This window comes from Ixodes scapularis, unplaced genomic scaffold (genome assembly GCF_016920785.2).
Source record: "Ixodes scapularis isolate PalLabHiFi unplaced genomic scaffold, ASM1692078v2 PGA_scaffold11__112_contigs__length_91849675, whole genome shotgun sequence".
NCBI lineage: Eukaryota > Metazoa > Arthropoda > Arachnida > Ixodida > Ixodidae > Ixodes > Ixodes scapularis.
Window position 1 is genome coordinate 70,701,880 of NW_024609837.1, and position 144,179 is coordinate 70,846,058.

The window sequence follows — 144,179 nt, forward strand, 5'->3', positions numbered from 1 at the left end:
AGCCGCTCTAAGTCTCACAGGAGTGTCGCTCTCAAGTTCTCCAAGTTTCGACCGCCCTGTATTTTGTTTAACCTTCACAGTTTGGTGCAAAGTTAAAGCAAGGAAGAATTACTGTTAACAAGTGACACAAATATAATTGTCGAGTGAACACCACTCAATACGGAGCAGGCAATCCCTGAGGAATAAAAAGTATCTTAAGGAGCAACTAAAAAAAAAGGGAGTGGGGAGGGCGGTAGTTTTAAAGCATACTGTGTCGTAAGGATTCCTCTGCCCCACATTTTCGGCGCAGACTAGAAAGCGTGGCCTGGAAACGATAGTGACAGATGGGTAGTTGGTACAACTTTTATTTGTAAAAACACTCTTGCCAGAAAGCACGTTTTCGTCGTGCCAGATACTCGCGCCGTGCCTAACGACGATGTAGCAACAAGCAAAATGTGTGCCTCTCAAATACATAGCTTGCACTGAGCGCGAAACTTTTGCAGCGTGCATTTTGCCAAACCGGATTTGATTTTCTCAGCAAGAGCAACTCACAATGACAACCAGTATCTAGTGCGATTACGTCACGTGCAAACCATGTTAAATACTTCAGCTTTCTGGTGAAGTGCGACGTTCGCAACGCCAGCAGTAGACGTCCATTGTGTAAAGTTGTGTAGTATTTATAGTAGTCTCGCGATGATATACGGCAGCCTAATGAAATGTTGGAGCACATGACTGATAAAGAACAGAGTCATGAAGTAAGGTCTCAAAACAAGTGCACGTAAAACCTAAGATAACATTAGCCTCCCGAGGTAGTATCCCGCGACGTTTCGAGCTGAGGCAAGCTGATGCCCAAAAGTGATTTATATTAGGATTCTAAAAAATCTTTGTTTGCCCTGCGCGGAATCTATGTTTAATTAGGAATATCATTTTATGCATTTCTATGCATTTCTTTTTGCAGTAAAGCGTTGTGTAAGGGATTATTTAGAAAAAATTGCGTGTCATCTCCTTATTTCTGCACATTTCGTGTATTTGCCTTCCGATATATCATGTGACCACAGTGTTTTTTGGCATGCCCTGCAACCCACTATTTTACACTGCAAAACAGCTAACAAAAGCACGTTGCCGAAGACACAACAGCTGGCGTATTTTCGAGTATCGTCCTTCCGTGTCGGTCTCAGTCGGTTATGTGAACTTCATAAAGTCAAATTTATCGATGATAATAAAAATATACTTAATTCCTGTCTGAAGATTTGGCAGCATAAATAGAAGATTCTCACCTCCAAGATATATAAGTAAATGCGCCTTTAAATTATCTGAAAGATGTTCGGCAAATATTTTCGGCGCTTTTATCATCAATAGACACGTCATAGGTGATTTTGAAAAGCTTTAAATAATGTTTTTTTTTATTATTTTGAAGCTAATTTAAATAACTATATGTGTTCCTCACGCATATATAACTTCTCAAATATATAGAACTTTATTATCGCGTTTTTTATGTGTTTTCACTATCGCCTTTTTTTACTGGAACGAACGGTGGAACTATGACGATTGCACACTTAAACTCTCAGAAAGTGTCCAATTAGGTAGCTTCCGAATTGAGTAGAGCATGAAATACCACTTTGTTCTATTTAACAAAAATCATCAATTAGCGAGGGTGATGCTTATTTGCAAATTAAATTGACCTGCATTTTGTAAAGAGCAAACCTCAACATCCAGGCTATGCCAGTTTATCCAATATAAGAAAATGTTCACATGGGTAAGCACTGTTTTAGGTCAGATTCGATCTCAGTACTAAGGTGCTCATAGGTTAGAGTGAACAATTTCAGCCACTCCTTTTCGCATGATTCGTCGCCCGCATCATGGTGCTGAGAGCAAACAATATGCTAGTTAGAAAAACAAGCATTGCGATTGTCGCTTAGTGTTCCTATAAAATATAGACTGGAAGGACTTGTCCCGTGACTTTCGTGACATTTTGAAAATTATATTCCCTTAAGCTCAGTCGTCTCGTCATCATATATATATTGTAAAACGTATTCCGTAAAACACATTTCATGATATATATGGCGACGAGGTGCCCATTTGATGATTGTATTCACTGTAATTAATTCCTTAGTTCAAGGGCAAAACCACGATTCAACATCTAATACTGCTATACAAAGTTGTACCAATCACGGGTATTTTAGGCAACCTACTTCACTTCCGAAAACATTTCGATTCAGGTACAATATATGTGACTCTGGTAAACGAAGGGATGTTGAGTAGTATAAACACGACGTTTTGTATGTTGATGTAGATTTTCCTTTCTTGTGGTGTAGGAATAAATAACAGAATTTTATAATTTTGGTACCTGAGAATAAAACTGAATTGAACAAACAATAAAAAAAAACTATATACTGTAAACGACTATTTTTCGTGGGCTCAATATTTCGCGATTTAGGTCAAAGCTGGAGTTTTGGAATAATTCGCGGGTTGTAATTTTCTCGACGCGGTGGAATCTCAATATAAATTTCAATCTGTTTACATTTTACCGAAATTGTTCGCGGGACCCATTTTTCGCGAATTGTAGGCGATTCGCGAAATTCTCAAAAATAGGTCCTCGCAAAAATCAGATCGTTTACAGCAGTTAGTTTCACGGCCTAAATAGCGCCTATTGACAGAACAACGCGGAAAATATATTCTCAATTTAGCGGTTCAAACCGGTTCGAACCGGTTCGAACCGGTTTGAACCGTTATTTTTTGCGCCCCGGAACTGAACCGGAACTGAACCGAAAGCCGTGAACCCGAACCCGAACCGAACCAATAAAAATATCGGTTCGACACTCTGGTTTTAACCTCGCCAAGCACAACCCAAGCTTGAAAGCTGCGCCGGTAGTGCGCTCGAAGTTCCGTCACTGTTCGCATTTAATATGAACCCGAGGCACATGAGAGCGCCAAAAAAATTTTAACAAAGTATATGCCCCCCCCTTTGAGGAGGCGGGGGGGGGGGGGGGGGGTACGGAGGGGCATACAGAGACATGAAGGAAGGGGCTACGTATGGCGACACTGGTGACAATTGACTCCGTAAGTGTGACGTCATGGGTCCAAACAAACCGTTGCTAGGGCCGTTGCAATGGACAAATACATGTGGCTAGGTTTCGCTACGAAACCCCGACCGTTCAAAAATCGGGAGTAGAATTTAAACTTCTAAAAATCACAGATATAGAAAGCTTGAATGTCATATATGTTTCGGCAGAAGTGTGCCGGTAATCGCTTGTTTCCGAAATATTTACGACTGCAACTTCCGGTCCTCAAGATGCCTGCAGCAGACGACGAATGCAAGAATTTCGTCTGCCACACGCCCGCCGGCCAAGCCCGCGCCGGCGACTGAACCGGGTGAATAAAGACAACATTCTGATAATGCTTTTTTTTTTTTTAATATAATGAGCTTCAGACACTTATAATAATTCATAGTGGGGTGCGATGCAAAATATGGTTTATCGAAAGTCCGGGCGTCGATCGAGATGATCGTCTGCTAAAAGATCGCAATGCACCCGTGAGAAAGGCACTTCAGACGATCGGTAGAGATCCCAAATTTTGTTTGCGGACTCGCGCTATAAGAGGGTGCTTCGTACCTAGTTGTAACCATCGCGTGGAGAAAGATTCTTGCAGTTTCTTCAGATTTCCGCAAAACCCCAAAACGCGAAAGAACTGGATAAAAAACATAAGGTGAGTTTATTACAGATTGTACTCTCATCGCGGGTTCGATGGAGATCTTCACCGAAAGAGGATATCCACTAAATTTAATGTATAAAAAAAAAATGCGAAATTGCGATAGACATGCAATATTTTAATAACCTCACAACCTCAATAATAATAACAACAAACGACTTACCTCGACGGCGTACGATTTGTTTCTCATTCTGGCCTGCACTACGCCGGTAACGCACTTGGGGTCGTCGTCGTAACTGATCTGCATGACGTGGTTTGATTTTACGGAATTTTCGCCCCTCTGAACTAAGCTGGGTTCTTCACAGCAAAAAAGACGCACATTGTGGAGGCCTCTGCGGACGCCCGCTGCAACAGAGGCCAGCAAATCTATCGTGTCGTCTGCTACCAAAGCAAAGCGGAGTGGAATACTTCAGAAATGGCTTTCATCGTTGCAATACGACGCTGAGATGACAAGGACATCTTCATAATTAGATATAAAGAAGTTAGGTTGCTTACAAAAAATGATTTACTTACTTATAAGCGAAAATCTAGCCTCGTGTGGAGTCTCCATGCATTAGTCCATAGCAACGTCCCTAGCAACGGTTTGCTTGGACCCAGACGCCAAGTTGTGACGTCATCACTTACGGGGTCAATGTTCAGTCAATTTTATGGAGAGAGGACCCGCATTACGATGCAGTTTCTCTCTTTCTGGTATCTTCGCTCGTGCATTTGGAGCGCGTTGCAACGCCGTATCTTTATGTGCACTTCATTCAGTGCCGTTAGCAGCAGGTCTGCTGGAAGCAAGCCATGAGCCGCGTGGTTCATTGGAAAGACCGCGGCCAGCGGCGGACCGGCTGGAAGTCTTCCGCAAGCCGGGGTTTGAAAACTTTTGTATTTTTTTTTTTATATTGCTGGTTTATTCATGCTCAGACAAGTTTTTCAATGTTTCCAAAACTCCCCCCCCCCCCACAAAAAAAAAAAACTTTTTTTTTTGGTATTTGTTTTTTGGCTTGGCCTTTAAACATTACGGAAGTTTTCCATTCCTATGAGTGAGCTTTTAGAACTGGTGAATTACGACTGGTCGGCAGTTGAGAGACGTACTGGTTTTCACTTGGAGTTTCTGTATGAAATAGCCCATAGCCTAGTCCAGAAAAGAAGAATGTTGGCGCGTTTTCTTGAGGCTGAGGGGACTCTGCCAGTCCTGCCCGCCCCGATTAGAATTGAATATGTCCGCCGTTTTGAAGCCATTATTTGCAGCGGCGTGACACGGTTCTAACACAATATCTGTGTTTTTTTTTTGTTTTGCACCCAGAAAATATTCAGCGAATCAACCCCCATATTAAGGTTAAAAAAAAAACAATAAAAGTTCGTAAATTGTGCATTTTTTCGAGATATTCCGAATAGTATCCTAACAAAACATACTCCATAAAAAAACAGGAAAAAATTTGACCTACCTTGGTGGGCCTTATCAAAACAAACAAACAAACAAACAAACAGACAAACAAACAAACAAACAAACAAACAGACAAACAAAAACAAACAAACAAGCAAACGCTTTAGAGAAATATAAAACACGTTTCAAACTGCGCCTTGTGCTTCTTTTAATTGGATCATGCGAAGATGCCATGACAGTTCAACTGTGTGTATTACCAAAAACATTTCGAAGTATAAAACGACGAAAACAAAACAAGAGTGCACATAATGACTCAGCCCCAGAGCCTCCAGGAGGACGCGGCCTTCTTCTGAGGGCGGACGCACTTGGGGAACTCCGTCTTGCCCAGAGGAAGCGAGATGAGCGTCTTCTCTTCGTCGAGGTGTACAGAACCGGCCTTGGGCACCGACTTGGACACCAGGACCGCAAACTGGGTGGCTGCCGACGCGAAAGACACGGGGAGTATTAAAGGAACGAACGACAAAATCGGAAGTAAGCGGCGATGGTGGTTGAAACTAAACTGCATCTTCGCAACGTAACGGCTGGTTCACACACTTGCGTTTGCTTACGACCGACTTCTTGCGATCTTCTGCGACGAGAGAGCAGACTGGCACGCTGGCGCCATCCATGAGATGGTTCTGGAACTACATTTCACTAGAGGAAAGGCTCTGCCCCCTTTGCAAAATTAAATGTAGTGCTACATATGACAAATGGAAACTCCATTTGTCATATGTCATAAAAAGAATAATACTAGAAAAAATATAAAATATACGGGACCCCCAAGTGTTCCACGGCTCCCAAAAAGATGGCGTCAGTGTGTTCTTTCATCGTAAGAGATATTAAGAGGTTTTAAGGCACACGGTCGTAAGCAGTCGCAAGGATGTGAACCAGCCTGATGGCCTGTGTCCATCATCTCAAATTTAGGGTAAACTTAATGTCAGATGAGAACAGCAACTTTGATAGTGTCTAATGTTTCTGGTAGAGCATTTCTTTCAATTTGGGTGTAAAGTAATTGATGATATGTTGTTGTTGACGTAGTGGTGTTCGCCTCAAGCCCGCCGGATGTGTTGGGCAGATGGCCCGGGAGCAACGGGCAACGGGAGGGAGGTGCTGTAGACGACTTATTTTTCGCGTGTTCAATATTTCGCGGTTTAGGTTAAAACTAAAGTTTTGGAATAATTCGCGGGTTCTAATTTTCACGACGCGATGGGATCTCAATATGAATTCTAATGTGTTTACATTCTACCGAAATTGTTCGCGGGACCTATTTTTTGCAAATTGTAGGTGATTCGCAAAATTGGCGAAAATTAGGTCCTCGCAAAAATTAAGTAGTTTACAGTATTTATTTTTCCTTACCCCGAACTATTTGCTAGACATATCAGGAACGTCTGGGACGGGGGCAATCATCCACTCACCAGACATTCTCCGATGGCCTTGCCACGGTGCGACCAACATGAACGCGATTACGCAAGGTCATAGCAGGGCTCTTACATAAAGCTAAAGTAATTGGATCCAGGAAAAGAAGCGCCAAGCTCCCCGTTTGTTCACCATTTTGGTCAATTAGAGTGAACAGTTTCTCCTTGACCTATTTATTCTTGGTGGGCAGATCTGAATTCGCTGGTGACGGGTAGCTTTATAAACACGTTTCTTGTAAACCAAGATTCTGCAATAAACACATCAATGACACAAGCACACATCTTCGCACCGCCATCAAACCTGCGGGGTCGGTGCTCGGAACCATTAAAAGTAGTTTTCTTGACTTAAAATAACCACGAACAACAGTATGTAGACCTGTAGTGATTCGCATGATTAATAAGTGGATTTCACGCACACTGCCAAAGACGCTGATATTGGCGGGGAGCACTTTCAGTACAATGATACGCCATAGGGATCTTGGCGCGACTAGTTTGGAATTGGAAGCTTCGAAGAGTCGAATGGAGCGAAATGGCCGTGGGCTTTAACAACTGAGGCCGATCAGCCATCACCTTGCGAGCTTTAGTCGTCTGTATATATCTATTTGTATCCCGCTGGCAGGCAGGGAAGGTAATGGCGCTACTGTTCCAGGATCCAGTAACTTTAATATAACACTATAGGCCCTTTTACCGTTTACAAATATGAAACGCTGCTTGCGTCCCAAGCGACTTCCGGTCGCTCCGTCTTTGCAAGCCTTTCGAGCTTGCTGATGTCTCCAGAGCATAAAATCTACACAGACAATGAAGTTTTAGATTTAACGAGGGCCTTCGGCAATATGTTTAAGGCATAATCTAATATGCCTTAAGCATATTATATTAAGCGACAAAGTATACTATTTTAAGCTCTTACAATGGATTTACAAACACAGAATATACTCCACACCCAAAGAGAGCTTAAGCCCTTGCCAAATACGAGACCCAAAGCGAAGGATGCCTTCAATAAGAATCAATTATGGTCGCCAAACTTTGTCATTTCAGATAATCAAGATGCTAAACAGAACAAATATGACTATAAATTACAGTAAAACATTTTATGCCTTCAAGAAACGGTGCCGAAGCTTTCTCGTGGGCAGTGGTATCAGCTCCTCAGTTGTGTAATATCTAGGCTAAGTTGTTATTTTTATTATGCCCTTATACTTAACTACAAATGTGGCTCTTGACATATATTGGATTATTCTTCACTGCTAAACTAAATGGCGGCCATCAGTCGTATCTTATGCTGTGTCCTTCTTCTCTTTTTTTGTTCCCGCGTAAGACTTTCTTTATGTCTATATTAGTGATATGCTGATTCTGTGTCATACCACGTTACATTTGTTTTACGATACGAATCACGCTTGTTGTGTAACATGTAATTTTGCTAGTTGTTTTTATTGTGTCCTTTTATTTCATCTTTGAATTTCACATAGTTGAATGAATTGAACTAGCTGTTTCATTGTGCCTTCTTTTTATTATTATTTTTTACTGAATATGCCATGTTTTGCTGACTGTATTTATTGCACTGCTGACTGGTGATCTGTTGGGGGGCAGAGACTGTCAGGCTTCACGCCCCCGAGCGGAAAAACCGCCAAACAAAATAAAGAAAACTAAACACTATATCATAAGAATATTAAAAAAAAAAAGTTTGAACAGATATCGCACTTCCTGCTTCTTTTTGCCTTCTCCCGGAGAAGCACAAGGGCTAAATACTTCATTGGCGTTTCAACCAGCGGTGTTAGGGGGGCTTTGTTCATTATTTTTATAAACCGAAAGATCGCAGGGACGTCAAAGACTGGAGCACCGCCTGGTAGCGTTTACAAAGGAAAGGGTCTATAGATATAAAACAATCGAAGTTGCGTCTTCACTCACGTTCGTCCAGGAACTTGCAGTGGCAGGAGCTTAGCACGGTGAAGCTGAAGGGACCGACTTCACCTCGAGCTCCCATCAGCTCTTCCTTCACGTGCAGTCTTCCGGAGCGGCACATACGGGGATTCGCTACGTGACGTGGAATAAGAGACGTAACCGTAGATGGATCACACCCTTTTTTATTAAAATTGAATTCACATTCATTCAAAACGTTCGCTAGGGAGAATACATTTCCAGTTTATTCAAATAACTGACTACAGCCACCTAGAGATTAAAGAAGACAAGGCGTGGTTCATTGTGTTCATGGTTCTTGCCTCGTGACTGGTCGTTTGGTCTACCTATCGGCGAATACCGTAATCTAACTGGCTGCGAGGCGACAATGAGAAGCACGGTACTCGCCATGCCCTGCGTTTCTTAAAATGTCAGTGACAAGAGGGGCGACAAATCGCACTCAACTCGCTTGCATTAGACAGCGCGCCTACACCGTTAGATTCTCCCCTAGTGAGTGAGCATTTCGCGGCTGGGATAACACAGGCGAATCAAGACGTCTCTCTACCTCTTAGAAGGATAGAGGGCAAAATTTTTGACGTCGCTTAAAAAGGGAAATGCGGGACACGACGCCAGTGTTGCATCACCTTTCGGTTGAAACTCATGTTCAGTCTGCGAAGACACGAGTCTCAGACGAACACAAACGCAGCACTCGCGTCGAATCCGCGCTCCTCGTGAGCCTCTTTAGGTGGCGTTGATAATTCAGTCCTTCAGCCTTATTGTCTTAGGAGATGTTGACTGTTCGCTATTCGAGGGAGAGGGTTTTCGCCGGTGCACCGAGACACCGGGTTCACCGCGACAGCCGAGGCGGCCGTCTCGACTGGAGCTAGAGGAGCGCCCGACAATAGATGGCGCCATCCACCCCTCACAGGTAAAAAGGAAAACCGCTCGGCTGCGTCGCGTCCAGCCGTTCTAACTCCGCAAAAGCTGTCAGTGCCCAGGCCGATAGATTTTCGCGGAGTAAGATGCATTCTCTAGTGAAGTATATGAAGACACTGTTTGCGGGACATCTGATATGCCGTCTCGACTGAGGCTATAGTGGAGTCCTCGACGATAGATGGCGGCAGCCGCCTCTCCCAATTCAAAGGAAAAAACCCGAAAGCAGCGGCGGGTACAGCCCTTCGAACTACGCAAAACCTGTCCTCGCAAGGTCATAGACATGTCGAATGTATAGTGCTAAATCCACGGAAGACGCCCGCTTCATCGCTATAACGGTTCTTGCATTGTCGCAATATCTCCGAAATTGGTTTGCAAATAATACTACTTGCAAGCCGTAATATACAGGGTGTTATTTTTAAGCTCGACAGATTTGTTTAAAAAAAATCCGTGAAAGCTACACTTCTGTGGTTTGTGCAGGTGAGTTATACGGCCAGGAGGAATGGCGTAGGAGGCTAATCGTAATGATCAGTTGGCTAATTAGTAAGTGAAATTTGTCAATTAACTTTTTTAATTAGTGAAAATAGAAATATGGTTCCAATTAAAAATTGCTGAGCATAATCCAAGAACCCCTAAATCTGTAATTTTTAGAAAGAAACTGTGTACGTAAGAAGCGTTGTAGTGCCCTAAAGTTAACACTCGTGCAGCCGGAGCAAGGCTCCCGGGTGCGATAACGCGCGTGTGCGATTTTGTTTCGTATCTTATCATGGTCCCAGCCGTGTATGCTAGTATTTGTAGCCAAATACCGCAATGTATGTCGTGTTTAAGACATTGGATTTTGTCGAGCTTACTTGGGTCTCCAGGTGTACGGTCCGACTGAGGGAACTGGTACCTTGCCTTCGCTAATGGCGAGAAGAAAAAAAAAAAAGAACCAATGTGGCACGGTTGTATACGCCAAAATCAGACATACTAAACTTGGAAGGTCCACATATTTGACGGCAATAATGTTTTCTCCAAAAGCTACACGTAGATTTCCGTCAGATTAATAAGGACAAGCATAAGCTTGAGACAAAGCTTTTCCCATCTTAAGAATAGGATTTTCCAATCGATTTCGCATATAATTTGCTTTGCAGTTACATTTCTGCAATAGCAGCCTAATACAAACCCTGTCTGTCATATCAAAAATGTACTTTTGGTACCGGTGGTAAAGCACACACCTGCTCAAGTGTAGGCCATGGAAGGCGAGCGGGTAATAGGAGAGAAAACATCAAAGGATTTATGTTTGCTTACCCCGAATGCTAATGATGACTTGATTTTCAGACTGGTGTGAAACCTCTGAAAACACGAAAACACACATAAGTTGATGCCGTCCATATACACATAAATTGCCATGCTGATAGAGGAGTCAACTCACTTGACACGTTGATCTTGGGGGACCACCAAGGTTGGTTGACTGGTGAAACAACATTTAGTTGAAAAAAGTTTGCACTTCGTAACGAAATCTTATTTTTTGATGACGAGCACACGCCCCTGGTCGACAAACCTGATGGAGCAATCACCCAATAATGCTTGACATGTCACTGCCCTCTTAGACAATTATAACCAAAAAGAGTCGAGGGAACGGTAGGTCACTTTGCTGAAGCCATCACGCATAGAAGGTGTATAATGCGTCGCTGCATTCTTAAAGAGTTCATGCCATAGACCAATCTCACCAGCCAGTTTAGATACGTAACCGCTGTCGCAATGCATCGAGATAACTTTAGTTTATCTGCACGTGCGACAACCACGCTGGAGCTCTGCGGATGCAGAGCTTAAATGGCACGAACCGTCTGGGGCACAGCCACCTTTCCCGCCTGTGTCCTGTGAACTTAAGTTAGAGCGCCCTCACGCATGCGCCGAACGCTAGGCGAGATTGGTCTATTGTTATTCTACTGGATCAACATCATACATCAAACATGCCTCTTAACCGGACAAATTGTGAAAAACCTTTAAAAAGATCAGCAGCCTCGCGAACAGTTCAGTAAGAGCCGACACAAAAAGAGTTCATCTTATTTGAGGACAGCTCCAACTGGGAGTTTTGCGGTTTTTTTCCAATTTTGATAACAGCCGGCTCCCATGTTACATTTCGGGGTTTATCTCTGTATAAACTAAAAACACGGAACCTTATGCATGATGTATATAAAAGTATCAATATCATAATAAGGGTGATATTAGGGTGTTAAGTTTGGCGGTGCTGGTCGAAGAATGCAATGACTTCAAGTTCCAACCGTGCGTTTGACACACCATAAAACTTGTCGTTGACAACTGATGATGTGTAGTCAGGATCACAGGTCGTGACATCACGGCGAAACAAATCCTGATAGTAATGTCATGGGTAAGACCGATAAGGGGGCGTCATCGATGTATTCGGCGTCCATATTGTTATTTGTATACACGTTTATATATAAAAAAAGCTCCAAACTAAAATTTTAAACATATATATATATATATTTTTTTTTAATGTTTTGTGCTCTCGTAAACAAGCTAAGAACAAAAAAGGATGAACTTGTCTTCGATGAGTTCTTAAAGTTTACGCCGGGCCCACGAAAGGAAGCTTACCTGAGTAGGGCGTGGACGAGAAGACGTCGTCGGCAATGCTCACAACGGCAGCTATCGGACGAAAAAGAAATCACATTAGGATACGGGAAAATTCAAAACGTCTGGTTTGGCTCGGCCACCGAGGGCTCGGCATAGTTTGTCAGCAGAGCGTTATGCCGCTGTCTGAAATCTCGGTAAGCGTCTAAGCCTTTACAGAGGTGCTCCACTTCGTTTCACGTTAAATCCGCGCTCAGCCGACGCTACGAGCTGTTGGGATCAATCAGACAGTGTCCAAAGCGCATAACCATGGTGTACGTTATGTTTACGTACGCGTTCTATCATCGCTGAACCAATCATAAACAAAAAAGGTCTAGTGACTTGCGCTTTTGACTCCGCTTGCTGATCTCATTACATCGTAGCGTCTGCTGCGCTAGGACGTGAGCCGAAACGAAGTATTGGGGTACCATGCGATTTTACACAATACGATAGCTTCACGTGATTGTATCTGATTGACTTTTTGGGAAGCTTCAAAACTTAAGATTTATGTCAGCCCTTTTTTTTTGTAATACTTTTGTCGTAACTATAACGGTGGACCTTCATCATACGCCTATAAATATAAATTTAGAACAGAGGCGCAGTTTGCACACTGCTGCAGCTCCGCGCTGATGCACACGCACCTGGCTTCGTCTTGCACCGAAATGCGCACTCATGGGAAGGAGACGCCAACGAAACTGGGCGTTCGTGGAGAAAGCATTGAACAAAGCTACGTGGAAACAAGCTGTAGTCGTTGACAGGGTAAGAACGACGGGACATCTCTTTTGGGATTGCCGATCTACAGAACGCGCTCGTTGCCTTCCACCGTACTTTATTGAAGCACCGTCGAAGCTTTATTGAAGGTAGGATGTTCGCGCCGGTGGAGAGAGAAGTGAAAGACCTCCGTGCCGTTCTCATTCTGTATGTGACGATAGCAACATTGCACCTGAAATGATTCTTTCTTCCTGCACCGTCATACTCGAGGAAATTAATTTAGTTTTACCGTTGATTTAGTAGGCCGCATTCATAGGCTGCTCAATCCCTGGGGTCCAAACAAAACACAAAGATAAGTACAAGATAGTTGATATTGGTGGAATGAGCTTGGAAAAAAGTCTCCGGGAATTTCGTGAGCTTTTGCAGGCCTCAATAAATGAAAGGTACAGTATTAGAGGGATACTGAACCGAAATTTCGAACTCACAAAATAAGCGCCAAAAAAACACGGACAAAGAGTAGATTGACAACGACACAGGGCGCACTCTCAACTGAATTTATTAGGAAAAAAACACAAACTTATATACCAATGGGAGCACACTATCAGACACCACACGTCACGTTAGTCTCCGCCCAGACCACGTTTCACGTGAAACGTGGTCTGGGCGGAGACTAACGTGACGTGTGGTGTCTGATAGTGTGCTCCCATTGGTATATAAGTTTGTGTTTTTTTCCTAATAAATTCAGTTGAGAGTGCGCCCTGTGTCGTTGTCAATCTACTCTTTGTCCGTGTTTTTTTGGCGCTTGTTTTCCCACGATGTACCAACTGGCCCATCTAAGCATTTTATCACAAAACAAGGCCGGACAGATAGGCGGGACGGTGAAAAACCCAAAAACATCACTCATACCGCGATATCTCTAACGGATCGACATATTTTTAGAAAAGAAGTGCCCGACTGAACCCGGCCGACGGGGCCGACGAGATAAGGCACGTCATGATTCCCATTCCCTCTTCTTCTCGCTACGTCCCGTGTCGAGCTGGTGAACCGAAGCGAGGAGGAGAGAAGCGAGGGCCCTTCCCCTCATTCGTAAATTCTCCCGGAGGACAGTGATGTCAAAGACCTCGCTTGGTCGCGCCCTTCTTTTCCAAAACTGCGGCCATCCGTTTGAGATATCGATGTACGAGTAATGTTTTGAAGTTCGTAGAGCCCTATTCAACGCTTCTAGAGCCTTATTTTGCGAAATTCATATTTCCGTTCAGTATCCCTCTAACGACCACATCGTCTATATCGCTTTCAACTTCTCCTTGTGAGAAATCGGGGATTGCCCTGCCAAAGCCACGAATGGCATATTTGAAAGCCTCAGCGAAGAACTGAGGAGGAATTTATTGTACCTGGGTTCCATTTCGACACGCAAACGAGTTTTCAGTTTTATGGCGCGTTCGCCGCAGTAATTCCTCATAACATTGGGTGAAACCCGGTTGTGGATCAAACCCGAGCCTTGGCCCACATAACTCGACATGCTTTGTCGAAACTTTACTTCGGTACATTCTGCTCAAGACCCATACGACTCCGAAAAAATACGAGAAGAGAGGACGACTTTAAAAAGTAATTATGTTTTGTGTTAGTTTTTACGGCTGTAAACTAGTCAGCCCCAATGAGCGTCTGGTGCGTCCGTTGGAGACGATAAATTTAGCCAATACACTACCACTGCTAGCCTGGGGTCTTTAGCGTGCATCACACAGTAGTAATACACGGTCGCACGCAGATACGACACTAATCCGGATCGAAACGGGCAGGAACGGGCAGGGAGGGGGAGGGGGGATAGAATCCTGGATTCCTGAGTTTTGCAGCGTGTGCTTACGCTCCACGTGCTCCGAGTTTCGATGCGAAAACACACTAGGCCACCGATTTTATTTCTTCTTTTTTATTAGCTCGGTCACCGATCGTACGACCAAACGAAAGCGTGGATCCAGATATACTTACTAATACCCCATAGGCTTAGTCACCATAGAAAGCATGATTGGGCTTTGAAGACAGGGACATGGGAAGAACAGACACCACTGAGCGCCACTTGTTAGCGCTCTGTGGTGTCTATTCTTCCTATGTCCCTGTCTTCAAAGCACAATCATGTTTTCTAACGTACCATACCAACTTGCCCAACAATCAGCACTTGTTACTCACCATAGTCTGAATTGCAGTACTGGCTAACAACGTCAGCGTCCTCGGTGGCGTCCAGGCATGCGGGGCACGACTCGTGCGTCTGTTCGGGACACGGCGCCACGTCCGTCTTGTCCTCCTCGGTTATCTCTTCGTCTATGTCCAACTCCGCAGGAGGCAGCTGCTCGATGAGGCCGTCTGTCACCTCGGCTTCCTGTGTACAAAGCCCCCCTCTATACTGAAAGTGACGCGACCCATTATACCAAATGCTTTACTGGGAAGTACATATTACTCCGCGAAAATCCAATTGTCTTGGAGCCGACCCCTTTGTGCACTAGGAACTACTAAACACGCGCCGACTCGGGGTTTTCCGCTCCTAAATGAGGGGGGTGTCTGCCGCCATCTACCGTCGAGGACAGCCTTCGAGAAAGTGGAAACAGCCGTTTCTGCTGTCTTGGCAATTCCGGTATCTCGGTGCGGCGGCGGCAGCCCTCTCTCTTGGCACAGCACGAAAGCGCGACGGCGTGAACAGCGGGATGGACATATCCATGCCGATGATAGGGGTAGAATTTAGTGCTGGTGCGCTGTCTAAAGCAAATGAGCGGAGTCGATAATATATAGACCCTCTCCGAAACTGTGAAATGATGCACATATTATGCGTAGCCGCCATTAGTTGACCTCATCGCTTCCGGCGTGAAGTCCGTGATTGGTTCCGAGTTCGCGCCGAGCACTTACGCAGCACTCGTGTGGAATGTGTTTCGACCCGAGCATGCTCCGAATGCTGACGAAGTGCTCATGACCAACTAATGGCGGCCGCACATAATTTATAAATAATTCCGAAAGGACCTATAAATAATTCCGAAAGGACCTATTTCAATAGCAGATTATTTGATTGTACTCTGACGTCAGCTCGCTGCGGTATCGCGGTTGTCAGTACAGCACATGCACCGATTCTTCACCTCACGCGAATAGGGCTTCTGCGCATGCGCAGTGCCCACAACCGGTGTGGGCAGACGCAGGCGTGCTTGTAAACAGCGCGTTGACCTATAGCCCCAGGGCAGTGAACAGGAGGCGCCAAGGTCGGCGAAAGCCGTATTCAGAGAAACTCTTGTCAATGTGAGGAGCCGGCGGGAGCTGCGAAAGCTTCGCCGCCGCCAGCGCCGCATATCGAACCCACGATGAACTTGCGAAGTAAAAATGATCTGGGATGACCTTGAAGGATCCGCGTAGCGCGGCGCAAGTTTTACTTTTTTGTTTCTGAATGAGGCTGAAACTACATGAATGTAAAATTATAAGAGACTGGTGGAAAAGGGGAGTTTCAAGGTGCTGAGTGTGTTTACTGAGCCAGGAAAGGTGGCTTCGACAAGAAAAGTATCCTGAAACACGAAGCGAAGCCGTTAATATGGGGTACGCGTTCAGGATTTGGGTCAAAACTCCCTCGGAGCCTGATCCGCAGTTTTTAACGTCCACTTCATCGTGGCCGCGTTAAGGGGTGTCCAAACAGGACACTACAAAACGCACGACTCCGACAAATCGTAAAAATTGAAGCGGGCTTGAAGCGGGCGCGTCCGCTTCAATTTTCACGATTTGTCGGAGTCGTGCGTTTTGTAATGTCCTGTTTGGACACCCCCTTAGCGGCCGCGGGCGCGAGTGCATTCAAAAGAAAGATAGAGTGCCTTTTGAATTTCGCCATGACGACAGCGTCGCATGTGTTGCCCTTTCAGCTGCGAAGAGTCGGAAATTTTAACTCAAGCATGCTGTAATGATATACTTGAATACATTCTTATCTACAAACTGTGATTGGAAAGTATTTGTTAAATTCACTGTCTCCTCTAGGGGAATGTTTGCTGTTAGTGGTTGGTCACAAGAGCTTTCTGTCACTGCGCCCATGGTGATTGAAACAATTTCGGCCCATGACGTTCCCTTCTTTCTGTCCAATCCTTACCAATTAATGACCCAACTCTCTACACATACGGCACTGCGGTCGGCTACCAGTCAGCGTGGCTGGTGGCCAAAATGGGAAACTTTGGTAAGGCCACGTCACCGAGGGATTGGACACGAGCTCTGCGTCACAGTTCGGAACGGCGATCGGGGATTCGAGCTCGAGATCGGCCCCAATGATCGCGGCCGCGGGACGTCTCAGGGTTGCGCAAATTCTCCATAGGATAGCGCCACTTGTCAAACCAAACTTCATTGCCCCGCACGTAAACGGGGGCTTTACCTGTGGGAGCTCCTCTTGGAAGTCACCGGAGCGACAGGATGGCAGTTTGTAGACCCCGGAAGGCAGCGGGTACAGTTTGACGCCCGTGCCGAGCTGGAGAACTCCACTGGAAAGCCTGGACTGCTTGTCCACAACCAGGAGACCATATGACGGCAGCTCTGCAATCGACAGCAAAAACAAAAGAAAAGAAAAAGAAAAGATTATCAGTACGGATTTAGCTGAGCAGACGTAGAACGTTAATGTGAACGTTCTGATCATTTGCGTGTATTTCGTGTCCACGACTCGTTTGTTCGATGGCTCCGTTAGGCTGCAGCGTTCGGCTCTGTCTACTGCCTGCTAAGTTCGCAGACACTATCCCTATAAACGCCAAGAATGGCGAGTCTGGATTATCCTAACATTGCTTCGGAGCAATAAGATAGCTTGAATGAGTCAAAAAGCGCTGTACAATACGAATGACGAAGCGAGAAGCATGAATGCAATATGCAGAGCCCTGCGTTTTTTGTGCCTTCGGTGACAATTGTACACTCCGATATCATATTTTTCATTGCTAAGCTAGCAACGCAGCGATAACCACACGATGACATACCTGAACGATGTTTGCGCTGTGAACGTACTATATTTTATTTCACCGTACGTGAGAGCGCAGCCGATGCTACGAGCCTTGGGGTCAAGCAGGCAGCGCCAAAAGTGGAACGCCATGACATTTTTCGTCTCTCTTTGAGCGTGTCTTCCCCGGCTAAACACATCAGGCACAGTTCATCCGTCACGCCTTTGGACTCTTTGTCTGTGCACGTCCGTGTTTGGTTGTCTCGTAGCATTTGACAGGGCTTTCACTTCTGGTGAAATTACGTTACAGAGGGAGGTTCGGGAGCATCATTGCGAGGTATTTCACTTCAGCGTTGTTGCATACCTTAGGAACATTACATCTAAAGTGCAACTTCAAGTAGGTTTAGAAAACTTGCACTTTACTTGAAGTGCATTCTCTTAGTATGTACTTGTGCTTTACTTAAAGTCTTTTTTTTTTTCAAGCACTTTCCGAGGAAAGAACATCTTCCGATTTTAAAGTACATACCCCAAAATTGGCCTTATTAAATTTGCATGACAAAATGGTGCTTTAAAATTCTGAAGAAATTCTGGGAGGGATATCCTACTCTCACCAGAAACGCGAGCAGACGACGCATTGTTTCGTTTGTACTGCGGGTGGCTTTCCCGCAGCGTTTCCATCTCGTTACATCTCGCTCCAACAAAGATTTTAATAAAAAAAAAAATAAACAGGAGAAGAGGCTTTTTTACGAGAGGATTGCTGGCATAAGTTACGAGGCTGACATCAAGATCTATCCTAGCCTGTTTGACCCCCTTGGATGCACGCCAGTGCAAGGGAGACACATTCAGAAGTCAAAGGGGCTTCTGAATTCGGCGTCATTAAAAAAAAAAAATACTACTCTGTGTCCAATTTAATTTATCTAATATTCGCCGTCATTTCCGAAAACACTGATGCACCCCCGATTACCCTTGGGGTAATGCATACCAATTTTAAAAAGACACTGCATAGGGTAATGAAAGGGCATCACGAACGATCGTGTTAAAATGTACCTGCAAATTATTTTACTTTAAAAGTACGTCGTATTTATAGCGCTATTTTTTCAAGTACATTTCGCCCGGTGTACTTACTACCTTCCTTGAAGTACATAAGCTCTCATTTACTTTGTATTTTACTTCAAGTACTTTTTAGATGAACTTTACAGAAGACGGTCTCGCTTACGGCTTTTGAGCTGGTTGCAGCCACACGGCTTGTTCAGGAAAAGCTGCTGGTCGAAGGCGTCCTGAACGGGATTCATTCCGCGGCTTACATTGTACAAGGACTTGACAGTGTACGTGAGGCAGGAATCGTGGTGGCTGTCCGCTGCCCGTCACGCACAAAAGAAACAAAAACACGAAAGACAATCGAGTCAATCAATAGGCTCCACTGAAACAATGTGTGCATCGCCAACGTGAACTAGAATGTAGAATACGGCGACGGTACTAAGTCTTCCGATTAGGCCTACTTTCTATGATTTGGTTGGGATACGAAGATTCGTTATCAAGTGGGAAGGAGCCCTAAGGGCAACAAAACGCATGACCCGTACGACCCCTATCACATTCTACTATATGAAAGAACCATTTAACATATTACATAAATTTGTTTTTTCAATGGAGGTCTGACAGGAAAATTGTAGGTTTGGTTACTATTGCTCACCCTACATTGCCAGTCAGATGCCATATCTCCGGCATTTGTTTCTTCCAGGTGCCTTTAATCTTTTTTTTCTTTTTTCAAATAGCTATAGTTTAATAGATGTGGCGTACATAAGCCGACAATGGTTTGTGCGTTTGATCTGTATAATCCGTGTATTAGATACGGGAGGCTGTTTTAAACCAATTAATATTGTAATGTCCAAAGGTAAAACTATACTTTGTTTTCAAGTTTTTCTTCACAAGGGTATCATTGGAAAGGAGACGTACGGGTGTATATGACTTGTTCAGCAGGGAGACTTCGGGGTTCGGTCACCCCTTGCGTTTCTTAAACGATAAGTTGCGATCGCGTTGGTTCTGTAAAATGCAACTTTGTTGTGTCGTAAGAATATCTTTGTGCGTCATCGTTTTGCACTTGTATACGCATTTGTTTACTTGAACTGCATTATACTGGCAGCAACATTCGGTTGTTAAGGTTATGTTACCTTGGACTGTAAAAGAAAAAGTCCATGTATCGCTCAGTGCGTGAAGCAAGAGAGCTTTGATATAAAAATTAAATAGCGCAAAGGTTAGACAAAGGACAAAGGACAGAACATGTAGACTAGACAAGCGCTTGTCCTGTCTACATGTTCTGTCCTTTGTCCCTTTGTCTAACTTTTGCGCTATTTAATTTTTATATCATGCATATCAAACTAGCCCACCTCAATATCCGAGAGCCTTGATGTAGTAAGTTAAGCTTTTTCTGCAATATGAGAACCTCTATGAGTCTCGCTACAGAAGAAACTGCTCAAAGCGTCAAGTGGCCCTTATCACAAGGTAAAACATTATGCTTACGTTGAGTTATTGGTAAATACTAACTAGCTTAAAGACTGTTAGGGGCTTTTGTCTTTATCATTGAGTGTAACGAACTGGCTAGAGAAAAACGCATGAACAAGTAGCACTGCTACTTGTTCAAGTAGCAGTGCTTATGGAAAAACAAAGCTCATGTTGGATTTCTAGACTTAAGTTCCATGTCTGTTGTGCCTGGTGTCCCTAGGTCATTAAAAAAGGTGCCGATGTTGCATACAAACCTTCAGTGTCGGCTGAACTTTCGTTGTTTCGGCTGGGTGTCGCGTTGACTGCAATGGAACAAGTGATATTTTCATATCGGTACATGGTTCGTCGAGTTTTCGTACGTACCTTTGATGGCCACGCTCACATTCTTGCCAAAGCCGGCTTCCTCTAAAATTAAAATAAAGGTAAATTAAGCACAGTTCGGCGAACCTTGAGGCACACTTGAGGTGTAAAATTCTAGGACGACGCGTCTCAAAGCGTCATAGTAGAGGTCAACAACCACATGCTGAATTCTTTTGCTCTCTAAGAATAGGCAGCATGTAACGCGCATTGTTTACGTACAGTCGCGTGGTTCCCAATCGACCTTAACAAAACATTCTAAAATAAGCCACTAGGTCTTGCTGCTGAGATTAAAGTATAATAGCGTAAAAAACGAAACAGAAGCCCGTGCTACATTTTCCTAAACTAATATTGCTGCGTGTGTACTTTACTCAGTCATTAGCTGTGCCAAATTGTCGTTTCCAATTCTGTGTTAGTCCAGGATGAACAAAGCTCAAGAGTTTGTGCTGTGGATAATTTAAAGGACAATCTTTGAAGTTACTTGTGTAAAAAATGTGCCAAACAGAAAGAGTGGAAAACGGCCATTTTGCCAACGCGTTATACGTCACAGTTTGTCTACATTTCTTACGTGCTGAAGGATGTTATAAAATATGGCGAAGGGGGTTATGTTACATAAATAAAAAAAAATAGATTAATGGAGATGCGAGCTGTTATTCTCCTATTCAGGATTATGACACGGATATAAACGAGGCGAAGACAAAATTGTTTTGAGGAAACAGTTTGATGAAGGTCGCGAGATGGCTGCAATAAAACAACGGATTACGCCCATATTATTTCAAGAGTAAAAAAGCATCTGTCTCACCGTTGATCTGGACCTCTGGAAGGTATGGTCGCTTCCAGATGAATTGGCCTAAAAAAAGTTGTTCAGTCGAGATTTTATACGGCAGAACCCTAACAACTATCACGACAGATGACACAAAAAACGAGGTCTTTTGTGACTCTGGTGGATGGAAGATGCTTTGGTAAATTTGATGACAAGTTTCTAAAAAAAAAAAAAAAGTAACTCAAACAACACGCCAATGATAGTTCAGAAAACGTTACCATTTTTGTGCTCGGCCATCTGCGTGTCGTCCAAACCAATGGCGACGATAGAAGCTGGAAGAGAACAAAAAGAACGACGATGTTTCTTCAATACTACCATTATGAAAAAAAAAATATTTGGTTTCAACTGTCCTGACTGTAGGTCCAAATAGATTCGCACTAATACCCTTTGTTTAAATGCACAAACACGCAGTAAAACGTTTAAAGAAACTTGACCCCCCCTCCCTTTATCTAAAACAAAAAAGTCTGTGAGTTTTATTTTTCTGCAGGACCGGAGGAAAGCCAATCATGGCGTACGATAGAAAGATTCCGGCAAGTGATGAAGCGAGATTAGACCAAAAAAAGAAATTGTCAGCGACCTTTATCTTCGAAGTCCTCTAATGCATGACACGTTTCAACTTAGAAAATATTAAACCGCCGTTTCGGCGAATGAAGAACCTTCATTTTTACCAACTTCCCCGCCAGATCGAGCGGGGGGAAACCAAATTGGTGTACAGATCTCGTAACGTCAGGTCACGCGGCATGAAATTCTCAGCCAAATTTAGCGGAGAAAGCGAATTGGTGAGTAGATCGCGCAACATCGATGTCCTGCTGGATATAGCGCAGAAACCGAATTGATGAATAGGTCATGTGAGACCAGTTTTCCCGCTAAGTCTAGCGAAGAAACTAAATTGGTGTATAGGACACATGATGTCAAGTCGCGTGACACCAATTTTCTCGCTAAATTTGGCGGGGCAGGAGTGAAATGGTGGTAGGGCACGTGACGTCAGGCCACCTGGTATAAATCTTCCAGGAACATATAGTGGGAAAACTGAATTGTTGTGTAGGTCAATTGACGCCCCGTGACCTAAACGTCACTCAAGTTTCCCCGCTAAATTTAACGAGAAATGTACGGACGGGCGGACGGACAAAAGGTCAATATTTTGCGGTTGGGGGATTCCGTCAAAGAAGCATTTTAGGCCTTAAAAATGCGATACGTGTGCTCTGATATCGAGCATGATGCATCGATTGCTCACCGTCCCTACACGTTTCAGACCTCATCGTTTTCTGAACTTCGCCAATCGCTGCGATCCTTTTGTTGCTCATCACGATTCGCGTCTCTGTATTACGGGAAACTTAAAATAAAGAAGAAATTTCTTTAGGGTGTCTACCCTACTTCACTCCGACTACAGCCGACGCTATTATCTAATGGAGTTAATGAAGCAGTGCCAAAATTGTATCGTCACGACGCTTATATCGTTTTTGTGCGCTTGCATATACAAAATACAATAACGCGCAATGAATGCGCAGTGACGATGCACATTTTGACGCTCGTTGAATGCTGCCTTCGAACCGTAGCGTCGGCTGCGGTCCGAGCTTCAAATAAAGCGGAGTAGCGGCAACGAGTCCGTGGGCACCCACCGTAGTCAGACGAGCAGAGGTCCCGGGTCACGTCCTCGGTAACAAAGGCCTTCGGACAGTCAGGACAGGATTCGTCGAACGCGTCGGGACATCCTGCGGGACCGTTGTAGGCCTCGTCGCCGTATGGCCCGTGCAGGTACCGCAGGTCGGGACAACGTGCCAGGGCCGCCTTGAGCACCTTGAGGTTTTCGACGTTGTGGTCGAGCACCAAGGTACTGTGGTCCAGCTGGAGTTGGCTGTGGTAGCCACCGTGCGTCTGCCAGCTGTGCCGATTGGTGAGCACGATCACCTTGTTGAAACCTGCGTGCCAATTGGTTGGCGGGAAAAAAAGGGATCATTCGAAAGTCACAGCATGAGAAATTAGGTTTGGCTTAAGGACCTGGATACCTTATGGTCTTGAGGCTAAATACACCAATTCTTGTTCATTGTACTCTTTTATGGATTTTCTTTAAGAACGTTGTTTTCTATGGTCGCAAGATCTTCATCCTGGACAGGCTGTCTTTTAATCAAATGTCGGTTGCTACTTTCAACTTTTATCGGATTTTTTGTTTTATCAAACAACCTTATGAAGACTGAACAATTTTTTTCGTACCGTTTATTGTCAGGGTTACCATCAAAGAATTGGTCAACTCAGAAACCGAGATAAAACGTCAAGTTGGTCTAGTTGGTTGACATTGTTTTTTTAAAACGCATAAATGCAGCTACAGAAGAAAATAGATGCTAACAGGACAGCGCCGTGTCCTTTTAGCATCTAGTTTATTCTGTTCGTGTTTTTAAACGTCTTGCTTGTTTAGCTAGTGTAAGAAAAATGACTTGAGATAAATCGTTTATTGCGCATGCAGTTGAAGGTATATTTGAGAACTACAACTCAATAGACTTTGAGCAGTGGTCTCAAACTCATTTGAGCCTGGGGGCCAGATATTTCAGACCGGAAAAGTCGAAGGCCAAAATAAGACGGGGGGAGGGGGTGGGGGTGGGGGGGGGGAGAGAGAACTTGTGAACCTGCCAGTGACGTGTTTAGATTTGATTTGTTTATATCACTACTTTGGACCCTGACTTGATGTGATAACAATAATAAAGATGACACCGCCCCGCCAACGTGTTGGCCTTTTTAATAGAACAAGAGAGCAAGTACACTGTCGTTCCCGTTGCCGAATCCACTCAGGAATACATCAAGCTCAGCATGTTTCTTAAAAAAACAATCAGTTCATTTGATATCTTGCTTTTCTAGAGATTTTTATTACAACACTAGAACAAATACTTGTTTTTTATTGGTGATATTTTTTTTTTTGCAGCCGAGAACCCCGAGTTTGTAGCTTAATTTTTGACAGTTGCTTTTTTCTAATCGAGAGCGCGCGCAACCTAGATGCATCCTTCAATAATACCTCGCGCTTGCAGTCTAATAGAGAAATGGTTGTTTATTACAAAAAGCTAGAAAGCAAAGAATAAAGCGAAACAAAGGCAACATGAACACCGATAACTATAAACTATGTGATTACGTTAAAAGAGCAGAGCTACTTTTAGAGTGAAAATTAATCGACGACATGAGATCCCTATGGAGCATGACATTTCTAGCGCTCGAGACATGGGAACCTGGACTCGCAGCCGTTTGCCAGCGGGCCGCGCCCGAGCGAGTCGCGAGCCACAGGCGGCCCTCGGGCAGGCCAACGGGCAGCATGTTTGAGACCCCTGACTTTTTGTCTATTGACATCTTTAAACTTTTTGTCTATTGACATCTTTAAACTGCAGTCATCAATAGACCAGGAACTGCAGTAACCAAACCCTAAGGTGTCCATATTGACCCGTAAATTTATTAGCTGAAAAACTTTTATAAATAATATTACAAAAGAAGAAAAAAGAGACTAGAACATAAGCGAGCTGAAGCAAGTTTTATATGTTGAGCCCGAAAATTTACCACAAAAAGAACACAAAAAGAAAATGACAGTCAATGGTAATTCAAACTGTTTTCTTACTGAAAGCAGTCGCATGGCAGGGGCAGTACTTGTTGAGAGAAAACCGGATCTTGTCCAGGATATTCTTGCTGCGGCCTCGAAGCGCGTCTCCAATGCACATCTCGGAGCAAAGTCCTCCGTACTCTGGAGCGAAACCGGTGCATGAGCAAAGCAATTCCCTCTGCTGGCATTTTCTGATGTGTGTCTTGTAAAAGAAGCGGTTAACACCTACCTCTGCTTGGCTGCGGTGGGTAGTTCACCTCTCCTTCCACAACTGCAAAATAAAAAAAAAAAAAAAAAAAAAAAAACCCGTAGGGATTAGAAAAAAGCCACCTAACATCCACGTATTTACGTGTCTGGAATTGGGGGGCCCTACCGCTTTGGTGCTATCCAACAGTTTGGGGCCTCGCACTGGGCCTGCTGCGCTGAAGTTTTGGGCATCCGTATTGCAACGCGCCAAGGTACCCAGGAACCCAAAGTAAAGAGGCCCCCTATTCTAAACCTCTCTCCTATTATGCCGAATAAAGGGTTATTTAGCTATTGCAAACTACAAACTCTGCATCTATGTAGGATTATTTAAACATTAGGTGATCGGTATGAATTTTATGGAATATCGATGTTGTGCGCAAGTCGTTGACGAGGATAAGGTATTTGTCGCCGTTTATGCGTGCAAACATTTAGGACAAGGTGTAAGAAACGGTGGCAACGAATTGACAACGAAATTATTCAAAGATGGCGTTCAAACTCTGCTACTTAATCAAGGTTTCTGGTTAAAATGATAATATCGTTTTGTTTCCTAAAATTTGAGGAGTTTTGAGTTTAACACGCTTTAGGTCGGATTCTTTATACCACCCTTATTTCTCGCCAGATTAATTTCTTAGTTTGCAAAGGTTAGCACTCTATGTGCCTGGACGGCAAGTAGATTTTCAGAAGGCTTCTTGCTATGTACCACGGGCTACACATTGTTAATTGAAGTAGAGAAGTTTATTCCCGAGACGTCTGTTCAATAAAGCATTTGCGCAGGTTGCTCTTCAAATATTTCTCAACGCCAATTAAGATGAAAAGAATGACAAAAGATTCTTGCTTGCGTTCGCACATGCTTGAGCTTGGCAGGGTTTTGGTAAGCGCGTTCAGGTTCCTAGCGGCCCCTGGTGTTACGAGCTACGAGAGTTCGATGAGGCACGTGGTGAGGACACGTTACATACAAACTAACTTTTAGGCCACCTTTAATGTCTACTTGCAAACAGTCATTTCCTATTAAAAATTTGTCTAAAAGGTCCACCAGGATTTCTGAAATGTTTTGACGTGCCCTTCAAACATTTCTGAGAGTTTTGAGATATCCGTCGAATTTTTTTAAAAGGCCTGACGTAACCTTAAAAAATTTCTAAAGGGTGTAAGAGACCCGTCATAGTTTTTGAGAGGCCTGTAAGGTGTGCCCCCGTCTTTTCTATGAAAACACAGCACCCATCAAACGCGTTTTAACAGGTCTGTGGGGGAGATCAGGATATATGCTTCAGGGTTTAGTGTAATGCTTCTTTATTATTTTGATTGCCAGCTTTTTGTGTAAATGCTTGGCTTTCATTATGTTTCGAATTAACCCTGGGGCGTCGTTGACGGATTTGAATCCACTGGCAATGAAGGTCATCGCACAGGCGGGTTGAAAAATGTCAGGGTGGCACTCTTTGGCGCTGGACAAAACACCCGTCTCTCTGCGTCGGGCGTCCATCAACTCGTCGTCATGATGTTCTACGTAACAGTGCACTCGAAAGACAATCAGTCTAAGGACAAAAACACAGAGCCAAAAGAAACACTCACTCAACGCAAACTGACAACTCTTGGTTTGCAACTTCCCGTCAGCGGCATATATAGCCTTCCTTTGTATTTTTCAATGCGACTCTTAGGCGAGTACGCCGTGTCATAATCCCAACTTTGCCTCAGAGTAAATCACGCCACCCAGCAGACGCCACGAAGAACATTAGCAAAATGCGGCGAGGCGCCGCAAGCCTACACTGGCAGGTGACGCAAGGCACCGCCCAATATGTAGCGCACAGCGTATACGTACTCTGAACCGTCTCGATGGAAGACCCATTAATCTCTATGACAATTGCTGGATAGTGCTTCCCGCTTCCGCGAGTGAAGCCACCGGACGGCTATTGCGGCAATCTTGCTGGTAGACGAACAGCGGTTTTGCTAGCGCTGCAGAGACTGGCGGCAGCGTGCTGAAGACACGTTTTCTACTAGTTCGCCGTCATTCGCTGAAGTGTTTTAAGACCCTATGTAAGCATTGGGGCTTGCCGTTGAGAACACGTGGAAAATTTTACGAAAGCTCAGTGCCGCAGGAAAAAGGCAGAACTCGTCGAAAGCAAGCTTCGCCGGTCTCGCGGCATGATCGAAGCTCCCTTGGCGCGCCGAAACATTGTGTTCCTGGGCCTTCACACTCTAGGACACCGATCAAGAATCGGCGCCGCGGCCAAGTTGTGAAGGTGTGTCACGCGTACTTTGCATCATATATCAGCCGCGGATTCTTTAATCGTTCAGCTGTTCCGGCAATTTGTTATCAATAAAGGGGGAATACAATCTGTACGGTTGCTCCTATGCACTATTAACCATGGCTATGTTCGAAATCTACTCTGATGAATCACATGGAAGCACAAATAGAGCAACGCTGTGGAGCAAGGATGGTTTTCGAAGGCAAAAATACAAGACAGCAAGATTGAAAATCTTTGAGGCGCGGCCCATATGGTCGTGTGCAATCGGTTGACCAATCACAATTAGGCGAGCCGCGCTCATACTCGATGTCACGTGCAGTTTTTGATTATGACCCAGACCACTGATCAGTGATGAGGAGCTGTGTGCGCGCTATTCTGTAAACCGTCTAACGACTTGAAAAAAGACGTACCTCCCCCCCCCTCTTCCGTCGCCACTGGACGCGAGAGCCGCAAGTTACAAGTACAGTCGTCAGACTAAAGTAAAACGCGACTCCAGACGCACACGCGGCTTCACGCACATTGCACTCGCAAAACACATCTACACGGCGTCGCATTTTGATCGGTATCTAAGCGTGAAAAGGCACGGAGAGGCGGCACTTCGGCATGCCAAGGAAGCGTTGATCTTGCCGCGAGACAAGCGAAACTTGCTTTCGACAAGTTCTGCATTTTTAAAGTGGCACTGCGCCTTCGTAAGATTTTCCACGTGCTCTCAACAGCAAGTCTCAATGCCTACAAAGTGTCTTAAAATACTTGTTTGGGGAATGACGACGAAAGAGCAGAAAATGTGGCTTCAGCACGCTGCCGCCAGCCTCTGCTTCACTAGCCAAACCGCAACTCGTCTATGACCAGGATGGCCGTCCGGTGGCTTCACTCGCGCTGCAGCGACCAGGCGTGGAAGCGGGATCCAGCAATCGTCATAGAGATTAATGGACAGACCGCAGAGGGCTCCTCGCTTTTTTTTGTTTCGAGTTGGTGGATCGACGCGCCGGGAGTTTGGGTGAGTCCTTGTTAAAATGTATGTTTCTGGTTTTGATCAAATGCTTATGATTACAGTTTGGACAGGAGTTACGTGTGTTCAAGGAATTGAGCGAGTGTGGATTTGACGAGAAGAGGAGGTCTGACCTGGCGAGCAACCGGTCCGGTAGGCCTATTTCTGCCTAGCTGCTAAGAGACTGCTCAAGCAGCACTAGCGGCGCGGGCTTGTTAAAGTTGTAGTCGAGAAGTGAACCCCCGTGCTGACGCAGTTTTTGCGATAGTAGCAGACGGTGTCCACCCATAGACCGGCTTGGCCAAACGATTTGTGTCCTCGTCTACAGGGATTCTGCAGGATGACTACCGACGCCAGCGGTAGTCATCCTGTGGTAGGAAACGGATGACTGCCGACGCCAGCGGAGTCGGCGCAAGCTCACGGAGCAGAATCTCGGCCACCGCCAGCTTCCAATGCACGTTTTAAACTGCATTTTTGCTCCATGGTTCACAGTCATTTGGGTGTCTAAAGGGTTGAGGGGCTGAGGGGGTCTGAAAGGCTGAAGGGGTTTGAAGGGCTGAAGGGATTTGAAGGGCTGAAGGGTTTGATGGGATGAACCGGTTTGAAGGGCTGAGAAAGTCCCAAAACACGTCAGGTCTGAAGTGTTATTTCAATACGCCTACAGTTCATAGAAATCGTCGCCCAGGAGCATACAAGGGAACCCTTAGGTTTGCGTTGTGCGAATAGTAGATCAAAATGACTAGTGTTGCATTATTCTTAGCCACCACAGCGCAGCGCAAACCTAAACACACGGGCGCTTTTAACGGTGATGATAGTGCACTACTCAATTCTAACTCCCATTCACTTGGTGTACGAATATGGCTTTGAGTAAAACACCGTAGTGTCATTCCTTACTTTAACATTGCAAATGGAGCTCGTCAATTAAAAAGCATTTTTTGTTGTTTAGATAATAATGCGATGGTTTAGCCGTTATTTCTTATCTTCACTCCCTTAATAATGCTTTTGGACGTGCGAGATAAAGAAATAAATAAATGCACAAATAAACAAAGAAATCAACAAATACAATTTTGTGCGATGATCATCCCCGGCATGCTCTTTGCGCTTAGAAACGAGTGATTAAGCAGCGTAAAAGCCTTCCTGTTTGCGGAGGTTCGCCGATTCCTCTGAGATATAAATTGATTACCTGTTTGAAAGCCGATGCGGCAGGGGGCATTGCGGTCGCTTTGCATGTAACGTGTTCACACCACGCATCCTCAGCGAATGCGGTGTTTGTAGCAATGTCTCTATTTTTAGTTTGTTTCGCTTTATCCAAACATGGAACACGAGCATGTAGCCCGGAGCTATGCTTGCAGGTAGACTGCAAACCAGAAGCTCGCTCCCTGCCACTCTCGTACTTCAGGTGGAACGACGTATAGTGCAAAGTTTGCCAGCGATAAAAGCAAACAAACAAAACCACTTACTGAGGTCGTAGCCACAGACGTTCTCGAGAAGGTTCTTGGATGGGCCGCGAACGCAGACAGGACAAGTCTTGGGTGCCGGTGGGCAGCTCGGTTTGTAGTTATCCTGAGTCACTGCTTCGTAATGCTGCGGCTCATGATACGAAGCCGCACGTCCGCTGTAGGGACCATTCCCGGCGGGGGAAGCGTAACTGGAAGACTGTCTCTCCCTGCCGTAAGGAGAATCAACGTACTGAGATGCCGGCGCATAGCTTGCTTCTGCAGGGGCTGACTGGGGGTAACTAGCTGTGGAGTAACTTGGTGCAGAGTAGGCTGGCGCCGAGTAACTGGGCGCCGCGTTACCAGTCGAGGGGTGACCCTGCGGCCCATAGTTAGCCTCCGTAGCGGCTTGCGCGGAGTATTGCTCAGGCTGAGAGTAACTTGAGGCGGAGTAACTCGGTGCAGAGTAGGTTGCCGGTGCGGACGTTGGAGCGGAATACTGTTCTGCCGGAGAGTAACTTGATCCCGAGTAACTCGGTGCCGAGTAAGTTGGTGCAGAGTAACTGGGTGCTGCGTAGGTCACCGGTGTCAAAGTTGGGGCGGAGTACTGTGCTGCCGGAGAGTAACTTGGTGCCGAGTAACTCGATGCGGCATAGGTCGCCGGTGCGGTAGTCGGAGCGGAGTTCGGTTTTGCCTCAGATGGTGCGTGGTAACTTGGAGCGGCATATGTCACCAGGGAGGGAGCTGGGGCGGAGTAGCTGGGAGCGGAATAGCTCGGGGCAGAGTTGGTGGGTGCTGCGTAGCTACCGGAAGCCTCAGCATGTGGAGCGTAGTTTGCTCCGGAATAACTTGGTGCTGCGTTGGTTACTGAATTGGGGTAACCTGGTGGAGCAGAGTAGCCAGCATGGCTCGGTGCTGCCTGGTGTGGTGGCGAGTAACTCGGCGCGGCATAGATCGGCGCAGAGTAACTGCCTCCAGCCTGTGTACCTGGTGCATAGGCCGAAGCGGATGAAGTCGGAGGGGAGTAACTTGGCGCCGAGTAACTCTGGCCTGGGTAGGAGGGCTCTGCGTGGCTCGCTGGTGCGTAACTCGGTGCGCCGTAGTTAGTCGTTGTGTAGCTCGATCCGTGGCTCCCGGCTGCTCCATAGCTCGAAGAAGGAGAGCTGGGGGCTGCGTACGTTGGCGACGACGGCTGAGAGTAGCTGACTGGCGACGTCGTAGTCGAATACTTTGAAGGGCTGCTCGCCGGAGCTGCCGACGTTGCGTGTCCCGAATAGCTGGATGGAGTACCGGGACCACTGTAGTCGGTAGGCGTGTTGTAGGAAGCTGAACTGGAGGGCGCGGTTACCCCGTACGACGCTGTGGTGTACGCCGCACTCGCTACTGTCTGCGTCTTGGTTGCGGTGGAGCTGCCGCTACTTGCGCTGTTGTAGGACGGAGCCGATGATCCGTAATTGGAACCTCCGGCACCGCTATATGATGTTCCTGAAAAGGGCGAAGCGGCGCTGCCGTAGTTTCCACCACTGGAGGGCGCCGGTGAGTACGCGCCAGACAATGAGCCAGAAAGAGATCCTGCATTGCCGTAGCTGGGCGCTGCACCATAGGATGGAGCTCCAGCGGGAGGTGCGTGCGAACCTCCATAACTGGTACCGGACGACGCCGGCGCGCCGTAATTAGGAGCGGATGTCGCACCGTAAGATGGCGCGGAGTTGACGTGGGCCACGGGAGCAGCCTTGACGTGTCCCTGTTTGAGATGGCCGTAGAAGCCTCCGCCTACGGCGATGGGCGCCTGGTATTCTGATGGATGAAGCGCGGGCATAGTGTAGCTCACGGCTACCGCTTGCATCGGAGGCTTGCCGTATGGGGCTTGACCGTATCCGCCCTTTGGCTTTCCATGACTTCCGTACTGGGGTCTCTGAGGGGCGGCACCATAAACTGGCGCGGCCGGGGCCCCGTAGTTTGCGTCGGGCGGGTTGTACACCGGTGCGGCATTGTACTGCGGAGGTGCGTGCGATACGCTTCCTTGGTGCGCCGACGCGTAGTTAGAGGACGCTGCGTACGACGGCGGTGCGTACGACGATTCGTAAGTTGGTGCAGGGGCATAGTTGTAGTTTGGTTGATAATAAGACGGCGCGGCGTAGGCGGGCGGAGCGTACGATCCTCCGTAAGCAGGTTGGTTGTAAGATGCTGGGGCGTGCGCTGGCTGGGAGTATGCCGAATTGTGTGGTGGTTGGCTGTTGGAGGGACTACCGTACGACTGGGATCCTTGTGGGTATGACGCACCATACAATGGCGGACTGTATGGTTGGTGGTAAGAGGGCACAGCGGGTGCAGCATACGGTGGGGCGTACGTTGGGTTGTATTGTGGTTGACTGTAGGAATGCTGAGCGTAGGACGGTGGAGCATACGAGGGCATGGCGTAAGCTGGAGGAGCGTACGAGGCATATGTCAGCTGGCCGTATGATGGTGGAGCATAGGCCGGAGGTGCGTACGACGAGTCATAAGCCTGATGACTGTAAGATGGCTGAACGTAGGACGGTGCGGCATAGTGGGGTGGGGCATAAGCTGGTGGAGCGTACGACGGTGCGGCATGAGATGGCGGGGCATACGATGGTGCGGTGTAAGCCGGCGGGGCATACGTTGGCGAGGCATAAGCCGGCGGGGCATACGTTGGTGAGGCATAAGCCGGCGGAGCATACGTTGGTGAGGCATAAGCCGGAGGAGCATATGACGACTCGTAAGGTGGTGGGCTGTAGGATGGTTGGGCGTACTGCGGTGGAGCGTAAGACGGTGTGGCGTACGCGGGAGGAGCATATGACACATCGTAAGATGAATGACCTTTAGGTGGTGCAGCGTGAGATGGCCCGTTGGAAGGCTGTCCATAAAGCGGCGGAGCATAAGACGGCACCTCATACCCTGCAGGGGCATACGACGGAGCAGCGTAAGCTGGGGGAGCATACGAAGCGACGTAAGACGGTTGGCTATGCACCGGCTGCGCGTATGACGGTGGTGCGTAAGATACGTGTGAAGATTCGTAAGGCGGCTGCGATACGCCGTACGCTGTCGCTCCATTATGAAGAGACGATAGATGCGGCGCTTCGTACGTTGGAGAAAGTTTCACTGACTGTGTGTCAGAACTTTTATAGGATACAGGTGCCTGGGATGTCGTGTATGATTCTTCTTTGTGCGAATTGTCTGAGCTTGTGGTTGCAGGAGAACGGTACGATGGAGCCACGCCGTAGGAGGAGGTAGAGTAGGCTCCAGCACTCGAGGCTGGTGTTGAACTGTATGATTTTGAAGACGAACCGCTGTTGTATGCGTTAGAAGACGGGGGCTTATAAGAAGCACCAGCCCCAGAGTAGAAATAATTATCTGAACTTTGTACCGATGGGCGAGTCGCCGCAGCGTAGTGATCCCTGGATTGAGCTGAACCGGCTCGGTAGGTTCCAGAACCAGAATTGTAGGAAGTAGGGGCATAAGATGCACCAGACGAAGGGGCAGCAGTTGCATAGCTTCCCGATGAAGAACCATAAGCGGACGGGGCATACGAGGCACTGGACGGAGTTGCACCATAGCCGTAGCCTCCTGCTTCAGAACTGTAAGAGGCAGGTCCATAGGAGGCACCAGACGGACTTGCACCAGATCCATAGCTTTCGGTTGAAGGTGTGTAAGAGGATGGTGGGTAGGCGGCACCAGTAGGAGCAGCACCAGCCCCATAGCTTCCTGCTCCAGAATCATATAATGCAGGGGCATAAGAGACACTCGACGGGGCTGCACCAGCCCCGTAGATTCCGGCTGAAGGACCATAAGCGGCGCTGGGCGGGGCAGGGCCGGCTCCGTAGTTTCCAGCTCCAGAAGTGTAGGAGGCAGGTGCATAAGATGCACTAGACGGAGTTACACCTGCTCCGTAGCTTCCGGCTGAAGAACCGTATGAAGTAGCGGACGAAGCAGCACCGGCTCCGTAGCTTACAGCTCCAGAACTGTAGGAGGCGGGAGCATAAGAGGCACCGGATGGGGCTGAACCAGTTCCGTAGCTTCCAGCTGAAGGACCGTAAGAGGGTGTGACATAAGAAGCACTAGAGGGAGCTGCACCAGCCCTGTAGCTTCCAGATCCAGAATTGTAGGAAGCAGGGGCATAAGAGCTAACAGGCGGGGTTCCAGGAGCTCCGTAGGTTCCGGCTGAAGGACCGTAGGATGCACTAGACGGAGCAGCACCAGCCTTGTAATTTCCGACTGAAGGACCGTAAGAGGCTGGAACATAAGAGGCACTAGACGGACTGGCACCGGCTCCGTAGCTTCCAGGTTTTGCACTGTAGGGGGCAGGAGCATAAGGTACACTAGACGGGTTTACACCAGCTCCATAACCTGCAGTAGCAGAACCATAGGAGGGAGGAGCGTAGGAGGCCGGAGCATAGGAGGCACTGGACGGTGCCGCGGCAGCTCCATAACCTCTTGCGGAAGAACTGTAGGGAGCACCATGTTGAGCTGCGCCAGCTCCGTAGCTTCCGGCTGAAGAACCGTAGAAGGCACTGGACGGGGCTGCACCAGCGCCATAGTTTCCAGCTGAGGAACCACGGAAGGCGGGGGCGTAGTGAGCAGCTACGGGAGCCGCGCCTGCTTTGTAGCTTGCACCTGACCCACTGTACGGAGCGGGGGCATAGTAAGCACTTGAGGGAACTGTTCCAGTTTCGTAGCCTCTAGCATGCGGCTGATATGCGACTGGAGCGTATGAAGCTCCTGATGAACTGTGCTGGACTTGCGAGTAATCGCCGGACGAAGCTGCTGCGTTGTTGTAGTCTCTACTTGGTGAATTGTAGGATGCACTGGAGGGCGCTGCAGCACCTCCATAGTGTCCCATTGAAGGGACATACGAAGCGGGCGCAGGGTAACCAGCCGCTGTCACAGGATTTTTATAGCCGGGAGCTGCATAGGCTGGAGGGCCATGCGATGCCGATCCGGGGGAGTAAGAAACACTGTATGTTACGTGAACTTGCGGGGCATTACCGGATGGATAAGACTGGGGTGCATATACGGGGGGAGCATAGGATCCTGAAGCTCCTTGTTGATGGTAAGTTGCTCCATATCCTGCGTTATATGATGGGGCGGCGTAAGCGGCATTCGCAGCGGTTTGAGCGCTATACTCGTCAAGTGGGGCATACGTTGGCATGTAGGATATGACGGGAGCATAATCTTCTTCGCTGGGATACAAAGACTCGTAGTCGGACATGCCATATGACGGCGCGTATGTTGTGTCGGTGGCATAGGAGGCTCCGTAAGACGCACCCGAAGAGGCGTACCCTCCGCCATTTTGCGCGTAGTTACCTTGTGCCCTGTAGCCGCCCCGTGGACCACCACCATACGCTTGAGGTTGGGAGGGATATTTATCAGCGTTGTTGTTATAACTTCCAGAAACAGGGTAGTTTGAAGAAGGGGAAGAACCATAGCTGGGAGCTGTATGGTATCCAGCGCCATAACCAGAAGCCGATCCACCATGTCCATAATTACGAGCCGGTGCTCCTGCGTAGCTGGAAGGAGCTGCGCCATGCCCAGGTGCTGCACCTGCAGCGTAAACGGGACCAGAGGCACCATACGCAGGACCCGGAGCGGCAGCATAGGCAACTCCAGAGGAGGCATAACCGGGAGCTTGAGCAGAATTGTAAGTGGCACCAGCATAGCCTTGTTTGGATGATGGAGCTGGAGCGTAAGCTCCACCGGCGGAGTTGTAGCCATGAGCAGGAGCAGGACCATAAGCTGAGCCAGAAGAGCCGTATCCAGGAGCTGAAGTGACAGCGTAAGCAGCACCAGCGGCGCTGTATCCTGGAGACGGAGCGGCAGCATAGGTGGGGCCGGCGGACCCGTGACCAGAAGCATAACTAGGTCCATACCCAGAGGAGTCAGGATGGCCATAACTTAGGGCTGGCGCAGCACTAGCATAACTAGAGGTTGTCGCGGCGGCGTAAGAAGGAGTAGCTGAGGAACCGTAGCTTGGCGCGGACGCGGTACCATAACCAGAACTGGCCCCGTAACCCAAAGGAGCTCCAGAACTGTAACTGTAAGAAGGGGCCGATGTGTAACTCGCTGCATGACCGGAAGAATGACTTGGCGCATAGGCGGAGCCGTAACCAGGAGGAGAACCGTAACTTACAGGTGAGGCAGCAGCCTTGTAAGATGCATCATACCCTGAAGACTGTGCGTGTCCGTAGGGGGCGCTCTGACTACCATAAGCCGATGCTGGGGTTGCACCATAGCTAGAGGCATGCGCGGGAGCATAGGTAGCACCATAGCTAGGGGCACGAGCGGGAGCATAAGTTGCACCAGGGCCGTAAGCTGACGGTTGTGCTGCCGCTGATGACTGATCGTAGGCTGCGCCATATCCTCCGGGCGACTGAACGTGGCTGTAACCGGCGGGTTTTGGTTGAGAGTGGCCGGAGGGGTACGAGGCACCACCTGATGTGCCGTGGCCGGAACCAGAAGCATACAGGGAAGAAGACGCCCCGCCATAACCGGCAGCGTGTCCTTGGGGCTGTTGGTATGCCTGGTCGCCAACGTATCCAAAGCCGTCGTTTCTTTTCTCAGCCTTTGGGGTCTGGCAAATCTTCAGGGCGTCGTCCAGTAGCCTAGCGTTGCGGTAGCTGTACGCGACCATGTGAACCTGGTCTGTCATGACCAGGTGCTTGAGCGTCAATCCTTGGGATGGCCTGGGACCGCTGATGAACGCGTAGTACTGTCTGGACGCTGCACGAGACCATTAAGACAAGGACATTATAAAAGTTCAGAAGTAGAGCTGTGGAGCGATTAAAAAGTTTTAAAATGTTAATCGATTACTTACAATTCAATATTTGATTGGTTAATTATTATAGCGTGGAAATGGGCGAGTATGTAAAATAACAATATACATTTTCTGAGCGTGGTTGCTGGAATTTCAAAACCTTAGCGATAGAAAAACGGTGTCGTGAACTGATGCCGGAAGTGTAGGCCACGTAACGAAGAGAGTCATACGCGTTTTAACGTAAAACGTTAATAAGCTATGTTTTCAGATGAAGTGAAGCCTCAGAAAGCGTAACCGCAAATTTCCCGCTAAGTTTAGCGGTAAAAAAAACGTCCCAAGGCTTCATGTCACGTGAACTGTACCCAAATTCACCACTAGCTCCACTAACTCCACTATACACTTGGTTTAGCACTCGCACCGCTAGTGCAAAACCAAGAACGTTTCACGTACAAATACAATTGCAGGGCTATTTCCGACATATTTTTAACCTTTTTACTGAAGTCATCTTACCAGTTACTGAATGCTGTTAAGTTAAGTTTATTTATGTTATTTGTTTATGTTTATTTGTTTATTTGTTTATGTTTATTTGTTTATGTTTATTTGTTTATTTGTTTTTTATTTGTTTATTTGTTTATGTTTATTTGTTTTTGTTTATTTGTTTTTGTTTATTTATTATTTGTTTATTTGTTTATGTTTATTTTTTATTATTATTTTGTTATTTGTTTATTTGTTTATTTGTTTATGTTTATTTGTTTATGTTTATTTGTTTATTTGTTTATTTTTATTTGTTTATGTGTTATCTAGCATGAGCTTTGTTGAGGACTTTTGATGCTGGGTTGATCTTGGACTTTCATATTTGAAATAGATACATTTGAATAAAATACATTTGCGGATTTGTATTTAACAAACATGGCATCCAGGAAAAGTAGGAGACCTAATAGTGATTGGATACTTTATGTTGAGTTTGACAGCAAGGAATATAATGTACTTGACAAGTTCATAAACTGGTTCAGCCAATCACTGCGCTAATACATTAGTTGGTAATTACCTCAATAACATATTGATCGGTATGTTAGTCGATAAACTCAAGGACCGTATCTGGAAGATAATCCATAGAAAATATTGTGAACACGGCTGCGTGTCCACCTTCAGCCTACAAAGACACTGTTTAGTCTTACACGGTTGTATCATACATTTTAAACCTAGTTGGTGAAAACAGAAAGGGTAGCAGAATGTATTATATTTTTTATCAATATGGTGGCATTCCTAGAATATGAGCGAACATTAAGGTCGAGTAATTCGAACCGATACGTACCGGCTGGTGTAATACTTTGAAGGAAGCGATGTTAGGCTACACGAAAGTATAATCAGTGAAAGGAAGATGATGCTCCCAAGACCTCTGCTATACTTTACTTGTCGCCCTTAGTTATCTACAAAACCAATGTTTCGTGGCCTTTAACTCAGGTCTGAAAAACAAAAGAGCTACTGGGTGGTGCGCACTCACGCTTTGTGACGTAGTCGCAGTTGCAGCTGTCCAAGAGAGAGTAAGAAATTGTTTTCGCATAGTCGTCCACGTTTCCTCTGTGAGCTTGGATGACGCGTGCTTTCCCGCAGAACGTTCCGGTGTCATCTGAATATCATTCGTTGATCAATGATACAGTTGTTTCACCAGGAAATACGGTATAAAGGCATAACGACAATACAATTCCCTAGTAAAAGATGAAAGACGTTTACAATCCCCTGTAACGCCGAATTAGAGCGCAGCTCTTGAGGAGGAGGAGGGGAACGTACGGAGAGGAGATTATGCCCCTCCTCCTCATCTGTACCCTTCCCTCCTCCTCTCCTACTTCCCCCCCCCATTTAGAGGGAAAGTTTCGCTAAATTTCAAGCTAAACGTAGCGGAAAAATTGCCCCGCTAAATTTAGCGGGGAAATTTTTTCACTAAAATTAGCGGAGAGTTTTTCCAGCTAAATTTAGCGGAAAAGGTTTGCCGCTAAATTTAGCGAGGAAATTTTCCCGCTGCATTTAGCGAGAAAAATTTTCCGCAAAATTCAGTGAGGAAATTTTTGCGCTAAATTTAGCGGGAGTTTTTTTCCGCTAAGTTTAGCGGAAATGCTGTACTTTGGCGCTGAGTATAGCGCCGGCGCCGACGTCGCCGACGGCGTCGGCGTCGCCGCTCAAGCTGGAAACGGCCGCCTAAGAGCTGCGTTCTAAAAAGTCTTATTTGTATTAGAAATCTTTTGGTCAGTCAAGGCTCAAATATAGCCATAGCACCGATAAAGGCTCTTAGCCTTTACCGGTGCTATGGCTCTATTTTCGATTAAATTATTTATTTAAATTTTTTCTGCAAGTGATTGTGTCGTGCTACCACGTTGGATACTATGAAACTTGCACCAAAACTTGCAGTTTTATGATTCCCCTGTAAAAACAACAAAATTTTCTGGAGTTTCACGAGTAAAAAAGTTATTTGTGTGAGAAATTTCTTGGTCCAATAGGTAATTATAATCAAATAGGATCATATAGGAACACATAAGAAACGTATAAGAACATATAAGAACAATCTAAGATTTTATAAGAAAGTTTTTATTTCGTTTTTGCATCTTCTTAATTGTTCTTATAATATCCTTCTCTGTTCGTATATGATCTTATTTGATCACATGCGCTTATGGGACCCAGAAATGTCTTATACAAATGAGACGTTTCACTAGTGGAACTCCGGTAAGTTTTCTTATTCCTAAAAAGGGAGCATGAAATTGCAAGCTTTGGTGCAAGTTTGATGGCAGCCGACGCGGTAGAACGCAATCAGTTGCAGAAAAAAAAGGTAAATGAATAATTTGATCCAAAATAGAGCCATAGAGCCGGTCATGGCTAAGAGCTCTAAGTCTTAATCTTCCCGGCGCTCAAGTAACTGTAACTTGAACTCAATAGGTTTTCCGTTGGTAACTTCCGAAGTCGGAACGCCGTTTTGCGTCTATGCCGATTGCTGGCATTATCTCTTAGCACCGTTTGATGCCGTCTGTTCGTTCTGAATTATTTCACCACTAGGACATGGAACGGTGTATGATCATAGCACGTGAGTTAAAACGAAAAACTGTGAGAAATTGACATTCAATAGTGGTATCTCTTCTACATTAGTTAATTCTTCAGAGAGGTTGATATACCTGAAACTTTAAATTATCAACTGTGTACTTAGTAGTGTATAATATTTCGATAAAGTACCGGGCTCTAACAAGAACCAAGCCTAACAAATTAAAACTATCTTAATAATATGGGCCTCCTTCACTACTAGAGCGAGAAGCAGCAAGTACTGCGCAGAGACACGGCCACCGCAATTCGTTAACAGCACTGTTCGCGTTTGAACGCCAACCATTGGTCAGTAAGGAACACAATAATAAAAATGGGGCATCGTGAAATGGTGCTGGGGTAGCTAAAACCTTGATGCCGGTCTTGTCGGCGTAAGTACAATTAATGTTTCTCGCTCTCTCGGGACGAGGACTAAAATCCGGAGGGAGAGGACCAGAGGAACCATATCCAAGACACAACTCATTTCACATTATTATAATTAACAACAAAAGAACGATATCGACTCGAATTATTTTGAACTTCCCGTCGTTCATGAGTGGCGCCGTGGCGACGCTCTCAAGACTGCGTTTGCTCGTTGTCGTTATTTATCACTCACCTCTGTGTGCCGGGTTCATAGAGAGCACTCTGACCACTGCCAGAAACAAAGAGACACACGAAAATCAGCACCAATGTAGAGCTTTTCAATGTTCTTCGGGAGGTCACTGACTTTCCGAAGAACATTGCCGAAGAACATTTTCCTGCCGTTCTCACTTTGTCAGTGACATAGTCACTAAGTGAGGACGGCAGGAAAATTATCAATGTACAAACTTTGCGCTGGAGGTGGGTCAACTGAAGGACATGCCGTACGTTCTCGCCCAGTCAATTACTATGGTCACTTTCAACTTAAAAAAAAAAAAAAAAAAAAACGCAAGGAGTGTTTTATTAGCTTCACGCTCCTTGCTTCGTGTTCGGATGTTGGGTGATCTTATGGACTCACGCCACACTCTCATTGACTGCCTTACGATAATGCGATGCTTTGGACCTGCCACGCACTGTGTTGCTTAAACCCTCAAAAATTGTACAAAAAAACAAAACGAAAAAACACTCACATGTCGGGGCGTCGCAGATGAGAGGGTAGAGTTCGGGAACCAGGGTGTTGTGACATCGAGGGCACGTCGTGGGCGGGGCCGAGCACCCGACATCTTCTTCGCCGTAGCTCGCGGCATGGCCATCGGACATCATGACGTCATGATCTGAGCAAGCGCTCAGATTGGTGAGGCCACTGTCTAGCGAAACGAGTTTGAAAGTGTTGTCCAGCTGCACAGAGCGCCCAATGTCTGACACGGACTTGTCGCTGAGCAAGACGGCGTAGCCGGTACCTATAAAAAAAGTGGTTATCGCCATAAAACAACATGAGTCCGAGAGCGTGCTGGTGAATACTTGACATGACTGAACCTGAGCTAAAGAGGGAGAAGAAAGACGCGCGAAAAGAGGGACAACACACCGTATTCGACGGTAGGAAGTTTACGTAGATTGTTTTGACAACTTCGATAACGAAACTCCACCGACGCATTCCAAATGTATTGTATTGTTATCGGGAATCGTCATCAGAGTTATCGGAGCAATTTGCTAAAACTTTCTATTTTGTGTTTTCCTATCGAAAACTGTGGGATTATTCGATTTATCTTCACACCTTGCACCAGCTGCACCCGGTGTACTTGCGTTGCATGTCTTGTCGTTTCCAGCCTTAGGTTCGGGGATGTTAATGAATCACCGTATTTAGTTAAATCCTGCGGGGCCCTTCCGGTACAGTACCTGGAACGCGTATTTGACTGCTGTGTTCAGCATCCAATCCCACTCATACACCAAAAGTGGTTCTGAAGGGGCCACAAATGACGTCACAACCAAAGTGTCATGATGTAGGATGTTGCGATCCAAGAGGTTGGTGCTAAACCATAGCAAGAAGTACGAGCGACCGCAAGTGTCACTGTCGTCGCGTTGTCCCAACTCGTGGCTGCTTGAACTTCCATGGGGTGTGAAGCTGAAGAGCAGCCTGCAGCAGAACAGGCGTCTGCCACATCCATTACCGCTGCTGTGAGGCCGCTAAAATCGCGGCCGGCGATTCTAGCGGCGTACACACGCGGTAAACACACCAGCCGGAGATTTGTTCCAGGCACCATACTCCCGGGGCCCAATGGTGGTCCATCTTCGTTCCAGCTTAAGTTCAGACGTAGCCGACGCTATCAGCCAACGTTACTAGATTACCTCAGTTGTGGAACTCCCGCGGAAGGGGGTACCCCCCCTCACTCTCTTCAATCCGCCTGCCGTCGTTCAAAGCGCCATCTAGATTTTCGTTTGGTAACTGTGCGTTCCAAAGAGCAGAGCCAAGAGCAGAGCTGAAGCGCCATCTAGACGCCGTGCTTCAAAACGTACGTATCCCGCTTCCCACTGCAGTTACCAAAGCAGCCGTCCGGCGGCGCGTCGAGCAACGCCAGGCGAGTCGTGGTGAGTGAGGGGGGTACTCTTCATGCATGCAGCGTCTATGAGCAGTTCCGTAACTGAACTAATCTAATAACGTTGCTATCAGCTAATGGGACCAATCAATCAAGCGAGTCACAGGAGCGTTCTGTTTCTGATTGGTTCAGCGATAATAGAACGCGTGCAGAAACATGACGAACATCATGATTCTGCGCTCTTTACGCTGTCTGTTAGGTCCCATCAGCTCGTAGCGTCGGCGGCGTCTAGACTTAAGGTGAAACGAACTATAGCCACTTGCTAAACAAGTTCGTTGACGGTAAGCATAGAAAATAAGGATGTCGCAAACTTTCGTCGAACTGATGTTCGACATTACTGGCGAACTTTCAAACTTTGGAGGAAGTTCGGCGGAGTTCGACTCTCTGAACAGTGTTGCCTGACTTCAGCGCAAACATTAAAAATTTGGTGAAATATACTTTTAAAAGGAGTGTTTTAAATTGTCGAAAATGTTGACCCATATTTGCGCAATATGAATACAAACGTAGAATCTTTTAGTGACTTAGCTTATAGTCGAGACGATATACCCGATGAATATTTGACGCTTCCTCTGCCAGACGGCGCCAGCTTGTTGTCACTTTCTATGCATGCGCACAAAAATTTAACTTTACGACGAATTTTCTTCGAACTTCCGTCGAATTTCGTCAAAGTTTCGGATTCAAAGGTCTGAAAAGTCGAATGTGCTTGAACTCGAATCACGATAGGTTCGCGACATCCCTAATGGAGACGTGCAGTCGGATAGGTGGTTCAAAACACCGGGCGCTTGCACGCTTAGTCTGAACGAGGTTTTGCAGTGGTGCTTCCTTGCCTTGCCCCAAGAAGTCGCAGGAACACCCCTGGGAAAGTTCAAAGTTGATGCGATTGGCTTCGGTGTTGATACCGCCCGGAGTGACGTCATCCAGGATGGTCAGGCTTCCCTTGGTGCACTTGGCTTGTCCTGGTAACGTGCAGAGAGTTTCGAGCAGCTTGCTACTGATTACATTATTGGGACACACAGCTTCGTATTGGCGACTCCAGCGACTTGTAGGGGTCGCCACCACCCGGAAAACATGGCGGTCTAAAACAGGTGCAGTGGCATACCCAAATTTTTTTTTTTGAATTTTTTTTTTTGGGGGGGGGGGGGGGGTTGAGGTGGCTGGGATCTCCATGACTTGGGGTGCGGAAAAGGGGGGGGGGGGAAGGGGGTCAAAATGCAAGTGTGTATTATAAATAGGGTTCTGCGTTTTCGGTTTCTATTTTTTCAAAATTCGGCGTACTTTTTTCGGTGTTTATTTTAAAATTCAATTTTCGGTTTTTTTCGGCGTATATTTATGCCCGAAAAAATTTATCGGCTTTTTTCGGTGAATATAAAATAAACACCAACGGACACCGGATCAGATGATCCTTGTACGTAGCTCTGATATTTGTGATCACTCAAAAAATAACGGAACAGATACATTGAAAAAGAAATGGGCACTTCATTTGGCAAATGTGTGCAACTGTAAAAGAAATAGAAAAAATCGCAGAAGTACAAACAAGTCAGATATGAAGCCTATGCCCCAAAAACATGGAACCTCACCTTCTGTACATCAGGAATACGTGATCTCATTATAGTACACACAAACATGTACTGCCCCAGGTTCTCCTTCTTGATCCACACTATTTCTTTCCTGTTAATATATGACCCTGAGCTTCGAGAACGCCCTCTCAACGCTAACACTGGTCGCTGGCAGGCTGAGGAGATGACGGGCTGCCTGAGCCAAAATCGCCGAAAGAGACACGGTGCGACGTTTTGAAGCACAATACAACATGCAGAGCTTGCATCCAGTCAGTCTTCCTCACAACGAGTTTGAAAACACGCTCGCCACGGCTCTGCGGTACGACTGGACGGTCAAAGTGACCTTTTCCGGTTAAAACTGAATTTTAAAAAATGGATTCGACGAAATTGTATCGGTTTTTATCGGTTTAAATTGAAACTGCCGAACCTAAACACTGACCTTTTCCGGTTAAAACCGAATTTCCAAAAATGAATTCGGCGTACTTTTATCGGTTTTTATCGGTTTAAACCGAAAACTCCGAACCCTAATTATAAAGTAAGCTGGATTTCGGAAAAGAGGGGGGAGGGGGGGTCTGAGGCCCCATAAACCTCTCCCTTGGCTACGCCACTGGTGCCGTGCCATGTGTCAGGTCAACGCACAACGCTCGGGTTTCAGCAAGAAAGCATCGACCTCAAAATGGTTTGCCCGGATTTGTATTCACTACGTTTCAAACCTGCGGCAATGTGTTGGCGTAATCGAGCTTCCAAAGGCTCGACCTTTTTTAGGGAAGCGATGGAATGATTGTGGCGCTGATAAACGCAACTCACGCTGTAGCGTGACTTGCGTTCCGAGCAACTCGGATAACACAGCGATACGACTAACGGAGTCGCCGGGACAACTGTTCCATTGCGTCAACCGCCGAAAACATGTAATCACGGAAGCCACATGGGAGGGTGCGCAAAAATCGTGAAAGGACCTATTCCGGTCAGTCAATCTTTCCGCGCTAGGTGTCTTCCCTTTTGCTGGAGTCGCCAATACCAAAACAATGAGGTTACGTAAAGATATATTAACTGATGGGTTGACTGATGCGCTCACCTGTCTCATTCAACATCGACGATGGGAGATGCCTTTCTGCGGAAGAAGGGAACGTTCGGCAAGACACGAGTGTTTGAGAAAGTTTCAATACACACGCTCACATAAATAACCCGGGCTGTATACTCGAAGCGTGTGAATTCGCCAATAAGACTGCCTTATGCCAATATCCACGAGCTACAGAAATTAGACAATCTAACAATGAAAAGAGGTGAAAGATGGGTAAAATCCACACAAGAAGCATCGTGTTTGTATATCTCCCGTGCTTTGAATGTACTTTGAGTTGAAATATCTGTACTAAACCAGCCGGCCTATATTCTTGCCTTAGCCACGGTAATTGGATGTTTGATCAGGAATGACTCATTATTTTGATTGTTTCGAGACAAGCCAATTCTTGTTTCAGCCCAGATTGCACCCCTGAGGCTTCGTATCCAGTTTGCATGCCTGGTTTACAACCCAACTGCAGACCAGTATGGGGGGTGCAGAGGCTTTTTTAGTGAGAATAGCAAGGGGCGTTTAATATGTTCAATTTATTAATACAGCTTCGAAAATTATATAAAATCAAGAGGCCAAGTGAAACTTTAAGTGCTTTTGAATTCTTTGTTTTTGTCGATTTTTAATGAATTTAGTAAATGCTTTCTATGTGTTATACTGTAATGTATAATACACATTACTCGTAGAATTGATTGATACTTGTATATTTTGGTGGGTTGGCAGAGTGTATTCATACAAATAAAATAAGAGGACTTCATCACCCTTCTGCGATAATGCACCTTGGACAGTGCAGCACAACCTAAATGAATAATTGCAAAAATGTACAACTGCAACAATATAAGAAAGAGTATTCTGTGCCCAGGTTCTTAATAACTCCAGTACGGTTATCGGTGTAAGGAGGTTCTTTAACCTTATGAGTTGTACAAAATTGGGCATTTACTGCACATTCAGGGTTAATATATTATGTCCTTTGACGTCTTTGAATTTCTGATGAACGCTGCAGCAGTGAAATTTCGTAGCTGCTGGAGCTGTATCTTAGATATGGCGCATCTTTAGCGAATCACTGTGCAGTACCATTCTTAGCAGTGCATTATACTCGTAGGATGCTAAGACAGACTTACTCTGAATCTGGATGTCGATTTGGTTGTACTTTCTGGATATCAAAGTCTCTGAGAGAGCATAGAAAAAATCTTGCGTTAGAGGAACCTTGATTCACGTCACACCGTAACAGTTTGGAATCCCAATCAAGAAGCATACGCGAGTTAAATTTGATAACTGACTATTATGTCGCGTATGTTTTAAACCACCATATTTGTTTAGAGGCCAACGCGCTGTGTGCAAACAAGTCCGCGTTTTCTGATATGAGGGGTGGGCACTGCGCGCGCGCAGAAACCACATTCGCCTCAGATGAGGCGTCTGCACCTGTTTCGTGCCGACAGCAGCGCCCCCGCAGCGGCGTAAAGTCGGAGCCGCGCCTTGTTCCGTCTATACATCAACATAGATTGATGACGTCACGTCTTTACAATGGAGCATGTCCGGATACTTCGTACCTCAGTAAGAGAGTTTCTGCGGATGCCAAGTGCGTAGATATTTCCTGGACGGACATTCCTATTTTTGAACAATGAGTCGACGCGTAAACTATCGTCGAGCATTAGAGCACGTGAGCATTTTTTCAGGGTCCTTGTTTATTTGATTTTCATGCTACGAACATTCATAGCAATGAACGTGGTAGAAAGAAACAACTCTTATTAGATCAGCGATCAGGTGCCCAAAACCTTTTGCGTGTGATTTGACCGAAGGGACGTTTTTTTAGGTTCACGAAGTTAATACAGCAAAGTGTTCGGAACATTCAAAATATTCGACTGAAACACTGTACCGCCTTAAAACAAATTTATAATGTAGTATCATACAAACAGGCACCGTAAGATGCATTGAGAATGACGTGGAGATGTAACATTGCAGATTAATCACGGTGTGATTTATTGTCAAAGAAAGTTTGAGCTCTAATATTTTACGTAGGTCAATTTGAAATTGAGTGAAAACTATCCTGTTTTATTTAGAGAGTCTGCTCGATAGAAGTACAAAAATAATTTGTCACAAACAAAATAATTTCTCACACCATAATGGAATTTGTAACAATTCAAAATATTTGCGTTGTATTAGAATTCAAACGTGAATTCTTTCACGCGTTTAACATTTTTAATGAAAATGAATTGCGATGAAGTAATTCACGGACATTAATCATTCACAATAATTTTGTCAAGTAACTAAAATGGCTGTTCTATAGGTAAGAATAAAGAGATAAACTGTATTATAATCTGAAACCAAACCTTAGTATTCAGATTTTTTTTTTTGTAATTGGGTGTTAGTTTAATGATACATTTGACAGAAATTGAAGTCACATTGAAAACCCGTTTTTGAAATCTCGAACTTTTGCAGACAGAGTTTGAACATGCAAAACCAACTCACTGGACAACTGGAGGATTGGCATATCCAGAGGCGTTTCGAGATCCGCTACGAAAATTGAGGGTTACAAGTCACACACTTCAAATGTAGAGATTAAAGTGGATTTGAGAAAGAGGAACTTACCGGAAATACGTTCGACATTCCTCTTGACGACGAGTGCTGAAAGACAAAAAAGAATCTTAAAAAAATCATTCCAAAGGACCCCAACAAACTGAATCCAATCGGACATTAAGTCAACGGAAACGTAGTGGGTCTAGTCTCCCTCTATGGATCATGAATATATTCATTTGTTTATTTTCTGGGGTCCATACTTGCTGATGCACCGGTAATGAAGCATAAACAGCGAGATTAGAAATTAGTCAGAAACAACCTTAATGCTAAAATATACGAGTTAAAAACATCAATATCAGCTTTACCGAGGCTACTATTTAAGTGTTGTATGCGGGTCACAGGGTTAATTGAGATCATTTGGTTATTAAAGAAAGTAGAAGAAAACTCGTAAAACTCGCTTTGGAACGTGAACACGAATATACGGCGGGACATCAGGGTAAGGCATTAACTCATGTCGCTATTTATGCAAAAAAAAATTTAATCTCGGCAACGTTTTCTTGAGCTGAAAGTAGGGCAATTGCATCGATGAAATGGACTTATTTAGTTCTGCAATCTCATTGAACGAAAAACGATAATAAGAAGGACTCTTCACACCCCCCGCTTCATAAATTGTGAGTGACTTGAGTACCTCTTCGGCTTTTCTGACTCGAGTCTCAAACTGATCACCATGACTGACCCGTGGAGGCTGTGCAGATGTCCTCCTGCAGCTGACGGGTCATTTTGGAAGCGCAGAGCGGACACTGGTGTGGTACACCGGGGACATCTCCCAGCTTGCAGTCGACCAGAGTGTCCCGTGGTTCGGGCTCCGAGGGCAAGACGACCTCGGGTTGGTTCAGGAGGGGTCTGGACTCGGTGCACGCAGGAACGGTGGTGTGACCGTCCGGCAGCAGGAACAGCGAGTACCCTTCACCTAGGCCGAGGGCACTGAGGTCTTCGTTGAGACGACGCCCAGCAACCACGACCGCATACGCCGGCACTGTAAGCAACAAAAACAAAATACAGAGCAAGAAGAAAAAGTTTTAGCGAGGTGTTCGAAGTCTTATAATGCATGGAAATCGGTATTGTAGAGGTGACCGCTTAAATTTGTTTGGAAGACGTTAGAGAGTTTCAGTAGATCGTCCCGAAACCTCCGATAACGATACCCGATAATGATACAATGCAAGTGTAAAAGACAACATCGTTATCAGAGGTATCGGAACGACCTTCTAAAACTACGTATTAAACAGTCGTTTGACGAATTGAAGACCATCGTGTCTATTCATTTATTCGCTAAACATATCGGAGAAATTTACGTCATATGACGTCATGGTATCAAGTGACCCCAAGCCAACACCGTGACGTCAAGTTCCCCGCTATATTTATCGGGGAAGTTGAGCCTGCAACTTCATGGTGCCGCGTAATCGATGCAGCATGATAAGACTCACCCGAAAAGACACCATGGGTGTCGCATTCCTTGGACACCAGCAGTTCTGTCATGTTGTGCAGGTGCCTCGGAAGGCCACCGGGGCTGATGTCGTACAGAAGCTTGGCCTTGAAAGTCTTACAGCTTCCTTCGGTGTTTAATTTTCCGGACACTTAAAAAAAGACAAAAAAAAAAAAAGGCGCGTTGCACAAAAGTAAGACTTTGATGTATGGCATACGTCTACAATCCAGAAAGTGCATCAGCGTCTGCATTCCCACCAAGCACTCAGATAACCGATAACTGCGATGAACAAAGCGAGTTCGGGGAATAACTCGACCGGTAAAATTTTTTTAAGGCAATGAGAGTGCGTGACCACGGAGGCTCAATCCGATCGCTTCTTCACATTGGCTACACCCATTGAAGTAAGACAAATGATTGGTGGCTCATGCCAGTACAGACACAGAAGCTTTTGAGACTGCATATCATTAGAAGCCGTGCAGCCAGTACTTAAACCCCCTTCCCCCCCCCTCCCCCCCTCCCCCCCCCCCCAAAAAAAAAATGCCTCTGAGTTCACTTTTCCGCAGAACGCGAAGACAGCCATCCATGTTAAAAAATAAAACGATTGGAGTGAATGAAAAAGCTGAAATATATTTAAACGTGATAATTGGAATTTACACTGGACAATAAGACCTCCTCTGGAGTGGCGAATATTGAATACCTTCGGTACCAAGACTACATACCTTCATCGTTGATTCCAGAGTCAGAAACTGCGCGTAAACAAAACAAAATAATTAAGGACACCATCTTAATTTCCAAATATCAAGCAGCACCCTCGATGCACATTGCAATCCCTCCTTACCTTGAATCGAAACCGCTCCATCCGCCATGTTGCCTTCAGATGAAAGGAAATTGAGACAAAATACAGGAAGTTATCGAAAGGTAAGGGGAGGTTTCATGGGGCAATATGTAGAATTCACTGGAGAACATAATTGAGCTCGATATTCCTAGTGCGTGGTTATAGCAAGATATGAATTATCGTCATCCAACATAAAAAAAATATATATATATATATATATTGATGATATAAAAATAATATTTCTAAAAAGTTACGCAAGTTCGCCGTCGTCACGCGTTTAGAAGACACGAGATCAGTTATGGCTGCTGTTGAACACCACCTTAAAAATCAGAATAAATTGTCAACTAGAATGACTTTAATGGTTGTGTGTTGTTGCAGACGGTTGTACTGAATGTCTATATTGCAATTTGTTTATTGTCCACAACTGTTACCAATCTCCAGAAGTGCACCATATTGCTACGCGCGTCGAAAAGCGAGCGCCTGCATGGACGAGTGGTTACCTTTCCTTTTAGGCCCCCGGTTCGAATCCTGGGATTGGATGTTCCGTTTATTTATTCTTCAAATTTAGCGTTTTCGTAAGTTCGAAAACCTTGTCGGTCTGATAAAGGTACGAATGCCCTACGCGCCGTACGTTGTACGCCGAATGTCCCAGAAACCCACGCAGGTACATAAGGAACTCCGCGTGGCGAGCCGGAGTCAGTCTCGCTTAGCGCCCGATCCTGCTGTTTCGCCGACGTCGGCACCTGCGACGCTTACCTTCTTTTATCTTGTTTTGGCCACAAGTTCGCCCTATTGAAAGTTTAGTTTCTCCAGCTATTAGCCACCTCATCATTTGTCATTCGGACATTTTGGTGGAGGAACTGGGTAACGCAGTCCATAAAGCGTACCCCTCCAAGGCCTCGCAGAGCAAGCCCAATCCCCTGCTCAAGAGGACTATCCGTAGAGACTGCCGAGACCCGAGGAAGCCGGCACCACCCAAGACCAAGCAGCCAACGAGGCTGACGATGGACAATCAGTCGTCGCAGACACCGGCCGCCGCCGCCGTCGTACACCTTCTCGTCGGACCCCGGACTCTGACGCCTTTCCACAGGCAGCTCCACGAGGACATTGAGGATTGGCTGCAACGCTAGGAACGTGTGGCCCGCCGTAACGGGTGATCACCTAAGCAGTGCTTGCAGAACATCTATTTCTCGCTGGTAGGGACTGCGAGGTACTGGCTGCAGTACCACGAAGCGTCTTTAACTTCGTGGGAGGTGTGCAAGCAAGAACTCAAGAAGACGTTTGCTAGCCAATACCGACGGAAGATGACGGAAGACCTTCTGCAAATAAGGACTCAAGGCCACAACAAAACGGTCGCCAGCTTCGTTGAAGACGTCCTCCGCTTGAGCAGCTGCGCCGAGGCAACCGAAGAGAAGAAGCTGCGCATCCTGATGAGAGGCACGAAGAGCGACATCTTCGGCGGCCTGGTTTGCAACCCACCAACTACTGTCGACGAATTCGTACCCGTATCAACGAACATCGAGCGTGCACTGTTGGTCCGAGCCAGCCACTACAATCGACTCGCCGGCAGGCCTGTTGCTTCAACTTTGATATCTCTCCGATCCGACCAGAGCGGTATCGGCGCTGAAAACCTTCGAAAAATTGCCCGCGATTTCGTCAGGGAAGAGCTCAAGAAAATTCTACCCACCGCTGATCGCCCCGCCTTGATTTCCATCGCCGAGGTTGTCCGAGAAGAGGTTCAGCGAGCCTTCCAGCCAGAAACTCCAGTTACCGTGGCAGCACCGGACGAGGCCACTCTCAGCTGCGCCGCCATAGCTCGACGACCGCCGTCCGGTGCCCAACGTTACCCCGCACCTCCAGCAAAAATGCCACGAACGACAAATCATGAGGCGGATAATGACTGGAGAAACTAAACATCTAATGGGGCGAACTTGTGCCGAAAACAGAATAAGAAACAAGTAGCGTCGCAGGTGTCGATGTCGGCGAAACAGCGGGATTGAGCGCTGGGGCGAAGACTGACTCCGTCTCGCCACGCGGAGTTCCTTATGCAATCTAGAGGACTCGAAAGCGCAAAAAACACGGACTAAGAAGAGACACATACAACGCGGACTGGCGCTAACTTTGAAATGATTTAATCAAGAAAAACCACCCAGCAGACATGCGTGAATACTCTTTCCCATCATGCCAACCCCATGGGATAAAACCAACCCATAAACATAAACAACAGACGGCAATGATTTACACATTCGTATCAGTTTAGCGTGACTATAGAAAACCATCTAGAAAAAGAAATTATTTGTCATTTAGTAAAATCGAAGGCGTGCGGACGCAGTTGTCACCGGAGGACTTTATAAAATAAGCTTCAACTATTTCCTTCTCAGTCTTGTTAGTTTCTCTTTTAATAAATTTTGTTAATTCTAACAAGGTATCTCACCGGCACCGCACGCAGTGTATTGCAAGGTGTCCCCGCTTTGTTAAGAACCACTAGACGATGTTCACGGCCCTTTCGTTAAAACACCGCCCAGTTTGTCCAATATACACGCGCCCGCACGTTAGTGGAATCTCGTAAAAAACATTGTAGGCACAAACTGTGTACTGAGTGACATGCTTCTTTGAGCGGTCTGATTAAATCAATTGAAAGTTAGCGCCAGTCTGTGTTGTATTCCTCTCTTCTTCTTCCGTGTTTTTTTTGCGCTTTTAAGTCCTCTAGGTCACAATTAACCAACTAGCCCAATCCAAAGTTTTAATCCTTTATGTACCCGCGGGGGTTTGTGGAACATTCGGCGAACAACGTTCGGCGCGTAGAACATTCGTACCTCGATAAGACGACAAGGTGCTCGAACTTACGAGAACACTGCTAAATTGAAAGAATAAACGAAAGAAGCGTCTTCTTCCAGGAATCGAACCTGGGGCCTCCGTGCTAAAAACCAACCACGGTAATCACTCCGCCACGCACGCGCTCGCTCGGCGACACGCAATGCAAATATAGCTCGACTTGATAATCATTCTGGCAATTTGATACTTTGGACCCATGTTACGGATAAAAAAAGAAAACGCGGGATGGCAAAAAAAAAAAAAAAAGCTTTTCGTGTAAGGCTTGTTAAAGGATGAGGCACTGGAGAAAACCAGCCTTCTGCGTTAAGTCCTTCGAACTCTTTTTGTTGGTTTCCGCCCATTGAAAAACATGCGGGAAGCTCCTCAGCACCTCGTATCGCTGCGCCGCAGTGTTGTTCCGCAGCATAAAGGCTGCCTGCTTTTATCGCCGTCACCATGGCAACGAACGCTGAATGACCCTTTCGGACGGCGCCTGTATCACTGGGGAGCATGTTAACCCACCCTCCCACCTGCATTCACGCGCTTCGCGGCGATACTGTGCGGCTGCTCATTACAAAACTATTAAGCCTTGGCTAGCAGACGGCGTTCAGAAAATCGGCGTTTGTTGCCATGGTGACGGCGATGAAAGCAGATGGCCTTTATGTTGCGGAAGAACAATGCGGCGCAGCGATTCAAAGTGCGTGCTGAGGCCCTTCCCGCTTGCTTTTCAATGGGCGGAACGCGAACAACAAGAGTTCGAAATAAGGACTTAACGCAGACGGCTGGTTTTGTCCAGCTCCCCATAATATGATAAGCCTTACAGGAAAACATGTTTTTAGGTCGGAGTTTGGAGATAGTTGGAGACCAATCACGTCTAAAAAAACAAACCGGATGACTGAGGCGCTTTCACAATGCGTGATAGTCGGACATAGCTAGCCCATCAAGGCGATGGGGACCGTGACGATGCCATTTTGGCGCTGCTTGATTATTGGCTATATTGGATCGCCACTTAGGCCGCGGTATGGACGTAAAATGAAACGGAGTATAGACTTTTCTTTATGCTTTAGAATAGCCACATTAGGTTGCTCACGCATTCTATGCGAGATTCAAATAGGTCACCTAGATAAAGTGGATTTTTTTTTTTTGAGTGACAAAGATGTCGCGTGAAGAAGTCTAGACTAAGCTATTTTAATACGCCTACGTGGTCGCTGCGTGGTCAGACAATAGAAACTGAATTTCAGACTCGAGAACCAATGGTTATTTCTTTTTGTTTTCAGTAAGAGCAGCGATGAAAATAGGATGCTGACTAAACCCTCGACACTAGCTAGACTTATCTTTGGTACAGGCTATGGGAAAATACAAAATCGGCAATCTCTAAAGTGGATACCTGTACGACACGTAAAATTAACGTTTCCCAAAATGTTGCCCCTTAGCAACAACAACAAAAAACACGTCGATAAAATCTTCATTCGATTAAACGGCTTTAAGTTGTCACGGTTGTGCACCCTTGTGGCGGTAGTAATTATTCCTTAATAAAATAAGTTCGCCAACAAAAGCGGCTAATAAACTGTAATAACAGTGTGTTACGATGCGTTGATTGCGGTTATAACCTTCACAAACATGTTTTGGGATGATGGCTCTCAAAGGCATAAAACGATAAAACGTTTTATGCAAATAAAATTTGCATAAAACGAATATGTATATACATATATGTACATACTTTTCATTAGGAGCCCGTGCTACCCAATTGTCAAACAACTCAATTTAGACAAGCCCATGACGATAAAAGCTTACGATTGACGGTCACGGCCGGCGCTCCTTGTGGCGGAATCCGCGCGGGCTCTGAAATAGATCGTGGGTTTCACAATAATCATAGGCGGTACAATCACTAAAAAAATATGAGGTTATCCCGAAACTAGACCCGAACACAGATGTGCCGACCGAGCAGCGCGCTTGGCAGACCATGTCAGTACTGCAATCGTGATCCAGAGTTGCCCAGACTGGCGTGCTAAAAGTTGTCTGCCGTGGCTACCACCGACGTGTCTGGTGTCGCACCGCGTTTGCGGTGACGATTTTGTCATTTTTGGTTGAATTGCATCATACCATGCACAATCTTTGTGATACTTTCATGTTTATAATAGTTTATGCAAACTTTTAGTCCAGAAGACACCCAGATGCCAGCGATATCTTGCTAGCTTGCACTAAGATAAGTGGAGCACTGTTACAAGGACCGACAGTTCACTGAGGGGTGCTTGTAATAGACCGCTTAAAGATAAAGTGGCAGTCGATGTGCACGTTTTAAGTTTAGTGTGTCTGATCGATAATAACGCCCATCGAGAATGCTTCGTTGACTAAACTCACCCAAGGTCTGTTCTTAAGACATATCTTGCTCGTTTAAAATTTAGAAGTACAAACCGATGGTCAGTTTTAAATGAGGGAAAAAATACATGTCGATAGCTTAGCTGTATTGCTGATCGAAGACAGCATAATTCGTCCTATCCAACCTTTTCGCCGGATCACTGAACTGTGCCATTCTGTTGTAATAATTTTTGTCTGCCATAATGCAAAGAAACTCTCCCTACTACCCTTTATACCCTCTATCGAATAACCTTTGCATTGCATTCAAAATAAAATGTTTGTATATTCGAATAAATATACATGAATAAATTATTGAATATTCAGTTTATTTTGCATTATATGCTCTGTTGCCTATTTATTTACGTTGGTGCGTTTATTATTGGGGGGAGGTATGCAGTGTGTGCGAAATTACAACAAAAAAAAAAGGGCTCCGTCAAGCTGTTAAACAGCTTTTTTCTCTTGATTCTGACACCCATGCATGTTCTAGAATAGAAAATAAAGTTGCTCTTGAAAATGATCATACATAGGCGCATAACTAGATTTCTACCACGTTTATTCAGAAGTTGAAACTCTCAACAAGCGTGCTTAAGATTTGCAATGCACGAGACCATATTTTCTACATGTCCTCATTAAGCTTGATCTTTTAATTAAGTTGTATTGGTCGCCAATGCCAGGATAATACAGCCCGGTTAGGAGGAGGTTTTCCTAATTCCGTTTCACTATTTCAGTATCTACATCCGGCAATTTTACGCTAAAAAAACATGTTAACACAGCAATGATGCGATAACAGCTTAAGAGCATAATACAGCAATGCACTTCTGGAAATATGTGGCGCCCCCCCACCATCTGCTTGACGAATCGTGACGTTCCGATTTACGGCACAGGAGATTATCCAGGAATAGAAGACGAAGTTGACCGAAGAAAGAGTAAGTTGACAGGTGAGCTGGCTGATGTTACATATTAAAAAAAAAAAAAAGAAACAAAAAACAAAACAAAAAAATAGCGTCGTTTTCGGTGTAAAAAAAACATATGTGGGAAGAAGTTGACGTTCGTTTAATAGATTGAGATTTCGGAGCATAGAGAAGGCAGAAGAAAAGATAAACAAAGTATGCGATGACCTACTTTTGGGTGCGCTTTATATTCTTGTCGGTGCTGAGCTCCTAATGAAAAGAGGCCGCTTTCAGGATATACGAAGCGTTCGACTCCATACGACGAGCGTACATCGGAACAGAGCCACAATTCCCCTCGATGCGAGCTCTCCTGGGGTTTTCCGAAAAGGATTTTAGGGACGCTGTGACAATTTCCCCACTTTTCCATAGTCAATTTGGTCTCATTATAACAGCGCTGCCGACGACAGGAGCCGAGAGTACAAATGAAGCAGCGCTGAAAGTGCAAGCTAACAGGGTTCGGCGTCCTTAATAGACCCTTTCCGAAATTCAGTCTGGCCACTTTGATCACTATCATCATCTGTGGAACGGCATCGGTGTCCTACCAATGGCGGCCTTCTAGTGACTGATAAGGGAAGACGTTGAAGATGCTTCTAAGCAGATGATGCGAGGGCTGTAAATTCGGGGGGTTAGTACAACACGGCGTAGGAATGGAACACAAGAGCTACGTAAGCGTTCATTTCCAACTTAGATTCAGTCAATTTGTGGGCGGCACACAATCGGCTTTGACCCCTTTGGTGGATAAAAATTTATCGAGGCATCTGTGTGGGTTGGACCTTTGTTCTGCAAGTTCTTGGTCACCATCGAACTGAAAGTGGTCGAGAAAGAACTCACATTGAACAATTCCTCGCGTGCCCTTGACTTGCGAAAGTGACGGTGTCCGATGAAATACAAGTTCATTACCGCCATTGGTATGGCAAAAGCTAAACTCCTATACAAACCACCAGATGGCACTGAATTTCGGAAAGGGTCTATTGCCTGAGTTCATAACAGCTGGTTTTGTCAAGCAAGCGCAAAAAAGTGCTTCGTGACTTTAGGTTTTCAGACTGTCTCGATGTACTTGTGCGTCGCAAATACTTCGTTTCAGCTTACGTCCGAGCGCGGCCGATGTTATGATCCAAAGGGCCAATCAAAGAGCGCAAAAAGCGCAACGTCATGGCGTGCTCTCTACGCTTGATAGGACTAGCCGGCGGAGGAGCACGCACAGAGAGACGGCGAATGCCGGCTAGTCCTATGAAGCGCAAAGAGTGCGCCATGACGTTGCGTTTTTTGCGCTGTTTGATTGGCCCTTCGGGTCATAGCATCGTCCGCGCTCGGACATAAGGTGAAACAAAGCATAGTGTTTGACTGCGCTCTTGCCAAGTGAAAAGTGTGAAACGAAGTGTGGTGCACTCTAGTCTTGGTGAGAAGGAGGGTACTCTCCCGCCTTAAAGGCTATCAAATTGCTCTTAAAGTATTAAGGAAGGTGGCGCAGTATGGTGCAACCGTCTGGCTAACGCGTGTTCAGGCTTTGTTTCCGCGGCTGGCTGCACATGCGTATGCACGCAGCAGTATAAATCAGATCGATCGCTGTGTCAATTGAGGGAGCGATGGAGCGGCCAGGAGAGCGCCCTTTTTCCTTCCTGTGACGCTTCTGCTATTAAACTGGTTTAGCCTTCAACAATGACTGCCTTTATTACTGAATCAACAACGTAAACTCCTAAACAATTTCTTAAAAGTTAGGTAAACACTTTAGAGAATCAACGAACTTATCGTTGCCTTTATTTACCCGACAAATGTCCGCCGAGCTCCATAAACGCACGTTGAAGGTGGCATTTAGAACCTATCGCCCGCTTAAATAAATACCCTAGAACACTTGACTCCTTTCGTAAAGGCAATGTGGAGAGAATGCAAAGTGCATATCGATACGCCCAACTTTTCCGGTGAATTTAGTAAGGAATTTATGCTTCGAACTTTTGCGTTGTACTTTTTCTTGGAGATTTTCTTATAAAACCCTAGCCATAAACCGTTTTTATTCTCTGTAAAATCAAAACCTCATTTCATAGAAAAAACTGAACGAATGAGTACAATAAACGTATATGCGAACATAAAAGAACAGATAATATCATAAGATAAGACAATATTAAATAAGATCGAATAAGATCAGATATACTAGATGCATCGCATAACTCACATAAGTTCCGATATATTTATGGAACACGTCATGCGTTTTTTTTTTTATTATTGAGCATTGAAGCGTGCAGACACGTGGATAGGAAGAAAACGTTAATAACAACCAACACGAAAAATAAAAAAAGACGTTCGTCAGCAGATACCTGTAACTTGTAGGTAGTCCGGGTATCCCACAGCCACGACAAGAACTAGAGAGGAAAATTGGAAAAGCGTCACACGTATTAAAAACCCTAATGAGCAGTTCGGAAAGCAAACTCTCAGAGCTGCACACCTGTTCATGCACAGGTAAACCAGTGTTCATATTTAAGTAGAGAGTCGTTTCGGATGAAGGCCCCTCAGAGGGCCTAAAAAAGCCGCCGGGATTGCAGAGTCCCGAGTGTTCTATTATCGCGACGCGTCGCAGCCAATGAAGATGCGGCTTTAGACAAGGCGGGCAGAAACCGATGGAGAGAAGGAAACGAGAGAGCGCGAGGACGCCGGAGTGCCGAGCTCTGATTGGAGCGATTAGTGGGTAAAGGAAAAGCTAGCTGTCCTTGTAGAGCGTCGTCGTCGTACCGAAAGCTTTCCTCGCCAATACACCCGTTTTCTGACACTGTCCACGCAACCTACTTATCAATCATTCTCATCTTCACAAATATCTTATAAGGATATGCTTTTTAAGTCTTATGTATTTTAAGGCGGGGAAAGTATTTTTAAATTCCGTCAGACACCGACGCCGAGGGTGGTGGCGGTGCGAAGATGAGCGCTTTTTTGTTTTGCCGGTGTGTGTGTAACGAAATCTCGGTATAGGAGAAATGTTCATTTAGAGAAACCCGCGTCACCGGGAATTGGAATTGGCTCGCCGAAAAAGGAGAGGTAAAAAAAAGAAAGAAAGAAAAAAAAGAATCGTTAATTTTTTGGTCCAAAGTGGCGAATACCGGGAGCTTTGGCGTTGCGCTTCCACGAGATCCTGCGACTTTAGTCATAAGTATACAGCTTTGAAAACGTACTCTCATTTGAGCGACGCCCAGTATGAGTTGCGGGATATTTCGTTAACCACATTCAAACTGTCAGTGTGGCATGGTTTCTTTATTACCGCATTTTCCGGAGTGATTTCAACACCCGTTTATAGGCAGAAAAGCTTATTTTGTTCGAGAATAATAAACAGAAGCTTTTCTTTAGAAGGTTAGCGACTGTTGCATTGGTCGCACCTGGTGTCTGCTTTACACGTAAAATATTGTCGCGCACAGCCGACCTTGACAAATGCCCCGTACAAAAGAGAGTCTACGTACGGATTCGAACGCGAGTCACCGCGAGATCTGTGCTTCGAATGCCGCATGGCAATGAGTTCGAGGAGAAACTTGGCATTCGAACCACGGATATTGCGGTGACTTCTGTTTGCAGACTGTCTTCGGTATTCGCGGCGAAAAGTTTCGGTATTGCCGCCTGGTAGAATGCTTTTCCGATCCAGAGTGAGGATACTTAGACTTCCTCTGCTGGTGCAAGCACGTGCAATGCAAGGCTTGTATGCACTACACAAACTAAAGCACAACCGCATGGGTAGCACGTGCACTACCCATACCGAGAAAAACAGAGGCGACCGCAGCGAGCTTCTCACCGCAAATAATAAATGAGGAGTGTGATCCCGACTTAAGACGATGCCGACAAGCTCATTCGACGAATCCAGCGTGAACGCTAATCCGCCTATGTGTTCTTTTGGTCAGCCAGCTAAGTTGCACTCTGTTTTATACTTTATGCAGAACGCCGTAAAAACCGCTGGCTCGACCCTTGATTTGAACGCTCTCTTCAAAATAAGACGCTAGATAAAGCAAAGCGCTCGAGTCATTAGCTTTGACGGCGTTGTACTTATAAGTATGAAACGCTGTATAGACCACTTATACTCGTTTTCATCTCAAGTCTTTAGGAGATTCGATTGTCGGAGCAAGGAACGATGCTTTTGGCGTTTGACATGTTTGCGCATTTATAAAATAACACAGTAAATCTAGAATACCAACACAAGCAACTTAATGCGCTACATAAAAGGGAAAAATTAGTTATGCATCGCTAGAAGAAGGAGTTTTATTACTACGGATCTTAAGGCGAACACCAGTATAGGTAGTTAGCCAAAAGCTTGTTTTTTTTTTTAGATTCTTTCTTCCTACAAACGTTAGTACCGAAGCAAGTATTTCAACGTTCTGGTGCCAAATTTGCAAAATATCGAGCTTTCGAGAAGGAAAATTGTTTACAGTTAGTGATTTTGAACGAGCCGGTTTGGATAATTGACAAGCAGCACAAAACTTTTATTTCAATTTCGAAATCCAAAAAGGATCAACTCACCTGAATTCCGAGAGGCGCAGACAACGGATTTGAAGTCTGTCGGGAGGAGGCCAAGAGTAGGGCATTGTTCGGACTCACTGGGACACGTTGCCGCTCGCCTGCACCAACAACAGTCTCTGTAATTTGCAGTAGTCGCCATGGCCACCATGCGATCTCTCTGTAGGGGCTTGTTTTGGGGCTCAAAACCGCGTCTTAGATTTGTCAGGGGAAGGGGAGGGGGGGGGGGGGGAGGGGGGAGAGGATGTGATATTTAGGTGAAACATCGGTCTATGCTTATAAGTACACGTACAAACTTTTACGAACGCCTATTTAGCCTGACATATTCTTATACTAGTGGGTTAGGGCATAATAAGCATATGGAGCAAGAATTTGTAAACCTCATCAAAATTATCTCATAAACCATGCTGAGTCTATTCAGAACAGCGCAGAAATTTATCCTCAAATTTTATAACCGAACCATCAATATCTTTGCGCTTAAACAACAGGTAAATATTCCAACTTTAATCGAACGTCGTAAGATATTACGCTTAACTCTATTCCATAAAATGTATTCTAATTATACGTGTCTCCGCACCGTATCCAAATTACTCCTGACAGAGCGCCGTCACTACTAAGCCACTAGCTCCTGCCATGTACCTTGAATGTCCAGACGCATAAATTATTTTAACCTAGAGTTTTTTCCCCCGGACAGCCATAGACTAGATTGAATTTCCCTCCTACATGATAGCAATATGTGGCACTATCTTGCTTTGAAATGCTTTGATTTGTCATTTGGGTTAACAACTCATTTGACAGTCTTGTGCTCACATCATTTTTTTTTGCATGGTTTCTACTTTCCTTTTCAGAACTGTTACCTGACAACTACCTGTTTGTTTTTGTTGTTCATATTCTAAATAACTTTGGAATGTATACCCCTTTATGTAATGCCCGTGAATGAGGCCTTCAAGGGTTTAATGAATGAATGAATGAATGAATGAATGCGCCGTTGTAAGGTAAGCTGAACGTGAATGCGAGTGCAAGACATTTGTGTGAAGGAGTTTCGATATCACAAATCAAACAAATACACACTGACACCAGTGAAACGTGCTTTATCGGAACAGTAATAAAGAATGCGGACGTTGAATTCAAAAGCCATATTGCAAAAAAAGGGCAGTTTGGTACTTTAAACCCATGTTAAAAAGGAAAAAAAAAAAAAGAAAACAGACGTTGGATGTCAAAACACGTACAGCATGCTTTTCATGTAAGTCTCGTCAAAATATTAGGCTCTGGAGAAAATTAGCCAACTGCGTTGAGTCCTTATTTCGAATTCTTTTTTATACGTACCTGATCTCGCTACATCGCCGTCTCCTTCCCACAATAAAGTCCATCTGTTATGGTCAACGAATGTCAGTAGACGTGTATGCGAACGCAGCGTCTCAAGCCAGTTACAGCCGCGCCATTGCCGCAATGTCGTCTGCTACCAACGCAGGAACGCTATGCGGAGAGCGCGTTCGTCTGCTTCTTGCACAGGGGTTGCGATGATGTCAGAACGCCGAGCTCTTATTGGCTGATTGAAAAAAAGTGGGTAACCTTAAGGCACCCGGCATTGAGGTCTATCCACTGTCCTTCCAATCAAAGACAATCAAAACGCGGCGTCGTTCTGACGTCACCACAACTCCTGCGCAAGAAGCAGACGACTTGCCCTCCGTATAGCTTGGGCTTCAAGCTAAGCTGCCTAAGCGACCGTGCTGCGTGCGATCACCCCTCGCTTCGCTCAACATCACCTGACGTCCGGACGCAGCAGACGCTACGAGCTATCCTAGCCAATTCCGCTCTGTGGGCTTGGGCCCTGACACGCTTTCCGCGCTTCGCTGTGCCCCTATTTCAAGGTCACGTGAAATTCACACGGCATTAGATTGGCTACGATGGCTCGTAGTATCCGCTGCGCCCGGACGCAAGTTGAAACGGAGTATAGACTGGCAGGACTCTGCGTTCTTCTTATGACGTCACGCTATAGACCCGACCGCCTGACATCTCTATTTTTCAGTAGTTTGGCAATGTCTGCGAAGACTTTGGCGTTGTGCGTTTCGTCGAATTCACTTTTCAGTTTGAAGGGATTAATGACTGAACCAGGGATGATTCGTACATGACAGTGTGTGCTGTGATGTGTACTGTAAGCATAAAATAGTTATGGTAGATAACCTTTTTTTGCCTAAAGGTGGCGATTTCAATTCATATCCAAATTAACAGTGATCCTGACATCGTTCACGAGACTTACCTACCCAAGCAAACAAAATGCAACCTGAGGCATCAGCAGTTTTCAAGACAAAAAATTAGGACTAATTATGGTACTCAAAAAGTATCCTACCAGATTACAGATATCCTAAACAAACAATATTGCGCGTATGAGGTGGCCCAGGAAATCACTTCCATGTTTCATTAGAGAAAATACCTAAAGGAATATTTTAATGTTGCTAGTGTACATACCTAGTGAGTTGTGTTATTAATCAGTGTAATTGTTTACCGTATTAGTAAGCTGAAGGGTCTTTAGCTAAGTGAAATAGTTTCTTTCTTGACTCGCGCTGCGAGCTGGCTTTTTATTTTATTTATCTCCCTCGATTTGTGCCCTGCTGTTGAGTGTTGTTACAGGGGTTGGGAACAGGTCAGGGATTGTATCGCCTTTTGTCCGAACCCCCTTAACAATTGTGTCAAAAATTAAATAAACAAATAAAAAAAAATCGTATACTTCCTTTGCAGGGGTTATGGTGACGTCAGAGCGCCGAGCTCTGATCAGTTATGATTCATGAATGAAGAATAGTGGGTAGACCTCGAGGCAGCTGGCTTTGAGGTCTACCCGTTATCCTACTATTAGAGCCAATCAGAGTTCAGCGTCTTTCTGACGTTACCGCAACTCCTGCGCCAAAAGCAGACGACTTGCTCTCCACATTGGAAAGGCCTGTCAGTTTAGGTGGTGTTGCTCCGCTCCGCTCGGAGAAACTTTAATAGGGGGTTTTAGCTGACCATTTATGCGGTTCACTCATCTTACGCTTACCCGCTCAACTTTACCGGAACAGCGCGTTTGAAATATGCTTTAGCAAGCCGTTTCCCTGGTGCAGTGGAGCTATGGTGCCTGGAACGCGTCTCCGACTGGTCTGTTTACCGCGTCCAAAACACTGGTCCTTCGATTTCCGCCTGGCGTCGTCATAGAAGTGTCACGCTGTCACCGGCCGCCATCTTGGCGGTGTTCCAGCTGTGGTGGTGGATGTCACAGACGGCAGTCCTACTGCAGGTCTCTCTCCAGTGTGGCGATCCACGGAAGCTTCGTCAACCAGGTGGGACGCCGTGACAACAGCGACACTCGCGTTCGCTCGTGCTTTTCCCCAGCAGTTCTTCAACCAACGGCCACGATCACTACAGGCAACAGCATGACACTCCGGCTTCTGTGACGCCATTGGTTGCCACTTCTGGACCACTTTTGATGTATGGACACGATAGGACGCTAAACACACCAGTCGGAGACGCGCTCCAAGCGCCATAGTTCAATGGAAATTCCTTTGTCGAACGAGAGCCTGTATTACAGAAAGTTTCCAACTGCTCGCCCGGGGTCACGCGGGTGCTTGCCGGAGTGTGAGAAGTACTGGCAGCAGACATCCTAGACTGGCGCCTTAAGCGCACGGAGCTCTCTAATATAATCTCAGGTTCGAGCGTGCTCCAATCCTCGTCGGAACCGCCAAGGGTTCGTCAGGCGACCGCTTTCCGCTCTCAGTTCCCACCTTGACAACGGAGCGTTGGGCTTCGGCTAGCGGTGCCACGTTCCCTTTAGCGGACCACTTTCGGAAGATGACGTCTGCCGTTGCTGACTTCAGGCAACGTTACTAGATTGCCTCAGTTGTGGAACTTCCGCGGAAAGGGGTACCCCCCCCCCCCTTTCCCCCTCACTTAGACCGCCTCCCGTCCTTCGAAGCACCACCTAGATTTTCGTTTACAAACTGTGTTTTCCATAGAGTATGGTGGAACGCCATCAATACTCGACGATAACTTTTTTTGACCATGCAGTGGAGGGTTCTCATTGTCTCCTCTCTATTGCCAAGAAAAGTCGCTGAGTATAGACGCTGCGCTTCGAAACGTACTCATCCCATAGAATACACTGAAGTTACCAAAGCAACCGTGAGGCGCTTCGAAGGACGAGAGGCAAATCGTGGTGAGTGAGGGGGAGGGGGGGGGGGGGGCTACTGCTCGTACATGCAGCGTCTATGAGCAGTTCCGTTAGTGAGCTAATCTAATAATGTTGACTTCAGGTGCTGCGTTCGAGCGTTCCTTCATAAAGACCAAAATTTACTCGATCTGACTCCGGAGCTAACCTACTCGCGCTTACTCCATGACGTCAGAACTCGCGTTCCAGGAGCGGGTTATTTACTCCCTAGTAATGAACCTTTTCCACATACCGACGGCACCAGGCGCTGGCTGCACGAACTAAAAATCGAGGCAGTGACCTACCTGCGCTACCAATCGATAATGGGAGCTACGCTACCAGTTTCTTCGCTCGCTGAGCTGCGGCGCGTGCCCAACGCGACTTTAAAGAGGGGCATCCGCGGCGTCCACCCAAACGTCATGTTTTTCTTTCCGTCCACTTTCTTTTTTTGTGTAAAACAATGGACCTTTTTCGAGAAGCGTTCTGCGCACGCGCGAGCGCCCGATGCCAAGCGGCGGAAGTCGGAACGAAAAATCGAGGAAATTCGGAAGGAGGCTGTATATCAGCGAGTAGAACACGTAACTGCAGCAAATATATAATTGTGTTACACAAAAAAAGAACGTCGACGGAAAGGAAAACACGACGTTTTGGTGGACGCCACGGATGCCCCTCTTTCCAGTCGCGTTGGGCAGGCGACGCTGCTCAGAGAGCGAAGAAACTGGTAGCGGAGCTCCCATTATCGATTGGTAGCGGAGGTAGGTCACTGCCTCGATTTTTAGTTCGTACAGCCACCGCCTGGTGCCGTCGGTATGTGGAAAAGGTCCATTATATACATATGCTGCAGTTACGTGTTCTACTCGCTGATTCACAGCGTCCTTCCGAATTTCCTCCATTTTTCGTGCCGACTTCCGCCGCTTGGCATCGGGCGCTCGCGCGTGCGCAGAACGCTTCTCGAAAAAGGTCCATTGTTTTACACAAAAAAAGAAAGTGGACGGAAAGAAAAACATGACGTTTGGGTGGACGCCGCGGATGCCCCTCTTTAAAGTCGCGTTGGGCACGCGCCGCAGCTCAGCGAGCGAAGAAACTGGTAGCGTAGCTCCCATTATCGATTGGTAGCGCAGGTAGGTCACTGCCTCGATTTTTAGTTCGTGCAGCCAGCGCCTGGTGCCGTCGGTATGTGGAAAAGGTCCATTATATACATATGCTGCAGTTACGTGTTCTACTCGCTGATTCACAGCGTCCTTCCGAATTTCCTCCATTTTTCGTGCCGACTTCCGCCGCTTGGCATCGGGCGCTCGCGCGTGCGCAGAACGCTTCTCGAAAAAGGTCCATTGTTTTACACAAAAAAAGAAAGTGGACGGAAAGAAAAACATGACGTTTGGGTGGACGCCGCGGATGCCCCTCTTTAAAGTCGCGTTGGGCACGCGCCGCAGCTCAGCGAGCGAAGAAACTGGTAGCGTAGCTCCCATTATCGATTGGTAGCGCAGGTAGGTCACTGCCTCGATTTTTAGTTCGTACAGCCACCGCCTGGTGCCGTCGGTATGTGGAAAAGGTCCATTATATACATATGCTGCAGTTACGTGTTCTACTCGCTGATTCACAGCGTCCTTCCGAATTTCCTCCATTTTTCGTGCCGACTTCCGCCGCTTGGCATCGGGCGCTCGCGCGTGCTCAGAACGCTTCTCGGAAAAGGTCCATTACTCATGCTACGTTACTCGATCAGGGGGTAACGTGGGATAAAATCAAGTAAAGACGTCACGTGATCTGTTCGCCATCCGCTCGTCGTCTGCTTTCTGCGCCAATAGCCGTCAAGGCTCGTTTGCTCCGTTGGCTTTGGTGGCAGACGTTCGAAATGACAAATAATAAGGTGCAGCCATTTATGTGTGGTTATTTCGATTTGCTCTTTTCAACGCAGAAATTGTTTGTGCACCACATGCAGACCGCGCACGTTCCTTTGGAAGGTATACCTGTTGTTATTATCAGGGCGCGGGCGTAAACAGGAGTTTCTTCGCATCCTCGTCCTCGACGTTAGAGGGAACTGCATATTTTTACGTTTAAGGCTGAAAATGTTCGAACGCAATAGATAATATGAAATATTTTTTTTCTTGTTTTCCCCCTAGAGTGTGTGTAATGAGAGGGAAACGCTGGTAAAGCAGTCAAAGCGTCGAAGATATCATGAATATGATCAGTCAACACCCCTCCACCTCCCTCCCCGAGAAATTGCCTATAGGCTCCTTGCACATGACGTCACTTCCGATGCCCTCCAGAGAAAAGGGGAAGAAGGAGCTTCCCTCTTATCAGGACCCTCTTTTGTGGCTCCCGGATTTGCACAGGCGTGGCTATTCTCCTCCCAGAAGATTATAGAAGACTAACCTGTCACTCAAAATTCTTACAAAAGCAGCTTCTCTCTCCTCCTCTTTTATGGTGTTCAAAAGTATGCGATGTGACGTCAGTGCAAGGAGCCTATTAGCCCCGAGAGCGAACACTAGCGTCACTGCGGTCGTCGCGCCCCGATTGGGTGAGGTACACCGTGACGTCACGGGAAGAACTCCGCTCTGCGATCTCGCTTCCGGCTCGCTTGCCCGCCCCAGTTTCCTGGTTTGGCCGTTGTGTGCCGCAAGCACTCCGAGGAGCGGGACCTCGTTTACCCGGTGTACAAGACGCTGGGTATATGCCGATACCGACGTGCTTCCATACCTTTTATAAGTGTGCTTGTCCTTTTTATTTTTATAATTGGGTTATAAATCCCGAAAGATATCGGCGGAGGCAATTACGCCGATGAACCTCCCTGTCAGTCCACACGGCACAAGACAATCGTGCGAGGGGTCGATGAAGCGGTGGCGTAAGTGTTTAAGACGCTGGAATTCTGTTCCTTGCATGTTTATGAGTTAGGAGATTATTACAGCCCGCTTTGCAGACATTTCAATTGGCATTTATTTTGAAGGCCTTTGGCGGGTCGGCAAATTAGCTCGCGACACCTACTCTGCGCGTGACACTCTGCATGTTCTGGTTCGCAGGTGTTTTAAAGGTCATGAGTTTGGAGATCTTTGCAGTGCTTGTGGAACAGGTTTGTTTTACATGAATGTAGCCTCTTCGTGAATTAGTGATATAGTTCGGACACGTACGCAGGCATGTTTTATTTTTTAGAAGATGCACAATTAGTGGAAATTAGTTTGTATGGTAGCAGGAAAAACGACCGAATTGCCCCAGTCACCTGTATGAGATGTATTGAACTGCCCAAACTATGCACAGGTAGTACCGTAATTTGGAATCTTTATACTTTTCCTGACATTCTTCCTTTATTACAGCCTTGTGTGTTCGGAAAATACACAGTTTAATTTGAATTTTCATTTCCAATTAAAATAGACACTGCTGCAGGTCCCTAAAAGCTTCCTTAGCCTCCAAACTCCCTACAGCTGGACTCTGACAACAGAGGAAAACAGGAAGAAGAGCAAGCATTCGAACGGCTCTCCAGTGGTAGATGCTGCACTAGTAGCAAGAAATGTGGAACCTGTCAAGGGTGACAGTTTGCGTGAAAAACTGAGCTTGTGGTAGTTTAGCTTTAGGACAATTTGATTTAGCTAAAATCTCAATTTTAGAACCTAAGGGACTAGTAACGGGCTAGACACCTTCGCTTGCCTGTGTTGTACATTACTTGAGGGATGATAAAAACAAGTACACAGATACCACCACTGGAGTCCAATGAAACACTATCCGAATCCAGCAAAAGGTCAAATGCGAGCAATGTATATAAATAAATGTTCATTATTTCTTTACTTTGCCCCTCTACTTAAGCTGTCTCACTTGTGATTCTCTCTCCATAACCTAGATTATATTTAAAGGGATGCTGAACCGAAATCTGGATTCCCCGAAACACGCGGCAAAAGCGTGCAACGGGATGCTACAAGCACCAAAACATCACTCATACATAGATATCTCAAACGGATAACCGTATTTTTGAAAAAAGAAAAAAAATAAAAAAAAAATAGGCGATATTGGCAGGAATGTTGACGTCATGTTTCTCCGAGAAGGAGAGGGAACGGCCTCGCGTCTTCTCCGCCTCGCGTCCTTGAGGGAGCGAAGCGAAGAGAGGAGGAAACTAGTGGTGAATTCCGCTCGCAGATCTCGAGCGCTCCAAAAGCGCTCCATTTGGAGCGCGCATATTCCGTTCGCAGATCTGGCTCAAGTTGGTCATCTTCCGCTCGTAGATATCTGGCAGCGCCCGCTCCACGGAGCGCCCCAAACGCCGCCGAACTTGCTCTGCGGGGTTTCACGGATCTCTCCGGAAGCTGACAGAGCGGCCCACGTGACTTCCGTCTAAATCGGCGGTGCGCCTGCGCGGCGAGGTTGGAGAGATCGGCGGGCCGGTCGGGTCGTGGAGTCGGATCTGTTCGGGTGCGTAGGTTGTTTACTCTGGATTGTGACGGCTCGAACGCTTCTACTTCGCGTAGATCAGGGATAAAAAGCCGGGAATGTGGAGCGTGGCAAATCGTAAGCGCTGACTCTGTGATCGCGAGAGCAAGAACGAGAAAAGGAACGACAGAAAAGCCGGAGGCAGACGCAAGGTTAGGCCTATTCATTCTGCAGCCAGTGATTGTTTACCTTTTTGCACTGCATTCCGTCGGCGTTTTCCCGTGAAATAAAGCAAGAAGTGGTCAGGCAACGACCGCGCAAGTGATGGTTTGTTACCTCTGTGTTTATTAAAGTCGTACTACAAATCTGAACTCCACCGTGCCCCGCCGCTTCGAGGCGGCCGAAAGGTATGTGACGGTGCCAAACGCGGACGTCTTCGTTATTTGTGACATGGGAGCCGTGGTACGTATAATTTCGCCCGGTCTGTGTCGCGTGTTACTTCTGCAGCAAAGCAGTGACAGTCGTCACTGGTCGTTGGAAAGATTAGCCGGCTGAGGCGTTGGTGGGACTGGTCAAGTTCGAGCAGCGGCCATTTTGTACGGCGGAGGGAGAAGGGGTGGGAAGGGGTGTGGGGGAGGTCGCTCCAAAAATGCAAGTTTATCTTCCCCTCGTCGATTCGGAGCGGGTCCCACGGAGCGGAATTTTGCCTCCCTCGCGGATTTTGGAAAGCGCTCCAGATCTACGAGTGGAATTCACCATAGGTATCTTGACGGTCACGCGCCTCGTCGGCCTGGTTCAATCTCGACTTCTTTTTCCAAAAATACGGCCGTCCAATTGAGATATCGCCTTACTAGTAGTGTTGTAGGGATTGTAGCGTCCCCCCTACATCTCCAGCATTGTTTTTTGAAATCCAAATTTCGGTTCACCATCCCTTTAACGTGTTGCTCAAGCAGCATACAGCTTTTCTGCTTCGGCGTTTTTTTTTTTTTAAACATAGGTACGAAAAACGAACGATATAGTAAACATAACCTGCTAGTTCATTCAGATCATTGACTGTTTGGGATGTAAATCTATAGTGATACTTCTGCAATTGTGGCCATATTTCTCCATTTTCATAGACCAGCTGCGATTCATGCGTTGCCTGCCCTGTCAACCATGCCTGAAACGTTGGTTGAAGTTTCGTCTGCAGATATAGGCCATACCTATATAACGCCACATATGAAAATTTACACTTCCCACGAAAAGCGCGCACAAAAATCATTTAATAGAAACGAGCGCGCCGACAGCTAACGCCGTTGCAGCCTCCACAGGGCGAGCGGGGCCAGTCAGGGGAAAATTCTGTCCTCGCCGTGACGTCACCCCGGTTCGCCGTAAGGGGGCGCCACGCAAACTTCTCGGTTCTAATAGTGGGTCGGAAATTCTCTTTGTGATTTTGTAATCATATTTGCATCAAAGCGAACGTAAGTTACATATCACTGCTGAGAAAGCCTCCTGCGCTCTACCGCTACACTGTGTGGAAGTAATTTCTGCAAAACGTAATCGGCGCATATTAGGATGCGTGGAACGTATGTGTTTATGGCACCTGGACTCAACTTACAGCGATCGCGCTGATTAATAAAAACAAATTTTTGATGTCCAACCAAAAGGAGTAATTTTGACCTCAATATACAGCCCAAAAAGAAGGTGAGGAGAAGAAGATGCTGGAGCCATCTAAAAAACACCCTGTCGTCACTGTAAGAAGAAAAAAAAAACACGTTTCTGAAGCGGCCTATATTATCGCCTCTTTGAGTGCTTTTTGTATTATTAAACGAGATCGACTGCTATTTTCCGCCATCGTTGCTATATTTTCTTTTTGCCGTAACCCAAGACAAAGCCAATTCGCGTAGTATCAAGGTGATTACCTCGGTCGTTCCTAAATCAAGTAGCGGATCGTTTACTCGCAGGTGTCACGTTGTATTACCCGCTGACGTACGGGAAACGTTAATCGGGTTAGATTCGAAACATAGCCAAAGGCGGTTCGTTGCCATGGTGACGCTGGCCATAGCAGACGGACTTTATCGTGCGAAAGGAGACGGCGGAGTGGGGAGTTCAGGTGCCTACTTGGACTTTTTCGTCGGAGCGTGAACAGAAAAAGTTCAAAACAAGGACTTAAAGGGGTCATGAAACGCTTTTCCAACTTTTTTCTGTTTAGCTTTCCTCCTTAACTCAAAAATCGCGCATTCTACCAAACAGTCCAAGAAGACGGAAAGGGGGGAGTCCCCTCTTGCTCGGGCTCCCGTTCGTGTGCCTGTACACAGCCATTCTCTCCCTTGAAGATTAGCCCGTCGCTCAAAATTCAGACAATAGTTGCTTTCCCCACCCCGTTCACCCCGAAGTTGACAGTGCTGTGCAAGCTACGTACTCCTTGGGCCAGTCACACTTTTGCCACGTGATCACGCTCTTTCGCGCATACCCACGCGCAGAGAATCGGGTCAGGTGATGAAAGGGAGGCGGCTGATTGGTCCGGCAAGCGCGTAGCTTCCAACACAATGTCAGCGTAGTGGTGAAGGGACTAAGTGAAGTTCGGTGTCGTGTGACGTGTGTTTGGACCCGATGATGCGCTTTGGGGACCGCGGATGTATCACAGTGAAGAGAAGGAGGTACGAAGTAGTCCGCTGTGTTTTCAAATTTTCGTACCAAAAGTCAGGCATTTGACTTTCTATCTTTTTTTTTTCTTTTGACCCACTGAATGATGTGCTATTAGTAAAATCTCAATCTAAATTGATTTATCCCAGCCCAAAATTCGTTCCATGGGCCCTTTAACGCAGACGGCTGATTTCCCCCTGAGCCTAATATATGGACGAGCCTTATACGAAAAGTATGTTTTTAGCTCGCAATTTGGACGAAGTTTTCTTAACCGAACATGGGGCGAAACTACCAATGCGCCGAAAAAAAGTTTCCATGCTTTGTCCTATAAACATACCGGAACTTATTAAAACATATAAGCCGGATATAAGTCCTTAAAGCATCTTATAAATTCTTGTATGTTTGTCGAATAAATTTGTCTAGTTAATTATTTTCATACGGACGTCGTCCATTTGTCGCGAGACGATGCTGCTCGGAGAGCTCGCGTAATGAGACCTGCCAGAGAGTTCAAATACTTTTCTCCGGCCATGCAGAATAAAAAAGTCTCGCTAGTAAGCACACAGCTTTCGGCAAACAAAAAATTCATTTTAGCACAGAATGGCTTTTAAGGTTAATTTTTATGAGATGAGCGTAGCTTTACAAAAGACCGAACAAACAAAACAAAAACGCAATATATTACCACGCCGTTAAATATAGAGGGTTGTATTTCTGCTGAATCTGGCGGGCGAGACGTCACATTACAAATTTAGCCACACTTATATCTTAACTAATATTCATACTTAATGGTAAAAATTATGAGGAGCTTCTGTTGCACATTCTGCGTCTAAGGATATGATACGAATCATCAGTTGCAGCTTTTTTTATATAAGCCGATCTTATGCATTTTCGGAAGCAGATTTTTCAGTGATTAGACGGCGCACCTCAAGCGTCACAAAACATTTGTTAACAATATGTATAGGCTATTCGGAAGAAAAGTGCACCGGTTGTTTTTTCTCATAGAATAAATATACTACGAAACGTCAAACGCTTAAACGAAATAAAAAAAAAATAAAATAAAAAGTCCGTTTTCGGTGGAAGACGCTATTAATCTCCGTATATTCGCAGGATTCATTGGCCCCATTTTCTTCCCGAAAGAAGTTTGAAAAATTGCTAACAACTCTGGAGTCTGATAACGGCAGGTCCTCAAACTTTTGCTTCTTATCCCACGTGCTCGCGCTACTTCGGACGAGAACTTAGTGTTCGGCAATGCCTAGATTATTTTTGAGGTAAAAAAAGAAAGAAAAAAAAAAAGAATGAAAGATAATATAGTTTCGTTTTAAACACCCGGTATTCTACATGTTTGGAGCTTGCCACTCTATTTAGAAGAGACCGAAAACGGAACACAAAAGAGAATACCAAACAAAGAAAAGAAACACGAATATAGTAAGAGCAGCAATACTGTTTGGAGCGAGCAACATCCGGAGCAGAATGCCGCCAGCATAAAAACTGAAAGGCAGCTGCCGCTGTATTTTTTTGTTTCTTTCTGGCGGCGACGGTTGCAGCTAGGCAAGCAGTGCGTGGTTGGAAGCGCAGCAGAGATCCCCGGCAGGTTGAATTTCGCCGACCGTGGACCGCTGCTCGTCGCGTGGCTTGATAACGCCGGGCTAGACTTGGCGACGACGAGCGCCCACGCTACAGGTCGGCCAACTGGCCACGATGTAGAACGCCGAGAAGTTTGTTTTCAAACTCCCGTACACAACCAATAAAAAAAAATCTTGCGTACAGACTGAGAGTTAATAGGAAAAATCAATGCTGCCCAGTTTTCATCATCATAACAAGAATCAAACCATGACTTCTCACAATTTCTCTCTAAAAAAAAAAAAAAAAAAAAACAGAAACAGAGTTTCTAACATTTTGGTAATATACTTCATTTTGAGTTCACTCGTAGTTCATTAAATAATGGTTTATAATGTGTTTCAGCCTATCACCCAGGAGCACTTGTTCGGAACTAACCGCACAAAATCCACGTATTTGTAATACTACTTGGAACATGTTTTAAACGCAGATTATTAAGTTATATTTTTTATTGGTCACACTAAACGTATAATAAAATCACGGGAGTCAGTATAGTTGCTGTGAATTGTCTTGCACTATTAGAGTAATTCTTTTTTATGTGTGGGTTAACAGTTTCGCATTGTCTATTTCAAAATTTGTTACAAGGAGGATGGTTTGTATTTCTTTAATAAAAATAGTACCTATACTTTCCTAAGTTTTTCTTTAAAGGCGACAAATATATACATGTATAATTTAGCACGAACGTTAAACGTAGCAATGTGAAAAAAAACCTGGGGTGCGAAATAAAATTTTCAAGTTAAGTTAAAGAGGTTTGTGCTATAAAGTAAAAAAAAAAAGAAAAATGCCTTCCGCTTCAAAGTGTCAGGAGACACGATTTAATATTCATAAGGTGTTTTCTTAAAAAAAGAAAGGACAACCATCATTAAAAATGTATCTAAAACGTAATGTGAATTTTTTCACTGTTTTTCTCTAGGAAAAACTACCTAAACAGCAAAAAAATTTCTTTTGCTGTTTTGATTGTTTAGGTAGTTTTTGCTGTTAATGGTTTTAGGGTTGTCACTCGACCATATAACATTTTCGGGCTTTTTGTTGAATATTTTCAAAAAACAAATGCAACCCTTCACTGCCATTTATTGGCTAAATGACAATGTGGTACATTCACCGAAAGGATGAAAATGGCAGGGCGTGTCTTTCGAACTTGCGGCCTCCAGCAGGCGCTCCATGCCTTCCGCCCTGCTTTGGCTGCGCACGGTGGAAGGGTTGCTTCACCCCCCACCCCCTCCCATTCCCCTTCCCCGGCATTTCTGACCTTATCAGCGTCTCTAGAACCCTGTTAAGCCGAATTTTGTGGTTGATCTCATGAGACGAGAGAAATCTGTCAAAATCGCAATCTAGGTATTTTTAACAGCCAATAACCACACAGCAGTTAGAAATAAAAATAAGAGTAAACAAGAAGAAGACGCCACACACGAATTCCGAACGGCCGAATAAAAAGCAAGGAAAACCGAGATCTGACGAAATTTACAAATGAACACAGGTTTTAAAAATCCCACTTTTGATTTAAGCGGCAGACAAACCGCGGGTGGTTGCGTAGCATGAAAAAGCGTTACAACCTTTTCACACGCATACATGAATAGAAAAAAAAAACTGAAATCCCAAATGAGTTTATTGAAAAATAAAAAAAAACAGCAGAAGACGAACAAATCTTGAAATAATAAGAATAGTAATAAGACAAGGTAAATAAACTCACTAGCGAATTAACAGTAAACCAACTAATTAACGAGCTAAGGAACTTAATGACTCATACAATAACAAAGTCAATTTAAAATCAACCAAATATGTACCTAATCAACAAAGTATTCAGATATGTGATTTCCTAATTGACTAACTACTTAACTATCTAAATAACGAGCTAACTAGCTAACGAAGTAACTCAATAAATAAATAAACAAACGACATCCTGACCGTTCTTTTTTTTCTTGTTTCTAACAGTTTGTTGGCCAATAGTTTCTGTTCGGCGACATCTAAGCAGTCTGGCGCAACTTCCAATTTGTAATTACTCACATACGAAAACTGTGTACTTAAGCTACTGAACACCAAAAGCTCTATTAGATATGTAAGCAGCGTCTTAAAAAACCGGACGACGCACGAAAATAGAAACAACACAATAACATACTAAACCGAAGTCAAAAGTTAAATTTCGGGCCTTTACGTGCAAAACCAATGACGGGCGTCTGGCTCGCCCCAGTGGAGAGCTGTGGATTAATTCCGACCACCTGGGGATCTCTTGACGTGCAACGCAAAAAAGCTCGATGACACAGCGCCTTCTTTCTCCGCAATAAGCCTCCGACATATTGCGGGCACCTTGGCCGGGATTCGAACCCACTTCCTGAGAATCCGTAGGCCGACGTCTCAAACCGAGTATATCAAAATGTCATCCACGTATCTGTTAATTATCACCGACCCTTCAGGGATCGATTGTGCCAGTTGCCTTAAGGCTAAGTCCAACAGAGCCAATATACTTCGGACAACGCCGGCGCCAGGGACGATCCGATTCAAACACTTTCCTTTTGTGCACATTTACTCCCCTCAAACTCGGCAGCTGCAAACTTCAGATTTACAATTCTGTTAGCTTCAGAAAACTACCTACGTTTATCTCGGACCGCGACTAGAACCGAACCAAGTTTGCCTCCAGCAAGTTTTTTTTTTTAAACTTGAGAGTAGCAATGGTTGACGGAAGGAATAATATGTCATTAATGTCTAGCGACATGACTTCGCGCTTCTTCTGATTGCAAGACGTTAAGTAGGCCAACGGTTCTTCCGAATTTCTGAGAACAATTAGACTGGTCAACTCGATCGACGATAGGCAGTTTTGAAGAAATGTCGTTACAACTTTCTTCCGAGTTTCGTTTGCAGTGACGACTAACCGGCAACATAGGCTTGTGGTCTTTTAAAAAGAATTTGATAGAAAACGAAATACTCGTAACCTCTCCAACCTTTTTTGCGACTTTTATTCATCGGACACTTATTGAGTATTTCCAAAACGTACCTTTTTATCTGTTTGAGATGTATAACATGTTTGGGACAGCGTGTGCAAGACGTCCTGCGGGTGTTTGGGCAAGACCGAATAATGTCGCAGACGTCTTTTCATCTCTTGAAGGCAACGTATACCACAGGGAGTACATCTACAAGATGGCTCTTAAGAGACGTCTTTTTGGCGTCTTGAAAAACCTCCTAAGCGCTACGTTTTTGAGTTTTTAAGAACGTGCTCATAGCGTCTTTACGTCTTGAAACGCCTCACCTACCACAGCAAAAACATCTACAAGACGTCTTAAGAGACCTCTTTTAAGCCGGGGTCACACTGCTTATACATCATAGAAAAGACAGTCCGCATACAGATTCGAAGGCGAGTCACCGCGAGATCCGTGCTTCGAATGCCGTATGGCAAAGAGTCCGAAGAGAAAACTTATCACGCGGCATTCGAACCACGGATATTGCGGTGACTCGTGTTTGTCGACTGTCTTTTGCATTTTGTATGAGCAGTGGAACTCCGGTTTTATAGGGACAAACAGTATAAACACGGCAGCGAGGAGGTTTAGTTCCGCCACCTCCAGTGCGAGCTTGCTACTTTGGATAACGGTTCGGCGACTCGTGGACATCGAGCGTGCTCGTGCAGACAAAGCACGACGGAAGGCAACAAGCGCGTGCTGGAGGCCGTACGTTCGTAAGCGATGTCCTGCCGTTCCCATCTTGTCAATGGCAATAGCTGTCTATTAGAAACCTCTAGAAGCGTTACAGTATTCAGGTTTAAGCACGTAATCATTGCGTATTGACGTCTTAGAACACCTTAGAAATTGTTTTTGCCATAACAAACGCACCTACAAGACGTCTTAGGAGACGTCTTGTAGGCGTCTTGTAGAAACCTCTAAGAGATCTACGTTATTGCTTTTTTTTAATTTTTAAGCACGTACCCATGGCGTTCCTGCAGCTGTTGTGGCGTCCTGTGCAGCCTCGCGAACCCCGGCGCCAGGAAGCTGCAGAGAAGAAGCGCACACAAGGCGGGCCTCGGAGTCTGTCCCGAGCCCATGGCGTGTGTGCGTACGGAACACGCGCGTGTGAAAACCGGCACTCGTCGCGGGACAGCGCCTTTAAAGACAACACGTCGTTCGCTGACCGAGAAGCTTTTGACGCCGGGCCGTATCGGGTGTCGTCGCCGGTCGCGGCGGCGATGGCGACAGCGGCCCACCTTCTTCTCAACGAACCTTTATTTTACGGAGGAGTCGAAGGAACTCAAAGTCGCAGAAAACGAAGCCCGTCTCCTGCCCGCTTTCAAGCTCAATTTGTGCACTCTAAAAAGTTCGATGCGTCTTGCGTTTGGGCCACACCCTTAGGAGAGCGAATCGCTGCAAACTAAGGAGCGAACGGGGCGAATGACGGCATTGGAAATATGTTTAGACTTTAAAAGACAGTCTGCGATGTTTCATCATGATCGGTACGCACGGCACAGACTGTTTTTGTTTTTAGGTCTGAAACTATTCCCAACCTCGCTATTAGACGAGCTCACTCAGTAGATTGCAGCGGCCTTCACCATTGTATGAATGGAAAATAAAGTTATATATATATATATATATTGTTAGGGTGATGCTGTCGGCAGCAGAAGGGACAGGACAGTACACGATGATAGAACACACATACGATTTATGGAGGCCGAGCCGGGCCGTGGGGCCTGGCGCGAGATAATCGTGCGCGCCACTGCCCCGCCGTCGTCTTCACCTTCCTAACAGTACTCCCTCCGACGAAAACGGCCTACCCGGCCGGTGAATAAATGAACACATGAAGCACACTTAGAAAGCCACATACACACAGAAGAAGAAAGGACGGCTGCCGACAGCGAGGGTGAGGATGAAAATGGAGACGTTGAATTTCGGCCTCTTCCGCAGCGTCACAGACCTCTGCACCAGCCACACGACGGCACGGTCCGGGCTGGGGGACTCACGTCACAGAGAAGCGTCGGAACGTCGGGGGCTGGGGATAGGGGCGGGGGATCGTCTGTCGGCTTCGTCTGGTGCGGCTTCGTCTGATTTGACTTGTCATGGCGTCTGGGCGGGGGCTGGGCGATGGGGTCATGGGCTGGTGTTTGGTCTGCTGCTGCGGATGACTGCCTCAACGAGGCGGGTTCACAGGATCATAGCGGCGCCGATGTTCAATGAAGGAGATGAGGGTGGCTCCGCACCTCCACCATACTGTTAGGGTGATGCTGTCGGCAGCAGAAGGGACAGGACAGTACACGATGATAGAACACACATACGATTTATGGAGGCCGAGCCGGGCCGTGGGGCCTGGCGCGAGATAATCGTGCGCGCCACTGCCCCGCCGTCGTCTTCACCTTCCTAACAATATATATACATATATATATATATATATATATATATATATATATATATATATATATATATATATATATATATATATATATATATATATAAAATCGGTCTAGCCTTTGAGGTGCGGCGAGACTGGTTTACGCTGCGGATGAGAGATTTAGCCAGTGCACTATCACTCCTAGCCTCGGGTCTTGAACGTGCATCATGCAGTAGTGATCCATGATGCGTATTTACGCGCGAGGTCCCGCACTGTGCTGGTCCATTTTGTATCGCTAAGCACTCTATGTCCCAGGCAAATACTGCTGTGACGCGCTTTTATTGGGGGTAACATTAAGCTTTATGGCACGGCCTCGCACTTAAGACGCGCTATGGTATGAGGGAGGGAAAGGGAAAGAAGGATAGTTAGCTGTCATGTGAAACTAAATCAAATCTATTGACAAGGAAATCTAGATGAACATGGACAGCTCTTCTCTGTCCAGCCTGTTCTACGCACAGCTCAGCGTTTACCGAGAGCAAGCCCTGAGCACTAGAATCTTTACGTCATTTACGTCACGATCGAGTACTTGGCACGATTTGAACATGAATTCTGCTTCAGCGATCGACTAGGACTCATTTTCATTCAGTGAAGAGGCAACTCCCTGCCGAAACGCTATCGCAGCAGTCGCATCCAATTTGTGCCCCGAGCGGGCTCCCGCCAAGTGACGTGGGTAATTTACTACCTCTCATAGAGGAGGTGTTGTAGCAAATCTACTGTAAATGGAGATGCCGCAAACTTCTCTCGAACCTGAAGTTCCAAGATGAAACCAAGGACTCGGAAGATTTGAGAACGTTTCAAAATGTTAAACTTAAAAAATCAACGATTTTGACACTTTAGATTTTCGGCGCTATGAAATTCGATTGTTTTGGAACTTCCGAGTTTTTTGCGCCATAGACTCATAATTTGTTTTTTAACTTTCGAACTTACATGTTAAGCAATTCGACGATTTTCAAACTTTCGAGCCTGCTAAGTTAAAAAGTTCGACGAAGTTCAAACTTCTGAACAAAAGTGCGACGAAGTTCGAACCAGGTTCACCCCATAGGTTCAAGGCATGGAGGTAGGAAGCTTTTGGAGGCAACATGACGCCACCACAGGTGAAGCCGGGAGTTTGGAGGGACATGTCCCCTACGATGAACAGAAACAAGAGACGCTATTGAACGAAAAGAGGATCTGACTCGACAGCTGTTTTGGTCACCCTCGGGGCGTCTTTTGGTTTTGGTCATCGTTGAGGGCATGTCCCTCCACACTTCTAGCTTCAGCTCTGGTGGCCTCATGTCGCCTCCAGAAGCTTTCAACCTCCTTGGTTGAAGGAAACATACATAAATAACACAAGATGTCAATGTGTGAAGGGGAGTAGAAATTGCGTTGGAGCTTTACTTGGCTGATCGTGCTTCAAACCACTGGCTTTCAAAGCTGTGAATGATCTTTCTGGGTTAGCCACGGCCTTGTACCTCGCACCTTTTTCTTCCGACTTCCGCTCAAAGCCTCTGCCGTGCACAGCTCCGTAGGCTTCCCCGAGGTAGCCTACGGGCCAGCAGATTCCTTATCTGCAGGCTTGAAAATCAACAGAGGCGCTTTGCTGGGGGCGCCCTTCATAGCTGATTTTGAACGAAGTCCCCCGATTTCGTGGGGTGCGGCTGATCGGTGAAAGGCGCGGGCGGAGCGCGATACCAATGCGCTATAGCGAACGCTGGGTCGGCACATTATCATTAGTAACCACCAGGTTACTAATAAAGAGAACAAGTTACAGGCAGCGGCAATATGGTTAGCCCGATGACAACCGGTAGTGGCCTGATCAGCTGTATATCGGGTGGCCGGGAAGGGGGGGGGGGGGGGGGGCTTTGATTTATTCTGGTGGCGTTCTACTCAACCTTGATTTGTTTCGGGTGCTGTGACTCTGTCCAGATTTTTCGACATCTTACGGGTTATCGCACCAAAAATAAACGCTCACAGCAACTAAAAAATTTCGGGAGTCTGGATGTGTTTGTCTGATTGCATTGTTCTGTATATTCAGTTGTCTTATTGGCTAAATGTTTAATCTACAGCTGGGAGACAAGTCGTTAATTGAGGAAGACTAAGATGTAGGCTGTATAAACATCCACACACACTAATTTTTTAGTTATCTTATGCCAGCATCGCATTTAGGCGACATTTGATCGAATTTCTACTAGTTTGCAAAGGCGTAAGAAGTACGTTCACATGACTGCTTCTGGGCTTTTCGATGAACCTGTGAACCAGTTACACGCCTGTTTCCTAGGTTAGGACTAATAAAGACTAATACAGGTAGTACCGCCAGTATACGCCTCGCAAGTGGGCTCATTTTCGTCTTTTGCGCATGAGAAAGGAAGTAGCGGTGACGTCAGAACGCCGAGCCCTGATTGGCTGATCGCGACCCCCTACCTCGGCGTCGTCTGCTCCTTTGCGACTTCGTCTGCTCGCAACGTCGTCTGCATCTGTCTTACCTTTCCTGCGACTTTCAGAAGTGCAGGTCTTTACGAGCGAGCTCGACTTCGCCTTTCAGAGAGGGCAGACGAAATAACTCGAGCGGTACGTTGTCTTTGTCTAACAACTAGCAGACGCGCACTAAGGAGGGAAGTCGAAGGACTCACTGGTGAGGTGTCCTGAGGCGTCGAGGTTTGTTTGCTAAGAACCGAGCGTGTGTCCGCAAGTTCCCTCCCAAATACTTTTTCGCTCCTTTCGTGTGCGGCGAGAGGATGGCGCAGTTAACGTCGTCTGCTTTACGTCTGCTAGTCAAAGCGATGGCTGCTTTACCTTTCCTGCGTCTGTCGGGACTCGGAGATTCACCGGTTTTTCACCGGCGAGAGTCACCGTTGCCTCGGGAAACAAGGAGATAACAAGAGGAAGAAATTGACCTCTTAATCTAAAATTGAGGTCAGCGATCAAAGTATAATACGGGAAGGGTTCACAAGGGTCGCGCGGGCATATTCCATTCAGTACGCCAGCCGGTCGTGGGCAGACGGTCGCCGAGTCGCGGAGTGCCTGCTAGGCCTAACTGCCGAAGCTCGCTTGGTCGCGTTCGGTGGAATCGTGGCCGTTGAAGCTTTTCCCGGGTGTTTGTGGATCCAGCGTTCTTGTTCGTCGTGGTCTGGTTCAAGTACTTTTTACTTTTTTCTTGCTGCTTGAAGTCGGGACGCGTGAGAAGCGCACGTAGAAAAATAAACGTCCGTGGTTCGTCGCGACCGCGACGCTGTCGGCCATGCTGATTTGATCGTAAGAAGTGCGTAAGACGGCTTCGGAGCTGTCGTAGGATTTCGCCGTAACTTGCGCAAAACTTACGAAAATTTCGTTTCGTGAATACAAATTTGTTCTTAAGTTCTGTCTTGCGCACATTTTTGGCGTAAGATCGTTTCGTGAATCTGGCCTCTGCACTTCCAAAAGTCGCAGGAAAGGTAAGACAGACGCAGACGACGTTCCGAGCAGACGACGATGCAAAGGAGCAGACGACGCTCATATAGGGGGTCGCGATCAGCCAATCAGGGCTCGGCGTCCTGACGTCACCGCTACCCCCTGCACAAGAAGCAGACGAACTTGCCCTCCGCATAGCACTCAGAAGGAAGAAGTATATTTCCGGCATAAAAGAAATGTGCAACGTTTTCAGTAAAATTTGTAGCACATTTTGCTCTATTTTAGATAAATCCATAAAATCTTACTTCGGAACTGCAGAGTTTGATCTGTGTTCTCGAAACTCAGACTTCGAACATAAAATTGAACTTTCAAACTTTTCGAACCTGCACCTCGAAAAAATTGAGATCTTTTAATTTTTCGACCTTGAATCTTTAAAAAATAAAGTTGGAAATGTTGAAAGCTCTATAAAAATTTGTAAAAAAAGCAAAAAAAAAAAAACAAAAAAAAAAACAGAAAACTTTCGACATTAGACTTGTTGAAACCTTGTCATTTTCGAATTTTTCGATTTCGAATCTTGACAGGAATCTGAAGATGCGAACTTTTCTAATTCAAACCTTGGCGAGGTTGCGAAGTTTCGAACCTTTCGAACTCAACCTTCAGGTGGGTCGCGGCATCCCTAACCATAACCAAGTCAGAATCTGCAAGTTGTCTTGGTGGTCATTATCGTTTCGTATTTTATTCCGCTTGGCTACTGGGGACACCAGCGAAATCGACGGCACCTGGTGGCTAGAACAGAAAGCTGTAGCGGCATGTTTGTGCGCCAGTGAATCAAACATTCACGGCGGCCGGGGCTCTAAAGATGAAGCCGTGAATATAAGTTCGAAACACAAGGTGAAAATGGACTATAGGTTTATTTTATAATAAAATACTTTTTTAACGCTATCCCCTTGCAAAAATTTGTCCGTCCATAAGTGCATTTTCATGATGCCACCTGAATTCACATGACTTCTACACCTTGAAGAAATGGAAGGCTCTTGACCTATATATGTCAACTCAGTTTCCCCTCCAAATTTAGCGGGAAAATTCACTTCTTGTGGCCCAAAACATCAATTCAGTTTCCCCCCTAAATTTTGCGGAAAATCGATGCCACGTGACCTAAAGACCAATTCAGTTACCTGCTGAATTCAGAAGGAAACTTAACGGCTTATGACCACGACACCTATTGAGATTCCCCCTCTGAATTTGGCGGGGAAATCGCCGTCGGGTGACCTAAACAACCATTCAGTTTCCCCGCTTAATTTAGCAAGGCAAATATAAGCCACTTGACACACCAATTTTCTCACCCCACCCCTCTCTTCCCTTCCCTCCCTTTTTCTTTCCCCAGCCCACCCAACACCGCCTAGAGGACAAGGCCATAGAGATGACATTTTTGCGTCATCAGAGAAGGCCAAAGCTGGACACAGATTGGGAACTTCGCTTCGAGTCAAGTTTGAGTCGAACGTTGACGCAATCGTCGTGTCCAATCTGTTTCAAGCGTTCGAAAGCCAGCATGCAGTGTGATGGATAGAATATGTAAGGTTTATTTTCTGGGATTAATAAGAAGCGGAGAACAGCTAGACGCCCTTCTTAGGTCTGCCCCAGCCCTCATGCGGCGTCACCAGGGATGGACAGTATTTCAAATACAAGTATTTGAAATACGTTTTTAAAATCTTTTGTGTATTTTGCATTTGTATTTAATTACAAATCGGATAATGTATTTGACGTGTGTGTTTAAATACTAAAACATGGGTATTTCAAATACAATTGTAATTAAATACAATTTTGTGGGCGAAAATACATCCCTCAAATTTATTGTCACTGTCCAGAGCAGGAAGAACACTACGTTCTGCACTGAATGCACTGTCTCTCAATCAATCATAAACGTTTAGTGACTATGTGATTACGGTGCTAGTACAGGGGAAGAATAGTGACGAAATCGACGTTCACAAGCAGACTGGCTAAATATGTGCCTGTGACAACTTGTAATACTTTCCAGCCTGATTTCCATCCATATTTTGCCAGGAATATCCTAAATGCGCGCGTCGTCCAGATTTTCGTGACTGGTGCGAGTTGCAACAATCAAAAATTATCTAGCTAGTGCTGCGTGTCTTGGTCGTCTCGGTTCTATGTTGTTCTATATAAAAATGTAATCGACAAAAAAAGCTGCTTGAAGCTCTGTATTTATTTCACCTATTACGTCGAAGCTAATTACATTTGCTTTGTGATTATATTTCAATTACGTTACTAGAACCTCGCACACTAACTCCCGACTGTGCGATGCAAAATTAAAGTGAGATATCCAGAGACCCGTTGCAGGTGCCCTGAAGTCGCTGACGCAAATCTTGAGGAATGTATTTGGAAAAGTATTTGGAAGGAGACCAAACACATTTGGTTGTATTTGTATCTTATACTTAAATGCTTTTTTGGAAAAGTAATTAGATTTGTAATTAAATACGTTTTTGACGAAGTATTTTGTATTTGTATTTCGATACATATTTGCATGTAGTTTGCCCATCCCTGGGCGTCACCCTCAACGTATCGGCTCAAAGAGCCAAAGTTCCGTCCGTGCGCGCTTCCATCGCCGAAAGCTTCGCACGCGAAAATGCGCCGCAGGCTGCGAAACGCATCTCACTGTCGAACGCCAGCTCCTCCGCTCGCGGCGCTACGCGAGTTTTTCAAAGCGCCCCCTATAGTTATAGTTTCCGCACGGAGTGTATAGACCCCTTCCAAAAAGTCTGACAACAGTGAAAAGAGCTAGATCTTGCTGGGCACACTGGGCAGTGGACGCCATCTTGAAGGAGGCTCCCGGTTTATTTACATCGTCCCAGTACGAGTTTCGTGGTGGTGAAGAGGTCGTGGGTGGAACACAAGTACCGTTTCTTTATCTGCTGAGAAATGTGTTCTTTTTATGCTTGAAGGAAGGTAAAAAAAAAACTGAGTGGCAGAAATAATTTATGAAAAGTGAGACTGGATCCGTTCCTTTAAAGGGATACTACAACGAAATTTCAGCGCTTATTTCTTAGTCTATTCAAGTTAAAGTGAGCAGTATCACATCACACACTAATCTCTTGTTGAAAAAGACACGAAGAGGAATTTTAGAACGAATGAAACGATTAGCAAAGAGCACCTGGCGGATGTAGCTAGCGCCTCGTTTGTAATGCCCGTCTAGGAACCTTGACAGTGACGATAAATGTCTCGCCTCCGGCCACCACGAGAGAAGAGGGAAAGGAGAAACTCCCCTCTCCCCAAGACTCTATTTTGTGTGTCCCAGAAGCGGCTATTGTCCCTCTACAAGAATATAGATTGACCCTTCACTCAAAATTCGCACAAAAGCAGCTTTGTGGTGAGTTGCGGTGGCCCGGTCGCTGGCGTGCTTCGACCGTTTCGGTGGCTGGAACGACTAGGACATCCACTCGACGTCAGCCTTGCCGCACCTTTGCTCGTCCCGAGACATACTACGTCACGATTGCGGCGGATGTCACGTGCTCTCCACTGGCGGCTCTCCGAGCGCTTGCCAGAGTGGGTCGTTTATAACGAAAAATACAGCCACCAGGCTCAAAATAAGAACGTGCGATTGTCATTTACGGATATTGTGGATCATATTCAGCCTATTACAGAACACGACGGGAATATTTCAAATGTCGTTGAAGTATCCCTTTAACGTCCTTGATATGTTTCGGTGGCGCACTCGCAGCCAACATGTTGTGAAGGATAAGCGACTATGCGTGGCTCCGCGAGTTGAGAAGCTTGCTGTTACATGATCCTGTTTTTCCAGAGTCTATCTCCGATTAGTCGCACGCTTATGTAACACCCATTGCAAAGTTGTCGGTCTGGTGACAACGTACCCACCGATTGCTAGTCGCTGCGCTCGCAAGTCCTCTGACAGCCAAACTCGCTAGTACCTTGCAGACGGCACGGGAATCCAGTAGGCTTCGTGTCTAGAACCAGTTTTGCAAAAAAACATTTTCGTTTGCTAAGATGGCGCTAGAACACCATCTCTGTAGACTGGTTATGTAAAAACCAAATTCATTTTATCTCAATGTTTACTGGGCTATTTTTAATTTTGACCACGGATTCCAGCATATTCACACTCACAAATAAAGTACCTACTTCCAAATTTGTTGCACAACATGAATTTAAATTTGTTGTTGAATATGTCGTATCCGCGGCCGAATAATTTTCCCGTGCCTTTTCAAACGTGGTTGCTAAGATGACCGATCCATGAAAAACAATTTGTACACGTATTAACTACAAAAAATATTATAGTAACTTCACTTTGAATTGTACTTCGCAGTCTGAAAGCTGTAATTATTCATCTATTTAAAAGTGCCAGACTAGCGCGCGAGGCCGTAGTTTTACCTATCTTCCATGTACACGACCGCAGCTTCGCACACGAATAAATCCGTATTAAAAACCGACAGCAGCACACTTTTATGGAATAAGAACAGTAAGTCCATCTGGGTAGTGAGTGTATCGGGCTCACTTGCGAATTTCCGCGTAAAACAGGCTTCGCCACCCCGATCGTGGCTGACGTTTAGCCTGGACATCACGTGTGAACAAGACAAATAATTTCGTACTAATTCAGGGAACAAAGTTTCCCTCCCTCTGACTTGACACACAGACAAACAAGAAACGCGAGCGTATTACAATCTTATTGAAACATTGAACCGTGCACAGACTTGTATGAGCGACGCGCGGAATCCTTCAAGACGGCGTCCGAGGCTAGTTTCCTTTCCGTGCGATAGAAAGCGCTCTTTAATCTAAAGGGTCCATTCTGGATTAACGCTTGCTCGGAAGCTCGTTCAAAAACGTTTCTTTCATCTCCTTTTGAATGCGCGCAGTGTTTCACCCTCAAAATCCTTGAAACCAGTTTTCCGCCAGGTGTAGTAACTTATTAACTAGTAGATTCTTATTCTGGAATCTGCCTCTTAATGCGCCAAAAAGGGGTTTAAACTGCCGCGGAAGGGGACAGGGGAAGGGGGTTTGGAAGCGATGCTGCGGACACTTTTATATATATCTTTTTTTTTCTTTTTTTTTTTTTTTACAGTTTGAAGGTATAGCTGTTCTTTCTCGCTTTTGACTGGGGGTACAAAGCACCCGCTCTTGTTTGTTAATCAGCGACAAAGGCTGCTGTTCTTGAGTCGATGTTTCTCCTGAGCGTGCGCGTGTGTCCTTCTTTCGTATACTCATCAACATGTCTGGCTACCTGATCAAGTTCTAGTATACAATGCCGGAATACATGTCAAGCATGGGCGTACCAACCGGGGGGCAAGGGGGGCGCTTGCCCTCCCCCAGTTCTCAATGTAGGGGGGGGACAAGGCGTGTGTTTCGCCACCCCCTTAAACAGCCGCCACTGGGCAGGTCAAAAACTGGCCGGCGGCGCCCAACGGATACCAAGGGGACCGCCCCCCGGCCATGGTTCGAGAGGGGGGGGTCGTGTCTGGTTTGCCCCCCCCCCCCCCCCCCCACTCAAAAACAAGGTGGCACGCCACTGATGTCAAGTCTCCCAAGTCGCGGCAGGGCATATTACGAACTTATCTCGGAATGCGTTATGAGCCAAGCCGGCCGTCAAACTAAAACATGGCGGGTGCCATGTTACGATACGTGAGTCCCGTTTGTTTCTATAATATTTTGACACACATTAGGCTGGATATCCCGAATTATTTAAGACTAAGCTTTAATTGCAGAAGCTAAGGCCCTTCTGGAAGGTCATAAAGAACACAGCAAAATGTGATTTTCAGATAAATGATCACAAATAGATTATTCCTTTCTGACTTTTTTATTCCTTTATTACCGGCTTGCCACACACTTGCCGAGCACCTTCGAATGTAATTCAATTGATTTTTCAAAGTATTTGCACTCTACTCAAGATAGTTCGTACTGGAATTGTAACTTGAATAGTACTCTAAATACATTTTCAAATGAGTATTTAGTATCTCATCCTAAATACTTTTGTTCAGCATTCGGCACAACACTGAATTGTACCACTGAAACTTCCTATAGCTTTAATGCAAAGGTTCTCTATTGTCACGGGCACAATGAAAACGTCAAGAAACGAGAATGACCGGCCTCCAGCACGTGCCCTTTGCCTTCGAGCGTACTGCGGCTGATCGTGCGTGCTCGAAGCTCCCAAGACGCCGAAATGTTATCGAAGGTACATTCTTCAGCTGGTTTCACTTAGGTTCCGCTTAAAACTAGAACGTTTTGCAAAAAAGTTCCCCTTAACACGGGACGACCCGTGTACCACATACTTGGTAGTTTATACACAGCAGTGTTTCAGATAATTGTCAATACCTCGTAGTTTGTACAGAGGACTGTTCCAGATAATTGATAATTGTAAACGCAAAATTTAGTGAAAACATCCTTTGTGAAAGCTATAACTGGAGTAGATTAGCGCTTCAGCGGAACAGGGTAAGTGTAACTGCATGCAAGTGGAACGACAATCCGCGTAATACCTACGTGTTTCAAAAAAAAAGAAAAAAAAAGAGACGCAAAATTGAAGGAATGAGAACCGGGGTTTCCCATATCATCTCCGATTCACATAAAAAGTTTGAAGCGCTCCAGGAAAAATCCGTAAAACGTTATATTACTGGAACCTACGGGGAATCAGTTTAAGAGTGTGGGAAACTCGGGCTGTAGACGGGACAGCTGAAAAACCTCTTTGCCGTTCCCATCCTGTAACTGGGAATAACAGGTCTGATTATTTTTGTGTTGTCTGGACCCCTACTGCCGCGCGCGCATCTAGCCAAGTAGGCAGGGCGCCCATGGCTGTACGGTTATCGTGCTTGGCTCCCATGCAAAAGGCCGAGGTTCGATGCCTGGAAGCGGACGCAACTTTTTGTTTTTTTCTGTGAATGTCGCGTTCTGGTGTATTGGAGAATTCTGTGGCTTATTTGAGATAAAGAAATTCTACGCGCCGAACATTCTATGCCGACTGTTCCAGAAGGCCACGGGTGTATACGTAGAGAGCCCCGCCCGGCGAATCGGGGTCACTTTCGCCTGCGCTCGATCCTGCTGTTACGCCGTCATCGACGCCCGCGAAGTATGTTATTCGCCATTCATTTTTATTTTGTTCTGACACAAGTTCGTCACATTAAACGTTTAGTTTCTCTAGTTATTCACCGCCTCATAATTTGTCATTCGTGACACTATTGCCACGCATCTAAGCACTTCGGCGTCGGCAAGAGAGGGCATTTCGCAGTGGTAGTCTCCGGTAATGCTATGGTTCTACCGTGAGCACCAAAAATCTTGGAGACCGTGGTTGAACTATGGTTCGACCTCCGAGATCGCCGAGGCGTGAATCTCTCGTCCGGCCGCTTTAAACGCTCGACCTAACAGCAAGAAGAGCATGAGGAGGGTCTTTCTCCTAAGCGCCGCAAGGTGGTTGTTTTTTTATGAAAGAAAGTTACACTAGCGCTTAATGGATGCTTTAATGCGACGCTCGCTGAGGTTTGTGCCAGTACCGCCTAAGGGACAAAACCTGCACAATGCGTCATCGTAAAGCCGGTTTTACACTGCTTATACATCGTACAAAAGACAGTCTGCATACAGATTCGAGCGCAAGTCATTGCGAGAACCGGGGTTCGAATGCCGCATGGCATCGAGTTCCAGGAGAAACGTGACACGCGGCATTCGAACCACGGATATTGCTGTGACTCGTGTTTGCAAACTGTCTTTTGTATGAGCAGTGTGGCCCCGGTTTTACGCCGCGGTTCAACTGCTAACAGATCATACAAAAGACAGCCTGCATACACTGTCTGAGTCTTTTTTATTCCCAGTATATTGGCTCTCTCACATTAGTCATACAAAAAAAAAAAGAAAACTGCAAGCAGGCAAGTTCGAAGCATACATATGTACGAAACATACGTGCTTCGAACATGTGTGAGGCGAGTCCGCATATAATTTTGTCACTATGACTGCACCGAACACCGTGTTTTTTTTATAATCAATGAGCAATGTGACAGCGGTTGTACTGAATCTCCGTGCACGCATTCGAACTCCGAGATGCTCATGCCGGAACTCTCTCAGCACTGCACCGCGGAGCTCTAGAAAAGCTGTGCTCTATAAGCTTCTTCTGCTGGGAAGCCGAGTGTTTGGAAGGTCCGGAGAAGAGCTATGGCAGCCAGAAATGTTGAAGGGCCGACACAATTTAACTTTTTACATAAACGAAAGATAAAGACGCAATCTTTACGGTTCTACAAGGAGGACTCAGGATGGCCGCAACCAAACGGCAGCTTTAACGTTTTTGCTTTTGGGAGTTCAAATTTCTCTTCCTGTGGAGATTGCTCGCCGACGTCGAAGGGAGCCGGTGGTGTTCCGTATCACGAAGCAAAGGCTGACCTGACGAAACAGTCCTGATTAAAAAGAGAAAAAAAAAAAACCCCAAAACATCGGTTTCAGCGTCACTTAAAAAAGAAAAGTCAAGTGAGCAATGGGAAGCGTGCGACAGGTTTTAGCACCGCGTTGTGACTTCTGTACGAAGCATTTCGCATAGACCTCGGCCGAACTGGCATTGACGTCTAGTGTAGTCGTCAAGCTTAGTTTATAATTAATGTCACCTTACCTAAGCACAGCGCTATACAAAACGTTCGGGGGCATAGACGGCGTTTACTTTTTTTTTACACAAGACATGAAAATTGAGGACACAGATCCACTCCATGCGCTGGCAAAAAGCAATAATCTCAATAGCATCCCGTCTTCTCGATCCGCCACAGAGCGAAGAGCAAGCCGACAATCAGTGGAACGAAAAGTACTTATCATGGAGATTTTATCAATTACTGGTACTGGTTAATGTCGTCTCGTAGTGATTTTCGGAAACACGGAACAGACAAACGCTTCGTAGTGGTATCTTCCAGCGCAGATCAACAAAAAAAAAAAAAAAAAAAAAACAACAACAACAACATGGCGGTATGTTGCCACTGTTCCTGATCACATATCCTGGACACACGATTGAGCCCGAGCTTCGAGCAACTGCTCGGGGTCAAGTCAAATGATGTGAAAACGGATACAGAGCAACGCTGGACACAGGTAGGTTTTGAATGTCAAAGTGATAAATTTTTACTTCGGAGCTAGATCGAGAAATACGGCCGCGGGAAGCCGCAGACGGGAACAACACGCCGAGGGCTCATTAAAATGTCAGAGCGGGCAGCGCCTTAACTATTGGTGGCGCTGCCAACCAGCTGCCAAGGCGGAGTGGCGCGCCCCCTATATTGGTCGCACGCTCCCAATAGACCCACCTCGGTGCTTTCAGGGAAAACTTCGCTGCAGAATCCAGGAAGTCTGGTTTCAAACATCACCTTTGCCCGTTTAGATATTGATGACAATGAAGGCAGCGTACGATCGTGTATTACTACCGTGTGATAGACCCCAGGGTAGCAGAGATATCGCACTGGCTAAATTTCTTATCTACTACGGAAACACAAGACGCCTTTTTGGGCTGACTATAGGGAGTATTCACTAGCGGCCATATCTGTGTGCGCGAATTCTGAGCGCGTGCTGATGGCGAGCTTCCACAGTTCTTTTGCAACGTGCATTCCGCACCATCGAAAGTGCCGGTCTTAGCAGCCTATTGATGTGAGCTCGTTCTGAGCATGCGCTTTAAACAGTTCCCACAAATATGGCGTCCAGTGAATACTTCCTATTCTCTATTTCACCTTATGATGTACCGCAGAAAAGGCTACAAGCGCGAGCTCCTTGCTCTAGGCCACATCATGGGGGCACAAGCTCTCGTGACTTAAAGGGGTACTCCGCCGTTTTCTTCATAGTCCCCGATTTGCCTAAAAGCTTGCTAGACACACCAACAAACATCGCTGAACTAGTAACCCAAATATTTGGACAAAATAACTTTTTTTCGTGCAGTTACAGAATTTACAATTTTGGACCTCATCGTGTTTTCCAAAGTGAAAAGTTCTACGGGCAACATTGAAAAAGTGACGTCATGGTTGGGTAGGAGTTCACTCTTTGGGCTGTAGACTTCGTTCACATCTGATCACAAACAGTTTCATAGTGTCACATGAATGCTTTGGGAGTTCGCTCCAGCTCCCGCGCAGCAGCACGATACAAATGCTCGGCATGGTTCATCTTTAGACTGCCCGCTCGAACCGCAATCCAGCCCAACCGTGACGTCAAGGCAATGAAAAGCGCGGGTATATTCGAATCTTCGTTTTGGCGTCGTTTTCATTTGCCGATTTCACAATAACTAATCTGAATTTCGCGATACTAAATAGCCTACCGAAAAGAGTAACGGACGGCGATTTCGAATATATGGTTAGTTGGGGTTGCTCAAAACATCGCCGGAGTTCCCCTTTTTAAGAGCAGCGGCCAACGCTATGAGTTCGCGCTTCTAGCCTTCGCGGGGGTACAACATAAGGTGAAACGGAGTATAACACAATTAATTTTATTACATTTTTTGCGGCGAAGCCTGAGGTCATATATTCAAGTCATGGGCAACCAGGCACTAGCGCAGCTTGATAACAATACAGTCATGTCTCGTTAATATAGATCCCGTTAATATGGAGACCCCGCTACATGGACACCATTTTGACCAACTAACATTATGGACGATTTTTGGGGGTACGGAGGCTTTCATATTAACGAGACATCACTGTATCAGTGATCTGTGTTTGTTGAATGAATGAATAAACTTTATTGTAGCGACATGTGATTAACCCTCGGGTGGAGCCCCTAGTCCCCCACTTATGGGGTGGTCCACCAGCGATTGCTGGCCAGTGGGCGTGTCATCGGTCAGCCGTTCCTCCCAGGAGGTGGGGGCGGGATTGTGATTGGGTGGGCAGGCGGGAATAAGCTGGCACTACCAGATCACGTGAATAAGGTTGGGACGGTCGCCGTAGTGCGGGCACTGAGGCGGGTTGAGTGATGGGTAGAGGTAAGAGTAGAAAAGGGGGGTCGGGAAAGTGTTAGTTTGCAGTTGTCGCCACAGGACGGCGTCTCCACGAGTAAGGGAAGGGTGAGGAAGAGGATAATGTTATCGAGCGAAGCGTAGCTCTGCAAGGTGAGTGCTGTAGGAGAAAGGGGCTTGTTGGATGCTGACAAAGTCTTCCCCAGGCGCCCTATGTGAGAGTTCTCGGGCGAGCGCATGAGTGCGCTCATCACCGGGGACGGCTGCGCGCCCAGGCACCCAGACCAGCGGGAAAGTGTGGGATGTGGAGGATAGGAACGGGTCAAGTAAAGATGCAGTGGAAGGATGTAGGGTGTTATATAGGAAGTGCCGACAGGCCGTCTGCGAATCAGTGAGAATGTGAATGGGGATCGAGGAGGAGAGAAAGGAGGTAGAAAGGATTTCCTTGGCGACCGCTCGTTCTTCCAGGATGGACACGTCGGTAAGACCGCGCTCAGTAGCAGCGTGGACTGTCCTGAGATCAAAGTCCACTATGACCGTGATACCCCCGCGGGAACCCTGTGGGCTGGCGTCCGTAGAGAGGGCACGAACGGTATCGCATCCCACCGGATAGGCGCGTCGGAGGTAGCGCGAGCGATGTTCGCGCCGGGCCGAGTGACGGATAGGGTTCATATGACGGGGGATGGGAGCCACAGGGAGTCTGGCACGCGCAGCGGGGGAGAGACCCTCAGCTGCGAGGGAAGCGGGACAGGGTGGAAAATCAAGGGTGGCGAGGAGTGCTCGCCACGAAGCTGCGCAGCGCAAGCGCGCCAACTGGGCAACCCGATGAGCTGTGCGAATGGGGAGGCCGAGCGCAAGTTTCTGCGCCTTCCGCAGCAATACAGACATACGAGGATGTTCGGTCTGGGTGAGATTGTGGTAAGGAAGGTGGTAGGTTAAGCGAGTGTGTATCAAGGCCTAGACAAGGCGCAAGGCATCCGCCTCTTTAAGGCCGTGTCGATGGTTTGAAACGCGGCAAAGCACCTGCATAATTTGGTTGCACTAGGTGGTGAGTTGATGGAGGGCTTGAGTTGCCTTAGCAACTCAAACCCTCCATCAACTCACCACCCATTGTAACACAAAGCCAAGCACTCTTATGGCCGATTTACGCGGGACGGGTTTGTCGTCTAATGTAATGGTAATGGGGAGGTCGGTTTGTCTGCGAGCGTGTTTCGTCGCGATTAGTAATCCTGACTTCGTGGGGGAACGGGTGAGGCCTCCACGCTGGGCGTAGTGCTCGATGGTAGTAGCAGCTTTTTGTAACTGAGTTTCGATGCGTCCGAGGGAACGTCTCGTTACCCAGACAGTAATGTCATCTGCATAAATTGCATGTCTGACATCTGAGATCTGATCCAGAGAGGGAGTAAGGGCCGGTTGCACCAACGTCGCTTATCTTAACCCAAAGCGGCGCTTTCCTAAGCCGGCTTAGCGCCCTAAACCGAGCTTAGGTAAGCACGGGTTTAAATTCCGGTTGCACCAACGTTAAGCCGGCTTTACAGACGCGCCCCTAGCTAAACGCTGGATTTGCGTAGGGAATCTAGGGACAAACAGAGCAAACTAGGGAACGCTCAGAGCGACGAATACGATTGGCGGAGAGAAACCACGTGATGTAAACAAAAAAAAAAAAAAAAAAAAGAAAACTGCCGTAGGAGTTGTCGTCGGCGTCTGCTTCTCGCTGTATTTCTTCGGTGAGTAACAAATTAAAGGTATCCAAATTCAATCATTTTTTCGTTTAACTTTCAATAACAGAAGTCAAAGCTTCAAATAAACACGAATGCTCTTTACATCTGTGATTGTGTGTTTAATATCGGTTGATAACAGGATATTTTGACAGTGGTAGTAGTTTTCGTGCTCACATTTTGAGGCGAAGGAGCCATCGGGGGCCCCAAATCTCACCGAACGCGAGAAGGACACTCTACTCGCTACATCGCTGAAGACAAAACATCATGGATATAAGTAGGCAGGTAAGATGACTACTAAAACCAAGTCAAGCCTGAGACCGATGAAGTTCAAAACAGTGACGAACTCGCCACGGCAGCTGCGAAAATGCCCGGAAATCGTCGAATAGAAGTCGTCGAGAGGTCAGGTCACGAGACCTTGCATCGACGGTACTCGTTGCTATCAGCAAGGTGACAGAACTGCACTGTACCGTCGTTGAACATCCGCTGCAGCCTCAAACGGACTTCAGTTTCACACTGTCGAGTTCAGAAAAAAAAACTCCCACTAGTACATCACATCGCGCCGATAAGAACGGTCGTCTCTTCGCATCACCTGCCCCAGCCTGCCCCGATACAGCAATGAACGAATCTAACATAGTAGTCGTTAAGATTTTTCGTCGCCACGAATGAAAGATATAAAGCAAAATATTCGTAAAAAATCGCGATCACCAAAAAAGTTACGGAGGACACAACAAGGCGCAACTTTCGACTGAATTTTATTGAAAAGGTGTTCCGGTATATAGTCTCAACCATCGTCACAATGACAACAAACGACAAAAGTAAAGGGAAAACACCATCACAGAGCACAACTCGGAAACAACAGTATCTCGTTCTCGGAAAACGAATGAAAGATATAAAGCAAAGTATATATAAAAAAAATGCGATCACCAAAAAAGTTACAGTTATGGAACGATAGAGTTTTCTGAAGCCAAGATTCTACTCGCGAGATAAGGAAAATTCACTGAAGATTGTCTCAAAACTCAGAAAACGAAAGAAATTGAATTTTCGCTGTTTTATTACTTAAAAGCGCCGCAATCTAATGCAAACGGCAGAGGTGTCGACAATCAGCTGATCGCCGAGATCATGTACTGCCACTATTTAACGCGCTGCTCAGACTGAAGGATACGCGCTGCAAGTGTAAATAAACAAGGTGGTAAATAACAATACGTTACAGCTATGCGAAAATCAGTAAGTACATACGAATAAGCTCGTTGACAGAAGAACCAACGGGAATACAGACGTGAGCCCCACAGCTCCGTACGTTTCCCGGTTAGGGCTAATATGCCCTGAAAGTGGAGAGCCAACTTGAAAACAGGGGTCGATCAACACTTCACGCGACAATATTTTGCATCCTTGTCACAATCTAAAGTCATTTTGTCGAGACTTTCACGCTGATGTAGCCTAAAACACTTTGCACAGCCAATTTCGTCCACCGCGTCGACCGCGACAAACCAGCCGCCATGTTTTTAATCCAGGATTAAGAAACAACCAGAAGCAAAGCGCCCAATGTTGGGCGCTTAAGTTAAGCGTAGTTTAGTGCTAGGTTTAGCGATAAGCGAGTTTGGTGCAACCGAACGAAACCGAAACTAAGCTTAAGTTCCCGGCTAAGCTCCGCTTTGCGCTAAGCGACGTTGGTGCAACCGGCCCTAAGACCTTGCATGGCAAGAGTAAACAAAGGCGGAAAAAATACAGAGCCTTGCGGTGTGTCACGGTTCGCCACTGGAGCGGAAGGAGAGCGAAGTTGACCAAAGACGAGGCTCGCAGATCGGTCACGGAGGAAATTGCGGACGTAATTTTACACCTTCACTCCGCAGCCAGTGGCTGACAACTGTTCAAGGACCAGATTGTAAGAGAGGTTGTCAAAAGCCCCTTAAGGTCTGCAGCAAGGACGGCGCAATATTGGGCAGTGCTTGGCGAGTCTAAAACATCATGGGCGCAGTACAATCCTGGGTAAAAATGCCACTACGGTAACCATAAAGGGTGTCAGGAAGAGCGGATGTGTCCGCAAGAACTTTGTGGAGGCGAAGGTGCACAACCTTCTCAAGTAGTTTGTTCAGACAGGAGGTAAGGGAAATCGGGCGGAAGTTACCCAAGGAAGGGGCTTGCCAGGCTTGGGAATCAGAACGACTGTTGCTTTTTTCCACTCCTTGGGAAGGGTACCCGACTCCCACTCCTCGTTAAAGTAGGTAGTAAGCTGTGTGGTGTCCGATTCAGAGAGGTTGTAGAAAAGAGAGTAGCGGGTCTGATGAGGACCAGGGGATGTGCTGCGGTGTATGTCGGTGCGTGCAGCGCGAATCTCAGTGGCTGCGATCGGCGCGTCATGATAAGAGAGTGTGTTGGGGGGACACATGCAGTCCGCGTAATGTGGAGCGTCAGGAGGGGGGAGGTAACGTTGTCGTAGCTATGTTAGGCATTGGGTGTCTGTTAGGTTAGTGGCGCGGAGAAGTTTATGAATGCCCTTGACCCTGTCCGATTTGGCTTGACCAGGCTGTATGACATGACGGATTAGGCACCAACTCGTGCGGTACCGAGGGTGCCATTGAGCCAACATAGCACGTGCCGGTTTTCACAAATATGATTGGCAACATAGACGGCAGCATCAACAGTAAGTTCGGCCATGCGCAGTTTTAGCTTCTTGTTGTGGCGTTGACGTCGCCACCGTTTGGTTAGGCTACGACACGCTTCCCATAGATGGAGTAGGCGGGTGTCTATATCCGGTGCATCTGGAGTGGTAGTGAGGGTGCGCGTGTGTCGGTTTAGCCGGGTTTGCACTGTCTGCACCGGATCGGTGAGTGTTACGGGAGAGGTTTAATAGGACGACAATTCGCAGGAGGCAGGCCAGTCCGTGATACGGATATGGCGTGCTTTCCTTGTGAAGTCTTTAGTGTAGATACGGGTTTCAAGAATCAAATGGTCACTGCCGAACTGTTCCTCAAGGTTCTGACAAGTGCGGGGTTTAGTGCCACGGTACATGGCAAGGCCTGGGCACGTGTCTCGTGCAACGCTGGCGCCAAGACCTATGGGTGTCGATGGATCAGTAAGTAAAGTGAGATTGTGTTGTTGAATCAAAGTGTGGAGCTTGCGGCCTTTAGGTGTGTCGCGAGGGTAACCTCAAGTTGGATGTGGAGCGTTAAAATCGCCTCCAATGAATGTGGCGCAACCCTTGTAGCGTGCGGCTTACAAAACAGCTTGTCGAACCGTGCATGACAATCTTGAGGGAGGCTGTAGACATTGAGCAGACGGAGGGATTAGATGTTACGCGTGCGTGGACTTGCAGGGAGGAGTTCAAGTAATACATGTGTAACGGCCTGGCTGTCGAAAGTTAAGCGACAGCGGTATGAACGCGCTTGACTAGGGTTGCCTCAAGGTTGTCTTGATCAGGATCATTATCCGCCACATACGTGACATATCCGGGAAGATTAGGAAGGGTACGAGGTTCTTGATAAAAAGATGATGTCGGGTGGGGGAGTGTGCGATTGGATATACTGGATGAGACTGCAGCGTGTTTTTCGGAAATTTTGGCAATTTTACTGCCATAGAGCAAGGTCTGAAGAAGATCGTGGTGTAGTGGATGCATTGGGACTACAGCTCGCCATTTAAAAGGATCAAATAAGGGGAAGAGCCAGTTGAAGAAGTGTAAGCATGCTACGAGTCCATTCAGAATCAACAGATTCCATGAACCTGCAGGTGAAGTTGGCTGCTGCTTGAAGCTTCAGGACCCAACCCTTACTTGGAGCTGTGTCTGATGAAACAGACAGAGTGCTCTGTCTTGGATCGGTGGGCGCGCTCCCTGTAGTTTTCGGATCTTCGTGTGGACATACTTCGTTTGATCTGGGCCCTTTTTTGGTCAGGGGTGCCTTTGGTTTGTCCTTTGTGGGAAGCTTTATTAGTGTAGCATAGGTAGTCTCTTAGGCCGCAGGTTCTAAGTTTTGCTAGTCAAGGTGTCTTGCCTTGTTGAAGAAGACTCTTCATTTTTTCCGGGCAACACGGGCCAGTCGGATGCTTGAACTGCAGCTTTGGCACTACGATTATTGACTGCATGTTTCTTGGCATAATTCCTCGTCTTTTTTTCTTGCTGCTATTTAGAACAGGATGTTAACGTAGCCGAGTGAGCGGCTCCACAGTTTACGCACCTCTCTTGACCAATGCAGGAGTCTCTTTCCTCGTGCGTACTGCCGCAGCGTTTGCACACGGGACTGTGCTTGCAGGAGGCCTCACGATGTCCATAGCGGCAGCACTTGAGGCGTTGGACAGCTTTCTCTTGGAATGTAGTAGCTGGATGCCAAACAAGACCAAAATAGACGAAGCTTGGCAGCGAAGATCCGCCGAAAGGTATCTTAATTGCCGAACTTTTACCTAGCCGTCGCAGACGTGCAACTCCGTTTTTAGGAGACCTTAAGCTGTTGGTGGTCTCCTCGTTAGTCAGCGTAGTGTCCACGTCTTTGCTTACACCTGTGGCGCAGTGTCTGAGAGGGGCTCGTACGCTCTGACTTTAATTCCGTAGAGCTCTGTACAGCGTAGCAATCCTCGCGTCGTCTGTCCGTTTCTCACGTCAAGATCAACGAGATGGAGGCGGCTGTTGTACCTGATCTCCAGGATGCTTTCCGGGAACGTTTTCGCCAGAGTAAAGAAGAGTCTGATGTTACTTAGTGACGTAATACCTTCGTGCTGTTCGACTGGCGTAAATATAACAGTAAGTCCTTCAGGTAAAACTGCATTACTGCAGACTTTCTCAGCGCTTGAGTTGGGATGAGGGCTATTCTTTTTTTGTTTTTTCCTGGCGACATCAGCCCAGTCTAGGTCGTCAAAATCGGACAGTTCTATGTCACTGGTTGGCACAATGACTCGCCGCGAAGAAGCTGTAGCACATTGCTGACCTGGAGTGATGTCCTCAGCGCTATACAGGGATGCGTTCTTGTTTCTGATCCAGCGATTGAGCTACCACAGACGGACGAGGGCAGACTGTGCTGATCAGTGGAGGCTTAATGACTGGAATATGGTCGTGGCGTTGGCCCAGTGGACATGGCCACGGTCGATTCACGGGCACCAGGGCAAGCCTAAGTGCGGCAGATCACACCATGGACAGGAGTAGGCAACGTACGAAGGAAGTTAGAACATTTCAGACCGTCTTATAATATTAAAATATTGATCCAGAAGAGCGAGGCTCAAAAACGCAACCGACTTCGAATCACTCCTTCGCTCTCTCCGTGTGTATGTTTATGCAGTCAGAAGTTAGTCACCCTCAATGAGCATCTCGTGTCTCAGCTGTTTATGAGAAATTTAGACAGTGCAATACAACCGCTAGCCTGGCGTCTTTAACGTGCATCAGACAGTAGTGATTCACGACCACGCGCAGGTACGATGCTCATTCATAACGAAACGGACAGGGCTGGGGATTGCACTAGAGCAGCTTGAGATCCAGTAAAACGTATGCAAGTGTGCTCTTTACGTCTAGAATGCCACACAAGGTTACCATTTTTGCGTGAGTGGCGTAATTTTTGTTTATGACGCGAAAAGTTTGTGATTGCCTTTTTTTACAGTAAAATAATCTGAATTAAGATCGTTACACTAGATATTGTTTTAATTAGCCTTATATTACACTACTTTATTTTAGTCTCATCGCCTATACGCGTGCCACCTGTCTAGTGCAGGTGATATGGGCATGAACATAACCCCCTATCTTGAGGCATCGCAACAGTGGTCCAATCTGAAGCTGCGTGCACAAGCCCCGTACTTTGAATTCACCTGCCGTGCACGAGCGTTCCTGCTGTGCAAGCGCTCTTGGAAACAGCATCCCCGCCCCCCTCCAGTTGCTGCTCCATTACAAGTGGAGCGCTCTACCAACTGAGCTAACCAGGGGTTAGACGTCAGTACAGCAAACGGGTTTTATCAGCCGCCACCAGTCTAACACCAACAAGGGTGAAGCTTGCAAATTTAAAGTTACAATTATGATGCAATTAAATGCAAAGGTGCAAGCGAGCTGGACAAGAATGACGAAATTAATCCCTGGAGAAGGGGAACAAGTGGGACAAAGGACAAACATAAATCTCCAAACACAGCTAGGTGACTGGTGAGCGACCGAAAAAATCCGCCTGGTCCGGGTATCGAACCCGGGACCTCTCCATTACAAGTGGAGCGCTCTACCAACTGAGCTAACCAGGGGTTAGACGTCAGTACAGCAAACGGGTTTTATCAGCCGCCACCAGTCCAACACCAACAAGGGTGAAGCTTGCAAATTTAAAGTTATAATTATGATGCAATTAAATGCAAAAATTTCGTCATTCTTGTCCAGCTCGCTTGCACCTTTGCATTTAATTGCATCATAATTATTACATGCTTGTGCTTGTAGCTTCGGTATCGCTCGCACATCATGTAAAGGAAACTGTTAGAGAACAACTAAAAAACAGCTCAAATTTGAAAAAATCTGCGCCTCGCGCCTTTTTTTACAGTAAAGCAGTGTACGACTCACAGGTCGGATTTCTGTAATATTTTCATGTCGTCGTCCTCACGAAAAAACAACAACAACAACAACAAAACTTCGTCGATTTAAGCGAAAGTGGAGAAACGTGTCGTCCGGTTTTCGTCCTCTACGTTATTCTCTACAAAAACCGTAACTTAACCAGCACGCTTCATTTTCACGACTGAATATCACGCATGCAACGTACAGCACAACGTTCGTTTCAATAAAGAACAAGCTGAAAAGAAGCATCCGAATCACATAGTTGATGATAAGGGGCTCCTGATAACAATGCGAAGCACGTAGCGCTTAATGCATACGCTTCACGGTAAAGATTACTGTTGCGCTAGCTGACGCGGCGACGGCAGCTTGCGACGTGGGGAGTGACGTCACTGGCCTTTTGTATATAAACAGTTTTGGTAGAGTCCATTTGCTTTTCTTTCGCCAATCATTTGATAGGACACTTTTGCTGTTTACAAATATGAACAGCCACTTGCGCCCCAATCGACTTCCGGTCGCACCGTCTTTGCGAGCCTGTTGAGCTTCTTATGTCACCAGTGCTAGAAAGGGTTTTGTATATTGTCAGTTAGCACGTCACTAGCGCCACCTAGCGCCAGCTACAGTGTCTCCAAGCAAGGGCCAAGCCTAGTCAAGGGTTGGACTAGTCCCTATCATGTAACCGACCGGATATAAAACATATGCTCTCAGTAATCCCAGTAATCCGATGTCATTCTGTTAATCCGTCCCAAGCATAAACATAACATGGTGTCAGAAGTGGGATAGCGAAACCATGGCCGCATTCCTACAACAGATTGCTCCATTTTCGGCGGCCACCAACCCGGCGGAGGCATGGGCACATTGGCGACGAGGCTTCACCATATTTGAACGAGCGTGCAAGTATCGTACCGAGGATGAAGAAACGAGAACGTCGTTGTTCTTGCACGCCGGGGGAACTGAGATCAACGAGATTTACCGCACCCTGACGTTACTGCCACTGGCAGATGGCTGCGAAAGGACACTTGCAGATGTCCTAGAGGCGTTCGACGAGCATTTCCGGCCCTACAAGAATCTCACGCACGCATCGTATATGTTGAACAGCCTCCAACAGAAGGCAGGTCAGTCGTTTGACCAATTCGTCGCAGAAGTGAAGCTCAGGGCGCAGGAATGTGCGTTCGGGACAGCGCAAGACCGCATTGTAAAGGACCGGTTGATCCAGGGAATCAACAAAGTCAACCTCAACCTCAACAGGCAAAAGTTACAGTTTGCGGTTCCCAAAGTGCTCTATCTGGGACAGGAACTGTCGGAGAAAGGTATTGCTCCAGAGCTTCGCAAGCTGGATGCAATCGCTGCATTCCCCACTTCCACCAACAAGCAAGAGTTGCTTCGCTTCTTGGGTATGGTCACGTACCTCACAAAGTTTGTACACAACTTGGCGCATGAAACCTACCCACTACGACCAGAGGTCGGCATTTTAGGTCGCCCTCACTCACCCTCACCCTCACAGCCACACTCACCTAAGCCCCTCACTCACCCTAACCCTCACAGCTACACTCACCTTCAGCCCCTCACTCACCCTCACCCTCACGGTCACACTCACCTTCAGCCCTTCACTCACCCTCACTGAACCTCACGGCCCTCACGCACTCACCGCTCTCACGCTTTTCACGGCCCTCATGGCCCTCACCGCCCTCACCGCCCTCACGGCCCTCACCGCCCTCACGGCCCTCGCCGCCCTCACGCACTCATAGCCCTCACGCCACTCACCGCCCTCACGCCCCTCACTCCCTCATGGCCCTCACGCCACTCACCGACCTCACGCCACTCATCGCCCTTACGGCCCTCACCGCCCTCACGGCCCTCACCGCCCTCACCACCCTCACGGCCCTCACCGCCCTCACGGCCCTCACGCACTCATAGCCCTCACGCCACTCACCGCCCTCACCGCCCTTACGGCCCTCACCGCCCTCACGGCCCTCATGGCCCTCACGGCCCTCACCGCCCTCACGGCTCTCACCGCCCTCACGGCCCTCACCGCCCTCACGGCCCTCACGCACTCATAGCCCTCACGCCACTCACCGCCCTCACGGCCCTCACGCCTTTCATGCCACTCACTGCCTTCACGCACTCACCGCCCTCACACCACTCACGCACTCATGGCCCTCACGCCACTCACCGCCCTCACGCCCCTCACGGCCCTCATACCCCTTACCGCCCTCGCCGCCCTCATGGCCCTCACAGCCCTCACGGCCCTCACGGCCCTCACCGCCCTCACGGCCCTCATCGCCCTATCAGCCCTCACGGCCCTCACAGCCCTCACGGCCCTCACTCCCCTCACACTCATGAATTTTCCTGGTTCGGAAACTCACTCACCCTCACCTCACCTGTGAAGATGAGGGTGAGTGAGGGTGAGTGAGGGCCCCCATGAGTGAGGTTTGCCGAGGTATGACTACGACAACCTCTGAAGCAAGACGTTGCATGGACCTGGGATGCGAACACGCAAGAGTGCTACAACAAGGTGAAGGGCTTGCTGGTATCGGCACCAGTTCTGCGTTTCTTCGATGCAGAAGAGACAACGGTGTTGACCGTAGATGCGAGCTCGTGCGGACTGGGGGCGGTCCTTCTGCAAAAGGAACGTCCAGTCTCGTATGCATCAGCCACATTGTCTCAGTCGCAGCGCTGATATGCACAAATTGAGAAGGAGCTTCTGGCAGTAGTTTTCGCCTTGGAACACTTCCAGTACTATGTGTACGGACGCCAGGTCGTTGTGCAGACCGATCACAAACTACTAATCGGACTTTCGACAAAGCAGTACGATACAATATCCCCAAGACTGCAGCGCTTGCTCCTGAGCCTCCAGCATTATGATGTGCACCTAACCTACGTTCCAGGCAAGCAGCTGCTAGTAGCAGACGCCCTTTCCGGAGCACCGCTTATAACAGAAAAGGTGGACACGGCTGAAATTGAGACGTCGGCAACTTCAGTTTGCCTAGTCGTTCAAGCGTCTGCTTGCAAACTCCAACAAATAAAGGAGGCGACTCCAAAGAGGAGCTCCACTTCACAGACGGTGAAGACGATGCAGAGGCAACCGCCTTATCCTACCCGCTGCATGCAGAGCAGATGCACTGGAGAAGCTTCATCTTGGTCATCGAGGGATAGTAACTTGCAAGAACAAGGCAAGAGAGGTTCTCTACTGGCCTACCATGAACGCAGACATTGAAGCGTTGGTAAAAAACTGCACCACAAGCCAGGAGCATCACAGAGCTAACCCTCATTAACCCCTTCTTGACCAAGAGCTGCCAAATCTACCTTGTCAGAAGCTGGGAATGGACTTTTTCCACCTTGAAGGAACAAGCTAATTTTTTGTCATAGACTACTATTTGAAGTACATTGAACTCAAGAAGATGGTCTCGACCACAGCAGCAGCCCTGGTGAACACCCTGAAGGAGATCTATGCTCGGTTTGGGATACCTGAAGAGATCATCACTGATCAGGGTCAACCATTTGACTCCTTGGAATTCACGACCTCCAACAAGGAATGGGACGTCCGCCACAATCCATCGTCGCCACTTTACCCCCGCTCCAATGAGCTAGTGGAGAGATGTGTACAGACAATCAAAGCATCCCTTCGTAAGGCTGCACAAGACGGTCAGGATCTCTTTGGAGTGCTTCTAGACTACCGCTCATCCCCCACACTGTTAGAAAAACTCCTGTCAAAATATGGGACACATACATGCTAACCTTGTTGCCACAACATGTACTGTATTACCGGACTACAGAACATGTTCCATACTTCTTTAGTACGGGACATGTTGTTGCTGTATGGGCAGCCACAACAAGTTCCATACACCATCATCACGGAACAAGTACTGTATGCTACAGGAAATGTACCATCGTGGCACACAGCAGCACATGTTCTGTTGCAAGCCATGCCAGAACATGTACCATTTTTACGAAGTACACTACATGTTCCAATGCGTCCAAAACGACACAGGTTACATTTCTTGTACGTACGGAAAAAGTTCAGTCTTGTTTGTGATAGTACTCGCCCCATTTTATGTTACTGCCGCTATTCATGAGTACATCCGGGCTTTATATGTCACATGCCAAGCTCCTCCTTGAAAAAGTTGATATGTGACATGCAAAACAGGGATGTCCTGGCAGTTTGCAGGCGCAACTTGATGCACGTCTTTGCAACATAAAATTACCTGCAATGCGCAAATGTTCCCCAAACTTGTAAATTTGAACTGTCGTATCTAATGCGAGCACTATCCTGAAAACAGAACAATGAATCTGTGACATATATACTCAATAGAACAGCCAGGAATGCCATGAGAAAGTGTTCACATGCTACGTCAAGTTTAGACAGCATTGTACATGTAGTGACGGGGATAAAGGCTGATAAACATTTGTAAAAAAATCGTTATCAAACTAAGTTCACGCTTGGTCCTTTTGGTTCCAACCCATAGCAACGGACCCATTGCAAAGAAGACTGAACAGTTTGCTGCTTCAAAAATATTTACATTTATTTTTCTTTTAAATGACTAGAGCAGATACACAATAAACAAAACACAGTTCATGCCGCAAATATTTTGGGGGGCAGCTCAGCCATAAAAAAAAAAATATATCAAAGTGAGCAGTCTCCTAAAAAAATCTGACCAAAAATTATGCTGACATGCTACATCTCGAAAAGAACCATCTTGGCCTATACAACAAATTGTAATATTAACAATAGAAAAGAAAGATTAATCTAAACAAGCACCGAAGCTTGTTTCCACTTCTTTTGGAACTTCGAGAACTCTTGGAGGGCTCCCTGCGCCTTCAGACGCACCAGAGCAACCTTTCTTGACGACTGCCGGGACCCCTCCTGCGGATTCATTGCCACAAGTCGCCTGAAAAAAAAGATAACATAAATAATGGGTGGGATTTCTTAGAGGAGGATGTATAACAGAAGCTAAGGAGTTCCTGGCTCCTTCTTTAACTTCTCTATCGGTTAGTAATCCAATCTGGACAAATTCTAAACCTCGTCTATAGTATACTTTCAAGCCGAGACACGCCCTTAATTTGGACAGTCCGTGCACACACCATGAGCCTCCAAGTCTGATCCTTGCATCAAAACGAATTGTAATTGTACACACACAAAAAAAAAAAAAAAAAAAAAAAAAAAAACGATTTAGTTTACTGGCATCAGTTCTCAGTAATAACTGGACACATTTCGGATCTTGTGTCAGCACACAACGCTAAAACATTCTACAACCCGAGACGCAGGCTACAAAGAAGGACGAACACATCCGTCTCAATTGAAACGTATGTCTTCGAAGCCTCCATCTCGGTTTGTAGAATGTCATATTAACCAGCTCGCCTGTCTAGTAAAGTTGTACCCAACGATACTTCGGTTAAAAAAAGGAATTCACAGTACCAGTAAATGCAATATTACAAAAATAACTTGCCTGAAGTGCTTAAGCAGAATATTCTGGTTATTCGCAATTCACGAGCAAGCTCGTGAATTGCGAGGTTGGTTAGGTCATGATGGGGCGAAAATATTTGTTTGAGGGGCTCTACAGTAATTTTTATTGGCAGAGCGAAGCTTTGCCACTATGGCCAGGATTCGGGTCGTCCAATCAAAGAACATCAACGCGCGTCGTGCGTACAGCCACTTCCGGTTGAGCTGCACGACGTCGTGCATGTAGCATTACTCTACATAAAAAGGGTGTCCTCAGGCCGTAAGCGGGAGTTCACTCTGAGCATGCGCAGCGTTCAGAGAGCTCCGATGTGGCGTCCAGTGAATACCACCTATTACAATAAAGGTTTCAACTCGACCGGGGTAATTTCGAAGTAAATTCGTTTATCAGAAGCTCAAGCTATTTAGGAAATATCAGTCCTGAAAAAATGGCATTAACTTAGTACGCAAACCGCCCGGAGCATCCGCGGCACGCACACGAGTATTACCACGACGATGATTGATTACTGGCTCAGCGCGGATAAGTTTACTGGGCGACTCAAAATATCGCACGATAATGCGTTACTATTCCTAAGATGCAAAAGCCTGCACTATTTCTCTGCATCAAGCAGGTGCCACCCTTATTTCACCGCATATTTAGCAAGTTGCCAAGATCGCTCACACGGTCGAGTAGCAGAGGAACGCAGTGCTTTATTATGCTTTCAGACGCATTTAAAAAAAGAAAGTTAAAAACAAGCTCCGTTTCTCAAACGCTGTATTGAGAATATATTACGCTTTGGACCTTATGAAAATACTTCGTTCCTTAAAACATAACTGACCAATGTTCACGCCTTCTAATCCAATCTTCCCTCATCCTCCAATTGCCCCATCCCCCTCCCCGATCAAGCGCTAAACTTTGAACCATGTGAGGTTGAACTTGGCGGCGAAACAAGTTTAATTCGACGCGCTGAAGCACGCATGTTGACAGCGGCTTGGCATAATAATGCGGGAGTACTGCGAAAACTGTGCCCTCCTAGTGCCCAACTACTAAGTAGGAATAATGAATGCTTGGAGTTGGGCTAGTTGGTTTGACATTGATGGTATGCTGCGCTGCGTAGTTACGCGAAAAAAACCTGGAGAAATGAAGTTAATGCAGAAGGACAGACAAAAACATGCATGGATCGGCGCAGACTAACAACTGTTTAATTTCTTTCTCTTTTTCCTTCCCCGACCCGTATTTCCAAAATTGCGGCTAAGAAAACGAATGGTTGATGTCTGGAATTTGTTGGCTTCTGAACTTGATGGTGTTTGCTGTAGCTGTCTCTTTGATATACGAACTGGATGGTGTGTTTTTTGTAGCGTTTACCTGGGGCCTGATGTTTGCTCCGACAAGTTTGGTATCTTATTGAGTAGATCTATTTCTTCTTCGCAAAGCTAGTGGTAGCTCACTGACGCACGCTCCGTGTCTACCCGAGGCCATGTGAAAAGCCTCGATTATTTCACGCTTTGTTCTGTCCTTTGATCTGGCCAAGATGGAAGTAGTGTCAAGGAGAGCTTTGCAGTTGCATTTTGAACAATGCGCTGCAAGGTTGCCAGGTGCTTGCAGTTGTCCGCATGCATGGTTGTGCTCCCTTAGTCTCTCGTTAAGGCATCTCCCAGTCTGCCCGACGTAGGATCTTCCACACGACGGTGGTATTTTGTATACCACACCTTCGACAAATTTGCTCTTGTGTTTCACTTGACACAGTGCCTTGCTGTTAGTCTCGTCCACTTCATTGTTGACCTTCCTGCATAATCCTTTGAGCCTGAAAGGGGCAGATAGTGACACTCTGACTTCGTACCTTGCGGCGATGTTTTTTATGCTGTGTGAAAAATTGTGTATATATGGCAGTACCACCTGTACATGGCAAAAGGAAATAGAGAACTACAGGGGTTTTTCCAGAAAAATGGAGTCAGCAAGTGCTTTAGATATGTAGACGATTTTTTGGTGTGTTTTCCAATACACAAACTAACAGACAAGGTACGTTCAAAGATCATGGAGAAGTTTCGAGAAGCGCACAGAGGACTGGATTTTACTTTTGAGTTACCTGAGAAAAGCAGCCTTCAGTTCTTGGACATCCACATGACTTTTGATTACAGACACACATGCTGGATGTACAAAACTAGAAGAAAAAAACGAATTCTGCCGTATGACTCTGGACACACAAAGTTAGTAAAGAGGAGTGTTGCCTCAGGATGCATGTGGCGAGCATTTCAAAAATCGTGTCACCACAAAGTCTCAGAAAGTTTACAGAGGCAGACAAGCAGACTACACGCAAGCGATTATCCTGAACCCATACTGGTAGCTGTAGCAGAAAAATGTATTTCCACACTCACAGGAAAGTGCAAAACCAAGGAGAAGATCTTGGACAAAAGACCAATGGTAATACTGCCATATATACACAATTTTTCACACAGGATAAAAAACATCGCCGCAAGGTACGAAGTCAGAGTGTCACTATCTGCCCCTTTCAGGCTCAAAGGATTATGCAGGAGGGTCAACAATGAAGTGGACGAGACTAACAGCAAGGCACTGTGTCAAGTGAAACACAGGAGCAATTTTGTTGAATGTGTCGAAGGTGTGGTATACAAAATACCACTGTCGTGTGGAAGATCCTAAGTCGGGCAGACTGGGAGATGCCTTAACGAGAGACTAAGGGAGCACAACCATGCATGCGGACAACTGCAAGCACCTGGCAACCTTGCAGCGCATTGTTCAAAATGCAACTGCAAAGCTCTCCTTGACACTACTTCCATCTTGGCCAGATCAAAGGACAGAACAAAGCGTGAAATAATCGAGGCTTTTCACATGGCCTCGGATAGACACGGAGCGTGCGTCAGTGAGCTACCATTAGCTTTGCGACAAGAAGAAATAGATCTACTCAATAAGTTACCAAACTTGTCGGAGCAAACATCAGGCCCCAGGTAAACGCTACAAAAAACACACCATCCAGTTCGTATATCAAAGAGGCAGCTACAGCAAACACCATCAAGTTCAGAAGCCAACAAATTCCAGACATCAACCATTCGTTTTCTTAGCCGCAATTTTGGAAATACGGGTCGGGGGAGAAAAAAGAGAAAGAAATTAAACAGTTGTTAGTCTGCGCCAATTCATGCATGTTTTTGTCTGTCCTTCTGCATTAAGTTCATTTCTCCAGTTTTTTTCCGCGTAACTACGCAGCGCAGCATACCATCAATACTAAGTAGGGTCGGGCAGTATGCCGCCCCGAATCAGGAACTATAAAAGGCCTAGCTTTATGCAGCTGGGAAGACGAGACGCTACACGCTGGGCATCCCGAACTTGGAATACACGACACCCTTAGAGATAGTAAAATAACACTGCGTTAGGAACAACTTAACGTATACGTACCTTGGAAAACAAAGCCGTCTACGCACCGCTGAACGCCTCTGACGACGCGATAACAACGTCGAACTCGCCTTCCGAACGGGCAGCAGCACTCCGCAGCTCGCGGGCCCACACCGGCCGGCAGCGGCTTGCGCATGCGCGGGTGAGAGATGTCTTCCTGCGCGTGGCGTAACACGGCTCACGGGCTCTGTACTTCCGCGGTCTGATAGAGTTCCATAAAAATTGCTGGATATCCGGCACTTTTGGGCGCGTTCAATCCGCTTATACCAGTTGAACCGACTATAAACTGTAGTCTTGTAAGGCTTTTTTTATTTATACGGATAAACTCATACTAACTGCCTAAATAGCACATTTCAATGCATATGGTACAGTTCCCGTTTTTGAAAGCAAACAGCACATTGTATGCATTTCCAGAAAACGGGACATGTTCTATTCGGTTTTTCCACGTAGATTGATGGAATTTTCTAACAGTGCATGAATGGCCTTTCATCGCCAGCGGAGATGCTGATGGGCCGTAGGGTGAGAACACTTCTGCCAGTTCACCCGCAACTGCTACGACCACGGTACCCACACAACGAGTACCAAAAGCAGCTACAGAGGCGCCAGAACCAGCAGCATCGTCATGGAGACCAGCACGCAGCTCTGCTACAACCACTGAAGACTGGTGACGCAGTTTGGTTTTGGCTGAATTGAAGATGGGGTCCAGCAACAGTTCTGAATGTGAGACCTCATCGATCATACACTGTGAAGTCATCGAGTGGTGTGGTCTACAAGCACAACAGGTACAATCTGATACCACCATTCAAGAAGTGCACCGCAGAGCCATCTCCGCAGGTATCATCTGGGTGTGTTCAGTCCCGTGTATCAGCATCCCAGCCACCTTCAGCATCCCAGCCACCAAACTCGTTCGGGACGTGCTGTGAAGCTCCCGAGCCATTTTAGAGAGTGACTTTATTTTTTTTAATCGTTGCTAATTTCAGAAGCTAAAAAAAGGACGTGTTATGTATATTGTCAGTTAGCACGTCACTAGCGCCACCTAGCGCCAGCTACAGTATCTTCAAGCAAGGGCCAAGCCTAGTCAAGGGTTGGACTAGCCCCGATCATGTAACCGACCGGATAAAAACATGTGCTCTCAGTAATCCCGGTAACCCGATGTCATCCTGTTGATCCGTCCCAAGCATAAACATAACAGAAAGCATAAATGCTACACGGACAGCAAAGTTGGACATTTAACAAGGGCCTTCGGTTGTACAGTATTACATCTTGGAGGAGGCAAGCTTGTTAAAACAGGACCGTAACGGCCTTGTCACCTTAATCGCCATATGTGTCTGCCAAGCAAGATCCTTTGGGTACTGCATACGAGTAAAGATGTTGCCCCCTGAGGTCATGGCCCTCTTCGGAGGCTTCCTACCATCCGTAGGGCACGGGAAGAGAATTTGTAAAATACTCCAGGCCGAGTGGCATAGGCAGGCACGGCACTATCGAAATAGCCTGTTCTCACTACTGCATGAGGATACCACTCTTTCTTCCAGCAGAAGAATATGGCGAACTTACGCCTCTTTAACGGAATGTACGACTGAGCATCTTTGGACACTCACGTTAAGGCATCTCCGGACCACCCGACCCAAGAAAGAAACGGCTTCAAGTAACCCAGTACACACGTTAGGGGACATTGATATACCAAGTTCTGTGAGGCACGTTCTAAGCTTGGGCCCCAAGTTTGCAGTGGAACCCAAGAAGACGGCACCGGAGCTACTCTCCATCATTAGGCAAGTGTCGCGACGAGCTCCAGAGACCGAGATAGATCGATGCACCTCCGAGGGAGTGGACATGCTCGTTCGTTACAAGCCTTCAGCTACACCTCTGCCTATCAAGAGAGTAGAAGCATACCTCAAAGAACACTCACTGACACTTATGCCAGCTGACAAAGAAGGCGGTTTTGTGCTCATGCACAAGGAGACGTTCGGAGAAAAAGCTTTAACAGCGGTCGAATCTGTCTTCAGCAGCCACGACGAGATCTCCCTGGAAAAAGTGAAACGGGTAGCAAAAACTTTTTGTCAGTCACAGAATTTGAATCAACTTTGCTCCAGAATTGAACGCAGCAAAAACTTGAGCCTTCAATTATTCTTCAGCGCCAAAACTCATAAACCGGAATGCCCTCTTAGAGTAATAATTTCAGAAAGGGAAACTTGGCAGAAGTCGGTAGGTGTATTTTTGCAAGAAAGACTGAAGCTGCTAGTCATCGATGATCCTTACTTGATTCATAGCTCTTATGACGTCATCAGCTTCTTCGATCAAAATAGCGACCTAGATCTAAGAGCATTCTCCATCGATATCAAGGATCTCTACTATTCCCTGCCCCAACTCCATCTCCTAAGGTGTATCGAGGACTGCATAGACACATATGGCATTACCGCCTTTCAGAATGCGGCAGGCCTATCCCAAAGCAAATTCTTAAACTTACTTGACATCTATCTAAAATCTACCTTCGCCACCTGGGATGGACATACGTATCTACAGAAGAGAGGGGTGTGTATTGGGTCGTGCATTGCACCTATCCTCAGTGACCTGTATCTTGCACACCTTGACAGGAATTTAAACCAAACTCTCGACGGGTCAAAAGTTAAAAAAGTATTCAGATATGTCGACGATTATTTAATTGTCCTCGCCACCGATGACCAAAATCTGACAGCCTTGGTACCAGACATTCTCAACAGTTTCAAAAGGTGCATGAACCCATTGGAGATTACCCACGAACTTCCAAGTGAAAGAAGTTTGAGATTCTTAGATCTTCGTCTTTGTACGTCACCGTACCATACGTGCTGGACTTACGAGCCAAGGGGAAAGAAGCCACTTCTGCCATTCAACTCAGCGCATTCAAAACTTGTAAAGAGAGGCATAGCGCGGTTGTGCCTTAAGAACTCTCTTACGAAGTCATGCTTCCATTCCATCCAAAGGAGCTTTGATGGGCAAGTGTCGAGATTAAAACGCGCTGGATATCCACCATCCTTGTTAATATCAGTGGCGGAAGGACTTTTCAGAGATTTTAAGCATGATGAGCGAATTAAGAAAAGTCATCGGGAGAGGGCAAAAAGACCAGTGATTGTGCCATATCTCCATCATTTTTCTCATGGCCTCAAGAAAATAGCAAACAAAGTAGGCACGGACGTTCTTTTCTCCGCTCCGAACAAGCTCTACAGCCTGTGCAAGAGGGTAAACACTCCATCAAGAACACCGACGTCCTGCACAACGAATCACAGAAATAAGTTCGTTCGATGCACTGAAAATGTGGTATACTCCTTCCCCTTGTCCTGTGGAAGAACATATTTCGGACAGACGGGTAGGTGTTTAAACCACCGCCTTAGAGAACACAACCTGTCCACCATCAACAAGAACTCTGGACATGTTGGCATACACATTCGGGACTGTGGGTGCACAGCGGAACTTGACAAGTGTGTGGTGTTGGCAAGGAGTCGAGACCAGCTCACAAGGGAAATAATAGAAGCGGAGAACATTGCCAGACAAAACGGCAGGTGTATTAGTAATCCATCTATAGCGCTGTCACAAAAAGAGCTGGATTACTTAGCTTTGCATCATTGATCTACAGTAATTTCAATTTTAATTTTTCATTTAATTTTTCCATTTAATTTTTAATTTTCCATTTAATTTTTAATTTTCAATTTCTGGCTTAAAACTTTTACAGTTAACCTTTAGCAAAGAAAGAAAAAGATGAGGCCTAGGTTATGCATTAGACGTGAAAGAAGAGAAAAGGCGGGAATATACAAAGAGTTGAAGTCAGCGCTGTGTAAGTGTCCCTTTCTTTTGGTGTGACTGTGAACGTTGAGTGTTTGTTACGGGTGCGCTGTGTCCTCGTGCGTCAGGAGGCAAGCTATTTTACAAGAATACTCGAAACATTTCAACAAATCTCGCTCTTCTTTGTTCTTTTGGGGTTCACCTAAAAATTGGTGGTTAAACGTTTCATCTACATTTCAAGCAGCAGTGTTAAGATGGCCTTTGATCATTCTTTTTATGAACCGGAAGTTCTCCTGCACGTCAAAGACTGGAACACCACCTGGTGACGCTTGCCATAAAAACGGGTCTATACTGCAATCGGCAATTGTTGTAGGTGATACCACAGCTTCGCTGTTCTGCCACCTTCAAAGCGTGGATTGGAGCCCCAAATTTGTTTTAGTTACCTTGTTTTTTTTTTTTTTTTGTTCTAGCTTAGAGTTCATGAGCAACGTTAGCGATTGCGATATGGCGCGACCCAGAATAGTCCCCTAACATTGCTTACCGCGGCGCACGTTCGTTTACTCTACACTTGAATACTTGAGTGACGAAAACCTCACATGAACAAAGTTTTCAGTCACCCAGAGCTAAAAAATCTTTTCACTCCAGCGACGCTAAAACGGTTTAAATTAGTCGTGTCACATATTTAGAGCACACGACCACCACTAGTGGCTGTTTCGCGGCCTGTGGTTGGCCCCGAGATGCTCGCCTATTCAAACCAATGTATGGCCAAACTCGCTCAATAAACGGCTCTGGCTGGTACCAAACGCACAGTTATAAAACGAAAATCTAGATGGCGCTGCGACCGACTGGAGGCCAGAGCCGTATAGACGCTTTGCAGCAACTGTGCATGGACGCCGCCATAACTGACCTTCAGTTTTTGTTTCCTCTTATTCCGTTTATTTCACTTCATCATTACCATAGCAGGCCAGCTTATTGCAATATTAGATTCAATTGTGTTCTTTTCTAAAACATCGGCCTTTGTAGAAGATCGTCAACTACCGTTTCAGTTGCTCGGCACCTCGGTAAGACAAGAGAAGGTCAACAATGGCGGCTGTAATTTGGCGCGTGTGTAAAGCGTCTATATTGGGAAAGTTTTGCCATACATTGGTTTGAATGGGCGAGCATCGCGGAGCAAACCACAGGCCTCGAAACAGTCCCTAGCGGTGGTCGTGAGCTCTGAATATGTGACACGACTAATTTAAGCCATTTTAGCGTCGCTAGAGTGATAAGGTGTAGCTCTCGGTGACTGAAAACTTTGGGCGTGAAGTTTTTGTCAAGGCCAATATTTAAGTGTAGAATAAACGAACGTGCTTTCAAACCAGGGCCGACATGCTAGAAACGGCGTATCAGCTGAAACTGGGGGAAAGAAAGCACTGCCAAAGCCAGCGCACGAGCAGAACGCTGGACTCCGCGTCTGAACACGCTCGCACGCCCCACCTTCGGACTGTTTTCTTTCAGCCAGTCTCTCAGACGCTGTTCTAGCAAGCCGGCCCAGAGCAAACTGTCACCGATACTCCATCTGCACAAACACCAGCAGTGCAGGCCAAGGCACGGGCACGAGCGCGTGGCTTTAGAAAGTGCCTCTTATGCACGAGTTCTCGTACGAACAAAAGCATTGCGCTGAGCTAGGCTAACGCACCTGTGCCTTTGCCTTTATTGCTTTAATTGTCGTTCACAATATTGTGACGTTGCGGTCTCCTGATTGGACGACGCTGTGACGTACCTTTAGTTTACACTCGAACCGCGGGGGAGGTTTCGGCGTTGGCGGCGGGCTTTGCTCCGCCCATTCTCCAAACTCTCCTAATATAAGGCTCTGCGGGAGGCGATGAGGAGGGTGCCCCCCTCCGAGAGAGTTCCACAACTGAGGTAATCGAGTAAAGTTGCGGAGCACGCACTCGGGGCACGCGTCTTGTGCGTTTCCACAACAATGGTTGGCGGTACTTGTAAGCGTGAATTTTATCAAGAGACTTCAGTTGAAAGAAATGTACGGTCTGTCTTCGCCCCTACATGACTTATTCGTTCATGTTTTTCAAACTAAAAAAAATGTTTTACTGAACAATATTTAACATGCTGTACATTTTCGATCGATGCGTAGATTAACATGCAAGGTATAGCGCTCAGGACGCAACAGTCGCCTCTGCATGACGCTTTGGAACACAGCTGACGGAGTCGGATGGAGGCAGCGTCGCTAATAATGCTCGGCCTGCCACTCAAAGCGCTAGCGTTGACTGCAAGGTTCGACCCAGAATCTTTTTGGCTCGACTGCAGAGCGCGAGCTCCACTACTGATACGAAGCTTCTATACTTTGTTCACTCTTAAAGGGGCCCTGCAATCGTACTTAAGCGTGTACCTTTTTCGCGCGGTTTCTACATCTCTTGTGGTTCGGGCAACCCAGAGGGCACGGAGAGAGTAACTAAATATCAGTGCGTCATATTTTTACTGGACGACGCGGAAGCCTCCTCCATCTACGAGGGCGACCCGTGGTACCGAACGCGCGCGGCATGTGACAACATCGTGATGTTATCGGTCCTGGCCAGCTCCTGCATTACGATTGTTCAGAGCCTCTAAAATATTTTTTTTTGTCAAACTACAAAATATAAGTGTCGCGCAGTTTTGGTTTAGTATTCTAGATAAAAAAAAAAAAAAAAAAAAAAAAAAAAAACCGCATCTCCACGTGGTGAACGATGTTGATTGGGGCGAAGCTCTGGTGGTGCTTGTCTGCAAAGATGCTGAGCCGCAGCATTCCGAGTCTTTCGTTCGTTTTCATCCATGTCACGCTGCGGTCAAATGCTCAAATGCGTATAGGAATTATTTACTGGCGGCCATATCCGTGTGCGCTGCCGCTGAGCGCGTGCTGACGGCGTGCTTCCGCAGTCCTTTTTGGAGCGTGCATTTAGCACCATGAATGTTGCCGGTCTTAGCAGGCTATTAATGTGAGCTCGTTCTGAGCATGCGCTCTAAACATCGCCCTCAATTATGGCGTCCAGTGAATACCTCTTATATAACCACGTTCCATACCACACATTCTCTTTCTGACATGGATGAAAACGAACGAAAGGCTCGGCATGCTGCGGCTCACCGTCTACGCAGACAAGCACCACCAGAGCTTCGCCCCAATCAATATCATTCACCACGTGGAGATGCGGTTGTTTTTTTTTGCCCTACACGAGCACGAGAGCACGTACTCACGTGCTCGTGAGCGCGTGAGCTCACGAGCAGGAGCACGTGCACCCGACGGCGGACGGACATACGGACATGGCTTAAAGGGGTATTCACACGAGGGAGAAATCCCGGGGATTTCTTCATGGCACGCGCATCCTGCGACGAAAACGTCAGGCTTTGCGATGAGCAAAAGCCTCGCGTGTTCGTCTCGTGATGCGCGTGTGTTGGGGAGAAATCCCCGGGATTTCTGCCTCGTGTGAATACCCCTTAAGGAGCTTCGCCCCTAAAAAGGAACAAATGCAGTTTATACGCCTCGCAAGTGGGCTCATTTTCGTCTTCTGCGCATGAGAAAGGAGGCGCGAAGGCGGGAGAGGAGGTTGATGACGATTCCGGCTAAGCTCCGCCCTCGCACATGTCGGGGAGGCCGGGGGGTAAACAAACATCGGCGTCGGCCATGGCGGCAGTGCTTTAGCTGCGACCGCGAGTCTTTTGTTTATTGTAGCCCGGTTAAAATTTGCCGAGTCCACAAGATCGAGCAGCTTTGTGCCCCTTACGATTCCTCCGTCGTCTGCTAGAAGCATTTCGAAGATTCCAAGATGAAGACGACGAAGAGCATCAAAAGAAGGCGCTTGCCTAGCCTCGCGATTGAAACGCCGGTTGCGCCGGTCACCACGAGACCGCCGCCCGATTGTACCGGTAAGTTGCCTTTTATCTTGTTCTTCCTTTACGAACACAACAGATTTTGCCTTCTAGCAGGTCTTTAGAAATCTTGTGTGGCGGAGTCGATAGGCGCTATTAATCGAAAAACAGCCGAGAATGTGGTGTTTTCGCGATCCTCCGAAGCCCATTTTCGCAGGTGATATTTAGGAATTTCGACTCGAAACTGCACGGAGGCCGTATAAACTATATTCCGTTTCATTTTAAATACGATCGAAGTTAAATCTACATGGGCGAGTCCCGAGCTTTGATCATAGCTGCCATGTGCGATCTTGCAGTGCGTTCTCGCGTTTGTAATTTTCTCTTCGTTCGCACTTAGATGAGACGCAATATAGTCATACATCGTATTTGGTATAGTAGTTTCAGTCTACGGTTGTAATCATGGCACTGTAGAAAAGCACAGAGCTCAAAACTTACCACAAAAACGCGAGTTTTTTTTTTTTTTTTTCTTTCAGGAATGAAGTTGGAATGGCTGTTACGTGTAATACACTGAACCAACTCGGACAGTACAAATTTGCCGTTTCACATTACCCAGTATGAGTGAATTGCCAACGAAGTACCGATGCCGCCTTTCTGCAAAATGTGTTGCGCAGTGTGTCTTCGAACCACATCGACGCTGTCAGTGTCCGACGTGTGTTTGTGTGTCGCTTGTCTCCTTTTTCGTTCCCATACCAAGATGAAAATTCGGATATCGTGCACTATCCAAGCCTAGCTAATGAGCGCCCCATGGAATTGACACGGGAGTAAACAATGGCTAACATGTACATATTTTTGTTTTGTTCGCTCAGCAGACTGGGACTGAGTGTGTAAGTGACAAACTTTCTAATATCATTTGTCATTTCTAGGTCCCAGATGGACTGTTGACATCCAGAAACACTCCAACAGATGGTGGTCATACAGCGATTGTGAAGAATGTGAAGACAGTCCCATTTGGATCCACATTCCTAGTCCACTCATTGATAATCTTTCCTTGTTGCATCAATGCCCAAGTATGCCAGGCACTGAGTGACTACTCGCATGTGTTAGTGATGGTGGCTTGCGAGGCTTCAGTATTGTCGCTGCAGATAGGGCTCACCCCCACACCAAAGCTGTTGGTGGTGTACCTTTCCATGGAATTGTTTGGTTGATCCCAATTTCCTAGAAGCACCAATATTCAGTTTGGTGTGCCTTGCGGCTGAAGTAGATTCATGTCAGCTGCTTTGCATGAGCCACTTGGAAACTGTTTGGACTGCTCTAAACCACTTGTAATTGACCTTACCTGTTGTGTCCATGCTAATGCTGAAATGTAAAGTTCACTGAGCCAAGTTTTACTAATGAACCAAAACAATCAGTGGAAAGGATGAATGGCTTTATTCGTTTTCTCGAAGTATACACTGTTTCATACATAATACATGATGCTGGCAACGCTACTTTCATTAGCAGACAACTTAGTCTACACTTTGTTTCACGATAGCTTGGTGAACTGTGGAGGCTACGGCTCCTGCGACCCAGTAAGAATGTCGGAGCGAGGCACATGGCAGCATGTCACAGGAGCGTCCGTGTCACCGCGCCAAATGCAAGGACCACCCACCAGAACCGGCTGTCGTATGCTCAGAAACCAAACGAATTCGGATGGACGTCCACTGCAGCAACATTATCGTCCGCTAGAGTAGCAAGGTCTTCAGTAACACTTTTATGAGGCAACCACATGCTCAATTTGCCCATGAATCTGTGGCGGGTGCTAATGCTAGGGCGATGTTTTGAGCGGAACTGGTCGATTCATGGCTACGATTGTTTGAACGTCGATCACAAGCCATGTTTTTCTCGAAAGTGTTGATCTATATTAAGTGTCGTTAATAAGTAACATATGTCTCAGTCTTTCTTCAGTGTCGTGTAGTGTTGCGGTCCGAAGAATCCGACGGCAACACTACTAAAAGAAGAAGAGAAAAAAAAAAAGCCTAGAACTATGTTTTGTCGCAGATGGCGCTCTTGCTGTGGCGATAACGAGGACTCGACCGTGGAGTGTTGTCATGTGCCTGGCTCCGATGCTCTTATTGGGTCGCAATGTTTGCCAAGTGACCGTGAAACGGAGTATAGTGTCTCACCTGTACACGCTATAAAACAAATGAGATGCCAGGTGTAGCCACTTTTGCAGCTGTAGCCCTTATATTATTGCTTGCTATGCTGTTTGGAAGAATACATAAAAAGATCAGCTTACAAAGCCAAGTCAAATTTTTTGCACTCTTGCATGTTACGAAAATAAAAGCATCACGCCTGAACACCAACATCTGTCTCTAAATTATTCCTTGCTGAAATGAAAAATAAATATACTGTGAATATGAACCAATACAATCTCAAACAGGTTTAAGAATGGATTCAATAAACAATTACTTCAATCTGCAAGCTTGAAATCAAGTATGCGTGTGCAATAAATACCCTGGTTTTTCGACTATCCCCGTTGACACTTGTTCTCGAAGGATAGGGGCTTCGTCGATTTCACGGCAGTTCAAGCATTGGTCAGGCAACATGCTCGTGTTTATAGTTTCGGCTGTGCTATAGGAATAACAAAGGTGAGTTGTGTATTGCCGAGTCAAAGCAGAACTCTCAGGTCTAAAAGGCTTCTTAAAAATGCACTAAAGCTGGTTTTGACTTTATAATCACATGACTCGAACATAAACTACTCACTTCACCAAGTCTAAGGATTCACAAATAATCTGTGAACATGTATTCTGCTTTTATCTTCATTCACTTATGAAACTGGTTGCGTATATAAAATATCCAATCAATCTTCCACACCTCCCCATTGCGAAAAGGAAGAGGGAGATTCGTTGGCTTTTTTTTCTCGCCAAATAACAAAAAAAGAAAAGGAATAGGTTTCAATGTGCACATTACGTTGAAGTGGGACAGTTACGGAAACAAATTTTGCATCTTCAAAGTTCATGAAGTAGGCAGATTACTTTCAAGTCATAAGAGAATAAAGTCAGAAACAACTTCAGCTCGCCTTCAATCAGATTTTCCCTTTAGATCCAGGGACGTTTCACCTTCATAAGGTCATCAGTAGCAATTGGCATCCATTTAGGACTCTGTAATGGTAGATGTACAAGCTTGACCTCAAAGTCGCAGTACCCTCCTTTCATGTGCTTGCAGTGCGACCCCCTCGTGCACTTGGTCCCAGACGGTGAAGCTGGTGCTGGACAGGATGTCGTCCCCTGTAAAAGAGTCGTCCCAGTAGTCAAACGATCCGGTTACACCCTGAGCAGCGTATTTGTCCTCCCATGCCATTACCAACTTAAAATCAGTGAAAGCCTATTTTGAAGCAATAGAATGCATAAATGAACATGTCTATTCCATTCCCTTCGTACCAAACACCTGCCAGAATCCAAGGGATGCAAATCAAAATAAATAACATTGCATTATTTGCTCTTTTGAGACTCGAACTTCAACCAACTCAAACACTACCACAATTTTAAAGCTGGGAACTTTGAGGACACCTCTCCATATACTGAGATTACATGCTTGTCCCACTCCTGGCTGGTCCTCATCCTGGCTTGTTCTCAGCAGGGTTGGCCAGCGTGTTCTCATACTCCTGGGTTTTTAGTCTTGGAAGCTAAAGCTTTGGTTTTTGTCATTGCTTGGTTGCTGGTAGATGCTGGAGGGAGCTCGTACTGTTACTTTGAAACATCAAGTTTACAAATTGAGCACTAACCCATATTGATGGCCAGATACAGAAGCTAGATTTGTCATGTCAAGGAGGTTGTCATAAAACAGTGGGCACGGGACTGAAATTAGCGGCGGAGCGGGCGACCGAGGCGCATTCGGGAGTATCGAAGAAGACAAGGTGTGTGAGTTTTGCGCGAAAGCAGGATGATTGGCCAGAGATGTGAGAATGTGGCGTCGAGAGAACTTCAACCGGGCTGACTTCATGACTGTTATCTGAGCCACATTAACCAGAAGAGAAGAGAGAGTAACAAGTGAACGACGCACTACGGCCGAGGAGGTAGTTGACCAGGTTATTTCACCCAAGCACCACAGTAGTCATTTCAACGACCAAATAAAAAAACGTCCAAACATCAGCACAGCAATACCAGCAGCGTGCCGAGGAATCAGGTTGTGTGTATATTTATACAGTTTCAAACTCGATCTGCCTCAACAGGCGATGACTCTCCCAGCTGTAGATGACCGCTAGCCTGGGGCCCTTAACGTGCATCACGTAGTAGTGATACACGACCGCACGCCGGTACAATGCTCATCCAGATCGAAACGGGCAAATGTGGGGCTTGAACACACAATCCTGGGTTCTGCAGCGCGAGCTTTCACTCCACATTCTCCGTGCTGGTGCGTGGAAGCCCCCTCGGCCACCAATTCCCCGGTGCCAAGGAATAGCATATAATAAATGACAACGATACAGTCGTCTGCAACAGGTAGCTTTTCAGTGCCTTGAGCAACCAGGTTGAGATAATGTGACACTTTCCTGCCATATGTGGCTTGCAAAATAGAGATGTATAAGTCATAAAGCAAGTAATATGAATTTTTTTTTACTAAAGATAGCAGCATTTGTATTTGGCTTCCACAACTTCTGAAAGCTACCTCTGAGTGCATAGAGTGGTTTCTTCATAATCTTACCTTTATGGAGAACTTCCCAGCTGGTAACGGGGCCGTGAAACGCAGACCCCCTGGAAGTCGCACAGGCGCCGAGGGCATTACACGGGGCCTGCAACATGTCCTCCGAGCCCGGCAGCCGGTAGATTAGCCCGGCAGCCGGTGGATTCTGTTGGAATGATGGGGTAGGGGGAACACAAGCACTTGCAGATTAACGGACCTAAGAAAACCAGTAGGCAGGTACGAAAACATGCTACTCGCCGCCGCAGCGTTTGCCTCACTGGCGCTTTATGGTGAAACAAATCAGCGGCGAGCGACTGATGGAACACGCATCAGAAGATCAGTGCGTCTTGAGTGGAACACCTTAGGACGGCGCTTTATCGCGCGCGTGAAGCGTTGGCTTAGCCAGGTTTTTTTTCACATGAGCGAATGACATTTTAGCGAACAGCGACATTTCAACGAATGGACGTTTTAGCGAATAACGGGGCCCGCGTTAACCCATCCGCCGCGTTGCGCTTTCGCGGCGACAGTCTGCGGCGGATCATAACAAAAATGTGAACTCATTTGGCCCACCCGAAAACGCCGCTTTGCGGCGTCCGACTATTCGCTAAAGTGTCATTCGATGAAACGTGGGCGTTCGCTAAAACGTCATTCGATCAAGAGAGTGCCTCCCATCTGTCGCTGGGGGGAAAGACTAAAAACAGACGACTGCGCACTCGGCTCGGTCGTACCACACCGATCGCCTAATCCGCTGCTTTTCCGTAACATTCCGTTTTACTTTGCTATACTCCTTTCACGTGCAACTGTTCCGTAACATTCCGTTTTACTCTGCTATACTCCTTTCACGTGCAACTGAACTGTTTGTGAATGATGCGAAGTGTACAGAGACGACGTAACTCACCTTAGCGAGCGCCATGGCGCGGTTCTCCGGGTGCCAGCGCTGCGGGAGATCGGCCTTCGAAAGCTCGGCAGCCCGTTCAGCTCGCCGAAGAGGGCTGTAGCTACACTTCGATGCTTCACGGAGACACCGAGTCACTTGCTGGCGAAAAAGGGTCTCCGCCAAAAAGTAGAAAGGCTCACTCGCGTCGCACATCACCGTGCTGACGTTGGGGGGACTCACATCAACATCCGACCGCCGGAGACCGGGACGCATATTGGTGCTTCGTATGCTCCCAGGGTAAATTCTTTCGCGTCAAACGAAGTAACGTACATTTCGAGGTATTTCCGGTCTCTTTTTTCCGTATGCCGCGTCCTCGTTCAAGCAGTAGCAGCGAATTTCTGAGAGCCACAGAAAAGGCCTTTCGCAATGGCTGCGGAGAAGAGACGACACCGCTTTGTTTACCCCCGAGCTCCCGCCCGGAGCCATCCTCCAATCAGAGCGCACGAGGTGACGTCACGCCACCGGCCTGCGCGAAAGCGCAGACAGCTTTCCCTCCGTATAAAGTACGGCAACAAAAAATGACTCGTCGACATACCCGTTAGCAAGGCGTGGAAAAGGCGGCGCATACTAGAAAGGGGTAGTGGGATCAGGCGCCGACGCGCGCCACATATTGCTGTGAAGTGGCGAGCGTAGAAATGTCCCGGATGTACGCGGCGGTGCTGCATTCGTATGTGCTGGAGAATCCGACCGGTTCCGAGCGTTCCGCAGGCCTTCGGCGAGCAGGTTTGGCTTGCGGTTTGGCCATTTGGCGGTTTGGCAGCGGGAAGTGGCTCCCGTTCTGAACTGATATTTACCTCGTGTTTGCTGTCGTTTCTGGCCAATGAAGTGTCATGCTGAATTAGTGTTTAGTCGCACAGCAAATGCAATGCGAGTCGCCCTGGTCGCCCGCTTCATCCAGCCTATCCAGCACATGCTTTAGTGGCGCCCTCTCGAGCCGTCGACACGGAGTGCAGCAGCCGTGAGCGCTCGCTGAGCTCACTACCACTCCTCTAGTTAACTGACACCCAACCCAGGACTAGAAACGCCATAAAGGCGGGGAGGTTTTTTTTTTTTTTTTGTGTTTTTGTAATTTTAGTTTGCCTATAACTTTTGAAATAAAGCGAAATTCGAGAAAATAGTTTCACTAAGTTACCACGTTCAGTGCGCTCAGGTTCGGTGCAAATTAAAAACCAGTCAAACAGTCGTCGCAGGGCCCCTTTAAGCTGAGACCATAGTATTATTACAATAAACGCTAGCTCAGCTGGCGCTAGTGTCTACGACACTTTCGGTTGCAAATTGAACGCGACAGCTAACAGCCTACTTTTCTAGTCTTCCTGTGTATTCCTGTAGGGAAACGTACGTGATAATTTCCTCTTCGCCAGGGAATAACAGAAATCAGCGCAGTTTCTTCACTCGTAACGGGTACTATGTAGATTTCTTCACACTATAAAGAGTAATTAATTTAGTTAATCTGTTTTTTTAATTACTTAGCCATGTTTAAGTTAGCAAAAATTGAGACCCAGGTCTACTTTGCACAGCGTGATATGCCAATGCAAGTTACCAATTCAAAGAACAAACATGAAAGACGTTTACAATTTTCTGTAACACCGAATTGGAGCGCAGCTCTTGAGGAGGGGGGGGGGGGTTACGGATGGAAAAGTATGCGCCTCCTCTCTCCCCGTATATATAGCAGGAATATTGGCAATGTTAGATGCGTGGACGTCATGTGTGACGTCATAAGTCGCGTGACGTCACGTGTGACGTCACACGTCACGTGTTTCCCGTAATGACGTCACGCGTTGTGTCACGAGGGTAACGTTTTGACGTTACTATCGTGATCCTCACCCGTGAAGGTGACCCTCGCGAGGGTTACCCTCATGGGGGTAACACCCGTGAGGGTAACCCTCACAAGGGTTACTCCCGTGAGGGCGGTTACCTTCGTGAGGGTAACCCCCATGAGGGTTGCCCCCGTGACTCCCCTTAGCCGTGAAGCTAACCATCGTGAGCGTTACTCTCACGAGGGTTACCCCCTCGGTAAGCAAAACCACTGACTGATGTCATCCTTGAGTACTCGTAAACTGTCGGACGGAAAGCTAAAATATGGCAGAACCCAGGACTCCCAGGGCAAAACGCTCACGAGGGTTACCCTCGTGAGGATAACTCTCGTGAGGGTTACCCTCATGAGGGTTACCCTTGTGACGTCACACGTCCCATAAAGCGACGCCTACGCCGCTCAACCCGCAAACGGGCGCCTGAGAGCTGCGCTCTAAAAGAAAAATTAAAGAGTGCGTAGGGTTTATTCAAGCTGTAATAGCATTCAGGTGACGGAAACGCAGTTTCTTACTAATGCACACTTTGTTACTAATTCAGTACGTGTTCTTCGTTCCATAACTTCATGCTTCGTTCTTGTTGTCTAATTTGATTGTTTGGTTTGGCATATATTAGCATCCTTTTAGTGTTTTATCAAGCTGATTTAATCTGTGCGCTTCATAGCATTGACTATATGCGTAAATACGTGCGCTGTAATAGTCGTCTGCAACGTAAACACGTATTATACATGTGCAGTAGGCTATTTTAGCGCAGTGTTCAACGCCATGAATTCCAAAGGAAAACGCTTTGACAGATATTTTTGTGCATCCGATTCTAAAACGTTCCGAACTTTTTATTCTGTCACAACATTACGCAAAATTTGCTCTTATAATAGAGCGCGAAGAGAAAACGCATTTTCATTTTCCATAGGAATGCATTATCGGAAGTCAAATTTAGACTGTTTGCTGTCTGCTTCAAAATGCACCAGCACATTAGTGCCACCTGAACCTCTTGCGTTTACTGTAATAACTATATGGCTGAGACTAGAGCCAAAGCTGCAAGCGCGAGCTAGACCGCGCTCCTAGTGTTGATACGGATTTTTCTAGCGCGAGCTCTCGTTCTGCAGAAGATAATTTAAAAGCTGCGATACCGTGCTCTCGAGGTTATAGCATCGGCTGCAGTCTCAGCTCGAGGGTGAACGGAGTATAGTGACGTTCAGCATGCCTGATATGCAGCATAACAACCAAATCAAGCAATGAATTGGCCTGTTGTATCGCTAGTCATGAAAAACAAGTTTTTTTTTTCTTCTCACGTGTGCACCTGCGACCATGTAACTTGGGCAGGATTGCAATGGCACGTGCTTGCCTGCACAAGTACATGGCTTGGGCCAGTTGCACCGCGTTTGCCTGCTGTATCAATGAGGACAAAGGTATTGTCGCCTTCGCAATGAGTTCTGAATCAAGCCATGCAGGCGCATTGTTTGCATTTTCAAAATATGCCATAAAACATTCTTACCTTTACAGCACAAGGTTTTTCCAATCGTTTTCCGTCACCAGTTCAGTCTCTAAAAACGCAACCGAAGCACATTTTGTTTTCATTTAAACTTAAAGGGATACGGAATCGAAACTTAAAATATAGAGAAAACATCAAGAAATGAGTTCAATATGATCAGCTAAGCCTGTAATGAATAATCGCACGGTCGTATTTTGAGCAGATGGCTATATTTTATGCTCTAAATGCCGCGATTTTGGCGAGCGCTTCAAAATCAGCCATGGAGGAGCGCGATGCATCTCGGGAGATCCGGCAGACGTCTTGACGTCATCATGCCTCGGACGACCAAGCGTACCGTAGTGACGAGTTTTGCCACTTGGAGGCGTAAACGCGTTACAATCTCGCTTTGTCGAAGTACCCAAGGGCTGTAGATATCGCGGGGCCAGCACGCGCACCAAACCTGAGAACAACCGAAGCACGCGTTTGCACGTCGCGCGAGAGCTGAAACCAAGGTGGCTCACTTCGTTTTGGCTCTTTCCACCAAGACGCCTCGGTATTGCGTTCGGGCCTAGGCAATCTATACCAGTGAGCGGACATACCGCTGCGGCGCTGCTTTCAGAGGCATGTTGTCGTCACGACATTCTATTGAAGCTTCATAACCAACTACCAGGCAGTTTTTGATTATCGTTTAATTCACTTTAAAATATGTTTTCTTGCGTTTTCTAGCGCAATATTTATGTTTCTGTGGTTGTGCTGCTACCTGCGTCGTGTTGAAACAAAGAAATGAGCTCCAGAATTTGGTTTCCGTACCCCTTTAAAGGGCCTCTGACACGCCAAAAACATTCAAAGTGCCCGCCAGTGCCCTGTGACGTAACAGTGTACCGCAAGGTGTCGGGGCGGTCAGAAGGGACGCATTGACTTACGTCACTAAATTGTGTTCGCCGGAAGTCACGTGAGTGTCACTCCTCGTGCTCCCCACGACCGTGTCTAACACTTCTTTTTTTTTTTTCCTTCTCCACGAGCGATTGTAGAAAACGAAGTTTCAGTTCCACTAGCTTTTTATCACTGCACGGTTTGTTAGTTTGCGCGCTGTAAATGTTGAGGACGAAGAGTCAGTAGATCGACGTGATGGAGGTCAATGATGAAAGCGTTGCGAGTACAAGCCAGTGCACGAGTGCATGCCATAAGTCCGATAGAACAGAGCCGTACTGGGCAGAAAACAAGTTATCGAGTTTTGAAAATAAAAATTAGAACGCTCGCAGAAATTAGGATGAGTAGCATACGACAAGCTCGATCACATCGCTGAAGGTTTAGACAGCGAGGACCTCGAATCATCGGATACTCTCCAAGCTGAAGATGTTTACCGTCTAGAGAATACGAACTGGTGAGTGTACCAAGTACAAGTCAACGTCGTGTATAAAGTGCGTGTTTTGTCTAGAACATGAGCAGAACTTGTTTACTAGGTTCACTGACTCCTCTTCTTCGGTCGTTACAGCAACATTAAACGATGAAAAGCAAATAAAGAAACCTTGATAATGTAGTGATTGCGCAGGCGAGCTGGTGGATGTTAACCATTTTGTTCTTAGCCCGAGACTGAGGCAGGAAAAGAGGAAAGTTTCGAAGTAGAAGAAAAATGAACAGTCGAGGACACGTCTCTAACACAGCTAAAGACAAGTTTATTTGGTCACCTTCTTATATACACTCCACAAACTTCACCACAGCACCTTCCCGATCTCGAAAGCCAAAAGATAACAAAGGTCTCACATCTTTCCACCACAATTGTCAAACGACCTTGACGTTTTCCACAAAGCAATGAACAATAGCTCCCCTCATCCGGAAGACACTTGTGAATCCTTCGCGTACACAGTACACTCTCTCCCTCTACTCTCCGACCCATAAGAAACCTTGTATGCTTGGATTGCTCGCGCAGGTGCGGAGAATAACAAAACAAAAAAGATTTTACGCGCGTTCGCGGTAAGCACGAGGAGTGATACAACTCACGTGACTTCCGGCGATGCCTCCCTTCTGACCGCCCCGACCTCTTGCGATACAGTGTTACGTCACAATGCACTGGCAGGAATTTTGAATTGGCTTCGTGTTTCTATTTTTTATAAAAAATCTACGCAACTCTAAAGTGAAACAATTCTTTGGTGATATCCTAATACACCATTTTAATGCCTAGCATGAAAAAATACTTTTTTTGAGGGGGGGGCCGTGTCAGAGGCTCTTTAAACATAAAAGGACCGGACTATATTTGAAGACGCTTCAATGATCCAACTACGTTCATTAAATCAATTTAACATACACGAGGGCTCACGTTTACCTTTTATTTCGTGGAGTTGTTCGCGAGCTATGGTCTTCAATCAATACCTTCAGATGAAGAAGAGAGACATGATGGATACTTATGCAGTTTGGCACAGATCTGGTATCTGGATTAATCATGTATTTTTCGCTTATCTCTTGAGTACTGCAAGGGGGCCGTCGAAGAGCCTTGACAAAACCGGCTAAGCTTCTAGGAGGTCGGCTTTACTTTTATGGCGAACCATCAGTCAAAATGGCCGACCCCACGGCTGCGGCTTTTTCTCTTTTGCAGCGCTTTAGTAAGAAAACCGTCTTGAGAAGTGGCGAGCGGAGGCTTGTGAAGCTATATCTTAACTCGTCTCCAAGGCCACCCCCTCAACGTTCCTTTTTAGAGGTCCGGAGAGACTTGTCGCTGCTCGGTCGTCGAGCAGGTGACGGGTGCGAAGAAATCAAGATGAGAGTGGATTCTAAAACGTGTCTTCAAGGTGAGAGGAGGCCACCTTGTGCAGTTTGAAGATCACCCGAGAACTGCAAGAGGGCCGTTGAAGCACCCTGACGGAACCAGTAAATATTCCACGAGGTCGTCGTAGCTTTCGGCGTGAAGTAACAGTCGAACTGGTCGACCCAACGGCTGCGGCTTTCTCTCTTTTGCAGCGCCCTTGAAAAGTGAGCCATCAGAAGGAGCGGACGAGCGGAGCCCTGTGAAGCCACGTCTTAGCTCGTCTTCGGGGCCACCCCCTCAACGTTCCTTTTTAAAGTTCCGGGGAGACTTGTTGCTTCTCGGTCGTCGAGCAGATGACGAGTGCAAAGAAATTAAGGTGAAGTTTGATTCTTAAAGGTGCCTTCAAGGTGAGCTGAGGCCATCTTGTGTAGTTTATAGGGCACCCGAGAACTGCAAGAGGGCCATTGAAGCACCCTGACGGAACCAGTAAATATTCCACGAGGTCGTCGTTGCTTTCGGCGTGAAGTAACAGTCGAACTGGTCGACCCAACGGCTGCGGCTTTCTCTCTTTTGCAGCGCCCTTGAAAAGTGAGCCATCAGAAGGAGCGGACGAGCGGAGCCCTGTGAAGCCACGTCTTAGCTCGTCTTCGGGGCCACCCCCTCAACGTTCCTTTTTAAAGTTCCGGGGAGACTTGTTGCTTCTCGGTCGTCGAGCAGATGACGAGTGCAAAGAAATTAAGGTGAAGTTTGATTCTTAAAGGTGCCTTCAAGGTGAGCTGAGGCCATCTTGTGTAGTTTATAGGGCACCCGAGAACTGCAAGAGGGCCATTGAAGCACCCTGACGGAACCAGTAAATATTCCACGAGGTCGTCGTAGCTTTCGGCGTGAAGTAACAGTCGAACTGGTCGACCCAACGGCTGCGGCTTTCTCTCTTTTGCAGCGCCCTTGAAAAGTGAGCCATCAGAAGGAGCGGACGAGCGGAGCCCTGTGAAGCCACGTCTTAGCTCGTCTTCGGGGCCACCCCCTCAACGTTCCTTTTTAAAGTTCCGGGGAGACTTGTTGCTTCTCGGTCGTCGAGCAGATGACGAGTGCAAAGAAATTAAGGTGAAGTTTGATTCTTAAAGGTGCCTTCAAGGTGAGCTGAGGCCATCTTGTGTAGTTTATAGGGCACCCGAGAACTGCAAGAGGGCCATTGAAGCACCCTGACGGAACCAGTAAATATTCCACGAGGTCGTCGTTGCTTTCGGCGTGAAGTAACAGTCGAACTGGTCGACCCAACGGCTGCGGCTTTCTCTCTTTTGCAGCGCCCTTGAAAAGTGAGCCATCAGAAGGAGCGGACGAGCGGAGCCCTGTGAAGCCACGTCTTAGCTCGTCTTCGGGGCCACCCCCTCAACGTTCCTTTTTAAAGTTCCGGGGAGACTTGTTGCTTCTCGGTCGTCGAGCAGATGACGAGTGCAAAGAAATTAAGGTGAAGTTTGATTCTTAAAGGTGCCTTCAAGGTGAGTTGAGGCCATCTTGTGTAGTTTATAGGGCACCCGAGAACTGCAAGAGGGCCGTTGAAGCACCCTGACGGAACCAGTAAATATTCCACGAGGTCGTCGTTGCTTTCGGCGTGAAGTAACAGTCGAACTGGTCGACCCAACGGCTGCGGCTTTCTCTCTTTTGCAGCGCCCTTGAAAAGTGAGCCATCAGAAGGAGCGGACGAGCGGAGCCCTGTGAAGCCACGTCTTAGCTCGTCTTCGGGGCCACCCCCTCAACGTTCCTTTTTAAAGTTCCGGGGAGACTTGTTGCTTCTCGGTCGTCGAGCAGATGACGAGTGCAAAGAAATTAAGGTGAAGTTTGATTCTTAAAGGTGCCTTCAAGGTGAGCTGAGGCCATCTTGTGTAGTTTATAGGGCACCCGAGAACTGCAAGAGGGCCATTGAAGCACCCTGACGGAACCAGTAAATATTCCACGAGGTCGTCGTTGCTTTCGGCGTGAAGTAACAGTCGAACTGGTCGACCCAACGGCTGCGGCTTTCTCTCTTTTGCAGCGCCCTTGAAAAGTGAGCCATCAGAAGGAGCGGACGAGCGGAGCCCTGTGAAGCCACGTCTTAGCTCGTCTTCGGGGCCACCCCCTCAACGTTCCTTTTTAAAGTTCCGGGGAGACTTGTTGCTTCTCGGTCGTCGAGCAGATGACGAGTGCAAAGAAATTAAGGTGAAGTTTGATTCTTAAAGGTGCCTTCAAGGTGAGTTGAGGCCATCTTGTGTAGTTTATAGGGCACCCGAGAACTGCAAGAGGGCCGTTGAAGCACCCTGACGGAACCAGTAAATATTCCACGAGGTCGTCGTTGCTTTCGGCGTGAAGTAACAGTCGAACTGGTCGACCCAACGGCTGCGGCTTTCTCTCTTTTGCAGCGCCCTTGAAAAGTGAGCCATCAGAAGGAGCGGACGAGCGGAGCCCTGTGAAGCCACGTCTTAGCTCGTCTTCGGGGCCACCCCCTCAACGTTCCTTTTTAAAGTTCCGGGGAGACTTGTTGCTTCTCGGTCGTCGAGCAGATGACGAGTGCAAAGAAATTAAGGTGAAGTTTGATTCTTAAAGGTGCCTTCAAGGTGAGCTGAGGTCATCTTGTGTAGTTTATAGGGCACCCGAGAACTGCAAGAGGGCCATTGAAGCACCCTGACGGAACCAGTAAATATTCCACGAGGTCGTCGTTGCTTTCGGCGTGAAGTAACAGTCGAACTGGTCGACCCAACGGCTGCGGCTTTCTCTCTTTTGCAGCGCCCTTGAAAAGTGAGCCATCAGAAGGAGCGGACGAGCGGAGCCCTGTGAAGCCACGTCTTAGCTCGTCTTCGGGGCCACCCCCTCAACGTTCCTTTTTAAAGTTTCGGGGAGACTTGTTGCTTCTCGGTCGTCGAGCAGATGACGAGTGCGAAGAAATTTAGGCGAAGGTTGATTCTTAAAGGTGCCTTCAATGTGAGCTGCGGCCATCTTGTGTAGTTTATAGGGCACCCGAGAACTGCAAGAGGGCCATTGAAGCACCCTGACGGAACCAGTAAATATTCCACGAGGTCGTCGTTGCTTTCGGCGTGAAGTAACAGTCGAACTGGTCGACCCAACGGCTGCGGCTTTCTCTCTTTTGCAGCGCCCTTGAAAAGTGAGCCATCAGAAGGAGCGGACGAGCGGAGCCCTGTGAAGCCACGTCTTAGCTCGTCTTCGGGGCCACCCCCTCAACGTTCCTTTTTAAAGTTCCGGGGAGACTTGTTGCTTCTCGGTCGTCGAGCAGATGACGAGTGCAAAGAAATTAAGGTGAAGTTTGATTCTTAAAGGTGCCTTCAAGGTGAGTTGAGGCCATCTTGTGTAGTTTATAGGGCACCCGAGAACTGCAAGAGGGCCGTTGAAGCACCCTGACGGAACCAGTAAATATTCCACGAGGTCGTCGTTGCTTTCGGCGTGAAGTAACAGTCGAACTGGTCGACCCAACGGCTGCGGCTTTCTCTCTTTTGCAGCGCCCTTGAAAAGTGAGCCATCAGAAGGAGCGGACGAGCGGAGCCCTGTGAAGCCACGTCTTAGCTCGTCTTCGGGGCCACCCCCTCAACGTTCCTTTTTAAAGTTCCGGGGAGACTTGTTGCTTCTCGGTCGTCGAGCAGATGACGAGTGCAAAGAAATTAAGGTGAAGTTTGATTCTTAAAGGTGCCTTCAAGGTGAGCTGAGGTCATCTTGTGTAGTTTATAGGGCACCCGAGAACTGCAAGAGGGCCATTGAAGCACCCTGACGGAACCAGTAAATATTCCACGAGGTCGTCGTTGCTTTCGGCGTGAAGTAACAGTCGAACTGGTCGACCCAACGGCTGCGGCTTTCTCTCTTTTGCAGCGCCCTTGAAAAGTGAGCCATCAGAAGGAGCGGACGAGCGGAGCCCTGTGAAGCCACGTCTTAGCTCGTCTTCGGGGCCACCCCCTCAACGTTCCTTTTTAAAGTTCCGGGGAGACTTGTTGCTTCTCGGTCGTCGAGCAGATGACGAGTGCAAAGAAATTAAGGTGAAGTTTGATTCTTAAAGGTGCCTTCAAGGTGAGCTGAGGCCATCTTGTGTAGTTTATAGGGCACCCGAGAACTGCAAGAGGGCCATTGAAGCACCCTGACGGAACCAGTAAATATTCCACGAGGTCGTCGTTGCTTTCGGCGTGAAGTAACAGTCGAACTGGTCGACCCAACGGCTGCGGCTTTCTCTCTTTTGCAGCGCCCTTGAAAAGTGAGCCATCAGAAGGAGCGGACGAGCGGAGCCCTGTGAAGCCACGTCTTAGCTCGTCTTCGGGGCCACCCCCTCAACGTTCCCTTTTAAAGTTCCGGGGAGACTTGTTGCTTCTCGGTCGTCGAGCAGATGACGAGTGCAAAGAAATTAAGGTGAAGTTTGATTCTTAAAGGTGCCTTCAAGGTGAGCTGAGGCCATCTTGTGTAGTTTATAGGGCACCCGAGAACTGCAAGAGGGCCATTGAAGCACCCTGACGGAACCAGTAAATATTCCACGAGGTCGTCGTTGCTTTCGGCGTGAAGTAACAGTCGAACTGGTCGACCCAACGGCTGCGGCTTTCTCTCTTTTGCAGCGCCCTTGAAAAGTGAGCCATCAGAAGGAGCGGACGAGCGGAGCCCTGTGAAGCCACGTCTTAGCTCGTCTTCGGGGCCACCCCCTCAACGTTCCTTTTTAAAGTTCCGGGGAGACTTGTTGCTTCTCGGTCGTCGAGCAGATGACGAGTGCGAAGAAATTTAGGCGAAGGTTGATTCTTAAAGGTGCCTTCAAGGTGAGCTGCGGCCATCTTGTGTAGTTTATAGGGCACCCGAGAACTGCAAGAGGGCCATTGAAGCACCCTGACGGAACCAGTAAATATTCCACGAGGTCGTCGTTGCTTTCGGCGTGAAGTAACAGTCGAACTGGTCGACCCAACGGCTGCGGCTTTCTCTGTTTTGCAGCGCCCTTGAAAAGTGAGCCATCAGAAGGAGCGGACGAGCGGAGCCCTGTGAAGCCACGTCTTAGCTCGTCTTCGGGGCCACCCCCTCAACGTTCCTTTTTAAAGTTTCGGGGAGACTTGTTGCTTTTCGGTCGTCGAGCCGATGACGAGTGCAAAGAAATTAAGGTGAAGGGTGATTCTTAAAGGTGGCTTCAAGGTGAGCTGAGGCCATCTTGTGTAGTTTATAGGCCACCCGAGAACTGCAAGAGGGCCATTGAAGCACCCTGACGGAACCAGTAAATATTCCACGAGGTCGTCGTAGCTTTCGGCGTGAAGTAACAGTCGAACTGGTCGACCCAACGGCTGCGGCTTTCTCTCTTTTGCAGCGCCCTTGAAAAGTTAGCCATCAGAAGGAGCGGACGAGCGGAGCCCTGTGAAGCCACCTCTTAGCTCGTCTTCGGGGCCACCCCCTCAACGTTCCTTTTTAAAGTTCCGGGGAGACTTGTTGCTTTTCGGTCGTCGAGCAGATGACGAGTGCAAAGAAATTAAGGTGAAGGGTGATTCTTAAAGGTGCCTTCAAGGTGAGCTGAGGCCATCTTGTGTAGTTTATAGGCCACCCGAGAACTGCAAGAGGGCCATTGAAGCACCCTGACGGAACCAGTAAATATTCCACGAGGTCGTCGTAGCTTTCGGCGTGAAGTAACAGTCGAACTGGTCGACCCAACGGCTGCGGCTTTCTCTCTTTTGCAGCGCCCTTGAAAAGTTAGCCATCAGAAGGAGCGGACGAGCGGAGCCCTGTGAAGCCACGTCTTAGCTCGTCTTCGGGGCCACCCCCTTAACGTTCCTTTTTAAAGTTCCGGGGAGACTTGTTGCTTCTCGGTCGTCGAGCAGATGACGAGTGCAAAGAAATTAAGGTGAAAATCTATTCCTAAAGGTGCCTTCAAGGGGAGCTGAGGCCACCTTGTGTAGTTTATAGGGCACCCGAGAACTGCAAGAGGGCCATTGAAGCACCCTGACGGAACCAGTAAATATTCCACGAGGTCGTCGTTGCTTTCGGCGTGAAGTAACAGTGGAACTGGTCGACCCAACGGCTGCGGCTTTCTCTCTTTTGCAGCGCCCTTGAAAAGTGAGCCATCAGAAGGAGCGGACGAGCGGAGCCCTGTGAAGCCACGTCTTAGCTCGTCTTCGGAGTCACACCGCCTCAACGTCCCTTTTTAAAGTTGCGGAGAGACTTGATGCTTGTCGGTCGTCGAGCAGATGACGAGAACGAAGAGATTAGGTTCATAGTTGATTCTAAAAGCTGTCCTGAAGGTGAGCTGAGGTCATCTTGTGCAGTTTGAAGACCACCCGAAAACTGCAAGAGGGCCGTTGAAGTGCCCTGACGGAACCAGTAAATGTTCCACAAGTTAGTCGTTGCTTTCGGCTTGAAGTAGCAGTCGAGCTGGTCGACTCAACGGCTGCGGCGTTTCCTCTTGGTCGTCGAGCAGAGGACACCCTTTCGTGAAGATAATAACAGTTGATTCGGTAATCTGTTTTCATTGTGAGCTTAAGCCACATTTTGATGTTTGCAGACAACCTGGAAAAGGCAAGTGCGATGTCAAATAATGACGACGGAACCTTGAAGTGGTGGCTTGTGGGTTCTAAAGCTGTCAAGCAGTTTGCGAGCTCATTAAAAAAAAATCGGTGACTTTTTTGAAGATATTGTGAGGACGGGGTAAGACATGCTAACTTGTAGACGCAGACGTGATTTAAAAATTTAGATTCACCGGTTTGGTGCAGTCTAGTGTTTGAAATGCAAAACAGTAAAATGAAGAATACAAAAACATTATATAAGCTGACGTTGAGTGCCGATAACTGAAGTGGGTTGTCGCTAAAATTACTTTAATAGTCGCCAAGTTTGACATGGTCTAAATTCAGAGGTGTCCAATGGATCTGAAGACCGTTGAATGGCGTTCGAATGGTGCGCGTGCTGTTGCAACAGCAATGCTAGCATACCTTTAATGCCGGTGTCCGGTGGAAGGAATCAATTTGGCAGGCGGTTGTCGATCTATGGCAGCAGTTCCGTGGCAGGGGCGAAGAAGACGTCCCTGAACGGCGTCGATGTCCCGGTCAGGATGTCCATTGCCTAAAGAGCACGTTCATTCACCTGTGAGGCAGACCATAGCTCGCGAACAACTGGCGATTCAGCGCTGATCATCGTCTTTATATATGGGCTTCCAATAGGCTATGATCCAAATGTTCCGGTAGAGGAAGATAGCATTTTAGTCGTCCTGCTTGACCGCGTGGAGCAGCGGAGCGGAATTGACGATGGGTATGACTATATGTATGATCCATTGATCAGTACACGATCTGGGATGCATATAAAAGTTTATGTTGTTTATTTTGTAACGGCGAGTGCTCTTGAACTTTATTTACGAACCTTAGCGTCCCTCTCGGGAATTACATTGGTTATTGTTTTTATTGTTTTCGTGTATTTTTGTTATTGTTTTTTTAATCCTCACACCTCTAACCCCTAAAACAAGACAGTTATAAAAATAACGGACAAAAGAGGGTTTTTAGGCATGTCGTTTCCTTACTAGCCCGCCTGCAAGTTTTCACTTCGGAGAATTTTGTATCTAACGCATTGCATTGCGCCCAAAGTATTACACATTTTTTGATTTGGTATTCACCTTTCGATTGTCGTAAAACAAAATCGTTCTTAATAATGTTGGATTAACCTGAGACTGAGGTATAGAAGAAACATCAAAACGTAACAAGGTACTGCGGTATGCTAGTTGGTTCATACTTAGTGTTTGAACAGTGCAAAGACGACAGGAAGATAGAAGAGAAGAGGCCAGGACGAGCGCTGTCCTCTTCTCTTCTATCTTCCTGTCGTCTTTTCGCTGTTCAAACACTTCTCTTCTATCTTCCTGTCGTCTTTGCGCTGTTCAAACACTAAGTAATCAAAACGTAGAAGAGACAGAAAATAGACAAGTCGACGTCGTCCTGTCTTTTTTTTATGTCTCTTCTACGTTTCGATGTTTCTTCTTTGCCCCAGTTTCAGGTTAATCTAAGATAGTTAATATTCACCAGTTCTCCTGCACCCTTACGATATTTTCTCTTAAAATTGGTGCGTGTCTGTTTATACAACCGGAAGTTGGACTGCCTCAGTGGGCGTTTGGTGTCTTAAGGTGCAATCCCACCCTTGGTTAGTGCGATTCTGAACCAACAGATGGCGGTGGGATGGCCTTCCAAGCCTGTACATCAATCCGACAAATCGTGTGTGGTGGCGCTTCGATACAGTGGGGTATTTTTCTATATCCTGAATTTGACATCCCTGGTTCCTTGCTCGTTTTTCTCTGCACGAGCTTTCTTCGGAACGCGCACGGCTGCGCCAGTTTAAAAAAAAAAATTGGGTTGTGTGTGTGTTTATACAGCCTAGAACTTGGTCTGCCTCACAGGGGCGACGAGTCTCCCAGCTGTAGATGAGAAATTTAGCCAGTGCGGTACAGCCGCTAGCCTGGGGTCTTTAACGTGCATCACGCAGTAGTGATACACGACCGCACGCCGGTACGATGCTCATCCAGATCGAAACGGGCAGGGGTGGGGCTCGAACTCAGGATCCCTGGGTTTTCGTGCAAGGGGGCCAGTTGCCTACGCTCCGAGCTCACGTCTCTAGCAAATGTGGGCAGAACAAAACGCGAAAATCGTCCTGAGCCAAATGGCGAGACACATGCGCAACCAAACCACCGACGCGTTGAAATATATAAAATTGCCTGTGAGCCGTTACCGGAGGTTTCAGAGGCCAATTACACATATTTCAATACGATCAGATTTATGTTGACACGAATGAAGGTGACAAGAGGACGAATAGTGAAAAGGCTTAATCGGAAAACTTATGCCAAGCAAAAAAAAAAAAAAAGTAAGGAAAGAGCGTTGATGTAGCAGAAAAGCAGGCGGCGATCCGGCAGCGTGACAGAGAGCAAGAGCGAGAGTGACTCGACGAGATCGCCGGCAGCTGCTTATCTACAGTGCGTCACCATCTCGAAAGTTTGGCAAAAAAGGTTCGAGCGTCGCGGGCTCGGGGCGAGGATGAACTGGCACTTTCGAGGACAAGAAAAGAGTGCGAAAGTTACGCCTGGTGAAAGAATGAACGCAAATCATATAGAAGTCCGTGACAGAGCGTTGCTTTCTCGGCTCGGCGGGCGGCAGTATGACGGGCCGGCTCTTTTGTCGTGCATGTGTTTGTCTCTTTGTGGATTTCCAGGAAAACGAGCTGACAGAATAGACTTGGGTGTCCAAAATTCTAGCCTAAGGAATTGACCACATAAAAATAAGAAAATAAACTATTTTTGGATGGTTAGGTGCCTCATTTAGGTAGCTGGATGTTCATTTTGACCAAAACCACGAGACTGCAAAACACAAAAAAAATGACGCTCAGGTTTAGATGTTGAGTTTGGTAAACCCAAAATAGGGCTGGTGCGGGAGTCATAATAAAAAATAAAAAAAAATGCCGAGGTTAAAAATTAACTTACAGCAATAAATGATAATAATTAATTATCATTAATTCGTTATTTTAATAATTAACGAATTCAGTGATAAATGCAATGACTGGCCAGGCAAAAATTCTTGGTCTGTGGATAGCTTTTCCACAGTTTAAGCATAGTACAGGATGTTACAAACAAAATTACAGGGTCTGTTTTTTTACCGCAAGAATAAACTAGGCATCACCGAACGCTCATTTTCCGCCCGAAGGCAGCGCTAGAGGTCACAACCAGATGTCAAAGTTCAGCCCGATCCGATACTTTAATCAACATTTAAGTTGTTTTCTGAAACGTTTATTGGAAAAATGGCGGCTGGCGCTCCGTCAGCCGCCATTTCGAATACATGCGGCTCTATGGCACCAGAAACCGAAAACGGGCAAAAATGGGCTTATTTTCCCATTGAAATTTTCAGAAAATCACATAACTTTTGAATAAGGTGTCCGTTCGGGATGATATTTTGGCATCTGGTTGTAACCTAGCGCTACCTTTTGGCGGAAAGTAAGCGTTAAACGATGCGTAGTTTATTTTTGAGGTAAAAAAAAAATTATTTTTTTCAATATTAAGCATATCCTGTACCAGTCTTAATTTGGTGATTTGGTGATTTATGCGCGCAAGCAGTGGTGTGGAAAATGAAAAAAAGATGCCAACGGGTACAGTTTGACATTGTATAAAATATAGTGTAAGCACTCACATGGTACTTAAGAATGAAACAGTCCTACATTTTGCACTAGCGTTGAGTGTATCGAAAGTTAAGGGTGCATCAAAGGCTAAAGCTTGTACACATATACTGCTCAGGCCATTATGTTTGAAAGCTCATAGTACTTTATTACCCTCAGATTTAGAGTAAGTCCTCTCCTCATTGCTTACAAGAAAAAAAAAAAAAAGGAACCATTCTAAGCTTGGGTTGACAGAAAAACTCCACCTGCTGACAGCTACAAATCATCCCGGCGCCGATTATGAGTATTCACTGCATGCCGACGGTCGCGTGCTTAGAACGAGTTTTTTCCCACGTGATTTCATACAATCACAATTGTTCTTGAAAAACAAACAAGGTTTGCTCAGGCAAACGGGCATATGTGAAGCTTATAATATTTTGTATTGATTGTGGCACACGTGGCAAGTTGCACAGGCTTTTTTACAATCCGCGAAATAGAATGCTCCTGGGTTACCTTGGTCTCTAGTGCAGGTAGCACACAAAAGAACACGAGCTGAATTGCAGTGGGAAACGAAAATAAATGATGATAAACAAGATAAGCTTTGTTTCACTAAATACATTACCAGTAAAGTATTTGGTTTTACCCTGCGAGAGAAGAGGAACATACAAGTGCGAGCATACTGCCCTGAACTATACTTCCACTGAACAAACGCACCATCCAAAGCATCGAGTTCGTTCTTATGGCTCTTGGTACGCTCAAACCTTTAAAAACACAATTATATTCAAATATTTTTAGTAAGTGCGCCTATGTGTTTTGTTTTGTCTTTTGCGTTCACGTGCCATTTTCTGGGACATATAATATTTTTCCAGAAGTCCGACACCTATAGTCTGGTTCATCATAAGTAAGGGTCGAATAATCAAAGATCTAGACAAAAAAAAAAAAAAAAAAAAAGAACGCGAACAAGCGAACACACATTAAAAATGCAATGTAACGGTACATTAAAAAGTAGTCTTTAGTTTTTTAGAGAGCAGCAGTCTCGTGGGGCGACATTGTTACCCGTTGAAGGTTATAAAACGTGCAGTACAACTGTTAGCTCGGGGTCTTTAACGTGCATTACGCAGTATATGTGGTACGCGATCGCACGACGGTACGATGCAGATGGGCGACAGAACCCAGGGTCCTTGCTAAAGTCCCTTGATAAAGGCGCTTTTTACAAGTACCGACAACCATTGTTGGGGAAACGGGCAAGACACGTGGCACGAGCGGGTGCTCCGCCGACATTCGCTTTAAGGGCCAGTCATTTTAGTGCTGCGCCGCCATTCGCCTCCAAGGGTCACTTGAGACACGGACCTCGTACACTGGCACCTTTGAGGTTATTTGAGAGACCAACGCAAACACATCGAGGGGATTTAGTCCCTACACGTTCCGCCAACGTTGGGTTCCGAAGCGTGAGCTCCGTGCTTTGAACGGAGCTCGCGCTCGAGCATTTCTCCACGTGCTCTGATCTGCGGTGCCACACGACACTCGGCCAACGGTCCCCCGCCGCACTTGGTTTAGCCTGTGAGTAGCAAAAGCGCGCGTGTGTATGAAGGCACTCTACCTGTGAGCTTAATCAAATGAGCTATGCTTAGAGTATCGGCACTTTTTCCCCCAAAATTATTGTGGGTGCCGCCATCTTGGTGGTTAGTAACCAATCAAACGCAACTGCCGATCGTCATGATTCAAAAGTTTCGGTGTCAGACAGCTCGCGTAATGTTGCTTTGCTTTGTCACGAACTGTTTAAACATTTGTGGAGGACGGAAAGGCGTTTCCTGTGATTTCAAAAGCTTCAGATAACTGACAACCATTATTTCAAGCACCAAGATGTCTATGAAGCTTAACTTACTTAGTTGTTCTAGTTTAGCCCGACCGCATAGGCATAGAAACAGAACAAACAGCTTGACTTTGCGCTCTTGGTGCTGCTTCAGTGGCTTTATCAGCCCGTAGCGTTGGCTGCGTTCTGAACTAAGGTAAAGCAAAGCAAATATTAAGATCTTAGGGTTTCACAAGACAAACCAACAAAAATCACCCCAATAAAAAAAAAAACAATTGCGGTTTCTTTTGACTAATTGGAGATATTTTGACGTGCAACCGAAATCTCAGATTGTCCTCGAATTGCGGGCACCTAGGCCAATATTTAAACCCAACAAATAATAGATTTATGGGCCAGCGCGTTGGCTCAGAGACACTGAAGCGATTTAATATTTTGTGTTTTGTTTTAATATCATCGCCACTTAAGAGCCACCGAGGTGGTATTTGAAACAAAATATAGTCAAACCATTCCGACAAGCATAGTTTGATTGCGAAAATGGTGTTTCCATGTGATAAAAACAATAAAATATTTTTCCATACGTGGCGGAATCTGAAATGGCAGAATGCATTTCATGGCTCCCATTTCATTTGGATGGCGTCGGGAATGCGTACCGACGCACAGTAGAACGCGCGCAAAAGTAACTGTGGTGCACCCGCAGCCTCGCGCTTGTGTTTCTGACATCTCTGGCTCGCTCACTGCGGGCATCCAGGCATCTGACACCCTGACATCTAGCGCTTTTTCTGTCTTTCACGTGGCGTTCCAAGCGGCACACGACGGAAAATGCACATCAAGCTGTTTTTGAACACGTGTCGCCATCTGTACCTTATATTAAGAAACTACAATTCGCCGTAACTGAATGGGAAAAGTTTGAGGTCTTATAAGATTCTTAACGTGTAATATATCGATATGGAAGTTCTGGACAATGTAATATTGAAGGATGCTTCATAATTTAATGTCTCGTTATTTTGATTAGTTAACGTGATTCCGTTTTTATAGCGCCTTAAAATGATGCCAACTTAAACTTTATTTTTATTTTAAAATATACACCATCTGTACAACTTGTTGCTTACTTTTTCAATTTATTACATGCAACCAAACTCTCACGTAAATTATCGTGGACAGTGGGACGTTATAACTCGAGAAATAATTTTTTCAACATTAGAGACTGCAGTCTATTAAAAGATAAATTATTAACTAACAACTAAGAGTAAACGTAATATTGAGACATTAAAGGATTGTCAAAAAACAGCTCTTTAATTTGACATTAACTTTATAATTGTAAGTTACATAGAACGAAAGTTATAAGCCGTCAAAAAAGCACCAAAACGTCCTGCACGGTGGGGTTGCACCTTAACTCTAGACGATAAGTTTATTCAGGGCAGTACTCCTGCAAGACAGGGTTCTTAAAGTGCAACCCGCAGTAGTGATACACGACCGCACGCCGGTACGATGCTCATCCACATCGAAACGGGCAGGGGTGGGGGTTTAAAACAAGATCCCTGGGTACATCTGCGCGGGGTGTCGTTTACGTGCTCCGAGCTGGTGTGCATTCGTCAAGTGTGCTGTAGCCTACTCGGCAACTGAATTCTAGCATTGGGAAGCCCACACCTCGGGCTCCATAATAAATAAATATGCATTGTCTACTGCAAACTCCAAAGGGCCTTCTTCTTTATCTCCATTTTTACTTTTCTTTTTCTCTTGTACATTACTACAATAACCCCCCCCCCCCCGATAATATTTTTCTTCTTTATAGAATACAGCCATTATTTTTTCTTTAGCGATTTCTACACATAATCTAGAACACACTTCATTTGTCAAACACACACAAAAAAACACACATCCCGGTTTCCTTTTATATCCTACAAACGAACTGTGGCGATTGCCGAGACAGCCGAGACGATACACCCTGATGCACATAGCTACACAGAGTTGTACATAGTTGCACACAGTTTAGCGTAAATTACCGTTTAGCGTAATTATTTACAGCGAAGAAAAAAAATTAGAGCTATATTTACGGCGCCAAAAAGAAATTGTAGTTGGCGCCCGCGGGAGCGCCGCTGGTCACGTGGCATGCCCGCGCGCCGCCGCGCTGCGTCGCCGCCGCCGCAAAGTCACGCCGCCGCCGCACGCTGAGCGTTGTACGACGCCGCTTTAAAGGGCAACTCCGCTCAATTCCGAAGGTTTCGGGTTAATGATTGATTTCGAATTAAAAAGCCCTAGTAAAACACACTACGTCGTTTGCTTCGCGAAAAATGGGATATATAGTTTTCAATCTAATTTTAAACACGAGCGGAAATCGAAACCGAAACTTCGGCTCCGCCCGGCAACACTGGCCTCGGGTCGCCAAGTACATGGCCATCACGTGGTACGAGATGTCACGTAATCCTCGGCCCAACGACGGGCGGGATTGGGGCGGGCGTGTGGCAGGCGCGAGTGTCGTCTGCACCGCACTCTTCGCCACGTTTTGGTGTCTACGGCATTCGACGACGTCTGCACAACTGCGGCATAAGTCTGCGCACGTGGTGCCCGTAGTGTGGACGAAACTCCGAGAGACAATAATCAGAATCGGTGAGACGACGACGGCGGTTGTGACGCGGAAGACGGCGGTAACGGTAGGACCACGGCGGGCGGCCGGACGGCTCCCAAGAAACGCGCTGCGCAGGCGCGTTACACCAATCACGTGGACACCGCTGAGCGCCGAGAGGCAACGTTGCTGACGTCATGCGCTACGCTCGCCCGGAGAAGTGAAAACAAGCAAAAGGGGGCCATGGTAATGGCGTTTAGCTCAATGTTGGCTCCGCCCATGCCGTAGCCTTGACTGCGCTGTTGGTTGCGCCTGAATTCACCCGCTCAAGTCAGCCGATTTCGGCAACTTGGCGAGTTGCAAAGTTTGCCGGACCGTTTAAGAAACATGTAGACAGAACTGCGTCGTAACATTTCACGTGTGGTCTTCCTAGGCGATACTGAAGAGGACTGCATTGTTTTCTCAAAACCAAAAATGAAGCGGAGTTGCCCTTTAACGCGTTCCTCCACGCCGCCGTCGCACAAGTTTGTCTGTTTCGGGGCGCCGCCGCCGTCATCTCACCGGCGCACAGATCTGTCACGTCTGCTAGCGCTTTTTCAGGAGTTTCCTTTGGGCTCTAAAAGTTACTTATTAATCTTAGCTTCTTGTTATGCTTCAAACAAAGCTGAATAAGTTACTTTTAGGTGCCATTGGAAGTTTCCGAAAGAGCGCAAGCACCACGTGATAAATAAGGGCCAGTCAGGTGATAAATAAGGGCCACTTTGCCGCGGCGCCATTTTGCCGCGGCGGCCGCGGGCGCCAACTACAAATTCGTATAGCGCCGTAAATATAGCATCTAAAGTTTTTTTTCTTCGTTGTAAAATTGTTTTATGACATGCTTTTTCCATCTAA

The 144,179-nt window shown here is 46.6% G+C and overlaps 2 protein-coding genes and 1 long non-coding RNA gene across 4 annotated transcripts; 1 reads left to right on the top strand and 2 right to left on the bottom strand.

The window, feature by feature from the left end:
* Positions 1 to 5,242: 5,242 nt before the first annotated feature.
* LOC8029283 (hornerin) lies at positions 5,243 to 77,040 on the bottom strand. Of its 2 annotated transcripts, XM_040209894.3 has the most exons (33): positions 76,831 to 77,040; positions 60,157 to 60,254; positions 57,984 to 58,028; positions 54,158 to 54,205; positions 49,553 to 49,585; positions 49,434 to 49,460; positions 48,716 to 48,865; positions 47,968 to 48,267; positions 47,304 to 47,339; positions 47,184 to 47,228; positions 45,836 to 45,883; positions 44,724 to 44,759; positions 42,920 to 43,048; positions 40,689 to 40,958; positions 40,196 to 40,231; positions 38,021 to 38,146; positions 29,772 to 36,482; positions 25,067 to 25,108; positions 24,856 to 24,978; positions 22,883 to 23,182; positions 21,482 to 21,535; positions 21,243 to 21,290; positions 20,447 to 20,488; positions 20,338 to 20,385; positions 18,801 to 18,941; positions 17,039 to 17,196; positions 14,842 to 15,031; positions 11,935 to 11,985; positions 10,751 to 10,789; positions 10,627 to 10,671; positions 10,188 to 10,238; positions 8,416 to 8,541; positions 5,243 to 5,536 (listed from the first exon to the last, which is right to left on the bottom strand). In XM_040209894.3, exons 1-33 carry the CDS (start codon positions 76,944 to 76,946, stop codon positions 5,373 to 5,375), a joined length of 9,876 nt encoding a protein of 3,291 aa, XP_040065828.1. In that variant the 5' UTR covers positions 76,947 to 77,040; the 3' UTR covers positions 5,243 to 5,372. The 2 variants fall into 2 exon arrangements, with proteins under 2 accessions (XP_040065828.1, XP_029850497.2); XM_029994637.3 differs by lacking the exons at positions 49,434 to 49,460; positions 49,553 to 49,585 and having other exon boundaries at positions 76,831 to 77,019.
* LOC115332237 lies at positions 28,132 to 48,095 on the top strand. Its single transcript, XR_003920575.2, has 3 exons — positions 28,132 to 28,320; positions 28,377 to 28,464; positions 48,024 to 48,095. It is a non-coding gene; the product is annotated as an uncharacterized LOC115332237 (long non-coding RNA).
* Positions 77,041 to 118,602: 41,562 nt separating the features above from the next.
* On the bottom strand, positions 118,603 to 123,219 carry LOC115329225. Its single transcript, XM_040209893.3, has 3 exons — positions 122,751 to 123,219; positions 121,874 to 122,018; positions 118,603 to 120,459 (listed from the first exon to the last, which is right to left on the bottom strand). Exons 1-3 carry the CDS (start codon positions 123,000 to 123,002, stop codon positions 120,362 to 120,364), a joined length of 495 nt encoding a protein of 164 aa, XP_040065827.1. The 5' UTR covers positions 123,003 to 123,219; the 3' UTR covers positions 118,603 to 120,361.
* Between the last annotated feature and the right edge of the window lie 20,960 nt (positions 123,220 to 144,179).

Coding starts and splice junctions, on each gene's coding strand:
- LOC8029283 (XM_040209894.3), bottom strand. CDS start 76,946: ATGGGCTCGGGACAGACTCCGAGGCCCGCCTTGTGTGCGCTTCTTCTC. Junction 48,268..48,715: donor CACCCATGGTGTCTTTTCGG/GTGAGTCTTATC, acceptor TGTTGCTTACAG/TGCCGGCGTATGCGGTCGTG. Junction 17,197..18,800: donor CTGCAACCAGCTCAAAAGCC/GTAAGCGAGACC, acceptor TGTCGATTGCAG/AGCTGCCGTCATATGGTCTC.
- LOC115329225 (XM_040209893.3), bottom strand. CDS start 123,002: ATGCGTCCCGGTCTCCGGCGGTCGGATGTTGATGTGAGTCCCCCCAAC. Junction 122,019..122,750: donor GCGCCATGGCGCTCGCTAAG/GTGAGTTACGTC, acceptor TCATTCCAACAG/AATCCACCGGCTGCCGGGCT. Junction 120,460..121,873: donor CTGGGAAGTTCTCCATAAAG/GTAAGATTATGA, acceptor ACTCTTTTACAG/GGGACGACATCCTGTCCAGC.